Genomic DNA, 121896 nt, shown 5'->3' on the forward strand with positions numbered 1-121896 from the left:
ATTTCCAAGTTGGGATGGTGTGTGACTTGGAGGGGACCGTGCAGGTGGTGTTGTTCCCATGTGCCTGCTGCTCTTGTCCTTCTAGATGGTAGAGGTCGCGGGTTTGGGAGGTGCTGTCGAAGAAGCCTTGGCGAGTTGCTGCAGTGCATCCTGTGGATGGTACACACTGCAGCCACCGTGTAGGGAGTGAAGGGAGTGAATGTTTTGGTTGGTGGATGGGGTGCCAATCAAGCGGGCTGCTTTGTCCTGGATGGTGTCGAGCTTCTTGAGTGTTGTTGGAGCTGACTCATCCAGGCAAGTGGACAGTATTCCATCACACTCCTGACTTGTGCCTTGTAGATGGTGGAAAGGCTTTGGGGAGTCAGGAGGTGAGTCACTCGCCGCAGAATACCCAGCCTCTGACCTGCTCTTGTAGCCACAGTATTTATATGGCTGGTCCAGTTAAGTTTCTGGTCAATGGTGACCCCCAGGATGTTGATGGTGAGGTATTCGGCGATGGTAATGCCATTGAATGTCAAGGGGAGGTGGTTCGACTCTCTCTTGTTGGAGATGGTCATTGCCTGGCACTTGTCTGGCGCAAATGTTATTTGCCACTTATGAGCCCAAGCCTGGGTGTTGTCCAGGTCTTGCTGCATGCGGGCTCGGACTGCTTCATTATTTGAGGGGTTGCGAATGGAACTGAACACTGTGCAATCATCAGCGAACATCCCCATTTCTGACCTTATGATGGAAGGAAGGTCATTGATGAAGCAGCTAAAGATGGTTGGCCCTAGGACACTGCTCTGAGGAACTCCTGCAGCAATGCCCTGGGGCTGAGATGATTGGCCTCCAACAACCACTACCACCTTCCTTTGTGCTAGATATCCCTTAATACCTTTGGTTGCCAAAAAGCTATCCATCTCAGATTTAAATTTAGCAATTGAGCTCGTATCAATTACCGTTTGAGGAAGAGAGTTCCAAACTTCTACCACCCTTTGTGTGTAGAAATGTTTTCTAATCTCACTCCTGAAAGGTCTGGCTCTAATTTTTAGACTGTGCCCCCTACTCCTAGAATCCCCAACCAGCGGAAATAGTTTCTCTCTATCCACCCTATCTGTTCCCCTTAATATCTTATAAACTTTGATCAGATCACCCCTTAACCTTCTAAACTCTGGAGAATACAACCCCAATTTGTGCAATCTCTCCTCATAACTTAACCCTTGAGGTCCGGATATCATTCTAGTAAACCTACACTGCACTCCCTCCAAGGCCAATATGTCCTTCTGAAGGTGCGGTGCCCAGAACTGCTCACAGTACTCCAGGTGCGGTCTAACCAGGGTTTTGTATAGCTGCAGCATAACTTCTGCCCCCTTGTACTCTAGTCCTCTAGATATAAAGGCCAGCATTCCATTAGCCTTATTGATTATTTTCTGCACCTGTTCATGACACTTCAATGATCTATGTACCTGTACCCCTAAGTCCCTTTGGACATTCACTGTTTTTAACTTTTTACCATTTAGAAAGTACCCGTTCTATCCTTTTTTGATCCAAAGTGGATGACCTCACATTTGTCTACGTTGAATTCCATTTGCCACAGTCAAGTCCATGAGCTCCTCGCAATTGTTGGAGGTGAGGGTGGAAAGGGCAGGGGAGAGGGGTTTAAGAAAACGGTTTGTAGTGGAGAAGAGAATGGGGGTTTTCTTTGCATTCCAGGATGATCGTGGAAGAGTGAGCAGTTTTGGCAGAGGAGAGCAGGACCCGATAGTGCTTTATGCAATCCAGCCAGAGCTGGCGACGAATGGCTAAACCAGTTGTCCGCCATAAACGTTCAAGTCTGCGTCCTTGGACTTAATGGAGCGGAGCGGAGATGAGGGCAATACCAGGGGGAATGACCAGCGTGGGATAGAGTAATGGTTTTAATGGAGACAAGGGCATCAAGGGTGGAGGTGAGGGAGCGATTAAGCAGATCGGTAGCTGCAGAAATGTCGTGGTGAATGGAGGGCCAAAGGCTAGACAATTGGGAATTTGAAAGTGTTGTTGTAAGTAACTTGGGGGAGAGGTTTTTCCAGGGGTGAACACAGAAGGAAGTGGGATTGGGAGGGGAAAGGGGGATGTGGGTGGAGAGGGATATGAGGAAGTGATCAGAGATGGCCTCATCCGTGATTGACACAATCGGAGCAGAGAGGCCATGTGAGATGGCAAGGTTGATGGGGTGGCTGTGAATATGGGTAGGGGAGTTTATATGGATGGAGAGATTAATGGAGGATAGGAGGGAAGTGAACTCAGAGGAGAGGGAACATGATGAGTTGAGATGGAGGTTGATATTACTGAGGATGAGAAGTCATGCGGTGCGAAGGCTGAGGGAGGAAAGCAGTGAAGATATCTCGGTGAGAAACTTGCTGTGGTACTTGGGTGGGCGGTGGAGGACGAGAATTTTAAAGGAGGTGAGAGGGGTGGAACAAGGTGAGATGCTCAGAGGAGGAGAAGGTGCCAGAGGAGCAGGGGGACAGACAAAGGTGTGATTTGGTGATAAGGGCCACACCGCCACCACGGCGGTCTGGGAGGGGCAGGTGGTGGAAGATATTGCCAGGTGGGGGAAGGTATCACCACCCGTCAGCCAGGTTACTTTCAAGGCCATGATGTCGATGCAATCACCCACAATAAGTTCATGGATGGCAAGGGCCTTGTTCACAAGTGAACGGACATTCTGGAGGGAGACGCAGAGAGGGTCGATGATAGCTGATCCACTGGCAGAATCCACAGGGTCAGCTTTGGGAGGGGTTAGTGGGATGGGAAGGAGATTGACAGGATTAGCCCCCAGCAGGCGCGCTGGGTGAGAAAGTTGGAGAGAGAGCAGTTGGGGTTGCTGCTTGTAAGGAGACAGTGATGAGTGCCTTGATGGGCCCTTTGGAGGATGCCAAGAGAGTCACAGAGGGAAGCTGTAGGCTTATCTAAGAGGGAGTCAAGCCTGGGACGGCGGCAGGAGAGTGGGAAGATCAGGAATGGGCGGCGCAATGGATGTACTCCAGAGGACATCCGAGGAGGAGGAAAATGACCAGCCATAGCAGCCACGTTGTGCTGTGTTGGGACCTGCAGGTGCACAAGACAGAGGTGCGCAACAAGGACCTGGAGAACAGCAGAGAGGGGACCAACAGAGGGGCCGAGGTCGCAGGAAGCACTACCCACGTGAGAGGGTCTACAGGCAGAGGTTGAGCTTCCTGGACCTCACTGAGGAGCAGTGCCTACGCAGGCTCAGATTGAGTTGGCAGGTTGTCGCAGACATCTGCAGCCTCCTTGAGGAAGAGCTGCTCCCCACGCATTGCCCTTCACAGTAAAAGTAACCACTGTTCTCAATTTCTTCACCTCTAGGTCCTTCCAGGGTACCACCAGTGACATCTCCAGGGTGTCTCATTCATCTGCACTTAAGTGTATAAAGCAGGTAAAAGATTACGTGAACTTCCCCCGTGATGACATCAGCCAGAATGAGTGGGCAGTGGGTTTCGCCTCTCTGGCTGGCTTCCCACGGTGCAGGGTGCAATCGATTGCACACACGTGGCAATACGAAGACCACCACATGAGCCAGGAGTCTTCATAAGCCGAAAGGGATTACACTCCATTAATGTACAGCTGGTGTGCGACCACAGGAAGAGATTTCTACAGGTGTGCACCAGATGCGTTCATTTTGTGCCAGTCCAACATTCCAGACCTCTTCCAAACAGGAGTCAGAATTAACGGCTGGCTCTTTGGGGACAAGGGATACCCCCTGCAAACATGGCTCATGACACCTGTGAGGAACCTCACCAATGAGGTGCAAGAGCGCTACAACCAGAGCCACATGACCACCAGGTGTGTCACTGAACAAGCCAAAAGCATGTTGAAGATGGGCTTCAGGTCTGGATCGGCCCTTCGGTACGCACCAGCAAGGGAGTCCAGAAACATTGTGGTGTGCTGCGTCCTGCTCAACACAGTGCGGCAGAGAGGTTTAGAGACGGAGGAGGACGAAGACGCTCGTCAATCAACCTCTTGGTGACAATATTGAAGGAGAGGAAGAGGAGGAAGATAAAGATGGGGCACCCATTGCCAGATCTGCTGTGCAAATTGCTGCCCATGATGCCAGGGATGCCCTCATCTCTCTCAGGTTCTCATAATAAAAGTGTCAAAATAAAGACACTGAGATATTCAGACCACCTGGAACAAATATCACCCCCACCCCCACCCTTCCACTTTGCACAAAACAGTTCTTCAACCATGCATATACCCAATGCACATCTGCCAAATGGGTACCATCGTGTATTGGAATTCATCATGAGGCAAATGAAAGGCTAACTTCACACTTGGGATGCAATAATGAGCAAGATGTTGAAGTGGTGATAATCAATAAATTTCATTGTGCCAATATTAAAAAAGGAGACTTCACAACATAATATTTCTTCAAACACCCTTGTATATACCCTTGGCAAACTACAATTGCTTAAACTTACACTTCCTACCCCTTCTACGTGGTATATCCCCTGTGGCCTCAGCAGAGGTCGTGGCAGGCTGCTCAGCTCCCTGCCCTGACTGCTGAGATGCTCTCAGTTTTGGAACCCTTGAGGGCCCTTCCAAAGAATGCTCCACCTGCTCCTGTGCAGGGGCAGGCTCGGACAACAGGAGAGGAGGCAGCATTTCGGGTACTGGTTGAAGTGGGTGGGGAATGGGTGAGAAGAGTGAGCGCTTTGAGTGAAGTTCCCACTTCCATGTCCCCTTTCGCTTTCATCCCTCTCCGGGCCAGCGCCACATCACTCCCACCACCCTGCTGGACAGCAGGTTGGTGAACATATGTGCCATGATGTAAGGTCACAAATCCTGTTTAGGATGTCAGACATCTCCTGCATGGCCGTGGTCATGGCCTGCATGGACTTATTTGAGAGCCATGCTTGAAGCACCATGGAGAGGCCACTCTCTCCATGGCTGACATTCTCGCAATTACCTGTGACAACAATCCACTAATGTTGGAGTTGGACTCCTCCATCCTCTCTGCTATTGTCAAGAGTGCTTGGCACGTTTTCCAGTACCTCGCAAAAGTGTAGCTGTACCTCAATCACTCTCATTCTCAACGATGGCCCCTGGGGTTCAGCATCTGTGTCCAACTGAGCAGAGTTTGGAGAGGAGTGCGCCCTCCGACGCAGACCCTCCACAGCTGCCTCTGCTCGTGCTCACTTGTAAGTTGTGAATCACCAGGTGACAACCCAACTAACTGGCTAATAGGACTCACCGAAGTGCAAGTATCTGCACTGGTGCATGGTACCTGGGCACCATGTTCCTGCTGCTCACCTCTTGGGCCACCTCCAGCCACGCCTACATGGTGGCAGAACTAGGTTTCTACCTCCCATCGCTTGGGTAAATGACCTCCTTCCTGATTCTCACTACACCCAAAAGTACTTCCAGTGAATCATCATTAAGCCTTTGCTCTCCTCCAAAATCCATTTTGTATTGGCCCTTTAAATAGTGGACTTCAGATCGTGTCATGCAGGTGCGCAGTATGCCCGCTGTGCAACTTGGAGACACAAAACCCGGAAGTAAAATTAGTTGCCTTCAATTCAGTTGCGATCGCAAATTCCGACGCGCTCACTTCACTTCCGGGTTTCCCTTGCGAAAATCTACCCACCCGCTCTCTTCCCAACTCCAATAAAAATCATGCCCCATATCTTTGGTTTGGTGGTTAACATGTCACCTCACACCAACCAGAATAAATTGGGGATAAGATATTGGTGCCTGTTAGGGCCCACAAGTAAGCATTACCCTCCAGACAGAAGCATTACGGGTGGTTGTAAATTTTGGTTGCAAAAGCATTATGTGTACTTAAACACTTAATTCAGAAAGTAAAGAAGAAAGCAGATCACTTGGAACGTGCTAAATTAATTACAACGATCTAATGAGGAATCAGAAATTGGATTTCTTCACCCTCAAGGTGTGGTCTGTAAGATATAGCCTAGAATGCCTGTACATGCTTATTTTGATATTTTGTGGCAGCATGCTTTTCCAACAGGCCAGCTATCGATTTCCCACAATAACCAGACAAACAGGCTGCGAATAACAAGACGAAAGGGGAGTCCTTGATTAGATCTAGCAAGCTATCAATCTTCCACAATTAGTAGCTAGCAATCTCCCACAATACCTAGACTGAAAGGAATATGAATAACAAGATAAGGCAAGGTACAAAACAGTACAAGAAGTTCCACACGTTGAAGCAGAGAAGGAAGAGTCCTGACGTCAACACTCCTCCCAGAAGAACCAGGTACTATTGTGTCTGTTTTATTAATCGCTGTAACTTGTTGAAGTATTAGGCCATTCTTGAGTGTAAGGATTGTTCTTTGCTAGTGAGTTTAAATGGGTGACCACCAGGCAGAGTAAAAGGACTAGGCAGGTAGAGCAGGAGTCCCCTGGGGCCATCTCCCTCTCAAACATATATTCTGCTTTGGATACTGTTGGGGGAGATGGCTTATCAGGGGAAAGCAGCAAGAGCCAGGTTCGGGGCACCACAGGTGGCTCTGCTACACAGGAGGGGAGGAAGAAGAGTGGCAGGGCTATAGTGATAGGGGATTCAATTGTAAGGGGAACATATAGGCGTTTCTGCGGCCGCAAACGTGACTCCAGGATGGTATGTTGCCTCCCTGGTGCTAGGGTCAAGGATGTCACGGAGCGGCTGCAGGGCATTCTGGAGGGGGAGGGTGAACAGCCAGTAGTCGTGGTCCATATTGGTACCAACGACATAGGTAAAAAAAGGGATGAGGTCCTGCAAGGTGAATTTAAGGAGTTAGGAGATAAATTAAAAAGCAGGACTTCAAAGGTAGTGATCTCAGGATTACTACCGGTGCAACGTGCTAGTGAGTATAGGAACAGGAGAATCGACCAGATGAATGTGTGGCTGCAGGGATGGTGTAGGAGGGAGGGATTTAGATTCCTGGGACATTGGGACCGGTTCTGGGGAAGGTGGGACCTGTACAAGCGTGACGGGTTACACCCGAGCAGGACCAGGACAAATGTCCTCGCGGGGGTGTTTGCTAGTGCTGTTGGGGAAGGTTTAAACTAGAGTGGCAGGGGGATGGCAACCTGAGCGGGGAGTCAGAAGAGAATAAAGTTGAGAGCAGCAAGAGAGGGGAAGACCCAGGGGAAATCTACAATGCAAATAGTACAAACAGTTGTTCAAGAACAAGTGAAAGGGAAAAGCGTAGAGCAGCGGAAAGAAAGTGTACTTTAGGCACGACAGATAAAATAAAAACTAGAAGGCGCAAGGCGATTAACCCAGCATCAAAGCTGTGGCAGGGGGTTGGGAACCTGAGCAGGGCGACAGAGGAAAGCATATCAGGAAGGGACAGAAGGTATGGAGAAAAAGGTAAAGTGTTAAAAAAGGAAAAAGCAGGAACTAAGTGTCACAAAACATATTTGAAAGTTCTTTATCTGAATGCACGTAGCATTCGTAACAAAATGGAAGAGTTAACGGCACAAATAACTAAGTATGGGTATGATCTTGTGGCCATTACAGAAACATGGCTGCAGGGTGACAACGACTGGGAATTAAATATGCCAGGGTATTTAACAATCAGGAAGGACAGGTAGGAAGGAAGGGGAGGTGGGGTGGCTATGTTAATAAAGGAAGGAATCACTGTAATACAGAGAAATGATATTGGGACAAAGGATCAGGATAATGAAACAGTTTGGGTAGAGATAAGGAATAATAAGGGGAAAAAACACTAGTGGGCGTAGTATATAAGCCTCCTAATAGTTGCAACTCTGCTGGAAGAAGTATTGATCAGGAAATAGTCGGAGCATGTAATAAGGGAACAGCTATAATTATGGGGGATTTTAACTATCATATTAACTGGACAAATCAAATTGGACAGGGCAGCCTTGAGGAAGAGTTTATTGAGTGTATTAGGGATGGATTTCTTGAGCAGTATGTAACTGATCCTACAAGGGGGCAAGCAACCTTGGACCTGGTCCTATGTAATGAGCCAGGATTAATTAATAATGTCCTAGTTAAGGAACCCCTTGGAATGAGTGACCATAACATGGTTACATTCCATATCCAATTAGAGGGTGAGAAGGTTGGTTCTCAAACAAGCGTACTGAGCTTGAATAAAGGAGACTATGATGGTATGAGAGCGGAATTGATTAAAGTGGACTGGGAAAATAGATTAAAGGGTAAGACGGTACATGAGCAGTGGTGTTCATTTAAGGAGTTATTTTACAACTTTCAAAAAAAATATATTCCACGGAGGAAAAAAGGGTGTAAAAGAAATGACAGCCATCCGTGGCTAAGTAAAGAAATTAAGGATAGTATCCGACTAAAAACAAGGACATATAAGGTAGCCAAACTTAGTGGGAGGATAGAAGATTGGGAAGTCTTCAAAAGACAGCAAAAAGTAAGTAAAGGATTGATTAAGAAAGGGAAAATAGATTATGAAAATAAATTAGCAAAAAATATAAAAACAGATAGCAAGAGTTTCTATAGTTATATAAAAAGAAAAAGGGTGGCTAAGGCAAACGTAGGTCCCTTAGAGGATGAGACCGGGAAATTAATGGTGGGAAACATGGAGATGGCAAAAATGCTGAACAAATATTTTGTTTCAGTCTTTACGGTAGAGGACACTAAGAATATCCCAACACTGGACAAACAGGGGGCTCTAGGGGTGGGAGGAGCTTAATACGATTAAAATCACGAAGGAATTGGTACTCAGTAAATTAATGGGACTCAAGGCGGATAAATCCCCTGGACCTGATGGCTTACATCCCAGGGTCTTGAGGGAAGTGGCAGTGGGGATTGTGGATGCTTTGGTAATAATTTTCCAAAATTCTCTGAACTCGGCAAAGGTCCTGGCAGATTGGAAAACTGCCAATGTAACACCCTTATTTAAAAAGGGTAGTAGGCAGAAGGCTGGAAATTATAGACCAGTTAGCCTAACATTTGTGGTGGGTAAAATTTTGGAGTCTATTATTAAGGAGACAGTAGCGGAACATTTGGATAAACATAATTTAATAGGACAAAGTCAGCATGGCTTTATGAAGGGGAAGTCATGTCTGACAAATTTGCTTGAGTTCTTTGAGGACATAACGTACAGGGTGGATAAAGGGGAACCAGTGGACGTAGTGTATTTAGACTTCCAGAAGGCATTCGACAAGGTGCCACATAAAAGATTATTGCTCAAGATAAAGAATCACTGGATTGGGGGTAATATTCTGGCATGGGTGGAGGATTGGTTATCTAACAGGAAGCAGAGAGTTGGGATAAATGGTTCATTCTCGGACTGGCAACCAGTAGCCAGTGGTGTTCCGCAGGGGTCGGTGCTGGGTCCCCAATTCTTTACAATCTATATTAACGATTTGGAGGAGGGGACTGAGTGTAACATATCATCTGCAAACTTTGATACAAAGATGGGAGGGAAAGTAGAGAGTGAGGAGGACATAAAAAACCTACAAGGGGATATAGACAGGCTGGGTGAGTGGGCGGAGATTTGGCAGATGCAATACAATATTGAAAAATGTGAGGTTATGCACTTTGGCAGGAAAAATCAGAGAGCAAGATATTATCTTAATGGCGAGAAACTGGAAAGTACTGCAGTACAAAGGGATCTGGGGGTCCTAGTGCAAGAAAATCAAAAAGTTAGTATGCAGGTGCAGCAGGTGATCAAGAAGGCCAACGGAATGTTGGCTTTTATTGCTAGGGGGATAGAATATAAAAACAGGGAGGTATTGCTGCAGTTATATAAGGTATTGGTGAGACCGCACCTGGAATACTGCATACAGTTTTGGTCTCCATACTTAAGAAAAGACATACTTGCTCTCGAGGCAGTACAAAGAAGGTTCACTCGGTTAATCCTGGGGATGAGGGGGTGGACATATGAGGAGAGGTTGAGTAGATTGGGACTCTACTCATTGGAGTTCAGAAGAATGAGAGGCGATCTTATTGAAACATATAAGATTGTGAAGGGGCTTGATCGGGTGGATGCGGTAAGGATGTTCCCAAGGATGGGTGAAACTAGAACGAGGGGGCATAATCTTAGAATAAGGGGCTGCTCTTTCAAAACTGAGATGAGGAGAAACTTCTTCACTCAGAGGGTAGTAGGTCTGTGGAATTTGCTGCCCCAGGAAGCTGTGGAAGCTACATCATTAAATAAATTTAAAACAGAAATAGACAGTTTCCTAGAAGTAAAGGGAATTAGGGGTTACGGGGAGCGGGCAGGAAGTTGGACATGAATTTTGATTTGAGGTTAGGATCAGATCAGTCATGATCTTATTGAATGGCGGAGCAGGCTCGAGGGGCCGATTGGCCTACTCCTGCTCCTATTTCTTATGTTCTTATGTTCTTATGAGTCAGCTTGTTAAGTCTGTGGCTGCTAAGTGTTCTTTTAAATCTATTAATAAAATATACTAGTTACATACCATAGTGGTTCGGTCTCCTTCAGAATCTCTTACACATGTGGGCTTGCCATTGAATGTGAGTGCTTGCAGCCTCAGAGCTACCTGTTAGAAGTAAAAAGTAATTTCAGAAATGTTCTCCTGTCTTCTGGGTACATGCATGGCAGTGCTTGAAGAACCACTCCACAGGCCCTTGCTTCCAGAAACATCTTTTTCGTCCTACCACCGACCTTTAAACATTGGATGCCAGTGGCCCCGGAATCCAGTGATCAATCAGGGCAATTTGCGGACAACATGGCAGAAGCCATATTTCCCTCATTTTAATGTTGTTTGCATGTTGCCGCTCACATATGGGCAAGTGCAAGTTACACTACCAGTCCTATGATTCGGAAAGTGGGGGCACTTTCTAGCACCATTCAACCCAGATCCACAAAAAAGGTACGAGTGTGGCCAGATAATCCAGACTTTCATCTCTGATCTCTTACATCTTATGATTTCTGTGAATATTGCTCAGAGCATTCCATTAATATTAAATCCCAGAACTTCAAAAAAACTAATTTTGCCAAAGTGGCTTGATGAAAGATGACCTGTATCTTGCCAGCGTGGTGCACATTATTTCCTGAATTTAGCTCTGACGTTTCCACATTAAAGGCAGTAACATAGCCTCTCAATAGGTCCTTGCTATGAAAACAAATTATCGCAAACCTACTTTCATGTATTGGGGGAACCATCAGTTCACACAAACACTGGCAGCAAAGCTTCTTACAAGACTGTTGCCTGTTGAATTCTCTCTCAGACTGTAACATCAGATGGAACTTTGAACTTTGTACTCGGAAATTTAAATCCTTGGCCACCCATCACTTACTGAATCAGAGTGGCAGTAGGGCCCAGGAGAATGGGACGCATACTGCCCTTGGTCCTTTTTGGACCATCACCCATCATGTTTCAGCCTGTCAATCTTTTCCCTGAATCTTCTGTAGACCCATTTTTGCCATCAGCCACCCCCCACCCTCCAGCACTTTCCCTGTCAATTGCCAGCTCTTGTCTTTACTTTCCTATTTTAAAGCACCTAATAGTGAGTTTACAACTTAAACATTCTTTAGTAAATATATATTTTCATGAACAAAAATGACCTCATAAAACACTCAAAAGTTCATTCTTTATGCAGTTTCCAAGCTGTCATATAAAATTATACCCTCCAGTCCCAAAAATTGGTCAAGGGAAAGATTTTTTAACTGAAGTTGCAACCAAAATGAAGAGGAGAGAGGTTATCTGTGATTGACATGGACAGGAGCCAATCAGGAAGATTACAATCATTGAAATTTGTCTTAGGCTATGTTTAACTCACTTAACTTGGCTCCAGACCTCATTACAGCCTTGGTCCAAACATGGACAAAAGAGCTGAATTCCAGAGGTGAGGTGAGAGTGACTGCCCTTGACATCAAGGCAGCTTTTCACTGAGTGTGGCACCAAGGAGCCCTAGTAAAATTGAAGTCAATGGGAATCAGGGGGAAAGCTCTCCACTGGCTGGAGTCATACCTAGCACAAAGGAAGATGGTAGTGGTTGTTGGAGGCCAATCATCTCAGCCCCAGGACATTGCTGCAGGAGTTCCTCAGGGCAGTGTCCTAGGCCCAACCATCTTCAGCTGCTTCATCAATGACCTTCCCTCCATCATAAGGTCAGAAATGGGGATGTTCGCTGATGACTGCACAGTGTTCAGTTCCATTCGCAACCCCTCAAATAACGAAGTAGTCCGTTCCCGCATGCAGCAAGACCTGGACAACATCCAGGCTTGGGCTGATAAGGGGCAAGTAACATTCGCGCCAGACAAGTGCCAGGCAATGACCATCTCCAACAAGAGAGAGTCTAACCACCTCCCCTTGACATTCAATGGCATTACCAATGCCGAATCCCCCACCATCAGCATTCTGGGGGTCACCATTGTCCAGAAACAATACTGTGGCTACAAGAGCAGGTCAGAGGCTGGGTATTCTGCAGCGAGTGACTCACCTCCTGACTCCCCAAAGCCTTTCCACCATCTACAAGGCACAAGTCAGGAGTGTGATGGAATACTCTCCACTTGCCTGGATGAGTGCAGCTCCAACAACACTCAAGAAGCTCGACACCATCCAAGATAAAGCAGCCCGCTTGATTGGCACCCCATCCACCACCCTTAACATTCACTCCCTTCACCACCGGCGCACTGTGGCTGCAGTGTGTACCATCCATAGGATGCACTGCAGCAACTCGCCAAGGCTTCTTCAACTGCACCTCCCAAACCAGCGACCTCTACCACCTAGAAGAACAAGGGCAGCAGGCACATGGGAACACCACCACCTGCACGTTCCCTTCCAAGTCACACACCATCCCGACTTGGAAATATATCACCGTTCCTTCATCGTCGCTGGGTCAAAATCCTGGAACTCCCTGCCTAACAGCACTGTGGGAGAACCGTCACCACACGGACTGCAGCGGTTCAAGAAGGCGGCTCACCACCACCTTCTCAAGGGCAATTAGGGATGGGCAATAAATGCTGGCCTTGCCAGCAATGCCCACATCCCATGAACGAATAAAAAAAAACTTGAAAAAATAAACTGAAATGCTCTTCAACCTTTCCAATGAGAAAAATACATTCTCAATAAATAATATTGTTTTCTGACAATAAAAAAAACTACAGTTGTTAATCACAAGTATTGCCTAAACAAGCAACTCCTAATATAAAAGGAACAGTTGTTAATATTTTAAATATGAAATTTGTCTGAAATTAAGCTTTCAGAATTTAATCTCGAGTTTGTTTCTAAGTATTTTGGAAAAGTAAAGAAATTATCACACCTCAGTGTATTTTTATATTTGATTTTATATTATTATTTATAGTTATTTAAAGTGTATCTTGAGGGTATCCTCCATCATTTAGTATGGCACTACAACCATGCTAAGTGTGACAGACTAAAAATATGATGTGGAGATGCCGGTGATGGACTGGGGTTGACAATTGTAAACAATTTTACAACACCAAGTTATAGTCCAGCAATTTTATTTTAAATTCACAAGCTTTCGGAGACTTCCTCCTTCCTCATTTACATTTACCTGAGGAAGGAGGAAGTCTCCGAAAGCTTGTGAATTTAAAATAAAATTGCTGGACTATAACTTGGTGTTGTAAAATTGTTTACAAAAGACTAAAAATAGATCTAGGAGCCCAGAACTGGGCATCCATGTGGCGCTCTGGGCCATCAGCAGCAGCAGAATTTTATAACACCAAAATCTGTAACCTCATGGCCCATAAATCGATCATTCCTTGGTCACCATCAAGCCAGGAGACCAACCCTGGTTTAATGCAGAGCGTAGAAGGCCTTTTCAGGAAATAAGTGATCCCACAACCAACATATCAGAGCAAAGCACTGTAGCCCTAGAACATCCAATATGCTCCGATTCGGGAACAATCCAAATTCTCTCGTAAAATTTTTAATATATTTTAAAGTTTCGCATAGATGCGCACTACCCATCAGTCTGATGCTTCCTGTAACACTTCATTCCATCATGATCTTTCCATCATGCAATGACCATCACATTTGTATTTTCTTCAATTTCCCCATTCACTTGAATACAGTACTAATTTAGGCCTTCTAGCTTAATCTCCAAGAGGGTGGCACTGTGCCAATATTGTATTACTTATACTTACCTCTCATTGACTGGAGAAGATTACATGACATGTTCTACCTTGCCCCAATTCCCAGAACCATCTGCCAATTTGAATGACACTACCCACAATTTTGTCCTCTTCCCATTTTTGGGTTTCAGCCTACCTGCCCTCTCTATTAATTTTTTGGACTGCCAGATCCCCTCCATCTGCCTGCTTTGTTTATAGCCACCTGATTTTAGACTATGTGTTCCCTGCCTGATTTCCATTCCTTGTTGATAGTGGTCAAGCCTATCACACTGGGCCACCTGCCTTCACTCCTCTTTGGCCAGCACACAGCTGTTGCTCAATGCGTCCTCTCTTTGTGATGATTTTCCAGCATTGGGTTGAGAAAACTTACAAATGCCCAGTGCTGAGAAACAGGCTTTTAGTTTTTTTAGGTCTACAACTCTCACGAATAACAAGGAGGACCAGGAAGGATGGGATGTACAAGGTAAGTGACTGAATACAGTATTAACTGATTGAGTAAGTAAACAAAGTCTATATTAATGCTGGGAAACAGGCTTTTAGTTTTCTTAAAGCTGGAGGTTTGGGGGAGGGAGAAGGGGAGAGCATTGTAGGGGTGACAATGAGAGAGCAAAAGGTGTGGCCCAAGGTGTGGAGAACCAGCTGGAAGAGGTGAGAGCAGGCTGTTAGGGTGATGGTGGGATGGGGTGGGGGGGGCGTTGGAAGGGGTAGTGACTAGTACTTCCCTCACAAGCTATATCCATGTGGGTACTGTAGCCTAGTGATTATGGTAGTGGGCTAACAACCGAGAGGTCATAAGTTCACAATCACACCATGGTAAATTGTGAAAATGCCTGTGAAAGCTGCCAGATTGTTGTAAAAACCTAACTGGTTCACTAATGTCCTTCAGAGAAAGGAATCTGCCATAGCTATCTGGTCTGGTGCACTGCAGTTCCAACTATGTGGTTGACTCTTAATACTCTCAGAACAACTTGGGATGGGTAATAAATGCTGGCTTGCCAATGTAACCCACATCCCAAGAGCAAATTTGTCTTTCACCTTATGTGAGTACTCTTCTGCGTTTTATAAAGTGCTTATATTGTATTTGCTGATTGCCGGTTTCCCAGCTCAATACTAGGAAACTTGCTGGAAATTTGGGAAGCTGGGAAAAGAAAAAGAAGAGGGGTCTAGGGACTGTGGGTGGGAGAGAGGGGTAGGGGTGGACAATGGGAGGGGATAAGACAAAGTCTTCTTAGGTCATTAGGCCAGTTTCCAATCTAACCTTCTTACCTCTGATATTTGTTTTTATTTTTAAGTCTTGCTACCGCTCTGTTTTAAAAAAAAATTCTGCCCCCGGTGTTTTCTTTTTTTAATTTCGCTTTCTGTGTTTTGTGTGTTTTCGTCCCACCTCTGGTGTTTGATGTGCTTTAGTCCTACTTTTTACCTTTTTTTAAGTCCTGCTTCTGGCCTTTGTGGTTCTTTTATTCCCACTCCAGCTCTGGTGATTTTTAAAATTCGTGGCGGTTGTGTTTTTTTTAAGTCCTTACACCTTGAAATTCCCATAATCTCAAAGCTCAAGAATTCCTTTCTTAGTGCTTATAAATATACATTTTTAAACTTTCCTCCAGACCTTTACCCATACTGTTGTCTTCATTGTAACTGCTCTAACTCCCTATTTCCCACTTACCAAGCTGAGAATCTTTTATGTGCAAACTTCTGTTCAATATGTTGTAGCACATTTTGCTGCTTTGCTAAGTGCTGCACCTCTTTATCGATGGCACTTTGCACTGCTTACTATTGTGCTATATAGTTTGACACCCCAGGCTTCAATCTGGCTACAAGTTAAAGAAAAATTACAGCCTAGTGTAAAGATAACAATGTTAGTATGGCAGATTGCATTGCAAAATTATTCCATACATAACTGAGAATTTTTTTTAAGAAACTCAATTCCATAATTAGCTGTGGAACTAGGACAAATGCAATAAATTTGAATCAACTGATTTTATTAACAATTATGTGTTGATTTCATTTTAAAATATCTTTAGATAACTCAGATTATATAATAGAGAAACATTATGAATGGTTTACACATATTTTACAATGGTACATGGGGAACAGGTTTGCATTGGAAAGCTTTTCCTTGATTCTTATGATAAAAACAGCTTAAAATGAGCAGAGAAGCAAGACTATCAATATGAGGTAAATATCTAAATGTATTATAAAAACACTTTAAAATGGTAGAAGGAGACCAGAATTGTTCCTACAGATGCAGGCACATAACAATGAGGTCATTTGAATACTAGACCCACCAGGAATGATTTGTCACTATTTAGATACTGTAGCACAATTTCAATTATCAATGGTGTGAGATAACAAGACATTAGTATTTCAAAATGAGAACATGTTACAATTAGACACGTGATATAGTAAACAAGATGACCAGATAACTTCAAATTGAGCAGTAATCGCCTGCCAAGTGGAGACACTTTACCAAATGACTTACAGTTATCATGACATCGCATCTATTTTCACAAACCTTTGTTGCTACATATACTCTATTTACAATAACTGTGGGAAAGACTTTTGATGAATATTTTTCTAGCCCAGGAAAATCATTTGAAACTGCTTTTGATGAAGACAAATTATTTTCACATCCAATGGGAAATATCCACATGTAATCAATTTCATAAATTGTAAAGATTATATTGTAAAAAGGTAAATGGAGTTGATCTAATTGAATGGCGGAACAGGCTCACGGGGATGAGTGGCCTACTCCTGTTGCTAGGACATGGGCCTATCATAACAATGCGCATATCTAGCAATAAAACACTTTTGTTGCGAGGGTATTTTTAAAAAACTAAAGTAAATAAAAGCATTGATTGTAACAGTACTGAAATTAGAAATTACTGAAGAGGATCTACCTGCTAAAGGCATGAGTCTTATTTTCTAGCAGGATCTGGATGCAAATATTAAATATATATTATAAACATGAAAATAAAAGTACAACTTTACAAAGTCTAGTTCCTTTCATTGGGAATCTAATCCCAGATACATAGGAACAGGAGAAGGCCAATTAGCCCCTCGAGTCTGTTCTGCCATTCAACGAGATCATAGCTGACCTGTGACCTAACTCCATATACCCGTCGTAGCCCCATATCCCTTAATACCTTTGGTTAACAAAGATTTATCAATCTCAGATTTAAAATTAACAACTGAGCTAGCATCAACTGCCGTTTGCAGAAGAGAGTTCCACACTTCTACCACCCTTTGCATGAAGAAGTGTTTCCTAACTTCGCTCCTGAAAGTCCTGGCTCTAATTTTTAGGCTATATCCCCACTCTTAGACTCCCCAACCAGCAGAAATAGTTTCTCTCTATCTACCCCATCAGTTCCCCTTAATATCTTGAAAACTTCAATCAAATCACCCTTTAGTCTTTTAAATTCCAGGGAATACAACTCTAATTTGTGCAATCTTGCCTCGTAATTTAACCCTTGGAGTCCAGATATCATTCCAGTAAATCTACCCTTCACTCCCTCCAAGGCTAATATATCCTTCCTAAGGTGCGGTGCCCAGAACTGAACACAGTACTCCAGGTGTGGTCTAACCAGGGTTTTGTATAGCTGTAGCATAACTTCTACCCCCTTGTATTCTAGTCCTCTAGATATAAAGGCCAGCTTTCCATTAGCCTTTTTGATTATTTTCTGTACCTGTCCATGACATTTTAATGATCCATGTACTAAGTTTCTTTGGACCTCCACTGTTTTGAGCTTTTCACCATTTCGAAAATACCCTGATCCAAACCTCACACTCGCCTACACTGTAATCCTCACATCCTGCCAATTTGAGTACCTGCCCATTATCCCTGTAAGCAGTGTAGATGAAAACATAAAATTGCAAAGGGATATTGATAGATTAGGTGAATGGGCAAAACTGTTGCAAATGGAATTCAATGTAGACAAATGTGAGGTCATCCACTTTGGATCAAAAAAGAATAGAACAGGGTACTTTCTAAATGGTAAAAAGTTTAAAAACAGTGGATGTCCAAAGGGATTTAGGGGTTCAGGTACATAGATCATTGAAGTGTCATGAACAGGTGCAGAAAATAATCAAGAAGGCTAATGGAATGCTGGCCTTTATATCTAGAGGACTGGAGTACAAGGGGGCAGAAGTTATGCTGCAGCGATACAAAACCCTGGTTAGACCGCACCTGGAGTACTTTGAGCAGTTCTGGGCACCGCACCTTCGGAAGGACATATTGGCCTTGGAGGGAGTGCAGCATAGATTTACTAGAATGATACCCGAACTTCAAGGGTTAAGTTACGAGGAGAGATTACACAAATTGGGGTTGTATTCTCTAGAGTTTAGAAGGTTAAGGGGTGATCCGATCAAAGTTTAAGATATTAAGGGGAACGGATAGGGTGGATAGAGAGAAACTATTTCCGCTGGTTGGGGATTCTTGGAGTAGGGGTCACAGTCTAAAAATTAGAGCCAGACCTTTCAGGAGCGAGATGAGAAAACATTTCTACACAGAAAGGGTGGTAGAAGTTTGGAACTCTCTTCCGCAAACAGCAATTGATACTAGCTCAATTGCTAAATTTAAATGCGAGATTGATAGCATTTTGGCAACCAAAGGTATTAAGGGATATGGGCCAAAGGCAGGTATATGGAGTTAGATCACATATCAGCCATGATCTTATCAAATGGCGGAGCAGGCACGAGGGGCTGAATGGCCTACTCCTGTTCCGATGTTCCTATCCCTACTCTCTGTCTCCTGCCGTTCAGCCAATTTCCTAACCAGGTCAACAATTTGCCCTCAATTCCATGAATTTCAATTTTAGCTAACAGTCTCTAATGAGGGACGTCATTGAATGCCTTCTGGAAGTCCATATGAACAACATCCATAGACACTCCGCTGTCCACTACTTTAGTCAGCTCTTCAAAAAACTCTATCAGGTTCGTCAGGCATGACCTACCCTTTACAAATCCATGCTGGCTCTCTCTGATCAGCTGAAAATTTTCAAGGTGTTCAGATGTTAGGCTAACTGGTCTATAATTAGTTTGTGAACTGAAACGTTTTACAATACACACCTACAATAGATCTCAACCAGCATTAGATTCCACATTCACAAGACAAAGCTGGTTCACTATTGCACCTGTTTTTGTCCTGGATTTCACAACGACCCAGAAGTAGACGGTGATTACTTGCACTAAGAGTATGTTGATGTAATTATTATAAATTAATTACATGGTAGATGGTAGTGGTTGTTGGAGGCTAATCATCTCAGCCCCAGGACATTGCTGCAGGAGTTTCTTAGGGCAGTGTCCTAGGCCCAACCATCTTCAGCTGCTTCATCAATGACCTTCCCTCCATCATAAGGTCAGAAATTGGGATGTTCGCTGATGATTGCACAGTGTACAGTTCCATTCACAACCCCTCAGATAATGAAGCAGTCCGAGCCCGCATGCAGCAAGACCTGGACAACATCCAGGTTTGGCTGATAAGTGGCAAGTAACATTCGTGCCAAACAAGTGCCGGGCAATGACCATCTCCAATAAGAGAGAGACTAACAGCGTCCCCTTGACATTCAATGGCATTACTATCGCCGAATCCCCCACCATCAACATCCTGGGGGTCACCATTGACCAGAAACTTAACTGGACCAACCACATAAATAATGTGGCTACAAGAGCAGGTCAGAGGCTGGGTATTCTGCGGTGAGTGACTCACCCCGACTCCCCAAAGCCTTTCCACCATCTACAAGGCACAGGTCAGGAGTGTGATGGAATACTCTCCACTTGCCTGGATGAGTGCAGCTCCAACAACACTCAAGTAGCTCAACACCATCCAGGACAAAGCAGCCAGCTTGACTGGCACCCCATCCAGCACCCTTAACATTCACTCCCTTCACCACTGGCGCAACATGGCTGCAGTGTGTACCATCCACAGGATGCACTGCAGCAAGTCGCCAAGGCTTCTTCGACAGCATCTCCCACACCCGCGACCTCTACCACCTAGATGGACAAGGGCAGCAGGCACATGGGAACAACACCACCTGCACGTTCCCCTCCAAGTCACACACCATCCCCACTTGGAAATATACCACCGTTCCTTCATCGTCGCTGGGTCAAAATCCTGGAACTCCCTACCTAACAGCACTGTGGGAGAACCGTCACCACACGGACTGCAGCAGTTCAAGAAGGCGGCTCACCACCACCTTCTCAAGGGCAATTAGGGATGGGCAATAAATGCTGGCCTTGCCAGCGACGCCCACATCCCATGAACAAATAAAAAAAATAAAATGTTATTTGTTACCAATTTTAGGATAGATAATGACAAGTCAATATTATTGAAATAACTAATTTCTAGTCTATGTTGTTCATTAAACCCTGTCAAAAAGATTTCTTTTTGGACTGGAAATAAAAATCATGACACTGCAATAATTGAAAAAAAAATGGAAGTCTACAAAGATGGGATTTGTAGGAACAGGCACAGGAAGCTGGATTTTGAACTCCAGTCTGGGGTTTGCCATCTATTATACTCTTATTGATTGTTGTCACTCCTCATACTTCTCCATGAATGTTGACTGCTTTAATGTGCTCCCCAGTTACTGCATGGTAGCAGAGTCGCCTTCACCATAAGCATGTGAAGAAACTGAAAACAGGTTTTGAAGTTATAGAACACAGCTAAAGGCTGACAAATCCCCAGGGCCTGATAATCTACATCCCAGAGTACTAAATGAAGTGGCCCTGGAAATAGTGGATGCATTGGTGATCATCTTCCAAAATTCTATGGACTCTGGAACAGTCCCTACAGATTGGAGGGTGGCAAATGTAACCCCACTATTTAAAAAAGGAGGGAGAGAAAAAACAGGGAATTACAGACCAGTTAGCCTAACATCAGTAATGGGGGAATGCTAGAGTCTATTATAAAAGATGTGATAACAGAACACTTGGAAGGCATTAATGGGATTGGACAAAGTCAGCATGGGTTTATGAAAGGGAAATAATGCTTAACAAATCTACTGCAGTTTTTTGAGGCTGTAACTAGTAGAATAGATAGGGGAGAACCAGTGGATGTGGTGTACTTGGATTTTCAGAAGACCTATGAAAAAGTCCCACATAAGAGGTTAGTGTGCAAAATTAAAGCATATGGGATTGTGGGGAATATACTGGCATGGATTGAGAATTGGTTGACAGACAGGAAACAGAGAGTAGGAATAAACAGGTCTTTTTCCGGGTGGCAGGCAGTGACTAGTGGGGTTCGCAGGGATCAGTGCTTGGGCCCCAGCTATTCACAATATGTATCAATGATTTGGATGAGGGAACTAAATGTAACATTTCCAAGTTTGCAGACGACACAAAGCTGGGGTGGAATGTGAGCTGTGAGGAGGATGCAAAGAGGCTCCAATGTGATTTGGACAAGTTGGGTGAGTGGGCAAAAATAAGGCAGATGCAGTATAATGTGGATAAATGTGAGGTTATCCACTTTGGTTGAAAAAACAGAAAGGCAGATTATTATCTGAATGGTGATAGATTGGGAAAAGGGGAGGTACAACGAGACCTGGTTGTCCTTGTACACCAGTTGCTGAAAGCGAGCATTCAGGTACAGCAAGCAGTTAGGAAGGCGAATGGTATGTTGGCCTTCATTGCAAGAGGATTTGAATACAGGAGCAGGGATGTCTTACTGCAGTTATACAGGGCCTTGGTGAGACCACATCTGGAGTATTCTGTGCAATTTTGGTCTCCTTATCGGAGGAAGGATATCCTTGCCATGGAGGGAGTGCAACGAAGGTATACCAGACTGATTCCTGGGATGGCAGGACTGACGTATGAGGAGAGATTAGGTTGATTAGGCCTATATTCACTAGAGTTTAGATGAATGAAAGGTGATCTCATCGAAACATATAAAATTCTAACAGGACTAGACAGACTAGATGCAGGGAGGATGTTCCCGATGACTGGGGAGTCCAGAACCAGGGGTCACAGACTCAGGATACAGGGTATGCCATTTAGAACAGAGATGAGGAGAAATTTCTTCACTCAGAGGGTGGTGAACCTGTGGAATTCTCTACCACAGAAGGCAGTGGAGGCCAAGTCATTAGATGTATTCAAGCAGGAGATAGATATATTTCTTAATGCTAAAGGGATCAAGGGATATAGGGAAAAAGTGGGAACAGGGCACTGAGTTAGACGATCAGCTGTGATCATTATGAATGGCGGAGCGGGCCCGAAGGGCCAAACGGCCCACTGTTGCTCCTATTTTCTATGTTTCTATGTTGCTACATTGAACCCACAAATAGGTCACCGGTCTGCATCACACATCACAGTAAAATCTCAAATGTGAGAATCTCAGGGTAAATTTTTAAAATAAGTAAGACTGATTGCCATTCCAACTTTGTTCTCAATTTTATTTCCAACCCTGACAATGTTGTAGGTGCAGCAACCAAGAATGCTCAGTTAAAGTCTGTTAATTCATTCACAACAATAAACAGTCTCTTCATCTCAAAAAAGCAATTGCTGCCATTGTTGAAGAAAATTTACCTTCACATAAGACAACAGAAAGGCATGCCCCAGAAAGTTATTGAGGAAAATATAAAGTTTTTAAAAGCAACTTATTTGTTATAAATAACTTCTTTAGGAGACAAGCATGCCTATTATTGCAACTCTCAGAAACCATCAGCTCATCTTAATTTTCTACCAACAGTGCAGAAAAGGCAAGATCTGATTGATGAGTGCTAACAGCTTCCAGTCCAACTGAGCTGATTGGATGATACTAGGAACATCCAATCCTAGTGAAAATAGTTGATTTTTCTAATGAAACAATGACAATCCACATCTAGGCAGGTTTGCTGATTTAAACTAAAACTGGTGATGGTTAGCATATATTCATGTGAAGTTTTTTTGACATGTTTATAGATTTTCATTCCATCGCAATTTGAATCCAAGTCCTAGAGGTGAAAGATCACTATCTAACCCACTGCACCACCCAGTACCCCTTGACATGTTTATAAGAGATATAATAAATGCTGATTCTGCAGGACAGGAGTTCAAGCTCTACTCTAGAGACCTGAGTCTATAATCTAAGATGACATTTTAGTGCAGTAGTAAGGTGATACTGTACTGTCAGGGATGCTGTCTTTCAGATGCAATGTTAAACTGAGGCCTATCAGGTGGTTGTAAAAGATCCACTATTTGAACATTTGTCCCTCAACCAACACCACTAGATTACCTAGAGGTGTTGGCTATTTAGATTATTTAGTCACTTATCTCATAAGAAATAGCAGGAGTAGGCCATACTGCCCCTCAAGCCTGTTCCGCCATTCAACAAGATCATGGCTGATCTTCTACCTCCGCTCCACTTTCCTGCCGGATCCCCATATCCCTTGATTTCCTTAGTGTCTAAATATCCATCCATCTCAGTCTTGAATATACTCAACAACTGAGCATCCACAGCCCTCTGGGGTAGAGAATTCCAAAGATTCACAACCCTCTGAGCAAACAAATTTTTCCTCATCTCGGTCCTAAATCCTAACCCATTACCTTGAGACAATTGTAAGGAATCTTACAACACCAGGTTATAGTGGCTCACCTGACGAAGGAGAAAGCCTCCGAAAGCTTGTGATTTTCAAATAAAACTGTTGGACTATAACCTGGTGTTGTAAGATTCCTTACATTTGTCCACCCCAGTCCATCACCAGCATCTCCACATCCTGAGACAATGACCTCTCATTCTAGACTCTCCAGCCAGGGGAAACAGCTTCTCAGCATCTACCCTGTCAAGCCCTCTAAGAATTTTACACATTTCAATGCGATCACCTCTCATTCTTCTAAACTCCAGAGAATATAGGTCCATTCAACTTAATCTCTCCTCATAGGACAACCCTCTCATCCCAGGAATCAATCTAGTGAACCTTCATTGCACTGACTCTAAGGCAAGTATATGGTTCCTCAGAGTAAGGAGACCAAAACTCATTGCTGTTTGTGGGAACTTGCTGTGTGCAAATTGACTGTTATATTTCCCTTGAATAGTAACTACACTTCAAAATACTTCAGCACCTGTGAAGCCCATGGGGGCTTCTTGAGGATCTAAAAAGGCACTATTTTGATTCAAGTTCTTTATCAGAACTCAACTCGATTCTGCATCTCGCCCTTCTCATCCGGTCTGGGTTGGCAGTCCAAACGACAGCAAGAAAAGTCAGGTGCCCAAACATAGGCAAATATGAAAGGCTAAAAGCATTCTCCGCTATTATACGCTCAGCGCTGTGCTTTGCAAGGCAAGGCTAGGTCACGTTGCCATTCATGTCATGTAGACTCTCTGGGAACCGCCTCTCTCCGGCGCAGACAGGAGACAGCACATTAATTCCATATTGTGTATCTCCCCCTCCGCACTCTAAAGACTCCTCACCATTTCACTCCACCCGCCCTCTCGCAGCGAATTCGCGCTTCTCTCTCTCTCCGCCCGAATCCATTCTCCGGTGACCCGAGGGGGAAGCTGCCGTCCATTGGCGCGTCCGAGACGGTTTCCTTTGGGGGTAAGCGCCACGTTTTAAGTCGACCTTTCCTTTTATTTTTGGTTTTTTTTTTTGGCGCGGTAACCTGGACCTGGCTCGCGGCCGTTCAATAATCGGTGTTGAGCGGACATCGGGATTTAATTTAGCGAACACCATCCCGTGTCTTTTTATAAGGTAGCATCTGACTGTGAATGTTTTATCGCCGCTTCAATGGAGAAGTTGAAAGGGCCACATGGCTGATAATGTGCCCTAGTGGAAAGATGATGCAAGAATGACTCAATGTAAACATACTTCAAACACACTTCTCCCCCACGGCAAAGCGTGCAGCTATTGTTGGGCCGCAGTTTTTTTTTTGTGTGTGTGCATCTTATCCACCCGTTTTAACCGAGTTACAATTGCATTTTTAAAAAAAAAATAAAAATAACCAATTAGACGGTAGTTTCTTTTTTTGGCAGTTGTACCCTTGCGGGCTGTTGGACTCACATACCAGACGGAGTGGGACATACATACCATGGGCCAGATGCCATGGGCTGTTTCTGTTTGGACGTATGAAGAAAAAAAAAAGTAACTTGCAGTGAATACATTCGGAATATTGGCTTGTACTAAATCATCGTGTGCTGAAAATCAAGGTCTCATCATAGAAGTCTAATTGTTGGATGTAGAACCTTTTAATGTGATAACGCTGTAAAATGATATAAAATAGTTTGTATAATAGTTTTATGTAGCCGTATTTATTTTAAAACTCACAACGAACTGATTGTTGTCATAATCGAGTTCTACAACAGATGCTGCCTGACCTGCTGAGTATTTCCAGCATTTTCTGTTTTCACTTTGTTAGTATTGGGCATAATTTAAACCCTTCCGTTGGATTCTAAGTACCAGTTATCAAAGAGTAAATACAGGCCTGCAAAATAGAAGTATTATAATGTGATAGTCACTGGTATGCATTCATTTTATATTATATTTTAAATTTGGAACTAGATTCACTGTTGCATACAGATTTCACCTTTTTCCCAGCAGGGTTTGTGTGGGTATAATATATCATGAAATGTCTTGCTTATATCAATTTGTAACTGCAGTTTTCTGCTAACAGTGATGCAATAACCACCCTAAAACAGCAAGTTGTAAGTCACTGGCAGCAGTTAGGTGTGGCTAGGTTTGTATGTTGCCGTAAACTGATAACCATAGAGCAAATTTTCCTGTATGGCAAACTACTTGCCAACATACACATGCTCTCAGGAGAGCCCTGTCCAGACTTCTGAAGGACAGTGCCAGCTGCCCAAAGAAAGCCATGCTATAATTGCAGAAAACTTAGCATATGGCAGAAATAACATCAGAAAGTGAACAAATACAGAAAAATTCAGAATTATGATTACTGCAGGGATGCTCCTGCCGGGGAAGCTCCCTAATCTGAAAAACTATCCCATGTTGCATCACAAAAAAAATGTAATCAAGGAGGATTTTTTTCTTTAATTGCTTTTTTGTGTTCATTAAGGTGAGGGAGGATGGTGCTAGGCAATAAGAACATAAGACTTGGGACAGGAGAAGGCCATACGGCCCCTGGTGCCTGCTCCACCATTCAGTAAGATCATGGCTAATCTTTGACCTCAACTCCACTTTCCCGCCTGATCCCCATATCCCTTGATTCCCAAAAATCGGTTGATCTCAGTCTTGAATATACTCAATGAGCATCCATAGTCCTCTGGGGTAGAGAATTCCAAAGATTCACAACCCTCTGAAGATATTTCGCCTCATCTCAGTCCTAAATGGCCGACCCCTTATCCTGAGATTATGCCCCCTAGTTCTAGACTCTCCAGCCAGGGGAAACAGCCTCTCAGCTACCCTATCAAGCCCTCTCAGAATCTTACATGTTTTCATGAGATCACCTCTCATTCTTATAAACTCCAGAGAGTATAGGCCCATTCTACTCAATTTCTCCTCATAGGACAACTCTCTCATCCCAGGAATCCGTCTAGTGAACCTTCGTTGCACTGCTGCTAAGGCAAGTATATCCTTCCTTGGGTAAGGAGACCAGAACTATACACGGTACTCCAGGTGTGGTCTCACCAAAACCCTGTACAATTGCAGCAAGACTTCCTTACTCTTGTACTCTAACCCCCTTGCAATAAAAGCCAACATACCATTTGCCTTCCTAATTGCTTGCTGTACCTGCATGTTTCTGTGTTTCATGTACAAGGACACGCAAACCTCTCTGAACATCAATATTTAATAGTTTCATAGAGTCATAGAAATTTACAGCACAGAAGGCGGCCATTCCGCCCATCATGTCCGTGCCGGCCAAAAAAGAGCTATCCAGCTTAATCCCACTTACTAGCACTTGGTCTGTAGCCCTGTAGGTTATGGCGCTTCAAGTGCACACCCAAGTACTTTTTAAATGAGATGAGTGTTTCTGCCTCTACCACCCTTTCATGCAGAGAGTTCCAGACCCCCACCACTGTCTGGGTGAAAATGTTCTCCTCAGCTCCCCTCTAATCCTTCTACCAATTACTTTAAATCTATGCCCCCTGGTCACCAGCCCCTCTGCTAAGGGAAATAGGCCCTCTCTACCCACTCTACCTAGTCCTGTCATAATTTTATATATCAATTCAATCTCCCCTCAGCCTCCTTTGTTCCAAAGAAAATAACCCCAGCCTATCCAGTCTTTTCTCATAGCTAAAATTCTCCAGCCCTGGCAACATCCTTGTTAATTCCCTTGTACCCTCTCTAGTGCAATCATATCTTTCCTGTAATGTGGTGACCAGAACTGTACACAGTACTCCAGCTGTGGCCTAACCGATGTTTTTTACAGTTTTAGCATAACCTCCCTGCTCTTATGTTCTGTGCCTCGGCTAATAAAGGAAAGTATCCCATATGCCTTCTTAACCACCTTATCTACCTGCCCTGCTACCTTCAGGGATCTGTGGACCCTCACTTCCTCTATACCACTCAGTATCCTCCCATTTATTGTGTACTCCCTTGCCTTGTTTGCCCTCCCCAAATGCATTACCTCACACTTCTCTGGATTGAATTCCATTTGCCACTTTTCTGCTCACCTGAGCAGACCATTGATAGCTTCCTGCAGTCTATAGCTTTCCTCCTCACTATCAACCACACGGACAATTTTTGTATCATCTGCAAACTTCTTGATCAAGCCCCCCACATTCAAGTACAAATCATTAATATATATCACAAAAAACAAGGGACCCAGTACTGAGCCTTGCGGAACCCACTGGAAATAGTCTTCCAGTCGCAAAAACACCCGTCAACCATTACTCTTTGCTTCCTGCCACTGAGCCAGTTTTAGATCCAACTTGCCACTTTCCCTTGGATCCCATGGGCTTTTACTTTGTTGACCAGTCTGCCATGTGGGACCTTTTCAAAAGCCTTGCTAAAATCCGTGTACACCACATCAAATGTGTTACCCTCATCGAACCTCCTTGTTACCTACTCAAAAAATGCAATCAAGTTAGGCAGATACGACCTTCCCTTAAATCCATGCTGACTGTCCTTGATTAATCTGTGCCTTTCTAAATGACGATTTATGCTGTCATTCAGAATTGATTCCAATAATTTGCTCACCACGGAGGTTAGACTGACTGGCCTATAATTACTCAGTCTATCTTTTTCTCCCTTTTTAAACAACGGTACAACGTTAGCAGTCAAAATGATTTCTCACCATTTAAAAAAAATATTCTGTTTTTCTATTCTTCCTATCAAAGTGAATAACCTCACATTTCCCCACATTATACTCCATCTGTTCAAGATGGCGGCTCACCACCTTCTCAAGGGCAATTAAGGATGGGCAATAAATGTTGGCCTTGCCAGTGCTGCCCACATCCCATTAATGAATTTAAAAAGAACCATGTTGACTCTGCCTGGTCATATTATGATTTTCTAAGTGCCCTGTTACCACTTCCTTAATAATGGATTCTAGCATTTTCTTGACTATTGATATCAGGCTAACTGGCTTGTAGTTCCCTGTTTTCTCTCTCCTCTCTCTCTTGAAAGCAGTGTTACATTTGCTACCTTCCAATCCACTGGGACAGTTCTAGAATCTAGGGAATTTTGGAAGATCACAACCAATGCATCCACTATTTCTGCAGCCACCTCTTAGAACATTAGGATATAGGCCATCACGACCAGGGGATTTGTCGGCTTTTAGTCCCATTAATTTTCCCAGTACTTTTTCTGTACTAATATTAATTACTTTAAGTTCCTCACTCTTATTAGACCCTGGCTTCCCCACGATTTCTGGTATGTTTTTTGTGTCTTCCACTGTGAAGACAGATACAAAATATTTGTTTAACGTCTCTGCCATTTTCTTATTCCCCATTATAATTTCTCCTGTCTCACATATTTCTTGATAGTTCACTCTGTCTTTTCTCCCTCTTTATCAATTTTTTGGTCATCCTTTGCTGGTTTCTAAAACTGTCCTAATCCTCAGGCTTAATACTCTTCTTGGCAACATTATAAGCCTCTTCTTTTAACCTAATGCTATCCTTAACTTCTTTAGTTAGCCTCGGATGGATCATTTTTTCCGTGGAGTTTTTATTTCTGAATGGAATGTATATTCATTGAGAATTATGAAATATTTCTTTAAATGTTCGCCATTGCTTATCTACCGTCATATATCTTTTAATCTAATTTCCCGATCAACCTTAGCCAACTCGCCCCTCATACCTATGTAATTGGCTTTGTTTAAGACTCTAGTTTCAGACTTAAGTATGTTACTCTTAAACTCAATGTGAAATTCAGCATATTATGATCACTCTTCCCCAGAGGATCCCTTACCAAGAGATTACTGATTAACCCAGTCTCATTACACAGGACAAGATCTAAAATAGCCTGTACCCTGGTTGGTTCCACGACGTGTTGTTCTAGGAAACTGTCTCGAATGCATTCCATGAACTTGTCCTCCCGACTACCTTTGCCAATTTGATTTGCCCAGTCTAAATGAAGATTAAAATCCCCCAAAATCATTGTATTACCTTTGTTACAAGCTCCTCTTATTTCTTGATTAATACTCTGTCCAACAGTATAACTACTGTTAGGGGGCCTATAAACTGCTCCCACCAGTGTTTCCTGCCCCTTGTTATTTCTTATTTCCACCCATACTGTTTTGTCTGTTTTTTTGAAAAGTCAAGTACCCTGGAATATTTAGTTCCTTGCTCACCTTGCAACCACGTCTCAGTGATGGCTACTAGATCAAATCCATTTATCTCTATTTGTGCCATTAATTCGTCTATCTTGTTACAAATGCTTTGTGCATTCAGATAAAGTGCCTTTAATTTTAACTTCTTACTATTTTTCCCTGATTTGACCTTCTCAGGTATAATCGGATGCAGAGTAAACCTCCCTCTGCTCTATCCAACAACTCTATTATACCAGTGTGGCAATTTTTCCATTTCCCACACCAACTTCCACCAGTGAGAGTGCTGCATTAGTGACAGTTTTGTGCTGTGGGTCCATGCTCCCCAGGAAATAGATGGAGACTGTCAAAACTGATTTCATATATGACCCTCGCATCCAGTTAACAGAGGAAACTTTCATCCTATAAATCCATGCTGGATTTGAGCTTCGGTCACAGAAGTGAATGGTAAAGTTGCACACTAAAGGCTATTTCCTAAGCTCAAAGCTTAGGCATGGATTAAAAAACTGGCTGAAGGGGAGCAAACAGCATATACTTGTTAGAGAAGTTATTTCATGGTGGGAGGATGTACTGAATGGATGCCTCAGGGCTTGGCCATGGGACCACTACAGTTTCTAATTTGCATCAATGACTTAGATTAAAAAAATCAATGCAAATTGGTTAAATTTGGAGGAAATGCCAAACTAGGGTGCAGCTCACAAATTATAAAATATATATGTGGGCAGAACAGCGACAGATGAAATTTAATGCAGACAAGTGTGAAGAACTATACATATGAAGGAAAAATGGGTGACAAACATTATCCATATACAGTGTTGAAATAGCTTAAGATGAAGTTAGAGACCCAGGAGTCTTAGAATGACTTGACGCTCAATACGTCTAACAAATGCAAAGCAGCAATCAACAAATCCAATGTGATGTTGAACTATATAGCTGAAACAGTAGAATATGTCAGTAGTACTCTGGTCAGACTGCACCTAGAATACTACGACAAATTCTGGTTGCCAAGACGTAGAATCATAGGCTACAGCACGGAAGGAGGCCATTCGGCTCATCGAGTCCGTGCTGGCTCTATGCAAGAGCAATCCAACTAGTCCCACTCCCCCGCCCTATCCCTGTAGCCGTGCAAATTTTCTCCTTTCACGTACTTACCCAGTAGTTCCCTTTTTTGAAAGTCACGATTGAATCTGCCTCCCCTGCCCCCAGGCAGTGCATTCCAGATCCTAACCACTCGCTGCGTAAAAAAAGTTTTTCCTCGTCATCTTTGGTTCTTTTGCCAATCACTGTAAATCTATGTCCTCTGGTTCTTGACCCTTCCGCCAATGGGAACAGTTTCTCTCTATCTATTCTGTCTAGACCCTTCATGATTTTAAATACCTCTATCAAATCTCCTCTCAACCTTCTCTGTTCCAAGGAGAACAACCCCAGCTTCTGCAGTCTGTCCATGTAACTAAAGTCCCTCATCCCTGGAATTATTCCAGTAAATCTTTTCTGCACTCTCTCTAAGGCCTTCACATCTTTCCTAAAGTGCGGCGCCCAGAACTGGACACAATTCTCCAGTTGTGGTCGAACCAATATTTTGTAAAGCTTCATCATGACTTCCTTGCTTTTGTGCTCTATGCCTCTATTTATAGAGCCCAGTATCTTGTATGCTTTTTTAACCACTTTCTCAACCTGCCCTGCCACTTTCAACGATTTGTGCACATTTACCCCCAGATCTCTCTGAACCTGTACCCCTTTTAGAATTGTGCCCTTTAGTTTATATTGCCTCTCTTCGTTCTTCCTACCGAAATGTATCACTTCGCATTTTTCTGCATTAAATTTCATCTGCCACGTGTCCGCCCATTCCACCAGTCTGTCTATATCCCCTTGAAGTCTATTACTATCCTCCTCGCTGTTCACTACACTTCCAAATTTTGTGTTATCAGCAAATTTGGAAATTTTGCCCTGTACACCCAAGTCCAAGTCATTAATATATATCAAGAAAAGCAGTGGTCCTAGTATCGACCTCTGGGGAACACCACTGCATACCCCCCTCCAATCCAAAAAACAATCGTTCACCACTACTCTCTGCTTCCTATTACTTAACCAATTTTGTATCCGTGCAGCTACTGCCCCCCTTATTCCATGGACTTCAATCTTGAAGACAAGCCTATTATGCGGCACTTCAAATGCTTTTTGAAAATCCATATACACCACATCAACCACATTGCCCTCATCGACCCTTTCTGTTACCTCATCAGAAAACTCTATCAAGTTAGTTAAACACGATTTGCCATTAACAAATCCGTGCTGACTTTCCCTAATCAATCCACGCTTGTCCAAGTGACTGCTAACTCTGTCCCGGATTATCGTTTCTAAAAGTTTCCCCACCACCGAGGTTAAACTGACTGACCTGTAGTTGCTGGGACCACCTCCGCATTTTAACGATGTTTGGAAAATTAAGGCCAATATCACCGCATAAGGGTACATAGGGGTAACATTTGAGTGCTGGAGCAATGGCAAAGAAGAGTCACAAGATTAATCCCTAGTGTCAAAGGTTTGAGTCATGAGGAAAGATGAGATAGAATTGGGCTTTTCAGCCTGGAAAGGAGGCATTTGAGAGTTATTTGGAGTTAGATAAGATAGTTAACAGAATGGAAAAGGTAAATGTGGAATATTACTTTAAAATAAATTGCAAGAGTAGGACAGGGGAAACACTTGTTTAAAGTAGTAAAAGGCAAATTTTGGACTAATATCAGGAAATTTTCTGTCTTGCAAAGAGTAATCAATACATGGAATAGACTTTCAGATAGAATAGTGGAGGTGAAAACCATGGAATCATTTAAGAAACAGTTGGATTTTGCAATGGGGGGATCTTTAGGATCTTTCTGAATGGATGAATTAGGATAGGCCAAATGGTCTCCCTTAAGTTTTATTTAACTTGTGAAAAGCAAGTATCTAAACCACCGTGCACTGTTTCCTTGGATTGGAATTCAATCTGATTAGGTGTACTAACAGATTCAATTGTAAACAATTTTACAACACCAAGTTATAGTCCAGCAATTTTATTTTAAATTCACAAGCTTTCGGAGGCTTCCCCCTTCGTCAGGTGAACGACATCGTTCACCTGACGAAGGGGGAAGCCTCCGAAAGCTTGTGAATTTAAAATAAAATTGCTGGACTATAACTTGGTGTTGTAAAATTGTTTACAATTGTCAACCCCAGTCCATCACCGGCATCTCCACATCATAACAGATTCAATACAGTTTTAGCAAGCCAGCAAATCCTAAAAAAGGTTGAAGCAATGTGTGCATGTTTCATCAATACAGAGCTTGATTTTCCTATTCAGAACATTGTAACAGGAACTCTGAAAAGCCTCGTGCGTGAGTGGTATGTGAAAGATGTTACAAGGGAAGTGACAGTTTAATACTCCTTATCTTTTGCTGCTGACCTTCAAATGTAGTTTGAACTACTTATGATTTCAGTGAACTAAACAGAAGCAAATGTGGGGTATAGCTAGCAAATGTAGTTGCTGCCATTTGTATTTACATACCAAATGCTTATGGGAGGCCATATGAACGTAAGAAATAGTAGACCATACGGCCCCTCGAGCCTGCTCTGCCACTCAATAAGATCGTGACTGATCTTCCACCTCAGCTCCACTATTCCGCCCTATCCCCATATCCCTTAGCGTTCAAAAATTTATCAATCTCAATCTTGAATATACTCAACGACTGAGCATCCGCAGCTATCTAGGGTAGAGAATTCCAAAGATTCACAACCCTCTGAGTGAAGAAATTTTTCCTTACCTCGGTTTCAAATGGCCGACCCCTTATCCTGAGAATATACCCCCTAGTTCTAGATTCACCAGCCAGGGGCAGCGGCCTCTCAGCATCTACCCTGTCAAGCCCTCTCAAAATCTTATGTTTCACTGAAATCACCTCTCATTCTTCTAAACTCCAGAGAATATAGGCCCATTCTACACAATCTCTCATCATAGGACAACTCTCTCATCCCAGGAATCAATTTATTGGACCTTTGATGCACCGCCTCTAAGGCAAATATATCCTTAGATAAGGAGACCAAAACTGCACGTAGTACTCCAGGAGTAGTCTCACCAGAGCCCTATATAATTGCAGCAAGACCTCCTTTCTCTAATACTCCAACCCCTTTGCAGTTAAGGCTAACATACCATTTGCCTCCCTAATTGCTTGCTGTACCTGCATGTTCACTTTCTCTGTTTCATGTACAAGGACACCCAAATCCCTCTGACCACCAACATTTCTTAGTCTCTCACTTTTTAAAAAATATTCTGCATTTCTGTTCTTATCAAAGTGGATAATTTCACATTTCCTCACATTATACTCCATCTGCCACCTTCTCGCCACTCGCTTAATCTGTCTATAACCCTTTGCATCCTCTTTGCGTCCTCCTCACAGCTTACTTTCCCACCTCGCTTTGTATAGGGGATACTATACTGTAATTAAACATTTTTACCTATGCTAAGGAACTTGGAGAGGTACAGGTTGAGCCAAGCTGGAGAAATTATACGCCAGGTGTTGAATGTTCAACCTGCATGTGGCTCTGACATCCACCCGCAGAGAGGAAAATCAAAATTTGCAACCAGAAAGAAGTACTATTGCACTTTGAGCAGATAACATAAGTCGCTAGGGTAACATACATGCCAAATGCCTGCTTCAGTGTTCCCGGCCAGTGTCATCTTTGTAGAACAAAATCAGTGCTTTTTATACTTCCTGGACTCCTCAGGGACCACTGCAGCTAAGTTCCACTGTCCACGTGTGGCTGTGTCATTTAGTTGGTGCATTTGGCAGCACAGATCAAAATCATGTAACCATTTGCCACTTCCAAGCTGCACAGAAATGGTTTCCTTTCTGCACAATACTCTGGAGATGATTTTCATTTCTGGCATAAATCGGGCAGGTGATGAGTGGGGCAAGTGCTGCGCCCACCCAAAGGAATCAGTACAGGGCCCGAGCCATTTTAATGGTTGGGACTTATTGACATTAATTCAACAAGCCGACAGCGCGAAACTCGCTCCTTTTAATAGGTAGCTTGCTGATACGGGATGGGTATGCGGCGGGACGGACAATTTTGAAGAATCTGAAGCAGCACCTTTTAAAGGGGAGGGGTGGAGGCACGGGAGTGAAAGAAAGCAGCTGTTATGAGCAGGCAGAATTTTTGCAGTACCATTACAGCATGGAGATTAAATATGGAAGCCTTTAAGACTCAAAATCTACACACGACTGCAGTAAAAATGAGTGCCAAACTTGCTTCTAGCTTTCCCTGACTACAGTTAAGAATCCCTTTAATGTACACTCAAAATAGCTGGCTCCCGTATTCTGCCCACGTTTGGTGGGAAGGAGCATGGACTGGCGCTAATCCAGTGCCTGAGATGAAAATGGTTTTGGGGGCCAAAATACACCATTTGACCCCAATTAACATATATTCATGAGGCAGAAACAGGCGGAAAGTCTGACTGCTGGTACCGAGCTCTGCTCGAAAATAGGAATGGGCTGGACCTCTGTGCTATGTCGGTGTTTCAACTATACTTGCTATTTTGGTAATACCTCCGTCCCATTTTAGGTACAAACAGTAGTAAGGACATGAAAACTCCCCCTGTATCTCTAAAGAAAAACAGCTTTCCTTTCGTATACAAATCTAAAGCCACACAGAACTCTATATGCTACGATCTATTTACGAGAAACATGTACAATTTTCCTACATAAAATTATATAGAAATGACAGCACAGAAACAGGTTGTTCAGCCCAATTAGTTAATGTTGGTGTTTATCCTCCACATGAGCAGCAATCCTAATTCACACGAGCTTGCTCTGTTCCCATTTCCCTTTATTTCCCATTCCTTCAACCACGTATCTAACCTATCCTTAAATGTTGACATTTTAGACATGGTCTCCTTTTCAGTCACTAACTCTGGTAATGCATTTCACAGCCTCTTTGTTCTGAATCTCTTGCGTTTAATTTTATAACCATGTCGCTTGTTCTAGACCCCTCAACCATTAGAAACGGTCTGTTTCTATCTAATCAATCTCATCCCTTCATACTTTTAAAGACTTCTATTAAATCATCCCATAATCTCTGTTTTATTGAAAACAGACCCAATTTTTCAAGTCCGTATTTGTATTTCCTCATACTTGGCAGCATTCGTTGGAATCTGCGTTGTACCCTCTCTATTGCCTCAACTTCTTTCCAACAGTGTGGAGCCCAAAACTGCACACACTACTCAGCAACAACATCAACAACTTGTATTTATATCGCACTTTTAGCATAGACAAATATCCCAAGGCGCCTCTCAGAAGTGTAATCGGACAAAAATTGACACCGAAGACAAAGAAGCAGACATTAGGAGGGGTGACTAAAAGTTTGGTCAAAGACCTGGATTTTAAGGAGGGTCTTGAGGAAAGGCAAGTGGAAAGGTGTAGGGAGGAAATTCCAGAGCGTAGAGCTCAGATGGCTGACGGCATGACCGACAATGATGGGGCAGAGGTATGCACAAAAGGCCAGAGTTGGAGGAATGGATGGTTCCGAGGGTTGTAGAGCTGGAGGAGGTTACAGAAATAGGGAGGGGCCAGGCCATGAAGGGATTTAAGCATAAGGATAAGAATTTTAAATTTGAGATTCTAACTGTAGTCTTACTAAGGTTTTATATAGATTCACCATTACATCTTGACTTTTATATTCTATGCATCTTGCCATTAGACCCAGTATTCCATCCGTTTTATTTAATGTCCATATCCACTTGAAGGCTGCTTTATTTTCCCTGCTCCACTTTCTTCCTAGTTTAAATGACTGTTCACTTCTCTCTTTATCCCAGTTTATTAACTCCCTTTTGGCCTGACCAGTCCACGTGACATTTATCCTTCACACAAAGGAAATAGTTCTAATCACATTTACCAACCCTATTCCCATTTCCCTTTAACACATTTTCCTTCATCTCTTTCCCCCCAGCCAATCTGATTTTTCCGCCTCAACCACTAACTTTCATTCTAGATCTCTCACCTACTAGAAATGGTCTGTTCCTATATACCCTGTGTCATCCCATCATAATTTTAAACACTTCTATCATATTGCCCCAAACGGAAAAAGTACCCATTTTTCAAGTCCGTCTTTGTATTTGTATTTCCCAGGCAGCATTCTAGTGAATTTGCTTTGTACTCTCTTTAAAACCTCAAAACCCTTCCTATTGTATGGAGCTGAATACTGCACTTCGCTGTAACTCAGATCTTCATAAGGGCTGATCATTACCTTTAGGCTTTTATATTCTCAACCTTTGTGATAAAATCTAGAATTTTTTTTTTACAGCCGTATCAACTTGAGGTGCTGCCTTCAATGTCCAGTGAAACTGTAGCCCCAAATTCTTCTCTTCTGCGGCATTGAGCCGACTTCTATTCAGAGTGTAATTACTGTTTTTCTTTTCAACCAAAATGTATCACCTCACACTAACATTGAATTTCACCTGCCACTTTTCACCCCATTCCCCAGCTTATCAATATCCTTTAGCAGCTTCCTTTGGTCTTCTAAAGAATTAATTATACCCCTTATTTGGCATCATCTGCAAATTTTGACAACCACTCCCCCTAGGCCTACATCCAAATCGTGATAAAAACGGTGAACAAGAACAACTACAACTTGCATTTATTTATATAGTGTCTTTAACATAGTAAAATGTCCCAAGGCCCTTCACAGGAGCGTTATCAAACAAAATTTGATATCGAGCCACGAGTTATTAGGACAGGTGACCAAACGCTTGGTCAAAGAGGTAGGTTTTAAGGAGCGTCTTAAAAGAGGAGAGAGAAGGCAGAGAGGTCTAAAGAGCGAATTCCACAGCTGAGGGCCTCTGGTGGGGCGATGAAAATCGAGAATGCGCGAGAGGCCAGAATTGGAGAAGCGCACAGATGTCGGAGGGTTGTAGGGCTGGAGGAGGTTAGAGATAGGGAGGGGTGAGGCAATAGTGTAGGTCAGCAAGCACAGAGGTGATGGGTGAACAGGACTTGATGCGAGTTAGGATAAGGGCAGCTGAGTTTTAGATGCGCTCAAGATGGGATGCTGGCCAGGAGAGCATTGGAATGGTCAAATTTAGAGGTAACAAAGGCATGGATGAGGGTTTCAGCAGCAGATGAGCTGAGGCGGGGCGGAGACGGGCGATGTTACGGAGGTGGAAGTAGGCGGTCTTGGTGATGGGGCAGATATGTGGTCAGAAGCTCATCTCCAGATTAAATAGGACACCACGGTTGCGAATGGTCTAGTTCAGCCTCAGACAGTGGCCAAGGAGAGGGCTGGAGTTGGTGGCAGGGACCGAACAGAAGTGGCCCCAGAATTGACCCACTTCCAGCCAATCTGAAAAACTGCCCTTATCTCTTGCTCTCTTTTCTCCCTTCCAACCAATTTTTAATCCAGTTCAGTATCCACCCCCTAATTCCATACTGTGTAATCTTCTCTAATAATCTCGCAGGTGGTACCTTGTCAAAGGCTTTCCTAAAGTCTATATATACTACATCCACTACATTTCACCTTCTGCATCTGCCATGTCTGTTACCCCCTCAATGAATTCTATGAGGTTTGTTAAGCTTGATCGTCCCTTTTGGAATCTTCTAACTATTTTCTCTTTATCTAGATAAATGGTAATTTCATCCTCAATTAAAGACTAAAATTTTCCTTACGACAGATGTTAAGCTAACTGGCCTGTCATTACACAGAATAGCTCTGTCTCCTTTGTTAATAGTGGATACTACATTTTGCACTCTCCAGTCCTTGGCACATATTCACACTCGATAGAGCCCTGAAATATAATTTCTAGGGCCATGGCAGTTTCCTCCCTCATCTTCCTCAGGATCCTAGGATGCATCCTGTCGGACCCAGGACTTTTGTGTTCCTTTAGCCCAAATAACTTACCTAAATTTTAATTTCATCCATCATCATCTCGCTCTCGACCATTACAGGATTCACCTCCTGCCTGATATCCTGCACTTTAGTAAAGACCAATGCAAAATACTTATTAAATATATCCTTTCTTTTTTGATTATTCTCTACAGATTAACAATCCTCTCCTCAGGGTTCCCACCTTGCTTTCAATAATTCAATTTTTATTGATATACTTGTAAAAACTTTTCAAAAAACATCAGAAGGAATAATAATTATTTCCTCATACTCCTTCGCTTTCCTTATCCTGCTCTTAGCCTCTTATTACTTCATTTTCTACTTTAGTTTCTTTGATATTATCATAGTCCTTACAGTCCCTCCTTTTAAACTTTAATTGGTTTTTAACCTCTTTATTTATCCGTGGTTCCATTTTTTTAATGGAATATACTTATTCTGTATCTTTACAATCTCTATTAAAAACATCCCACTGTTGTTCTACAGTCCTGTGTGCCAATTTCTCCTTCCACCTCACGTGCGCTAGCTTGCTCCTCATCTTTCTGATATCTGCCTTAATCCAATGTGGTGTTCTAGACTTAGTACTGACTTTTTCCCTTTCTAATTCTATCTTAATCCATGTCCTATTATGGTGACTACTCCCAAGATGTTTACCCACAATTAGCTCATCTATCTGATCTATTTTATTACTCATATCTTCATAGAATGTACAGCACAGAAACAGGCCATTCGGCCCAACACTCTGTGTGTGTGTGTGTGTGCAAAAAAAAATTGCTACTGTTTGATTAAAGCATTGTGGTGGATATCGGACATAGCATGTAAAGCACTTGGCTCATTTCTCTCTTTTCTTCCTTTGCTTCTATGCTTTATTTTTCCTGCTACCTTTTTGTAAGTTGAGGAATTTGGTTGTGTGGAGGTGGAGTTTTGTCTTGGGGTTTATGTTGTCTTTGGAAGCTCTCATCCATGCCTTCGTCACTTCCAGACTTGACTCTTCCAGTGCTCTGCTGGCTGGCCACCCATTCTCCACTTCCATAAATTTCAGCTCATCCAAAACTCTGTGGCATGTATCCTCTCGTGCACCAGCTCCCACTCCCCATCACACCTGCCTTTGCTGACTTGCATTGGCTCCTGCCTTCAATTTAAAATCCTCGTCCTTGTGTTTAAATTCCTTCACGGCCGTGCCCCATCTATCTCTGTAATCCCATACAGCCCTCCAACCACCCCAAATTTTCCATTCCTCTGACTCTGGCCTTTTGTGCATCCCACTGTTCACTCCACCTATGGTGGCTTTGCCTTCAGCTGCCTGAGCCCTATGCTCTGGAGTTCCCTCCCCCTGGACTCTCTCCTCTTTTGGGGACCTTCCTTAAATCCCACCTCTTTCACCAGGCTTTTGGACAGACCTCCAAATTCTCCCTCTAACGCTTGATGTCCATTTTTTCTGATTGCTTCTCTGTGAAGTGCTTTGGGATGTTTTTCTACATTAAAGGTGCTGTATAAGTTGCTGTATTTTCTCTCCCCAGCCATTTTTTCCTGTGCATAAGCGAGTCTTCCCTTCCTCTCAGCAATAATTTGTTAGGATGAGGGTGTTTTATCTATCTCTAAATCGTAGCTTTCTCATTACATACCGTATTACCTTTTTTTCTCCTGTTCATTCCCTCCCTGATCAGCACAAGGGCAGCACAACCACACTGTGCAGCACACTCAAGATCAGTTTAAGAGTCTTAACAATGACTTTCTGCTAACTGTCAATTGCTTTATTGAATTTATACTTTTATTTATGTTGGCCAGAGTTGGCAGGGGCAAGAGGTAATGCACTGACTTTATTAATAAAAGTTGTGGCAAGCCCTGACAGCGACTACTTACTTTGGACCTAAAAGGTCGATTGCAATAAGTTGATTTTAATGACTGTCAAATAGTCTGAAATATATTTTAAAATTATAGTCATTATTTCATTTACCATATGCTAGTCTTCTGATAGCTTATTATTTATTTTAAATGAAAAGCAAACATTACATAATCAGTCAATTTTTTACAATGGACATTTTTCCAACCTCTGCATGTAAATGAATGCACAGCTATTGTCTAGAATAACATCAAGGGACACTGTCCTTTTAACAGTTGTGCGCTTTCACGTTTTGGGATTTTTGTTCATTTTATTTTTCTTCACGGAACGAATTTTGGGGTTGAGTTGTGTGTAAATGTGTAAATACATTTTATTTTGAAACACATGTTTTTTTTAAAGCCATAGGGAGCAGGCTTTGAAGATGTGTATTGAAGCCAGATGGGCTAGTTTGTGGAATGTCATAGCTCTCATTCTATCTCAAACCGATACAATGAGGGTCAGTTATCTCATCTTAGGCCCATGAGTCAGGATGATCCCCATTCACTTTGAGAACAGGAGAAGATTTTTCTCTTTTAAACCCACATGCCAAGGGAGTAAGAGGGGTAGCTGGTATTAATAGGCCTACTGGTGAATCACTAACGGGCAGAAAGTCAGCATCTCAACCCTCCTCTGGTTAAGGACACAGAGAAAAGGATATATGGGCAGGCAGTCGGCCTTTTTAAACAAGAGATTGTGAGCTACAGTCCTTGGCACAGAGCTGGAGTTAAAATGCAAGAGGGCAGTTTTTGCAGTTATCCCTTTCTTGCAAGAGAATTTTTATCAAAAACAAGTAAGTCAGTCCACAGAAGGGACAGGGTCCGTCATTTTTTTCCCCCCACCTGTTTTTTGAGGAGAGATTGAGTTAAGTAAGTACAATGTGCTTTGATTATTACTCTGATCAATTGATGTCTGTGAAATAAAGTAGCTTAAATAAATATCTGGCCTTATCCCACCGAGTGTTTCAGTCTGCCTTCAAAAGGTTGGAGAAGCACAAGTGGGGGCACATGTGAAAGACATGAGGGGAAATTTTAACGGAGATCCAGGAAGGGAGTGGAGGGGAAGATTTACAGATGCGAAACCTGGAAGGTAAGTGGGCGGTTGCGACCTTAATGAGGCCAATCAATGGCACTTCCGGGATTCGCGCCTGGCAGCCAGCCTGATTTCACTGCCGTCGGGTAGCTGTCAAAGAGCTGCACATTGGAGAGGGGGACAGGAGGGAGGGAGGTGGTGGGAGAGAGAGAGATCATTGGGCTTGGAAAAAAATTGGAGGGGGTCTGGGAACATAGGAACATGAGTAGGCCATTTAGCCCCTCGAACCTGTTCCGCCATTCAATGAGATCATGGCTGATCTGTGACCTAACTCCATATACCCGCCTTAGCCCCATGCCCCTTAATACCTTTTGGTTAACAAAAACCCATCCATTTCAGATTTAAAATTAACAATTGAGCTAGCATTGATTGCTGTTTGCAGAAGAGAGTTCCAAACTTCTGCCATCCTTTGTGTGTAGAAGTGGTCCTAACTTCACTTCTGAAAGTCCTGGCTCTAATTTTTAGGCTTTGTCCCCTGTCTTAGACTCCCCAAACAGTAGAAATAGTTTCTCTCTCTCTACCCTATCAGTTCCCCTTAATATTTTGAAAACTTAAATCAAATCACCCCTTAATCTTCTAAATTCCAGGGAATACAACCCTAGTTTGTATAATCTTGCCTTGTAATTTAACCCTTGGAGTCTAGGTATCATACTAGTAAATCTACGCTGAACTCCCTCCAAGTTCTTTCGAAGATGTGTCGGAGGGGGGTGTCGGAGGGAGGGGGTCGGCCGATTGCGGGATTCCTGTCAGCCAGGTGAGCTTGTTGGGCCTGGATGAAGCACTCCTGCTCCTTCAGGCCCACAAGCAGTGCAATAAAGGCACTTGCCTCGTGGATCCGGCCCTTCCCGTCTGCTTTCACCTGGTGAATGGGAAGTGATGGGAAAACCTAACAGGTAAGGTTAAATTTGTTTTAATTGTACAATACTCAAAATATTAAGTACTTCAAGTTTCTCAATGAGGTACAGTACCCTTTTAAGTATTGGCTCACCAGCTTTAAGTTTGGGCGGGACGTCCCGGTGTCTGCTCTCCACAAGCAAACAAATCTGCCTGGGTTAAACGTGTTGGAGCTAGAATGCGGTCCTGCTCCAAAAACTTAGCATTTTCATGCCCACCTGCCGCCAACCCACCCGTTCTTGCGGGGTTAAAAGTTACCCCGTGATCTCCGTTTTAGATCACATAGGGGTCCTATTGTTACACCCCGGATTACGCTTATTATTGGACTGTATGAGCACACTCCTGAATGTACGATGCTCAGACTGCTTACGGGAGTGATCAGCATTGCTCTACCTTAAGAGTAAGACAGACCCAAAACTTGTAACAGGTGGTCTTGGGAGCAAGTAGTTTTCCCTCAGTTAATGCTGTCTGTAATGCCTAGTTCTCATGGTGGACCTACCACATTCATTCTCTTATCACTGAAGTAATTCATTCTGTTCATACAAAGCAGGAAAAACATTCTTCAATGTTCCCTATTTAGTTCCTTGAAATGTTACAAATGTTTCAAGAATAATCTTTGCAAAGCTTTTGAAAAATGTTTACAAGTATTTTTGCCAAATCTGTGCAGTTATCTGTGTCAGCTTCTAGTTTTGGAATTGTTTATTATTTTTCTGTTAAGTCCTTTGATTTAAAAACTTTTTCAATTGATGTCTTTCCTGCTGGACTCAGCTGGTCTGTGGCTGCAGCACAATTCAATATTTATATTTTCATCATGGGTCTTTTCTGGTGGCAGATACTTATTGGGGAGGGAATACAAGAACTGCCGATGTTGCAGCTTCCTGCAGTGCAAGACATGCTCCAAATCATCAAAAAGGGCTAATTGTGAAAACTTTAATTTCTAAAGAATGATCTTGAGAGAAAGATGGCATTATTTGATCCCTTGCACACGAATGATGACCTGAAGTCTAGTTTGTCTATAAAATGTAAGAGCTAGCACTATAGCAAATTGACCATGGGAAAACTGAAAGTATCTCTGGACTGCTGTTCATTAAGTGCCTTGGTTGAGTCATGTTCTGCTCTGACTCTAGACCAGGGAAAAACCACAAGGGTCCTTTTCTGATTCACGTAAGATCCTTCAGCTCTTGCATTAAGACATTCATGATAGCTGATGTTATAGGAGTGCCAACTGCTGCCTCACTGGCGGTCAGAGATTGGCAGCAGTTTCCATCAAAGGAACTTCGTCCTCATTCTCTTGGCTGATGCATTACCAGCACAGCACCGAAGACAACCATTTTTATTGTGAAGGTTAACTTCAAGATGGTAATGTTACTGCCCATTGTTTAGGTGGTTGATCAGAGATTGACTTGGATAGACTTCAAAGCTGTATTCTTTCACATGGAGATGAGACTTTTTCACAAAACAAACTTAAAAATCAGTGTGGAGGAAATAAGCTATCAATAAAAAGTTCTACCGTTCAGACTCATCAGTTTCTAGAGTGTTGACAAGTGTCACTTGATAGTCAGGATAGTATAACTTGACTGCTACTTTCATCTCTACCCTTGCGTAGATGGTCACAAAGACAACAGCCGTCAAATTTTGAGTGTCCTTGAGAGGCTGAGTTCTTTCATCAATCAAATCCCAGGATATACCTTTCATAGACAGCTCTGGACATTATCTTGTTACTGCGAGATAGCTTCATGGTCAATTAAAGCAGAAGCAAGACATGAATCTGGAAGATACAGACCATCTAGCATCAGTAATGGGAAAACATTCACACAATTTAAGGGGAACTATCCGTGTTTATCTGAAGACCATGGAGGTCATAATGGTTAGTCATTGTAGCTTGGAAGCATTAGGTCATGCCTCATGAATCAACTGGAATTCTTTGAGGAGGGAAATAAATCTCTGCACAAGTTTGATCCAGTAATTTGATTTACTTTTTTTTTCCACCAGTCATCTGGTAAAGTTCCACATTTGCATTTTTAAAGAATATTAAGCTACGTGGAATTAATTACAAATTAACTTGCTGGATTGAAAAATGGCTTGGAAATAGGAGGGTGACGAGAAATGTAAAAAGTTGTGTCTGAGGTTAATGACTAGTGCTCTGCAAGGGTCTGTTCTGTATCTTCTGTTACTTACTGTATTCATAAACCAAACACCGGAGTATGTACTTCTAGTACCAGATTTGCTTTGGCATCTAACTACAGTCTGGAGAGATTAATGGCATTAATGTGGGTCTGGATTAAATGGATTGGCTAAGGAATTTTAATGCAGGTAAATATAAGCCTTTGCTCATTGGTATGGGGAAATGAAACATTTGGACTGATAAAAGCAAAAGATTGATTTCAATGGAAAGTAAAATTGGGAGAGGTATAAAACGAGCGGCCAATCAGATCCCGTCAAGTTTGCCGTTGGGCAGGTTAAGTTAAAATTACACCCTTGGTTGTAATTATCAGGTAGTGAAAATATCCAGGCAAATTGGAGTTTATCGTCGTCAAAGCAAGTACTGGAATGTACCTCTAGAGTTTACATATCAAACAGGTTATTTTAACCCAGAATTACTCATTGGTAGGAGCATGTTTCAGGGTATTATATGCCGATCTCAGCATCCTACCGTCAGAAATAGATTAATGAATCAGAGAGGGCGCAGAGTAGTGAAACGAGGATATTCCAAGACCTAAAACTAGGATATGATTAGAGTTGGCACCAGAAAACTTGGTAAAGCATAATAATAGATGTTGCCACCCAGTGTATGAAGTTTAAAATTAATAGTAAATGTTTCTGGAAAACCGGCTTGACTACATGAACGATGGTAAAATCTCTTGAGTGATGACAACAAGGGAAGTTTTGCATATATCTGTTCATACCTAATAAATGACTAATGCATCTCCTGCGAGAGATGGTAAACGGGACAGTGGGCGGGGTGGGGAAACAGGCAGGCAGACTGATAACTCAGTAGAATAGCTTTGGGAAACAGGAGGTTTTAGGGAATATTTATTAGGGAGGCATCGTCTCCAGCTAATGGTATGGGAGGATAAGAAACTTCTTGCAACAGTAAAAAAATTTTTTATTGATGTCATCTGGTTACATACCTTAGAGTCAAGTATGAGGGAGATTTGATGATATTCAGTAGGATATCCACATCCATTGTCTATCCAATTAAATGGATAGACAAAAGAATCATGATGAATTTTAATATGGATATATAAATGTAAGGTACTGCATATTGGAACATGTGTACAAAGAATGGATATCCATTTGTAAAGGCAGTGTGGCTATTCAGCATTCACTGAAATTCTCCAGTCAATGTCTGATAGACTAATCAGGTATAATAAAGTATTCTAAGGATGTTTGACTATGAATTAGAAACAATTTATTTCAACCTTGTTTAGATCATTTGTGAGGTCATGCTTGAAATAGTTTGCAATTTTGGACACCTAAGTTCAAAAAGAACATTGAGGAGGGTTTAGAGAAGAACAACAAGGATGATTTTAGGACTTCATGCTCTAAATGACAAAGAAGGAAACTTGCATTTATATAGCATCTTTCATGACCTCAGGACGTACCAAAGCACTTTACAGCGAATGGCGTACTTTTGAAGTGTAGTCACTGCCGTAATGTAGGGAAACGTGGCAGCCAATTTGCACACAGCAAGATTCTACAAACAGCAGTGAGATATATGACCAGGTAACCTGTTCTAGTGATAGTGGTTGAGGGATAATGCTATGGGATCTTTTAAGTTTACCTGAGAGGGCAGACATTTTAACATTTTATCCGAAAGATGACCTCTCTGACAGTGCAGCACTCCCTCAGTACTGCACTGAAGTGTCTGCCTGGATTATATACTCAAGTCATAGAGTTATACAGCACGGAGAGAGGCCCTTCGGCCCATCGTGTCCGCGCCGGCCATCAGCCCTGTCTACTCTAATCCCATATTCCAGCATTTGGTCCGTAGCCTTGTATGCTATGGCATTTCAAGTGCTCATCCAAATGCTTCTTGAATGTTGTGAGGGTTCCTGCCTCCACAACCCTCTCAGGCAGTGAGTTCCAGACTCCAACCACCCTCTGGGTGAAAAAGTTCTTTCTCAAATCCCCTCTAAACCTCCCGCCTTTTACCTTGAATCTATGTCCCCTTGTTATAGAACCCTCAACGAAGGGAAAGAGCTCCTTAGTATCCATCCTATCTGTGCCCCTCATAATTTTGTACACCTCAATCATGTCCCCCCTCAGCCTCCTCTGCTCCAAGGAAAACAAACCCAATCTTCCCAGTCTCTCTTCATAGCTGAAGCGCTCCAGCCCTGGTAACATCCTGGTGAACCTCCTCTGCACCCTCTCCAAAGCGATCACATCCTTCCTGTAGTGTGGCGACCAGAACTGCACACAGTACTCCAGCTGTGGCCTAACCAGTGTTTTATACAGCTCCATCATAACCTCCTTGCTCTTATATTCTATGCCTCGGCTAATAAAGGCAAGTATCCCATACGCCTTCTTTACCACCTTATCTACCTGTTCCGCCGCCTTCAGGGATCTGTGAACTTGCACACCAAGATCCCTCTGACCCTCTGTCTTGCCTAGGGTCCTCCCATTCATTGTGTATTCCCTTGCCTTGTTAGTCCCTCCAAAGTGCATCACCTCGCACTTTTCCGGGTTAAATTCCATTTGCCACTGTTCCGCCCATCTGACCAACCCATCTATATCGTCCTGCAGACTGAGGCTATCCTCCTCGCTATTTACCACCCTACCAATCTTTGTATCATCAGCGAACTTACTGATCATACCTTTTACATTCATATCCAAGTCATTAATGTAGACCACAAACAGCAAGGGACCCAGCACCGATCCCTGTGGTACCCCACTGGCCACAGGCTTCCAGTCACAAAAACAACCTTCGACCATCACCCTCTGCCTTCTGCCACTAAGCCAGTTTTGTATCCAAAGTGCCAAGGCACCCTGGATTCCATGGGCTCGTACCTTCTTGACCAGTCTCCTGTGGGGGACTTTATCGAAGGCCTTACTGAAATCCATGTATACCACATCCACTGCGTTACCCTCATCCACACGCCTAGTCACCCCCTCAAAAAATTCAATCAAATTAGTCAGACATGATCTTCCCTTGACAAAGCCATGTTGACTATCCCTGATTAATCCTTGCTTCTCCAAGTGGAGACTAATTTTGTCCTTCAGAATTTTTTCCAATACTTTTCCTACCACTGATGTTAGGCTCACTGGCCTGTAGTTCCCCGGTTTTTCCCTACTCCCCTTCTTGAATAATGGTATTACATTAGCGGTTCTCCAGTCCTCTGGCACATCCCCTGTGGCCAGAGAGGTTCTGAATATATGTGTCAGAGCCCCCGCAATCTCCTCCTTTGCCTCACACAGTAGCCTGGGATACATTTCGTCCGGGCCTGGGGATTTATCCATTTTTAGGCCTGCTAAAACCGCCAATACCTCCTCCCGCTCAATGTTAATATGTTCGAGTATATCACAGTCCCGGGAGTGGGGCTTCTTCACTGAGAGTGGTTAGAATGTGGAACTCGCTACCACAAGGAGTAGTTGAGGTAACTAGCATAGATGCATTTAAGGGGAAGCTAGATAAACACATGAGGGAGAAAGGAATGGAAGGATATGCAGATAGGGTTAGCTGAAGTAGGGTGGGAGGAGGCTCATGTGGAGCATAAATACTAGCATGGACCTCTTGGGCCAAGTGACCTGTTAGTGCTGTACATTCTATGTAACCCACAACCTTCTGACTTGGAGGCGAGAGACCTACCACTGAGCCAAAGCTGACATCTGAATGAAGAAAGATTCAGAAATGAACTTATTTTCACTGGAAAAATAAGAGTGTAGGGTCTCTAAAAATCCACAATATAATTCTTTCAATTGATTCATTAAAGACCATGACATTCTACAATATCAGTTTAAGATTATTCACCACAATCGTAATTTCCCTACTTTATACAGAAAGGATAGTCCAAGACTACGAGATGATGAGGTAATTTTCTGAGGTAATTTGTGCAAACACTTGTATTTCAGGCGCGTGCTTCTGGTAGGTGAGACTCCCCACTGGGTGAAATAAGAAAATTATCTCTAAAGGAAGAATGAATGCTAAAATATCGTTTGTATTTTTAAAATAATGTATGCTCCAAACAAACAAAAACTCTCCTGTGTAAGTGGTGAAAGTAGTAATTTATAGAACTAAAGCAAAGGATCAAAATTGAATTACGATCAGCAATTTAGTTTGTTATTTCTAGATTTAAATTCAAAGTATGATCCATGGAAAGAGCTTTATTTTCAAGTATATTATGTCAGTTACAACAGAAACAATCAGTAGCTAAGAGATTAGCTATTTTGTCATTTGTAACTTGTACTGTAAACTGCAGATTGGAGTTTATATCTATGAATTTGTTAGTAATTGGCCAGGTTTTTGTAGCAGATTTACAGGTAGTCTTTCTAAGAATAAGATCAAATTGCTACATTCAGCAACAGCTTGCATTTATATATTGCCTTTAATGTAGAAAAACGTCCCATGGTGCTTCACAGAAACATTATCAGACATAAGTTGACACAGCCAAAAATGGGTGACCAAAAACTGGTCAGAGGTGGTTTTTGAGGGGAGTCTTAAAGGAGCAGAGGGTCATGGGAGAGGCAGAGGGGTTTAGGGAGGTAATTCCAGACTTAGGGTCTAGGCAGCTGTAGATACGGTCGCCAGTGGTACGGCGAGGGGAGTGGGGGAATGCACAAAATGCCAAAGTCGGAGGAATGAAGCGTTCATGGAGGGTTGTAGGGCTGAAAAAGGTACAGAGATAATGAGGGGCGAGGCCACAAAGAAATTTAAAACCCATGGATGAGAATTTTAAAAAGTACTAGAAGTATCATAGGTACAGCACAGGAGGAGGCCACTTGGCCCATCATACCTGCGCTGGCTCTTTGAAAGAACTATCCAAATAGTCCCATTCCCCTGCTCTTTCCCCATAGCTCTGTAATTTTTTTCCCTTCAAGTATTTATCCAATTCCCTTTTGAAAGTTACTTTTGAATCTGCTTCTACCGCCCTTTCAGGAAATGCATTCCAGATCATTATAACTCGCTGCGTTTAAAAAAAAATGTTTCCTCACGTCGTCTCTGGCTCTTCTGCGGATCACCTTAAATCTGTGTCCTTTGGTTACCGACCCTTCTGCCACTGGAAACAGTTTCGCCTTATTTACTTTATCAAAACCATTCATGATTTTGAACACCTCTATCAAATCTCCCCTTCTACTTCTCTGTTCTAAGGAGAACAACCCCAGTTTCTCCAGTCTCTTCACATAATTGAAGTCCCTCATCCCTGGCACCATTCTAGTAAATCTCTTCTGCACCTTCTAAGGCCTTGACATCCTTCTTAAATCCTTACCAGAATTGAACACAATACTCCAGCTGAGGCCCAACCTCTGTTATATGAAAGGTTTAGCATAACTTCCTTGCTTTTGTATTCTATGCCTGTATCAATAAAGCCCAGGATCCCATATGCTTTTTTAACAACCTTCTCACCTTTAAAGATTTGTATATGTGCACCCCTAGGTCTCTCTGTTCCTGCAACCGCTTTAACATTGTGCCATTTAGTTTATATTGCCTCTCCTGATTCTTCCTACCAAAATGCATCACTTCACACTTCTTTGCGTGATAGATTAGGTGAATGGGCAAAACTGTGGCAAATGGAATTCAATGTAGACAAATGTGAGGTCATCCACTTTGGATCAAAAAAGGATGGAACAGGGTACTTTCTAAATGGTAAAAAGTTAAAAACAGTGGATGTCCAAAGGGACTTAGGGGTTCAGGTACATAGACCATTGAAGTGTCATGAACCGGTGCAGAAAATGATCAATAAGGCTAATGGAATGCTGGCCTTTATATCTAGAGGACTGGAGTACAAGGGGGCAGAAGTTATGCTGCAGCTGTACAAAACCCTGGTTAGACCGCACCTGGAGTACTGTGAGTAGTTCTGGGCACCGTACCTTCGGAAGGACATATTAGCCTTGGAGGGAGTGCAGCGTAGGTTTACTAGAATGATACCCGGACTTCAAGGGTTAAGTTACGAGGAGAGATTACACAAATTGGGGTTGTATTCTCCAGAGTTTCGAAGGTTAAGGGGAGATCTGATCGAAGTTTATAAGATATTAAGGGGAACAGATAGGGTGGATAGAGAGAAACTATTTCTGCTGGTTGGGGATTCTAGGAGTAGGGGCCACAGTCTAAAAATTAGAGCCAGACCTTTCAGGAGCGAGATGAGAAAACATTTCTACACAGAAAGGGTGGTAGAAGTTTGGAACTCTCTTCCGCAAACAGCAATTGATACTAGCTCAATTGCTAAATTTAACTGTGAGATAGATAGCTTTTTGGCAACCAAAGGTATTAAGGGATATGGGCCAAAGGCAGGTATATGGAGTTAGATCACAGATCAGCCATGATCTTATCAAATGGTGGAGCAGGCACGAGTGGCTGAATGACCTATTCCTGTTGCTATGTTCCTATGTTAAATTTCATCTGCCTCGTGTAAGCCCATTTCACCGGTCTGCCTTTGTCCTCCTGAAGTCTGTTACTGTCCTCCACATTGTTTACTACATTTCCGAGTTTCATATCATCTGCAGACTTAGAAATTATACCCTCTACACCCAAGTCCAGGTCATTAATATATATCAAAAAGAGCAGTGATCCTAATACCGATTCCTGGGGAACACCACTGTATATTTCCCACCCAGTCTGAAAAACAACCATTTGTCACTGCTTTCTGTCCCCTAGCCAATTTTGTATACACGCTGCCACTGTCACTTTAATCCCATGGGTTTAATTTTGTGAACATGTCTATTATGTGGTAGTTTATTAAATGCCTCTTGAAAGTCCATATATGCAACATCAACTGCACTACCCTCATGTACTCCATACTTTCAGACATGGTGCTCAAAGCCTTTGGCAGGCCTTCCAATATCTCAAGCATTTTTCTTTTCATGGTTGGATCCCGGAGGTCTACATCTCTCTCCCGCTTAGCAGAGCTATGAGAGAACATCGCTGTCTCGTGTGTCATCTCTTGGACTGTCCCTGCCGCCAGTACATGTTTCAGCTCACTTGTGCTGTGTGTTTCGCCAGTTGCAGGCCTCTCAAACTCGCTGTCTATTTCACCTGGAATGGAAACCTTTGCACTGTTGCTTGGGAGGGGTGCAGCACCTAATGGTGCTTGCTCAGGAGGGATGTTCTCTGAGGTGTCCTCTTCAGGAGCTCCTTGATGAGATTTTGATGCTGTGAAGAGCCTAGAGGAAACAGGAAAGGGAGAAGAATTAGGCTGGCAATGAGAGGCTGGACATTAGTACATGCTTGTGGTACAAGAGAAGCTGCCAGTGTTGTCATCTCCAATGCTGATTTCTCTGGATGTCCCACTTATTTCCACAATCTCCTGCTCCACTTGGGTTAGGGGCTCAATATCTGTTGTTCCTTCACTCTCGTGTTGTATGCTTTCTTCTCCTGCAGAAGAGGAAGTTGAGGGTTATGAGTGGCTGCTGAGAAAGCAAGTGCACGTGAATGGGTCTTCTGCATATGGTGCATAAGCTGAGAGAGGAAAGAAGCAGCTAGGAGAGTGAAGATGTCTTGAGTTTGAAGTGAGGAAGGAATGCTGAGAGGAGGTCCGGGTTCTGCAATCGACAGCAGATGAGAAAAGCATTCTGTAAGTGGAAGCTGTGAAGACAGCAAGGAGGAAGTGAGAGTGTTAAGTACAGTGTGCCCTTGTGACGCAGGGGTCGTCATTGCTCTTAATCGTAAAAGATGGAGGGGAGATACTGACCAAGTGCAGTGCAAGAGATGGGGAAAGGAGGAGCTGTCCTCACCTTTGCTGATCTAGTAATGTAATTGAATCTCTTCCTGCACTGGACCAGGTCTGTAGGGTGGATGTTTCTGCTACTCCCTTCCTCTGTCAACTCTAAACAGGCTTTCATTGACCTGTTGGGCATCGTCTTCCCACTTTGTGAGAAAAGCACTTCCCTCTTGGTCTCACCACTGCCAGCAACACCTCCGGGGATGCGACAGAAAACCTGGGGGGAGCCTTTCCTCTCCCTCTAGCCATGTCCAGTGTGCAACACAATAAGAAATCAAAAAGAGTGTTGAAGTTCAGTGAATGCAACCTCCCTTTTTAAGAGGTGCATTTACCCTTTAAATAATCTTCTCTCTGTCTACTCCGTCTAGGCCCTTCATGGTTTTGAATACCTTGGGACTGCCGTTGGAAATTGCGTGGAAGAGGCGGACGAGGAGCCAGCTGCCAACAGGATCGGGTAGCCAGTCCGCCAGTCATATTATAATGAGACCTGGCTGTTAAAATCAGCGAAGCCTCACTCCAATTTCGACTTTCGGGTGTACCGCCTGCCTTGGACCCTCACGCAGCAATCCCACTCTCAGTTAAGATTCCCCTCCCTGCAGTATAGGTAATTTCTATTAAAAAGAACCCCTGTTCCCTCTGAAATAGAAGCATAGAATGGTTACAGCACAGAAGGAGGCCATTCGGCCCCTTGAGTCTGTGCCGGCTCTCTGCAAGAGCAATCCAGTTAGTCCTGCTCCCCTGCCCTATCCCTGTAGCCCTGCAGATTTTTTTCTTTCAAGAACTTATCCAATTCCCTTTTGAAAGCCATGATTGAATCTGCCTCCACCACCCCCTCGGGCAGTGCATTCCAGATCATAACCACTTGCTGCCTAAAAGAGTTTTTCCTCGTGTCGCCTTTGGTTCTTTTGCCAATCACCTTAAATCTGTGTCCTCTGTTTCTCGACCCTTCCGCCAATAGAAACAGTTTCTCTCTGTCTACTCCGTCTAGGCCCTTCATAATTTTGAACACCTCCATCAAATCTCTGCTTTAAGGAGAACAACCCCAGTTTCTCCAGTCTATCTACGTAACTGAAGTCCCTTATCCCTGGAACCATTCAAGTAAATCTTTTCTGCACCCTCTCTAAGGCCTTCACATCGTTCCTAAAGTGCGGTGTCCAGAATTGGACACAATACTTAAGTTGTGGCCGAACCAGTGTTACAAAAGTTCATCCTGACCACCTTGCTTTTGTACTCTTTGCCTCTATTTATAAAGCCCAGGATCTCGTATGCTTTTTTAACTACTTTCTCAACCTGCCCTGCCACCTTCAACGACCTGTGCACATATACCCCCAGGTCACTCTCTTCCTGCACCCCTTTAGAATTGTACCCTTTAGTTTATATTGCCTCACCTCGTTCTTCCTACCAAAATGTATCACTTTGCATTTCTCTGCGTTAAATTTCATCTGCCACGTGTCTGCCCATTCCTGTCTATGACCTCTTGAAGTCTAGATGGATGCTGATGTTTGACACAGCATTGCAAGTTAATTTAATTGTCCAATCTAAATATTGGCAATAAATAACGTAATAGCTTTTCTGACCATGTCATGGGAGAATTTGAATCATGCGTTTTTCCATGCTTCTATCCCAGTCCTGCTATTTGTAGTGATCGTTCAACGTGCTCTTGTTTTGTAATCTTGTGGCAGTGTTTCCTGTCTTTCCCAGACTCTGTTCTGATTGGCTTAAATTTGATACACCCCTTCCCTGCCCACGTTTTAAATCTGGTTGAGTCTACATCACAAGTGAACAAATAAATCAAGCAGCTGTATTCTAGAATCCTCTAGGCACGCAATGCGAAAGCTGATTAGGCAAGATCGGATTAAACTCCTGGCTATTTTAAATCTCTTAAACTTCAAAGATTGTTGTAATGTCGTTAGTAAACCTATTTGAAATGCATGGTTATTTATAGATTTTCCACATTAGATTCCAGCAAGTTTCATAAACCGTTGTTATTTGAGATATACCCCTTGCCACCAAATTTTGTAAAGCCACTAATGCGTATAATTGAGTCTAATGAATCTTTTTATTCGTTCATGGGATGTGGGCATCGCTGGCAAGGGCCGCATTTATTGCCTATCCCTAATTGCTTTTGAGAAGGTGGTGGTGAGTCGCCTTCTTGAACCGCTGCAGTCCGTGTGGTGAAGGTTCTCCCACAGTGCTGTTAGGTAGGGAGTTCCAGAATTTTGACCCAGCGACGATAAAGGAACAGTGATATATTTCCAAGTCGGGATGGTGTGACTTGGAGGGGAACGTGCAGGTGGTATTGTTCCCATGTGCCTGCTGCCCTTGTCCTTCTAGGTGGTAGAGGTCACGGGTTTGGGAGGTGCTGTGAAGCTTTGGCGAGTTGCTGCAGTGCATCCTGTAGATGGTACACACTGCAGCCATGGTGTGCCGGTGGCGAAGGGAGTGAATGTTTAGGATGGTGGATGGGGTGTCAATCAAGCGGGCTGCTTTGTCCTGGATGGTGTTGAGCTTCTTGAGTGTTGTTGGAGCTGCACTCATCCAGGAAAGTGGAGAGTATTCCATCACACTCCTGACCTGTGCCTTGTAGATGGTGGAAAGGCTTTGGGGAGTCAGGAGGTGAGTCACTCGCTGCAGAATACCCAGCCTCTGACCTGCTCTATAGCCACAGTATTTATGTGCTGGTCCAGTTAAGTTTCTGGTCAATGGTGACCCCCAGGATGTTGATGGTGGAGGATTCGGCAATGGTAATGCCGTTGAATGTCAAGGGGAGGTGGTTAGACTCTCTCTTGTTGGAGATGGTCATTGCCTGGCACTTGTCTGGCGTGAATGTTACTTGCCACTTATGAGCCCAAGCCTGGATGTTGTCCAGGTCTTGCTGCATGCGGGAATGGTCTGCTTCATTATCTGAGGGGTTGCGAATGGAACTGTATGCTGTGCAATCATCAGCGAACATCCCCATTTCTGACCTTATGATGAAGGGTAGGTCATTGATGAAGCAGCTGAAGATGGTTGGGCCTAGAACACTGCCTTGAGGAACTCCTGCAGCAATGTCCTGGGGCTGAGATGATTGGCCTCCAACAACCACTACCATCTTCCTTTGTGCTAGGTATAACTCCAGCCACTGGAGAGATTTCCCTCTGATTCCCATTGACTTCAGTTTTACTAGGGCTGCTTGGTGCTACACTCAGTCAAATGCTGCCTTGATGTCAAGGGCAGTCACTCTCATCTCACCTCTGGAATTCAGCTCTTCTGTCCATGTTTGGACAAAGGCTGTAACGAGGTCTGGAGCCAAGTGGTCCTGGCGGAACAAAAACTGAACATCGGTGAGGAGGTTATTGGTGAGTAAGTGCCGCTTGAGAGCACTGTCGACGACACCTTCCATCACATTGCTTATGATTGAGAGTACACTGATGGGGCGGTAATTGGCCGGATTGGATTTGTCCTGCTTTTTTTTGTGGACAGGACATACCTGGGCAATTTTCCACGTTGTCAGGTAGATGCCAGTGTTGTAGCTGTACTGGAACAGTTTGGCTAGAGGCGCGGCTGGTTCTGGTGCACAAATCTTCAGCACTACAGCTGGGATGTTGTCGGGGCCCATAGCCTTTGCTGTATCCAGTGCACTCAGCCGTTTGTTGATATCACGTGGAGTAAATCGAATTGGCTGAAGACTGGCTTCTGTGATGGTGGGGATATCGGGAGGAGGCCGAGACGGATCATCCACTCGGCACTTCTGGCTGAAGATGGTTTCAAACGCTTCAGCCTTGTCTTTTGCATTCGTGCTTGATTCTGCCATCATTGAGGATGGGTATGTTTACAGAGCCTCCTCCTCCCGTTAGTTGTTTAATTGTCCACCACCATTCACGACTGGATGTGGCAGGACTGCAGAGCTTTGATCTGATCCGTTGGTTGTGGAATCGCTTAGCTCTGTCTATAGCATGTTGCTTCTGCTGTTTAGCATGCATGTAGTCCTGAGTTGTAGCTTCACCAGGTTGGTACCTCATTTTTAGGTACGCCTGGTGCTGCTCCTGGCATGCTCTTCTACACTCCTCATTGAACCAGGGTTGATCCCCTGGCTTGTTGGTAATGGTAGAGTGAGGAATATGCCGGGCCATGAGGTTACAGATTGTGCTGGAATACAATTCTGCTGCTACTGCTGATGGCCCACAGCGCCTCATGGATGCCCAGTTTGGACTAGTAGTTTGCACTTAAGGGAGCTTTCTATTCTTGAAACACATACAAAGACAGAAATGATACAGTACTTCATTTGAACTCTGGTACGTGAGGATTAGTGCACTCAGTCTTCTGAATTATACTGCCACTTTTTGCATTGATGTATAACCAAAGCAACATCATATTGATAAGAGAATGAGAGTATGACTGCACCTATAGTTATAGAATTTTGGCTTAACAAGATTGTGTTCTCTCACTTTGCACTGTATGCTGGGTATTTCCTCGGGAGTTCTTCCAGTTGGCTACCGTAACTTCGGCGTAAACCCCATTTACATGGTGCATCCGGGGTTTCCGTCAAAGTTATGCTGGCTGATCAGGAGATCCCCTGAGGAAACGCCCAGTAATAAAGTTGCATAGTTGTGAAATGTTTGCATCTTTTGATATCTTAATCAGGCAGTGACGAACAGTCAACTAATTGAGTGTTTGCTTTTGACTGATTTAAATTTACTCCACCTGAATTGTCAGAAGTCTAGATTTGCACTTACTAATTGCAGATGAAGTGCTGCATGGATCAGTGCTTGGGCCTCAGCTGTTTACAATCTATATCAGTGATTTTAGATGAGGGGACCAAGCGTAATGTATCCAAGTTTGCTGACGATACAAATCTTGGTAGGAAATTAAGCTGTGAGGAGGATGCAAAGGGTTTTGGATGGGTTAAGTGAGTGGGTGAGAAGGTGGCAGATGGAGTATAATGTGAAATTATTCACTTTCATAGGAAGAATTGAAAAGCAGAATTTTTTTAAAACGTGAGAGACTAAGAAATGTTGGTGTTCAGAGGGATTTGGGTGTCCTTTTACATGAATCACTGAAAGTTAACATGCAGGTACATCAAGCAATTAGGAATGCAAATGGTATGTTAGCCTTTATTGCAAGGGGGTTGGAGTGTAAGAATAAGGAGGTCTTGCTGCAATTATAGAGGTCTCTGGTGAGACCACACCTGGAGTACTGTGTACAGTTTTCGTCTCCTACTTAAGGAAGGATGTACTTGCCTTAAGGGAGTGCAACGAAAGTTCACTAGATTGATACCTGGGATGAGTAGAGATTGAGTAGAATGGGCCTATATTGTCTGGAGTTCAGAAGAATGAGAGGTGATCTCTTTAAAACATATAAAATTCTTCGAGGGCTTGACAGCGTAGATGCTGAGAGGTTATTTCCCCTGGCTAGAGAGTCTAGAACTAGGGGGCATAGCCTCAAGATAAGAGGTCGGCCAATTAGGACCAAGATGAGAAAAGCTTTCTTCGCTCAGAGGGTTGTGAATCTTTGGAATTCTGTACCCCAGAGGGCTGTGGATGCTCAGTCGTTAAATATATTCAAGACTGAGATCGATAGATTTTTTGACACTTAAGGAATCAGGGGATCGGACAGGAAAGTGGAGTTGAGGTAGAAGATCAGCCATGATCTTACTGAATGGCGAAGCAGGCTCCAGGGCCGTATGGCCTGTTCCTGCTCCTATTTGTTCTGTTGTTATGGCAACTCAGTACTGGAAAAAGTTTTAAAACCTTGGCAGGGTAGTCAAGGAAACCACAACAAGCCATACTTTCCAAGAATGCACACTCAGACTTAGCTCAGGGGAAGCCTTTGAGTCAGAAGGTCATGGGTTCAACCCATCACTCCAGAGACCTGAGCACATAATCCAGGCTGACACTTCACTACAGTACAGAGGGAGGTGTGTTCTATCAGATGAGACATCAACTGTGGCCCTGTCTTCCATCTCAGGTGGACATAAAAGATCCCATGGCACTTTTCAAAGAAGAATAGGGGAGTTCTCCAAATGTCCTGGCCAATATTGCATCACTGTTTGTAGGACCTTGCTGTGTGCAAGTTGGCTGCCATGTTTCCGACATTACAACAGTGACTACAGTTCCAAAAAATGTACTTAATTGGCTGTGAAGTGCTCTGAGATGTCCTGGGGTTATGAAAGGTACTATATAAATACAAGTTTGTGCTTTCTTTCATTCCTTTTTTCCTAAGCATGTCTGGGATTTAGTGATCTCCCTGTCACATTGTTAGAGCACTTGAATTGCTAGCATCAAAACCCAGGAGGCAACGTGATGTCTTTTACACTCTTCCCACCTTCTCCTCAAATTGTTTGTTTGGTCTAGGCCTTACGTTCAGTAACCCTACCGACATTGAAACCAGTTGCTTGGTGCATGCACCTCTCATCACATCCATTATGCTGATAACTGGGTTTTACCCCATTTCATGGTAACCAAAGGAAATTGTCACTTTTTGCACCCTTATTCAAGGAGAACACAGCCATACAGCAGAGCGAGAACTACGGACCTCAAAACCTACACCCTCTTATTCATTGTGTGGAGGAAGGGCTGCAACTGCCCATGGTGTAGATTAGGAGGGCTGGCTTTGCCGTGACTTTGTACGGCTATTCCATCCTCCTCATTTGATCAGGTTCCCTGTGCATGTCAAACTTCCACACCGCCTGAGGAAGGGGAAAGCCCCCGAAAGCTTGTGGGATTAAAAATAAAATCGTTGGACTATAACTTGGTGTTGTAAAATTGTTTACATGTAAAATGTGCTCAGGGAGCCTGACCAGCAGCATGATTGCTGGGATGGCAAGAAATCTGGTAAGGGATCAGCTCTAAAAGGCTTGCTGTTTGTTATTAAAGGTGAGAGCTGTGTGTAGCAAACATGCCTGAAAGCACGAATGTGGGAAAACTTTCCCCAATTTAATGTGGATGGTCCTGCTGCAGGAGGTGGCCATTTCGGAAAAGGATACTCTCCTTTTAAAGTAAACATCAAAGTTGCTTGGATGGAGCTAGCAGAGAGATTGAATGGAGATTCCTGTTCCTTAGAACCTTGGAATAAATGAGGAGGAAGCTTTGTGGTATTGGGAGGAGTCCCAAGATAAGTATATTCATCTTTGAATACATTTATTTATATTGGATCATAATTTGTGTGGGCCAAATCTAATTTATGAGCTACAGCAGCCTCGGAAGTAGTATGCATTGCATGGCGACGTTTTTTATCTACTCTTATTGCAGTTAAGCTGTGGGGCACACAGCTTTCATAGTGACACATTAATGTTGAAAGATGTGCTGAGAACCAACGTTGCTACCAGAATCTACGAGCATGCTGCATTGGAATTCACTCATGCAAGGCAGGGTGTGGACTGGCCATAAAGATAGCTGTCTGTGTGATCTGGCAGCTTCTGACATCTGGATGTCTTATGAGCTACGAGGAGAAGGCAGCTTAGAACCACTGTGAGCTGTTGTGCATTACGTAGAATTTCATAGAATGTACAACACAGAAACAGGGCATTCGGCCCAACAGGTCCATGCTGGTGCTTATGCTCCACACGCGCCTCCACCTTCCCTACTTCATCTAATCCTATCAGCATATCCTTCTATTCCTTTCTCCCTCGTGTTTATTTAGCTTCCCCTAAAATGCATCTATGCTGTTCGTCTCAACTACTCCTTGTGGTAGCAAGTTCCGCATTCTAACCACTCTCTGGGTAAAGAAGTTTCTCCTGAATTCCCTATTGGATTTATTAGTGACTATCTTATATTTATGGGCCCTAGTTCTGGTCTCCCCCCGCAAGTCTATGCTACCAAACCCTACTTCATCTAACCCCATCAGGATATCCTTCTATTCCTTTCTCCCTCACGTGTTTATTTCAAGTGTGGTCTAACCAAGGTTATATACAAGTTTAACATAACTTTTCTGCTTTTCATTTCTATCCCTCTAGAAATAGTTTGCTTTTTCTTATGGCCTTATTAACCTGCGCCACTACTTTTAGTGATTTGTGTATCTGTACCCCCAGATCCCTCTGCTCCTCTACCCCATTTAGACTGTTATTATCCAAGCAGTATGTGGCCCCCTTATTCTTCCTATCAAAATGTAATACCTCACACCTACCTATATTGAAATTCATTTGCCAATTACACACCCATTTTGCAAGTTTATTAATGTCTCCCTGTATTTTGTCACAGTTCTCCGACATTAGGCTGACTGGCCTGTAATTGCCAGGTTTAGCCCTTTTTTTTTGAACAGGGGTGTGTAACATTTGAAATCCTCCAGTTCTTTAGCACTGTCCCCATATCTAAGGGGGATTGGAAGATTATGGCCGAAGTCTCTGCAATTTCCACCCTTACTTCCCAAAAGAACCTAGAATGCATCCCACCTGGTCCGGATGACTTTTCTACTTTGAGTACTGCTATTATGTTAAGTACTTCCTCCATCTACTTTTATCCTATCCAATATGGCTTCTACCTCCATTACTGCTACAGTGGCAGCATCCTCTTCTCTAGTGAAATCTGATGCAAAATATTCATTTAGTACCTCAGCCATGCCCTCTGCCTCCACAAGAAGATCTTTTTTGTCCCAATTGGTCCCACCCTTCCTTTGACTACCCTTTTGCTATTTATATGTTTATAAATGACTTTTGGGTTCCCTTTTATGTTTGCCACTAGTCTACTCTCATACTCTCTCTCTGCCCCTCTTATTTCCTTTTTTAGATCTCTGCTGTGCTTTATTTAGCCTGGTTCTCTACTGTATCATGAACCTTACATTTGTCATAAGCCTCCTTTTCTCTGTTTCATTTTAATCTCTACATCTTTAGTCATCCAGGTAGCTCTAGCTTTGGATGCCCTTCCTCTCTTTCCCCCCCACCCCACCTCACCCCACCACCACCACCACCATAGGAATGTGTCTACTCTGTACCCGAACCAACTCCTCTGTGATGGGCTCCCATTGTTCAGTTACAGTTTTGCCTACCAATTTTTGATTTCATTCCACCTTGGCAAGATCCCTTTTTAACTTAGTAAAATTAGCCTTCCTCCACATTTGACTGTTCCTTGCCCTTTTTCCATAACTATTCTAAAGCTAATATTATGATCACTGTTCCCCAAATGCTCCCCCACTGAAACATGCTGCACCTGCCCCACTTCATTCCCCAGAACTAGATCTGGCACTGTTTCCTGATTGAGCTGGAAAAATACTGTTCCAGAAAGTTCTCAAACACATTTCAGGAATTCCTCCCCCTTTTTGTCCTTTTACATTGTTACTGTCCCAGTCTATATTGGGATAATTGAAGTCCCCCATCATCACTACTCTATAGTCCTTGCACCTTTCTGTAATTTGCCTGCAAATTTGCTCCTCTATCTCCTTCCCACTATTTAGTGGCCTACAGTATACACCCAGTAGTTAATAGCTCCTCTATTGTTCCTTAATTCTAACCAAATAGTTTCTGTCTTTGACCCCTCAACTACATCATCCCTTTCCAGTGCTATAATAGTTTCTTTGATCAATACTGCCGATCCCCCCCCCCCCACCTTCTTTCTCATCTTTTCAGAATACCTTGTAGCCAGGAATATTAAGTACCCAATCATCCCCTTCTTTGAGCCAGGTCTTGGTTATTGCCTCTATATCAGTCCCATTTGGCGTCGTGAGCCTGCAGCTCACCAACCTTATTTACCACGCTATGTGCATTGATGCACATGCGCTCCAAACTCATAGAATCATAGAAAATAGGAGCAAGAGTAGGCCGTTCGGCCCTTTGGGCCCGCTTCGCCATTCAAAATGGTCATGGCTGATCATGTAACTCCGTACCCTGTTCCCACTTTTTCCCCATATCCATTGATCCCTTTAGCATTAAGAAATATATCTATCTCCTCTTGAATATATTTAATGACTTGGCCTCCACTGCCTTCTGTGGTAGAGAATTCCACAGGTTCACCACCCTCTGAGTGAAGAAATTTCTCCTCATCTCTGTTCTAAATGGCATACCCCTTATCCTGAGACTGTGACCCCTGGTTATGGATTCCCCAGCCATCGGGAACATCCTCCCTGCATCTAGTCTGTCTAGTCCTGTTAGAATTTTATATGTTTTGATGAGAACTTAGACTGCCTCACATTTGTCCCCTGTTACTCTAGTGCTACTTGTCCCTCCCAGTCCTTTGTGCACCTTGTTTCTCCTCTCTATTAGGGGGATGGCATCCAGGTGCCATCCCCCTGACAAATTAGTTTAACCCCTCCTCTACAGCACTAGTTAATCTCCCTGTGAGGACGTTGGCCCCAGCTCTATTGAGGTGCAACCCGTCCATCTTGAACAGATCTCTCCTGCCCCAGAACTAGTCAAAGTGCCCCAGGAATCTGAAGCCCCCCCCTCCTGCACCATTGCTGCAGTCATGCCTTATCCTACTATTCCTATACTCACTAGCGTGTGGCACTGGGAGTAATCCAGCAATTACTATCTTTTGAGGTCCTGTTTTTTAGCTTCCTTCCTCGCACCTGAAACTCTGACTGCAGACACTTTTCCTTCCTATGTCATTGGTTCCCACATGGACCATGATTTCTGGCTGTTGCCCTTTGCCCCCTCAAAATGTTCTGCACCCTCTGTGATGTCTCCCCGGTGCCAGGGTAAAGGACAACAAACCATGCGGGACTCATGTCGGCGGTTGCAGAAATGTCTGTCTATCTCCTTGACCATCGAATCCCCATGACAACTGCATTACTTTTGCCCATGACTGCATTCCCCTGCACTGCCCCTGTGCAGCCGAGTCTCCCATAGTGCTGAGGATTTGCTTCTGACTGCACTCCCCCGAGGTGTCAACACCCTCACTGGTATTCAACACTGAATACCGATTTGTGAGTGCCACACTCCCAGGGGGCTTCTGCACTGCCTGCCTGTTCATCCTAGTCTGGTGGTCACCCACTCCCTCTCCACCTGAACTCTCTGTAGCTGCGGGGTGACCATGTCCTGAAGCATGCTATCCACGAAACTCTTAGCTTTCCGTATGCACTGTAGTGACACCAGCTGCCCCTCAAGCTCAGAAACTCTGAGCTCGAGCAGTTGGTGGCACTTCCTGCACGTGGACCACGACAACTGGATCCTCTCCCTCCCTTTCCCAGTTGCTGCGACATGTCCTTTACCTTTGCACCAGGTGGGCAACACACCCTCCTGGACACTTGGTCGTGACTGCATTGACAGGGGACACGTCCAAATTTGGGAAGCTGGTCCATGGCATTTATGGCCTGCAGTCTGTTGAAGAGGTTGGGGAGGCAGAATTTGGAGGCATGCTGCCACCACCCAGCAAGTATCCCTTTTTTTGGATTCTTTTGCTTGTTACGTTTACTCGCTGGCTGAGTCAGTAGCACAGAGGCATATACCTTGCACAACTGGAACATGGCACACAAAGGCATCTTGCCTTTCTTAGAAGGCATTTCATCCCAAAACGCTTGTAACACATCTTCCTTTTTTTTTCTTCCTATAGCGTCTCCTTAAGATGAGGCGATGGCAGCTGGCACCTGAGCATTTTTCTGCAGGTTGCACCTCATGGTTTTTTTTGTGGTAGGGTGCTACAGATGATACCAGTGGCCTTGGACAAAAGAAAAATAATCAGACAAGGTTCCTGGTACGTATCCAGTGACCCCTGCCTGACATGGGTTGAGAACAGGTTCACGCTCTCTTTCAATGGCCCTTCACCATGCCCTGCCTCCCGGCAGTTAAATAGCCTGCTGATGCTTGATGTCAAGGCTTAGATATGATTAATAGCTACTTGGGCATAGTACCAAAGTTATAACTAGTACCCATGAAACGCTACCCTAGGAAAGAATGTAAGCAAAATTGGCAGTGTATTTATTTATTCCAGTAGCGAGTTAATTCGACAGTGTGGTTGAATAATCCACAGTATATAGAGGTATAGCCTCTTCTCAGAAGTGATGTTTTTGTGATTTTTTTTAAAAGTAAGAATAGTTAATAAGCTGTGTTATTTTCCCTATCTAGCTGGTCCCCAAAATAATCTGTTGTAAAACAGTGGAAACTAGTGGTGGCTTGATAATTTACTAAATCCCTAAAATATTTGACTTTAGTAACTGTAGCAACTCACTAACTCAGTACTGTAGGGTGACTGCTCGGCTAGCTTAATGTCTGCCTGCCATTTCCAAGTCATGCTGGTGGAAATTCTGTGGGAAAACCACAAAAAACGAGAACATCGTACTCCTCTTTCACACACTTCAATGACACACTTCTCCTCTTACAGACAAACCTTAACTCCTGGTTATACTTTACTACAGATTGCAACTTCCAATCGATCATAATCCTGATGACTTTCTATCTGCAGGTCCCCCTGTCCCTCCCACTGGTGAAATGCCATTCCTTGCTGGAAACTCCCCACTAATAGTTATGTGCATCTTACCACCAACAACAACTTGCATTGTACAGCACCTTTAACATAGTAAAATGTCCCAAGGCGCTTCACAGGAGTGTTGTTAAAGGATGCAGAACTGAATTTTTCAAATCTAGCATAATGTAGGTTTTGAAAATATATGATACTACATGTACTTATTGCTGACTGGATCCATATTTTTAACACTTGTTGTTTTTATGCATGTTTAACACCTAACAAGAGAAGGTAACCTTTAAGCATAGATAGCTGAACAAAGAGGACTTTTCTGCAGATGCTGCAATGTAGGCTGCGGTGCAGACAGCTTTTCCTCCACGACAGCATAGATGTGGCTAGTGGACTGCTTTATACTCCTCACCTTGCCGGGTATTTTGGACAGACTCACTTGACTCCTGCAGACTGTCCTGCTCAGGCTGCAATTGTTGATACACAGGTTCTGAGAAGTCCGAATCTGTAGGCATTATGGTTGAAAGAGGAACCAAGCTGACCCTACAGCCAGCAGGTTCCTTCTCCTCCTCCTCCCACCATTGTTTGATCCTTATCATCTTACCACCACCAACAACTTGTATTGTACAGCACCTTTATCATAGTAAAATGTCCCAAGGCGCTTCACAGGAGTGTTGTTAGAGGATGCAGAACTGAATTTTTCAAATCTAGCATCCAGCCCCTGTGATTCACCTGATACCTCCTCAAGCTCACCATCTGCATCCTCCAGCAGTACTGGTGCTAGCAAAATTTGGTGAAAATAATGTAGGGTGCTGTGTGATGTAGCTTGCTTGGGACCACTGCTCTTCCAGGCCTCCAAAAATAGAAGAGAAACATATTATAATAATGGCTCCAAAGGACACCTTCAAACAGTTGTGTTGCAATATATTAGTAGAGTTTTGTGGTTGAATGTATGCTTGTATAAGTTGAGAGCAGGATAGTACTGAGCTTGAGGGGAGACCTCCAGCTTCACTCTCCCATGTCCCTCAAAGAGAATCAAGGGTTTGTAGTTTCTGAATTCTCCTCCAGTTCAGGTCTGTTCTATTTTATTTTATGCTGCCTTTTCCTGCAACTAGGGTAGTACTGTAGTTTGAGATCATTGCAAGTTTAGGGAGTGCATACAGTGACCTACGTCTCTGCATACCTGCAACCACTATGTGCATCAATAAATATCTAGCTGCTTGATGCATGTTCAATGTTCAAAGGATGTGCTGTTTTAAGTCCATTCAGGCTTTCAGTACTAAGTTGCAGCTTGGACTTGTGCTATGCTGTCCTGTAGTCATGGATGATATGTATTCAGTGGGCTGATAACCTAGAGAAAACTGCACACTAAGATTGTATGAATGCTTTGCATGGGCCAGCCGTACATTATTGGCAGGTTATAAGGGAAAATTTTGTGGCTTACATAGTTGGGTTCAGAAAGCTGTTATGCAGCCTTAACTTGACAGCTTACTTCCATTCTAGCGTCTTCTGTATTTGGATCCGGGATATCTCGGAACGTAGAAAGATTAATTCTGTCTCTTCCTTTTGGGCTTTCTGTACCAGCCATTTTTATGGCGCTTTCCCTCCTGTGCCATAGAGAACAGTCTTGTGTTGCCTCACTTCCTGGATCATCAGCTCTAGCGTTGCAACATCAAATCTAGCAGGATGTGAACAGGAAGTTTCTCTTTCTTTGTGGTTGTTTTGCTACACAAAGCCCTTCCATGATATCCCAGGCAAGAATACAGCCATAACCATTAAAGTGTGAACAATTTTACAACACCAAGTTATAGTCCAGCAATTTTATTTGAAATTCACAAGCTTTCGGAGGCTTCCTCCTTCCTCAGGTGAATGTGGAAATGAAATCCTGTGCACCTCTAAATTGGCACCTCCTTCATTGGCCATCCTATTTGTGCATTGCAGCTTGCATGAACAACACATGTTGTTCAAATCAGCAATATCTGGTATTAGCAGCCAGGTTAGTCTACTCTCTAACCACTTGCAGCACACTGTTAACCCCCGATTTGTGCACCAATTGGGGTTTTCCAGGTTTAGATTACCATTTCTTAAAATTATTAAATGTTGGGGCTTTTGTGAGTAAACATGGTGAGGTCTTCAATCCAATTTCTGTATAAAGTCTCAACAAATCCTCTTAACACTTACTATCTGTTTTTGTCTATTTGTATAAAATATCAATTTATTTTGCTTTCATGAAGTCACCACAAGTTTTACCAGTGAATGGTATCCATTCCACGTACTTAGGAACATAGAAAGATAGGAACAGGAGTAGACCATTTACCCCATCAAGCCTGTTCTGACATTCAGTGAGATCATGGCTGATCTGTGACCTAACTCCATATACCTGCCTTAGCCCCATATCCCTTAGTACCTTTGGTTAGCAAAAATCTATCAATCTCAGATTTAAAATTAACAATTTAGCATCAACTGCAGTTTGCAGAAGAGAGTTCCAAACTTCTACACGCAAAGGGTGGTAGAAGTGTTTCCTAACTTCACTCCTGAAAGTCCTGGCTCTAATCTTTAGGCTATGTCCCCTAGACCTAGACTCCCCAGCCAGCGGAAGTAGTTTCTCTCTGTCTACCTTATCAGTTCCCTTTAATACCTTGAAAACTTTGATCAAATCACCTCTTAATCTTCTAAATTCCAGGGAATGCAACCCTAGTTTGTGTAATCTCTTCTCAAAAATTTAACCCTTGGAGTCCAAGTATCATTCTAGTAAATCTACACTGCACTCTCTCCAAGGCCAATAAATCCTTCCTAAGGTGCGGTGCCCAGAACTGAACGCAGTACTCCAGATGTGGTCTAACCAGGACTTTGTGTAGCTGTAGCATAACTTCTACCCCCCTGTATTCTAGTCCTCTAGATATAAAGGCCAGCATTCCATTAGCCTTTTTTATTATTTTCTGTACCTGACCATGACATTTTAATGATCTATGTACATGGACCCCTAAGTCTCTTTGGATCTTCACTGTTTCAAGCTTTTCACCATTTAAAAAGGATAGATCAGAGTACTTTCTAGGTCCAAAGTGGATGACCTCACACTTGCCTACATTGAAATCCATTTGCCAGAGTTTTGCCCATTCACTTAATCTATTAATATCTCTCTAATTTTATGCTTCCATCTACACTGCTTACAATTCTGCCTATCTTTGTGTCATCGGCAAACTTGGATATGTGGCTCTCCATCCCATCGTTAATAAATACAGTGAATAGTTGAGGCCCCAACACAGATTCCTGTGGGACACCACTAGCCACATCCTGCCAATTTGAGTACCTGCCCATTATCCTATCCTCTATTTCCTGCCGCTCAGCCAATTTCCTAACCAGGCCAACAATTTGCCCTCAATTCCATGAATTTCAACTTTAGCTAACAGTCTCTTCTGAGGGACTTTATCGAATGCCATCTGGAATATATAAACAACATCCACAGACATTCCCCTGTCCACTACTTTAGTCAGCTCTTCAAAAAATTCAATCAGGTTCGTCAGGCATAACGTATTCTTTACAAATCCATGCTAGCTCTCTCTGATCAGCTGAAAATTTTCAAGGTGTTCAGTTGCTCTAACCTTAATGATAGACTAGTAATTTCCCGATAAGTTACTGTTGCACAAAGCAGTCTAGTTCTGGGAAAGGGTTCAATACCTGAAATGTCGATGCGTTTTCTCAACAGATGCTGCCTGACCTACTGAGTGTTTCCAACCTTTTCTGTTTTTGTTTGAGTTCCAGCATCTGCAGTATTTTGCTTTTTGTTCAGTCTAGTTCTGTCGTATTTCTTAGTCTTCATTGGGATAAACAGTAATGAATGCTTGCTTAACCGGTAGGGACCGGCTAAGTCTTGTTATATCCGCATGACATTTAATGTGTGTGTGTGTGTGTGTGTGTACATGTGAGAAAAATGCAGATTGTAGTTTTTTTTTCTTGCTGTAATGTACGGCAAATAAATGGAGATCTAAGTATCCATCTTCCACCTAGATTGTTGCCAAAACTAGTGCATCAAAAATATGTTTATCTCTTAATCTACACCGATCCACTCAGAGAGAAGGATTCACCTTAAAAATACATTTCCAAAATTGCATCTCTAATTCCCCATACGAACCTTTTGGCCATCAAATCCTTTATTTTTCCACTTTTGAAAATCTAAGAGTAAATTTTGCACGACCGTGCGCATATTGGTTGCCATTTTCCAATATGTGATGGCACCATATGATTTAGCCTAAAAATCCACCTCCTCCGCCACTGGTGTACCATGGCTGCAGTGTGTACTATCTACAGGATGCACTGCAGCAACTTGCCAAGGTTTCTTCGAGAGCACCTCCCAAACCCAAGACCTCCATCGCCCAGAAGGACAGGGGCAGCAGATATATGGGACCACCATCACCTCCAAGTTCTCCTTCAAGTCATACAACATCCTGTCTTGGACACCTTCCTTAATCATTATTAGGTCAAAATCCTGGAATGCTCTATCTAACAGCATTGTAGGAGCACCTTCACCACGATCTGCAGCGGTTCAAGGAGGCCCACCATCATCTTCTCAGGGCAGCTAAGGATGGGCAGTAAATGCCAGCCTTGCCAGCAATGCCACATCCCAAGAATGAATTTTTAAAAATGCGATAGCAGCATATGAGACTCCAGAGGCAATCCAGGACCCCTCAAAGTTTACTCTGTAATATTACCATTTCTAGCACTGGAATGGTAAACCGTGCAATTGGGAAAGTATTTTAAAATACATTTATGGTGGTGCAATGAGTATGCATTCTGCCCTTTCAACTATGGGAATGGAGTTTGAGTTTATCCCAGATTGATGGGATGAACGTCTTTTTAAAATCTCTGTCAGCTGTAATAATCTCATGTGGAATAAGTTTGGGAAGTTTTGACTCAGTTCCTAATGGTTGTGGGTCCACAACACCAACGTTTTTCTCATTTGGCATGGGTATAGGCGGGGTCAGGCGGTGTTCAAACACCCCCACCCAAAATTTCTATGATTTTTTTTTTATTAGACCACTCCTTCTTTCAGAAGATTGTCACTTGATGGAACACAGAAACAACAAATGTTCTTCTAGAGCTAGTCAGTTCTGCAATTCTACCAGCGAAAACTGATTAGTTGGGCTTGCTCTTCTAAATGTTCACTAGAATATTGCAGTGAATAGTAGCGAAGTTATTGATAGACTAGTGTCTGTTCCTTCGATTCCCAGTGATGGCACCCTGCTCCCCAATATTGTCCCCCTGCTCACCATCAAGCTGCCACATCCCATTAGTTTCGGGTGGGGAACTGGCTGGGGGCATGCAGATGAGACCCAGGAGTTATCACTAATAAATCCAATAGGGAATTCAGGAGAAACTTTTTTACCCAAAGAGTGGTTAGAATGTGGGACTTGCTACCACAAAGAGTAGTTGAGGCGACTGGCATTTAAGGGGAAGCTAGGTGAACATATGAGGGAGAAAGGAATCAAAGGATATACTGATAGGGTTAGATGAAGTAGGGAGGGAGGAAGCTCGTGTGGAGGATGGACCAATTGGGCCAAATGGTCTGTTTCTGTGCTGTACATTCTATATCAAGAGTTAAAATCTCTCTGGCCTCATGCTGCTGAGGTCAGTTCTGTTTGCTGCCTGCCTTGGCGCCTGATTACTGCCCCAAGTTATAATCCGGGCTAGAGTAGTAAGTTACTGAGTGGATGGAATCCACCACTTCCTGACAGTGGGTCGAAAAGTCTCTGAAAAGGAAACGGTCACTGATTTGCATTTCACAGTGACTGGATTCAGAGCAAGTATGTGGGGGGCTTGGGAGGAGGTACCTTCTGCATAGCCAGGGGTGAGATGCACCAAGATGCAAAATAGAGGGAGTGGTGAAAATATCTTTTAAAATAAATGGATGTCTATCCTTAAAAAAAGATAATTGCTTTTTTAAAGAAATATTTTTATTTGTACTGTTTTCAGAGGAATACAGCTATCTAATATGCAACATACAATCCAATGCTTCTATAACAATAGTTGAATTTAAATGGCACTGTATCATATCTAAATGATGTGATTCATACAGTGAATTAACTTTCAGTGCAGGGAATGTTATGTAGGAAAATGTGACTGCCAGTTCTGCACCAGCAATGTTCCACACAGCGAGGAGATACAGTTACCAGTTAATCTGTTTTTTGGCGATACTGATTGAGGGAAGGATGTTTAACAGAACTCCCAGCTCTTTGTATAGTCCACTGGAACAAGCTGGGACTTGATTTAATATCTCATTTGCAGGACTGGTCTCAGTTTAACATCCCATCATAGTACATTCCAGTTGAAATGTCTGAATTCACAAGACTTGAAGAGAAAAAATATACAGGGGAAAAGGAAGGACTGAGGACAGGGCAAAGGGAGAAAATAAGAAAGAAAAAGTAATGGGGAAAGAAAAAGAATGCACACTGAAATTGCAAATTGGGTGGATTTGGTTGCAGTCGCGGTGTACTACTTGACTAGATTAGTAAATCACTGAATAGGCAGAAAGATCTCTGTTTAAACTACTGATCCGTAATCAATTGTGGGGCACGAGCTTACCTTAGCCATGTTCTGAAAACATCTAATCAGCGGCGGCCATGCCTGTATTATTGTTTATCTGGTCTGTTCTCAGGCCGTAGGACTGAAAGTTAAATCTGGATGAGGCTTGCTGAGTCCTCAGCTCCACTAATTAAGAACTGTTCATCCCAGTGTTAAAGGTGCTAAATAAATGCAAATTGTTGTTCGTATACGTGGGTCCCATTGAACTCAGCAGTACAAAGCTTGTAATGACCAGTTTTAGTTATCTTGATGTGGTTGGACAAGTTCATTTCAGATAGTGTCTGAACATATGATTAGACAATTGTTCCGAGACTGGCAAAACAAATCCTGTTCAGTGGAGCATATGCTGAAAGGGTTCCACAATTACTGCAAGCAAACTCCCTGAGATGGAGGAACCCGATAAATAAAGTTTATATAAAACAAAAGCTTCCAAAATGATTTCCAGCAATGGAAGAACTCTGGGTAAGTACCTCTGATAATACTTACCCCCTATAGTTAGTTCCTTTTAATATTTCCTCCTGGGAAAGAGCTATTTTTACAATCATAAGGGGAATGTGTATAAGTAACATCTGTTTCTCATGTTTGTTGCTTTTATCTTTATCCATTCTGAAAGCACGTCACATACGCTGGTGGGTGTAGGATTCTCACAGTTTGCATCAAGGCTATTCAGATAAAACCTGCGTCTGTTATCGTAAGCGGTGTCTGAGAACAGTTTAGCGTAAACTTTCAATATTTTAATCTTTTTTAAATGATAACCTCACTTTCTCCAGCCAATTAATTTTTTATTTACTAGCTGCTAGGAGGTACATGTGAGTAGCTCGGCTTACATTGCGTGTACAGCACAGAAACAGGCCATTCAGCCCAACTGTTCTATGCCAGCGTTTATGCTCCACATGCTCCCACCCCTCTTCTAACCCTATCAGCATACCCTTCTATTCCTTTCTCTTTCATGTGCTTATCTGACTTCCCCTTAAATGCATCTATGCTATTTGCCTCAACTACTCCTTGTGGCAGTGCGTTCCACATTCTTACCACCCTTTGGGTAAAGAAGCCCTGAATTCCCTATTGGATTTATTAGTGACTATCATATATTTCCGACCTCTGGTTTTGGACTCCCCCACAAGTGGAAACATTCTCTCTACCTCTACCCTAGCAAACCCTTTCATTATCTTTAAGACCTCTTATCAGGTCACCCCCTGAGCCTTTTCTTTTCTAGCGAGAAAAGAGCCCCAGCCTGTTCAGCCTTTCCTGATAAGTATATCTTCTCACGATTCACCTTCTGAATCGTGAGAGAATATGCTTGATTTATCTACTGATTTTTTTTTTTGCTCCTTCCCTGTGGTATAATTCCACACCTCTACTTGCCCTCCAATCCCCTGACTCATCCAGTTGATAACGGGCTGAAACTGGAACTAGCTATAGGAAATCATAGAAGTTTCCTTTTTTTTAAACAGAAACTTGCTTTTAACGGGAATTTCGTATGCAATTTTTTTCCTTTAAATTGAGAAGACAAAATGAATGACTATGATGTACAGTGTAGGATGTTACCAAAATTGGAGAGAAGACAAGGTGAATCAAGAAACTTAGAAAGAGAAACTGGTTGTCTAAAAATCTGAAATAAAAACAGAAAATGATGGAAATAATCAGCAGGCTGGTCAGTGTTTTAGATTGAGACCCTTCATCAATTCTGGTAAGGGGTCTCCACCCAAAACAGTACCCTGCCTTTTCTCTTGCAACTGGTGATGACTATGTTGGTTATTTCTAACATTTTCTTTCGTTAAGTTAAGAAGTAATGGTTAAGTAAAGTTAAGTTTGGGGTTTAAAGGCCTATAGATTGGTTTGCACTATTTTAAAAAAATAAAACTCATTTAATATTTTTGGCAAATGTTTATGCCGAACAAGGTGGGGCTTTTTTCATTAGAATACAGATTACAGGATATATAATTCTATGACATGATCAGATAGAAGCTGACTCTTTCCAGCAGCTGAGGGATCTAGAATGAAGATCAATGGATACAAAATTAAACAAGATATTTAGAACAGAAAAGGGAGACTTCTTTAGTGAGTTGTGAAGCTGTGGCATTCCCTTCCAGGGTTAGTGGTTGAGGTAGAAACTATGTCAGCATTTAAGATTAGATTGGATGATGGAAAAGGTGATTGTGAAATGAGAACAGGTTGGTTATATGTGATTATATGAGTATTTGATCATGTGAAGGGTCAAGGCTGACATGGACTGATTGGGTCAAATGACCTGTTTCTGTGTTGCAACTTCTATGTATATTTTAGGTGAGATGAAGTGTGTTCTAGCCTAACATCACACCTTAGTCCCAACCCTAGAAGAGCAACCTCAACTGTAGCGGTGAGAATGTTTTCACTTCCCACAATAGCTATCCTTGCAGGTTCTCTAAATAAGATTACCGTGGATGCTGAATTTTGGGCGATAGTGATGTGGACCCATGTCCATTAGAAACTGGGATCAAATTGTCCAACTTTGTTTCACATAGGATCCTACCAACAAGTAGAGACTTCAATCCCATCAGCTAAGCTTGGATGGAAATCTACATTGCACAGGCCAAAATGAGCTAGCCTAATCAATTTGTATGGTGCATAAACTGACTTGTACAAGTACTGGTCATTCTTTTTGCAATTGTGCACCAATAGAGTATTTGCTGTAATAAGTCCAAGTCATTTTAAAAATGATGTGTAATCATTTAATCACTGACATGTAATCGCTGACATGTAATCACCAGGTATTGTTCTCTGACTATAAATGCGGTAACCTTCCATGGAATCCCATACTTGCTCACCTGACGAAGGAGAAAGTTTCCGAAAGCTTGTGATTTTCAAATAAAACAGTTGGACTATAACCTGGTGTTGTAAGATTCCTTTCATTTTAAGAAGCCTTAGGTTTTATGTTCTTATGAAGCAAAGTTTAAAAGTAACAGGTTACAAGCTTTTTTGACAGATCATGGTTTAGGAGCAATAAACAATAATTGCACATACAATGTACTTTGTTTATGTGCAATATAGTTTACTCAATTCAAATTATCAGTTGATATTCTGCTTATTCCATTGTCACTGACTCCACCCATCTCCCTCGTGTCCAGCTGGGCCAAACTATTTGCAATCTCAGCTGAGTGTTCAATTCCATATCTCCCCTATAGCAAAGACTACCTGCTTCCACCTCCATCATATTGACTGCCTCTACCCCTAACTCAACTCATCTGCTACAGAAATCCTTATACATGACTTTGTCACCTCCAGACTTGATTACTTCAGTGCTGTCCTGACAGCCTCCCACCCTCCACAAACTCCAGCTCATTGATAACTCTCTTGCTTCTATTCTATCTCTTATCATCCCTGCTCACCCATCATCCCCATCTTTGCTAATCTACATTGGGTCCCAGCCCCCCAATGCCTCAAATTTAAAATTCTTGTAATTCTTTAAATCCCTCCATGGCCTTGCCCCTCCCCCTCCCTATCTCTGTAACCTCCGTCCGCACAAGCTCATCTGACTCTGACCTCGTGCACCGCCCTCCCTTTGCCCCATCATTGGCTGCCATGCCTTCAGTTGATTAGGTTCCAATCTCTGGAATGCCTCCATAAATCCCTATGCCTTTTCGCCTTCCTTTTGAACCCTTTCTAAAGCATTCCTCATCGACCAAGCTTCTGATCATCCCTTCTAATGTCTTTCTTTGGCTCATACCTGTTTTCCTCATGTCTCTGTGCAGAATCTTAGAACATTTTTGTATGATAAAAGTGCTATATAAATGCAAGTTGTTGGCATCGTCATCACTGTTGCTGGTGCTACAATACATTGAGACCAAAGCAGTTCTTCCTCTTAGGTTTTCTTGCTTTACCCTGAATTGACATGCCACCAGTCATTTTACATCTGCACATGGTCTCTGGTCAATTACCAATCAATGAGCTATGCCTTGCAATGGTAGGATTCAGATTTGTGCTTTTGATTTTGCCATATGGCAAGTTTCTGATCTCTAACTGACTATCCAGTTGAGACATTTGCCCCTATGGGAAGGGAATAGGTATAGATTATTATTTACTGCTGCATGTTCATTGAGTATCCCCATCCCTTTCCTTGTGGCCTCCTCCTCTCCTCTGCTGTCCCCTTTTTCCCAGCTGGCAGAGTGGAGAGATCATCAGCCTGTAAACCTCTGCCTATGCAGCTTGGCAACTGGTTACTGGTGGCTGATTCATCATTTGATCAGAAAAGTGACTTCATGGATTTGCTGGCCATTTCTCCTCTGTTGTGGTGGAGATCAGGATCTTGCTGTTTGGAGGGGTATCGCACAGGTGTGAGCTCACATCTCAACATTCCATGGCACATCATGTTAAGTATTCAGAACATTTTGGCTATTCCAAACAGCTATTTTGTAGTAATGCTAGCAACGTTTGTGTTTGAGGAAGGACTGTAGGTATGAAGTTGAAAGGTGGAATGTCATTAGATATACAGTTCTTTACATCACTTTGGCTGACGTGGTATTACTGATCATTTGTTTTCTTGCTGGTTAATGGATTGAGGCTGAATCATTCAGTTAAATATACGTTGAAGAGATCTATTAACTATCGGAAGGCTGCATTTTGAATCTAAAATGTCATATCTGTTTTTGAATCAAGAATAAATGTTTTGATTCTGCTGTTTAAAATATGCACATACGCTTGGATGACAGGATCTTCACATCCTTACTGTTGAAGAGTTACCTGGATTGTCAGGAATGGTTTATGAATTATGTTCAAGATAATGTAGTTTGAAAAAAAATTAGAATGGAGATATTTTGGGTAGAAATTATTTAAAATAATATTCGTGGAATAGGGACATGATAAAATGCAATGTTGTGATTTATTATGGCTGATTATTCCTAAAAATACAATACATTATTGCAACACAATGTATGGCTTTATTTTGTTGGCTTAAGTACTACCTTCTATCTTGTTTATAGATAACTTAAGTGTAACTCCGATTTTGTTAAGCAAAATAAACTACCAAAACAAAAAATACTTCGAATAGCAATGGAGGTTTTCTTCTCATCAATGTATTTATTTCTTTTTATTTTAGGTTTGTGTCGTACAGCAAGTCTGGTCTTGAGAGATGGATTGTAAACCACTTATTTATTTTGGACGACAGCTGTTTCGGCGTAAATTTGTGGACTGCAGTAATGAAGAAACCAGACTTGCTAGATGTTTGACTACTGTGGACTTGGTTGCCCTTGGTGTCGGTAGTACCCTTGGAGCGGGCGTCTATGTGCTGGCTGGAGCAGTGGCCAGGGAGAACGCTGGCCCTGCCATTGTTATCTCATTCTTGATTGCTGCTCTGGCATCTGTGCTTGCAGGCCTCTGTTATGCAGAGTTTGGTGCTAGAGTCCCTAAGACTGGTTCTGCCTATCTCTACAGCTATGTTACAGTTGGGGAACTGTGGGCTTTCATCACTGGCTGGAATCTAATCCTTTCTTATGTAATTGGTAAGTGCAATAATGCTGTAGAAATTTACACACTGAGCATTTCACTGATGTTATACTGTGCATTGACGGAATTAGGGATTTGATGTCTGCGCTGTCTTGCCGTCATGATTGAAGAGGAATGGTGAGCTTCTCAGATGACATATTGAGTAAATCAATATGATACTGAGGCATACAGATGAGGAAGATCCCAGGTTCGATGCCAGCTTTGTGCTTAGATCAGCTGTTCAGGTGTGACATTTGGCTTCAGCATACCTGGTCTTGGGAGGGGAAAACTGAGGCAGGCTTCTTGCTTCTTATCACAATTCATTGACTAATGCTGGAAACGACCTCGTGTGTGCACATCAGGCGAGGGCAAGATCCTGCTCAGCTGTAATGCCCTCTTCAATCAAATAGTTTGCCAACACTCAATGTCGTAAACAATGTGGAGGATAGTAACAGACTTCAGGAGGACATTGACAGATTGATGAAATGGGCAGACACATGGCAGATGAAATTTAACGCAGAGAAGTGTGAAGTGACACATTTTGGTAGGAAGAATGAGACGACGCAACATAAACTAAATGGTACAATTTTAAAGGAGTGCAGGAATAGGGAGACCTGGGGGTGCACATACACAAATCTTTGAAGGTGGCAAGACAAGTTGAGAAGGTTGTTAAAAAAGCATAATGGATCCTGGGCTTTATTAATAGAGGCATAGAGTACAAAAGCAAGGAAGTTATGCTAAACCTTTTATAAAACACTGGCCTCAGCTGGAGTATTGTTATGTTCTGAACTACACACACTGATCTGTTATAGCCAGGTCAACTTTGTTTAGGGCAAAGTCTTCTGGAGATAAGTTTTTCCAAACATTAAAGATTCCTGTTCTCGCTAGTGTAATTTTGTCAACTATATAAAATCTGATTTTTTTTGTTGACAATTTCAGTTTTCAAAGATGAAGTTCCTTGGTATCCTTTTCTTAATACATTAATAATTAATAATTTGTTAGTTACATAAACATGTCAACACATCCGCACAACTAAATATAACAGCACACTAGAACAATCTACATTCTGTCTATTGTGCAATGCAGTTAGTGCTACTTGCAAGCTGAGTGGTTTTTCATTCTCAAACATTAAGATGTTGTCAGTGCTAATTCATTCTCAGTGTTGCTGGTACTAGTCTAATTCTACAAAATTTTCTATTCATAAATGTTGCAACTAGCAGAGTAGTTAGAAAGAAATCATCTGAAGAGGTAGTAATATAAGTCAACTTGTTTTCAGTGCAGAATACTTGCATTCTCTGAAATATGGCTTAAACTATCGAATTTTAGCTCCAGATTGAAACACACAAATGGATATGTTGAACAATAATACTACATAATATCTGAACCTGTTAACACCTGTTCCTTTTGTTTAATTAACCTTTTCTATAAGGGGTTGTTAATTCAAAATTCTAGAGAGATATTTGGTAACATTTAAATAGATTTTTTTCTGTGTCTCAATACAGGAACTTCAAGTGTTGCAAGAGCATGGAGTGCCACATTTGATGAGCTCGTCGGTAAACGCATTGAACTGTTCTGCAGTCAACATATGTCAATGAATGCTCCTGGAGTATTGGCAGAATACCCAGATATTTTTGCTGTATTTATAATCTTACTGCTAACAGGCATGTATTCGTTTACTCAACAATTATTTAAAAAATCTGTTATTATATTATAACTACAGATTCAAATTGGAGGGTATGACATGATAGCTATTACTGAGACATGGCTGCAGGATGGTCAGGATTGGGAACTAAACATTCCGGGTTATAAGGTCTACAGGAGAGATAGGGAAAATGGAAGAGGGGGAGGAGTAGCCTTAATGATTAGAGATGAAATCACTTCAATGATAAAGGAGGATATAACAAGGGGTAAGCAGCCAACGGAGACCTTATGGGTTGAATTGAGAAATAGGAAAGGATCTAAGACTATAGTGGGAGTTGTGTATAGGAGCCCTGGCAGCAGCTCTGAAGTGCTACATTGTATAAATGCAGAGATTAGACAAGCGTGTAAGAAAGGCATAGTGGTCTTAATGGTGGACTTTAACCTTCACATAGATTGGGAAAAGCAGACTAGCAACTGTCAGAAAGGTAGTGAATTTCTTAAGAGTGTCCGGGATAGTTTTCTACAGCAGTATGTCCGAGAGGCAACAAGGGGGCAAGCCATACTAGATTTAGTAATGAGCAATGAACCAGATTTAGTTAACGGCTTAACTGTACGCGAACATCTATCCAATAGCGATCATAACATGATCGAGTTCAAGGTAGTGTTTGAAAGGGAAAAAAGTGAATCGGCTGCAAAGATTCTAGATTTGGGTAAGGCCGACTTCAATGGGATGAGACAGAGACTGTCCACAGTAAACTGGGCAAATCTGTTAATGGGTAAAACGACTGATGATCAGTGGGAAATGTTTAAAGAAACATTTAACATGATACAGAATCGGTTTATACCCCTGAGGGGCAAGAACTCTACTTGCCAAAAAAAACAGCCATGGACAACTAAAGAGGTAAGGGACAGTATAAGACATAAGGAAAGGGCATACAAAAAGGCAAAAAATGGTACAGATCCTGGCGAATGGGAAAGATTCAAAGATCAACAAAGGGTCACAAAACAGATAGTGAGAGCTACAAAAAGGGAGTATGAAAAGCAACTTTGAAGGGATATCAAAACCAATACGAAGAACTTTTATAGTTATATTAGGAAAAAGAGGGTGGTCAGGAGCAGGGTTGGCCCCTTAAAAACTGAAAGTGGGGATATTGTCATTGACCATGGGGAAATGGCAGATATATTGAACAATTACTTTGCGTAAGTATTTACAGTCGAAAAAGAGGATAGCATGCCGGAAATCCCAAGAAAACTAATATTGAATCGGGGATAGGGACTCGATAAAATTAACATAAGTAAAGCAACAGTAATAAAGAAAATAATAGCACTAAAGAGTGACAAATCCCCAGGACCAGATGGTTTCCATCCCAGGGTTTTAAAGGAAGTAGGTGAGCACATTGCAGATGCCCTAACTATAATCTTTCAAAGTTCTCTAGATTCCAGAACTGTCCCTCTGGATTGGAAAATTGCACATGGCACTCCACTTTTTAAGAGAAGAGAGAGAGGGAAACCGGGGAATTATAGACCAGTTAGCCTAACATCTGTTGTGGGGAGTCTATAATTAAGGAAAGGGTGACTAAACACCTCGAGAATTTTCAGTTAATCAGAGAGAGCCAGCATGGATTTGTGAAAGGTAGGTCGTGCCTGACAAACCTGATTGAATTTTTTGAAGAGGTGACTAAAGTAGTGGACAGGGGAATGTCAATGGATGTTATTTATATGGACTTGCAGAAGGCATTTGATAAGGTCCCACATAGAGACAGTTAGCCAAGATAGAAGCCCATGGAATCGAGGGAAAAGTACGGACTTGGTTAGGAAGTTGGCTGAGTGAAAGGCGACAGAGAGTAGGGATAATGGGAAGGTACTCACATTGGCAGGATGTGACTAGTGGAGTGCCGCAGGGATCTGTCTTGGGGCCTCAATTATTCACAATATTTATTAACAACTTAGATGAAGGCATAGAAAGTCTCATATCTAAGTTTGCCGATGACACAAAGATTGGTGGCATTGTAAGCAGTGTAGATGAAAACATAAAATTACAAAGGGATATTGATAGATTTGGTGAATGGGCAAAACTGTGGCAAATGGAATTCAATGTAGACAAATGTGAGGTCATCCACTTTGGATCAAAAAAGGATAGAACAGGGTACTTTCTAAATGGTTAAAAAGTTTAAAAACAGTGGATGTCCAAAGGGACTTAGGGGTTCAGGTACATAGATTATTGAAGTATCATGAACGCGGTGCAGAAAATAATCAAGAAGGCTATTGGAATGCTGGCCTTTATATCTAGAGGACTAGAGTACAAGGGGGCAGAAGTTATGCTGCAGCGATACAAAACCCTGGTTAGACCGCACCTGGAGTACTGAGAGCAGTTCTGGGCACCGCACTTTCGGAAGGACATATTGGCCTTGGAGGGAGTGCAGCATAGGTTTACTCGAATGATACCCAGACTTCAAGGGTTAAGTTACAAGGAGAGATTACACAAATTGGGGTTGTATTGTCCAGAGTTTCTAAGGTTAAGGGGTGATCTGATCGAAGTTTATAAGATATTAAGGGGAACAGATAGGGTGGATAGAGAGAAACTATTTCCGCTGGTTGGGGATTCTAGGAGTAGGGGCCACAGTCTAAAAATTAGAGCCAGACCTTTCAGGAGTGAGATTAGAAAACATTTCTACACACAAAGGGTGGTAGAAGTTTGGAACTCTCTTCCGCAAACGGCAATTGATACTAGTTCAATTGCTAAATTTAAATCTGAGATAGATAGCTTTTTGGTAACCACAGGTACTAAGGTATAATGGCCAAAGGCAGGTATATGGAGTTAGATCACAGATCAGCCATGATCTTATCAAATGGCGGAGCAGGCATGAGTGGCTGAATGGCCTACTCCTGTTCCTATGTTCCTGTGGAAGAACCTTCACCACACTGACTGCAGCGGTTCAAGATTGCGGCTCACCACCACCTTCTCTAGGGCAATTAGGGATGGGCAATAAATGCCGGCCTCGCCAGCAACGCCCACATCCCATGAACAAATAAATTGACTGAGCTTCAGTATCCATGGAAGTGTAGTGTGAACTTCTGTAAATACAAGTACAATAAATGTTGCGGCTTGACTAGGGGCTCTGGTTTTACTAAATTCAAGCTTTATTGGCATCTTCTGTTTAGTTTTTATCTGCTCAATATTACTTTTTTTTTTATCCCATTCTAGCATATTATTTTTCACCCCTGCTTGGAATGTCTTTGTAGTGTTACTTGCCAGTTTAAACTCTTCCTTTGTATTGGTCTTGAGGCCAGTAAATTAGCATTTTTATTTGAGAAATCATTGCTACAAATTTAACACTCCAGACACAAACATACCAGGCAAATACATAGCTGATTTTAAAAACTATTTTCCTTATTTTCAGTGTTTTATTGGTGTTATTGAAATAAACACTGACTTCAAAATAATCTGCTCCAGGGTTTGGCGATTTAATCTTAAATTGGAATCCAACAGTTAATCCGTTGCAGCAGTAGTTCCTCATTGTGACCCCGAATATTCTCTGGCTGCGTTATCAGTAGTTATGCCAGGATCGCACCCGCTGGTGCCCTCCAGTGTTGACTCTGCTAGAGTATGTGGGATCAACAGCAGGGCACCTCAATCGCATAGGGCTGTGGGCGCCTGTGCCACCACAGGCTCATCTTGGGTTCCCACCAGCCCCACGCTGCTGGAAACTCCCAGTTGCCTGGCTGGCATCATGGAGGAGAAGAGAATACCCAATTCCACTGGCCCCGGAGAAACTCTTTCTGCATCATCTTTGACCTATTTACAAATGGGCAATACTAAAAAAAAACCAACCTCACTTTCAAGTGCCCAGGATGTTTCCCTGGCTTGGACCCTTCGGTGGGGCCCACTTGCGCCCCTCTGGATGCTGGTATGCCTCATCTCACGTGCACCAAACCTCCAGCCTCGCACTGGGCCCCACTCAGGTTGGGGAAGTGATCAATCCCAGCCTATGGAGTCCCCACCCCAGGCTCTATCGTCTTTGTGACACTGGCCTTGTAGGGGTTTGGTGGCGTTGCAGTGGGAGCCTGTCGCAACGGTCAAGTAAATTCTGCCTCTTAGGTTTGACCATAGTCTGCAGTAATGATAATCTTAGTGGAGTGTACTGTGCAAATGGGTATAAGGTTGAGGTACATAGGGTTAAAAATCCTTTGCTCAGCTACTATAGAGTAACTTACACCTTCCTTGTTTAATTTTCGATTTAAAATAGGGATTACAGTGCCTTTAAAAGAATTAGCTAATATTGTGGTTATTTTAACACTGGTAGTGATTATGAAAAGTGAGCTAGGGCAGAACTCCACTGCCTTGGCATCTTGCATTCATCTCTGTAATCTATTTAGGTTATACCCCAAATTGCTAGAGGTGAAGAACAAACCAGCACCTTGCCCAACTACCTTTTGAGTGTTAAAAAGCTCTTTTCCTGGATATAAAAAAAAACACTATACATTCTTCTTATATTCTCATCCATGATAGCTCCCTGACATATAAATCAAACTTCTCCACATAACTCTCAAATAGATGTCCAGAAACACCTACAAGCTACAAGAAGCATTTGGATGAGCACTTGAAATGCCATAGCATACAAGGCTACGGACCAAATGCTGGAATATGGGATTAGAGTAGACAGGGCTTGATGTCCGGCGCGGACACGATGGGCCGAAGGGCCTCTATCCGTGCTGTATAACTCTATGACTCTCTATGACTCTATTCAGCAACAGAAAAGCCATTTGTCCTGTATACACAGACTGCATGCAGTAACAGTTCCCAGAAGCCCACGCATGTTAGTCAGACAGGAGTCAACTGTCAACCAGCATTGAGCTGCACCCTTTCTCAGTGCTGATTTGTGTATGCTTTGCAAGGAAAAGTAGAGGAGGAAAAAAAGTGAATGGGGTTAAAGGCATGGTTGGAGAAGAATTTTTAGGTGGCTTTTGAAAGCAAGGAGGGAGGGGAAGAAATAGATGGCTAGGTAGGTGGACAGACTGACCAGAGGGGAAAAAAATCTCATTTTCTGACATGTTTTAAACACGCATTGTTTTGTGTGTAGGGCCAACAATATAATTGTCCCTGGGTGAGGTATCTCAAGGGGGTAGATGGAGTTGATAAAATATAACGTGGGTGGGGGGGGGAGATTGTTAGTATCATAAATGCAGCAGATGGCTATTTATATTCATGTTCTTCCACACACCATCGGTATCCATCAATGCCATTTCAAGAGTGCACTGTATCATCCCAATCTAATGATTTCTCCCTTCTGCTATACATAATATCTTATATCAGTTGTTCCTCAGTTCTTTTTCTGCTTGCATCAATCTCCGTTGTGTTTTTTGCTGCTACTACATTAGGGAGGACAGCGTTGAGTATGTTTTCAAATCTTAAGCATAGATTTCAGACCAAGCCAGGTTTTGACTTTTGACTTATGCCGAGTTCTGGTTTGAACGTTTGCTTTCTCACCTTTCACAGCTTTGTAGCTGAAAGTTTTGCAACAAATTCTCAAACAGATTGGGAGGGAAATGACTCAAAAACTTAGGAGATTAAAGAAAAGATGCCTCAAACATCAACCGTTGCCAAACTTCAGTCTTTGAAATGTTTTCTCTTCAGTCACCAGCCTCCTCTTCCTAATACCAGTCACGTTGAAATCTGCCAAGAACATCAGGAAAAATGTGCTGTATTTTCTGTCTCACTGTCGCTGCCATGTTATTTTCCCTCTGCATGTTTAGTTCTCCTCTGAACAGCTGCTAGACTGGAGCCAATATGAGGATAGGCTTTTATTGACAGTGCTTTGTGTACCCAACAATATTCTAGTTTCCAGATTATTACGGATCAAGCTTTGAGATTGCAGAATTTTGTGTACATTTTTTAGATATACATTTGGTAGAGATTGTATGTGTGGAGGGGCTCTGTAGGATGGGAGAAGGGCAGGCATGTTACTGGATGAGATAATGTTCTGTTAATAGGGAAGCTCATAGCAACTTCTATGGACCATGTTCAAGTTATACTATTTGGACCTATATTTTGCATCCATTCTGTGCCAAAACTGATTGCTATCAGATTGTTTGGATTATGTCTCTGGCTAGATAGTACGACTTAAAAACCTTTTGGTTACAAATAATCTTAAATTTATAACATAGATAAAAACAATGGGAGACTTATTTCTGATAAATGTCTTTTTATTTGTTCAGGGTTATTATCTTTCGGCGTGAAGGAGTCGGCAATGGTAAACAAAGTCTTCACTTGCATCAATATCCTCGTGCTGTGTTTTGTCATGGTCTCTGGCTTTGTGAAAGGGTCGCTCAAGAATTGGCAGCTGAGTGAGGACGTCTTGATTAATGGGACAAACAGTACTGCGTCAGAGAAGTGAGTGCAGTACTTCTGACTTTTGAAATGCTGACTCACAATGATAAAATAGGAATGGTGATATGTTCCTGCTTTACTTGGCAGAAGGAGAGAGAAAGTAATCTAGAAACTTCAGAGAGAGAGAGAAACAGGAATTATAAACAGACACATAGAGAAAGAGGGACAAAATATTTACAAAACTGCAGAGGGAGAGAGAAAATATTACACAGGCTGCAAAGATATAGAGAAAGAAACAGATACTCAGAAAAGGGGGAAAAATATTAGAAGAACTGTAGCAAGTGAAAAAGTGAAGGAAAGAGAATATACAAATCACAGATAGAATGCAGAAGTATAAGCGAGGATATTACAACTAGCTGCGCCTCTAGCCAAGCTGTTCCAGTACAGCTACAACACTGGCATCTACCCGACAGTGTGGAAAATTGCCCAGATATGTCCTGTCCACAAAAAGCAGGACAAATGCAATCTGGCCAATTACCGCCCCATCAGCCTACTCTTAATCATCAGCAAAGTGAAGGAAGGTGTTGTCGACAGTGCTATCGAGCGGCACTTACTCACCAATAACCTGCTCAGTTTGGGTTCCGCCAGGATCACTCGGTTCCAGACCTCATCACGGCCTTGGTCCAAACCTGGACAAAAGAGCTGAATTCCAGAGGTGAGGTGAGAGTGACCGCCCTTGACATCAAGGCCGCATTTGACCAAGTGTGGCACCAAGGAGCCCTAGTAAAATTGAAGTCAATGGGAATCCGAGGGAAAACTCTCCAGTGGCTGGAGTCATACCAAGCACAAAGGAAGATGGTAGTAGTTGTTGGAGGCCAATCATCTCAGCCCCAGGACATTGCTGCAGGAGTTCCTCAGGCAGAGTCCTAGGCCCAATCATCTTCAGCTGCTTCATCAATGACCTTCCCTCCATCATAAGGTCAGAAATGGGGATGTTCGCTGATGATTGCACAGTGTTCAGTTCCATTCACAACCCCTCAAATAATGAAGCAGTCCGTGCCTGCATGCAGCAAGACCTGGACAGTAGCCAGGCTTGGGCTGATAAGTGGCAAGTAACATTTGAGCCAGACAAGTGCCAGGCAATGACCATCTCCAACAAGAGAGAGTCTAACCACCCCCCCCGTTGACGTTCAACGGCATAACCATTGCCGAATCCCCCACCATCAACATCCTGGGGGTCACCATTGACTAGAAACTTAACTGGACCAGCCATATAAATACTGTGGCTGCAAGAGCAGGTTAGAGGCTGGGTATTCTGCGGCGAGTGACTCACCTCCTGACTCCCCAAAGCCTTTCTACCATCTACAAGGCACAAGTCAGGAGTGTGATGGAATATTCTCCACTTGCCTGGATGAGTGCAGCTCTAACAACACTCAAGAAGCTCGACACCATCCAGGACAAAGCAGCCCGCTTGATTGGCACCCCATCCACCACCCTAAACATTCACTCCCTTCACCACCGGCGCACAGTGGCTGCAGTGTGTACCGTCCACAGGATGCACTGCAGCAACTCGGCAAGGCTTCTCTGACAGCACCTCTCAAACCTGCGACCTCTATCACCTAGAAGGACAAGGGCAGCAGGCACAGGGGAACAACACCACCTGGACATTCCCCTCCAAGTCACACACCATCCCGACTTGGAAATATATTGCCGTTCCTTCATCATTGCTGGGTCAAATTCCTGGAACTCCCTTCCTAACAGCACTGTGGGAGAACCTTCACCTCACGGACTGCAGCGGTTCAAGAAGATGGCTCACCACCACCTTCTCAAGGGCAATTAGGGATGGGCAATAAATGCTGGCCTCTCCAGCGACGCCCACATCCCATGAACGAATAAAAAAAAATTACAAAAAAACTAGAGAGAGAGACACGAAGTACAGTGATCTGTGAGAGAAGCTACATAAATCATTTGCTGTTATTTAAACAGAACAGCAGAAGGTAAAGTTGTGTTGCATAAAATGACACCCGTTAATAAAATTCATATTTTTTGGCCAACTCATGGGCTGGCTTAAATGCAAAATGTGGGCTACATTTGGGATGACTTTCTAACTACCATTGGTGTACAAACATCCTGAGAATTAGGGAGAGCAGGGAAACATGCTGTTGGGAGATGTAGAGAATGAAGAGGAAAAGAGAGAGCGATCCTTTTTGCAGGGACAGTTGCGGAGACTTATTGGGCCACATTATAAAATGGTGTGTTGTTCAACTTGCCATGAGAAACACCAGGGTAGTCTATTTACTGGCTATGCCTTTGTCAGCAGCAAATCCAGTTATCTGCCAGATAGATCTGTACAGTCCAACAGAAAAAAGAAATTAAACTAAAGTTCTTGCTTTAGCATGTGTACGTATTTGTACATTCAGAATGCTGTTATTGGAATTCTTTGGGTAAAAATGGCTAGTATAATTAGCACAATTGTGCCTCATTAGTTCCTTGACCAACTACTGTTCTGTAGTTGCAGTATAATGGCAATATTAATGGGATATCAGTAAATAAGAGCTTAGAGAGTCATTATTCAAACCCATTTATTGCTCAGGGCTTGTTATGCTTGATTTCAATAAGCAATAAAATTGTGAAGTTGTTCAACATAATTTACATTGAGTTGAAATGAGAAGTATGCCACTATATTAAAACTTATCAAGTACAGCAATGTTGGGTTTCAGAAAGAGCTCAAAATAAGCACAGATGAAGGATGTCATTCAGCCTATCTAGTTCCGTATAACTCTAAGGTGACCCCAACCCCCCCCCCCATTCATAGCGTTTAACTGCGTCTTGACTAACAGCAGTTTTTGCCTCCACGACTTTACACAGAAGTCCATTCTACTTTTACTAGTTTATATGTTTGTCCACATCATAACATCATAGTAGATATAGCACAGGAGGGGGCATTCGGCTCATCGTGCCTGTGCTGGCTCTTTGAATGTTTTCCTTGTGCCCCAATGACCTGAATTGAATGCAGTATTTATGATGTAACTTGAGCGGAGCACAATAGAGCTTCACCATGATGGCCTCAGACTTGCACTCCACTGATTTGGCAGTACAGCTCAGTATTCTGTCTGCTCTGTTCCTCTGTAATGACTGTCTCTCATTTTTCTCTTGAATGTGTTAGACCTTGAATTTCATCTGCTTTAGTTCTGTGCACTAGGTCCTTCAGTAACTCACTGACTTCTTCATCAGAATCTACTGCCAACCCCCCTCCTGTTTGGTATCATTTGTGTTTTTGAATCCAGGTCATTTATGTAGATCAGAAACAGTCAGTGCTGAGGCACTTACCCCTCCAGCAGTTGATTCAATACATACACCTCCCTCCCAAGGCTGACTTCCCTCCCCTAACCAGTAACCACTGCTCCCTCTCTTTTTTAGTCATTCCTTTCTCCACCTGCAATTTTCACACATGATGCCAGCTGCCTTAAACTGGCCCCAAAAATCTGCTCCCCATCGGCATACTCGGTAACTTCAGAGGAAGTCTGCCAGAAGCGCCAGAAATTATGCGGGACCTGGATACGCTGGGTCCTGGACTATAGTCAGATTCCGATTGGCCTTGTGGTGGTAGATCTTCCGCCTGCCCCTTGCAAGAGCAGGGTTGTGGACTCCCTACATTGAGAGTTGTTGTGTCTTTAGCCCTCAGTGGCACCTGGTGTAAAGTCAGTGGAGATACACCTGATTAGACCAGGACTACCTATGCACCGAGGAGAGAAGTGGAATTGAAGAAAAAATGGTTGAATTTTTTTTTAAAAAGAGAATTCTTGGGGGCAAAGCAGGAATTGTTTCGAGGGGTGGGGGAGCGAGCGACAGCCTCCCTTGCCCAGCAGTCTTTTTAGCTAGACTTTCCAGGCCTACCTGTGCTGGTACTTGCTATTGGCAGCCAAAATAGGGAACTTCCCCCAAAAACCGGAAACTCTGTTGGGATCAATGGCCGAGGTTCCCATCATGGATTTTCAAGGCCACTGTATCCTAAGGGTTTCCAATTGGGATGTGACTACCTCAAAGTAGTCAAGAAGGTTGATCAGGCAGGTTCTTCCCTTGTAACAGTTTTGACTGCCACTTAGGTTATTTTCATAGATACGCAACTTTGTTCCTTTGTTACCAGTTATTGATGTAAGATTTGTAGTTACCCAGGTTTATTCCATCACCTGTCTTGAAGATATGATGTGTAACATGTAATATGAAGTGGTCAGCAATCTAATCTGATTATTTGAGTGATTGTATAACTGATTATCACATTTCAGGCATATATGGAAACTACACTCCTTTTGTATGCATTTGTTATATAAATTTGGCACCCTATTGCAATGATAATTTAAAAGGTGAGACACTAAGAAATGTTGGCATCATAGTCAGAGGGATTTGGGTGTTCTTGTACATGAATCACAGAAAGTTAATATGCAGGTACAGCAAGCAATTAGGGAGGCAAATGGTATATTAGTGTTTATTGCAAGGGGGTTGGAGTATGAGTAAGGAGGTCTTGCTGCAGTTATATAGGGCTCTGGTGAGACCACACCTGGAGTACTGTGTACAGTTTTGGTCTCCTTACGTAAGGAAGGATATACTTGCCTTTGAGGTGGTGCAACGAAGATTCGCTAGATTGATTCCTGGGATGAGAGGGTTGTCCTATGAGGAGAGATTGAGTAGAATGGGCCTGTATTCTCGAGTTTAGAAGAACCAGAGGTGATCTCATTGAATCATGTAAAATTCCTAGAGGCTTGACAGGGTAGATGCTGTACGGCTGTTTCCCCTGTTTGGAGGGTCTAGAACTAGGGGGCCATGGTCTCAAGATAAGGAATCGTCCTTTTAGGAACAAGATGAGGAAAAATGTCTTCACTCAGAGGGATGTGAATCTTTGAAATTCTCCGCGCTAGAGAGCTGTGGATGCTCAGTCGTTGAGTATATTCAAGACCGAGATTGATAAAGTTTTGGACACTAGGGGAATCAAGACTTCTGGGGATAGGGCGGGAAAGTGGAGTTGAGATAGATGATCAGCCATGATCTTATTGAATGGCGGAGCAGGCTCGAACGGCCATAAGGCCCTACCCCTGCTCTTATTTCTTATGTTCTTATTTTTTTTGTTAAATTGATGACTAAAGCCAGATATTTTGGATTGAGTGGTGCAACCTTGATGTGTTTTGCTTATATTAAACCTTAAAATGCCATACACAGCAATTGTATTAAGTAGGATTCACAATAAAAATAAATTTATAATTTTTTTTTGTAGTGACACCAAAGAAGCTAGTAGCTGGAGTTATGGCGTCGGGGGATTCATGCCCTATGGTTTTACAGGAGTGCTTTCAGGTGCAGCCACATGCTTCTACGCCTTTGTAGGATTTGACTGTATTGCCACCACAGGTGAGGGAAAGGTTTGTCTGCAGGCTACACATGTTGAAAACCAGTCTGTATGCTGTGTGTATTATTTGAACTAGCTGCAATTCTCTGATTACCATGGGAACAGAGTTGTTCTTATGTATTCTCTGCAGCTGTTTTGGTATAGAAGCATCTAATTATCTATGATACTTAGAAGCATTGTTGTCAGTAAGGCACAATGATGGGTATACTCATCCCCTGGGTGGTAGTTTTTGCCCCTGGGTGAATGTTGCCTGGTGAGGGAGCCAGCTGCAGCTGGGAGGGACTGTCTTTTAAAGTGGACTTGTAGTACAGGTTCCATTTAAGTAGAGGCTCTGCAACTCCATTAAATAACTGAACCAAGGAGCCTGCTGCTACTTTAAAACCGACCAATAAAACATCTAGTACTTACAAAGAATGTACAGCACTGAAACAGGCCACTGGTGTTTATGCTCCACTTAAGCCTCCTCTCACCCTTCATCTAACCTTATCAACATATCCTTCTATTCCCTTCTCTCTCATGTGTTTATCTAGCTTCTCCTTAAATGCATCTATGCTAGTTGCCTCAACTACTTCTTGTGGTAGCGAGTTCCATATTCTTACCACACTCTGGGTGAAGAAGTTTCTCCTGATTTCCCTATTGGATTTGTTAGTGAGTATCTTGTATTTATGGCCCCTATTCCCTTACAAGTGGAAATATCTTCTCCACATCTACCCCATCAAACCCTTTCATAACCGTAAAAACCTCTATCATGTCACCCCTCAGTCTTTTCTAGATAAAAGACCCCCAGCCTATTCAATGTTTCTTGATAGGTCTACCCTCTCAGTTCTGATATCATCCTAGTTAATCTTTTTTGCACCTTCTTCGGTGCCTCCAAATCCTTTTTATAGTGTGGAGACCAGAACTGTTCGCAGTACTCCAAGTGTGATCTAACCAAGGTTCTGTACAAGTTTAACATAACTTCTCTGCTTTTCAATTCTCTTCCTCTAGAAATAAATCAGTGTTTGGTTTGCTTTTTTTTAGTGATTTGTGAATCTGTACCCCTAAATCCCGCTACTCCTCTACCCATTTAGACTCTTATTTTCCAAGGAGTATGTGGCCTCCTTATTCCTACCAAAATGTACCACCTCTCACTTATCTATATTGAAATTTATTTGCCAATTACATGCCCATTCTGCAAGTTTATTAATGTCTTCCTGTATTTTGTCGCAGTCCTCCTCAGTATTAACTATACCCCCCCCCCAAATTTGGTGTCGTCTGCAAATTTTGAAATTGTAATTCCAATTCCCGAGTCTAAATTGTTTACGTATATGGTGAACAAGAGTGGTCCCAGCACCGATTCTTGTGGAACATCGCTTCCCACCTTTTGCCAGATTGAGTAACTACCTTTTTACCCCTACTCTCTGTTTTCTGTTTTTGTAGCCAGCTTGCTATCCATTCTGCTACTTACCCCTGACTCCACGTAGTCGTGAGTCTACTATGCAATATCTTATCGAAGGCCTTTTGCAAATCCATATTACATCTACTACATTACCCTTGTCTACACTCTGTAACTTCTTCAAAGAATTTAATAAAGTTGGTCAAGCATGACCTACCCTTTTGAAATCCACGCTGACTATTCTTTATTATATTTTTGGTTTCTAGCTGTTTCTCTATTACTCTTTGAGTATGGATTCCATTATCTTTCCTACCACCGACGTTAAACTGGTTGGCCTATAGTTCCCTGGACTTGTTCTTTCTTCCTTTTTAAATATAGGAATAACAGTAAGCAATCTCAGTGCTTCCAGGAGGTAATGTACTTCAAGCAAAAGCCCAGAAGGGAGCTATATTTAAAGAGGATTGGCCGCCCACCATGTTTGCAATATCATTTTGAATCTAATATGCTTTGTAACTGCCTAATGGCAGTGCTGCTTGCAAGAACTTTCAAAAAGGTGTGATTAATGACTTATTGGTAAATTCTATATATATTAGCCCATAAAATATTTGCGTTCTACTAGATTACTTTTTTTTTTGGAAGGGAAGAGAAACTTAGTAGAAGCTTTCCTTGTTGGCTGGGCGGAATTCATGGTCGGGTAGATTGCACATGTTTGGTTTTTTAAAAAAAACAGGCTCGTTAAGCCTTTCTCATTCCGTGCTTTCTTATGTTCTTCTGTAGCATATTTGTACCATAACAAAAATATTAGAGTTCCATCTAGTAAATAACCCACTTCCGTAATTTAGCAACCTCCTTAAAGAAATCGATTCACGAAGCATGTCCTTTTCCTTTAAAACTATACCGACTACTCCGTGTGGACTCTACACTCTCTCGATGAACATTGATAGTATCCTGTAAGATGCTTTCGAGTATTTCTTGACTACAGATGTTAGATACGATCCTGCTTTTGATTCTACTGTCCAGTGATGCCTGTTGGAAAGTGCATGTTTGTGGATGTCAAGTCAGTTCAGAATAGGATCAGGGTTGGCTCTGATGTCTCCCGCTCTCCACTATCGATCGCTCTCGTAACCTGGGGTTACACATGATGAATAACTACTTGGATGAAGTCCAAGACGTTGTCAGCCCCTGAGGGAACTGAATTTAACCCAGGATAAGTCAGTAGTATCAGGAAGGGAGGAGAGGAAATTGGAAGGGGGAAAAAAAAGGTAGCATCTCAAAGGTTTTATACTATTTAGATGGACTGCCTTTTTAATTTGTATATGGATGTTAAACTCTATTCAATAAGGAATACCGCACCAAAGATGAGTAATCTAACATATTATGTTCTGAATTCTTTCAGTGTTCCACTCTTTACTGTTTATTTTTCAGGCGAGGAAGTGAAAAATCCCCAGAGAGCCATTCCATTTGGAATTGTTGCTTCCCTTTTGATCTGTTTTGTTGCCTATTTTGGAGTGTCTGCAGCCCTCACGTTGATGATGCCTTATTATTTACTGGACAAGAACAGCCCGTTGCCAGTTGCTTTTAAGTATGTCGGATGGGATGGGGCAAAATATGCTGTGGCAGTTGGATCACTCTGTGCCCTATCCACCAGGTATAATGTGACCCTCTTCTTCCAATCCAATCTTTACTTGCATGGCTGCAAAAGGAGGGGAAAAAAACATTTTTTTAGAAAACGTAGAATTTTTCATACTAGATTTTTAGAATGCACGCAACATTTTTAAGTTGAACATGAAAGAACAAATAAACATTGTATACATGGGTGATTTACAAAAGGGAACAGCAGAATAGTAAATTTATGGATGAGGAATATAAGGAATCACGTATTCTTTCACTACCACTCTACAGTTCTTCATTATAGATTCTATAGCCTTATTTAGATATTAAATCAAAAATTCGGGCAGTTAATTCTGAAATCAGTTAAACTGTTTGTAATGTCATTGGGGCCATTATGTCAAGAGACATTTGTTGTAATCAAAATAATGAATTTTTGTTTCCTCTCTGTGATTTAGAATATACAGTATGATTTATATGGTTAATAAATGCTCCAACATGTTTAATGCTGGAATAGAGGATGGAAAGCTGATTACAGCGCAAAGCACTGTCAAGTTCTTTAATTGGATTGAGCTTCCCTCTCCTTCCACCCCAGTCTCACATTCCAGCAGGAAACGTTAGAAATAATCTTTAAAGTAAATTTTACAAATTTTTCCAGCACGACTGGAGTGCATATCAGGAATTTCAGCAAGGAGGTTGGCGTATTTAATTTGTGGCTGGTATGATTTTCAACATTAGTTTTAACAAATGGAAGATTGTGCAAGCGGTAGATTAAATGCACTGATCTCTGCGTTAGGACTGCTCCTTTTAATTGTTTCCCCAGCAGAGGTGGATGGTTGCTGCATGTCACTGGCTGCCTCTATGAATGGAGATGGCCCAACATCTCCTCATGTTGGGTCTGTAGATAGCCCTGCAGTGACAGGTGCCATAGGTGTTGATGTGATGGCTGTCTGCTCCTATATGCAGTGAGACTTACCTGTGCTGATTTGAATGGGATGGCTGGGTGTTAGGGATGTGCTGTTGCCCTGAGAGACATCTTGATCATCTGTGCAAACTCCAGCAATTGCCTTTCTGCTGAGCACTTCCTCAGTGTGACCAAAAATCTCTGTGAGCAGGCCATTTGTTGCTAGAGAGCAGGGCATTGTCTCTCTGTATCATGCTTACATTAGAGTGCTATTAAAATACCTTGTAAGACAATGCTGTTACATTATACATAGTGTAGGCACCGTGACAATCTTGCACTGCCCTGCAAATTCCTTGCTCGTCTGTTCCTGGATTTGGACGTTAGCTGAGCATTAATTCACTCTCTTCCCCCTTAATCATGCTACTCCAGTAGTATTTTTTGTTGGAGGGTGCCCCTCCCTCCAAAAAGATGCACTCTGTGCTCCAACACCTCCCGCAGAAGTATTTTCAAATCAACATCTTGAATGGTGGCCTCTGTGCCTTCTGCCATTTTTTACATTTGCAGATAGTTCCCCTTTAAGGATGGGCTGCAACACTTAGAGATGGTCGTGGTACATTTCCCTCCTCTGACCCCTGTGCATCTTCTGCGCCAGGCACTGCACGTTGGAACCATTTAAAAAATTTATTTGAATGAGCTGACTTTACACTGTAATTAATGCATTATGGTGCGCAGTCAGTTCAGTGGAGCGCATGTGGTGCATGAAGAGTGATGTCTTCGAGTCACTGCACCCAGCCCACTATATGCCTCCAACTATTGTAGTTCTGCTATTGTGTGCTCCATATATCATAAAATAGCTCCCTTTCAAACCTGCCTTGAAAAGGTTCATAGGGAATGTATTTGCAGTGTTGATACTTTGGGACCAATTTGTCTTTTATGATTCCAGTGTAGATCCTCATCTGCTAGGATCACGTCAGGAAATTGCAGACAGGCTTTGCATGATCTTCCTTCCATAACAGAGCATGTCTGCAATTTCTTGCTATGTGCTCCCAGTGGATGAGGCGCCTCATCAAGACTGCACATTAGGAAAATCAGCCTTTTATTTTTGTACACCATTTTTTGATCTTGCAGCAATAAGCTTGTTACATCGAAATACTAACACGGAAACTGGCCATTTAACCCGACCAGGCTGTGTTGGTGTTCATTCTCCACACAAGCAGTAATCCTAATCCCATGTGCCCACACTATTCCCAATCCCTTATTTCACATTTCCTTCAACCACCTATCTAACCAGTTCTTAAATGTTGACATGGTCTCTGCTTCGGTTACTAACTCTGGTAGTGCATTCCACAGCCTCACAACCCTCAGTGGAAAAAGTTTCACCTGCTCTCCGTCCTAAATCTCTCCGATTTAATCTTACATCTGTGTTCCCTCATTCTACACCCCTCAACCACTGAAAACGGTATCTCTCGATCTACTCTGTCCCATCCCTTCATAATTTTAAACACCTGTATCAAGTCACCTCGTAATCTATTCTAATGAAAACAGCTCCACTTTTTCAAGTCTTTCTTCATAGTTGTATTACAAGTGGCATCGTAGTGAATCTGTGCTGTATCCCCTCTGTTGCAACAACATCTTTTCTATAAGCCCAAAACTGTACTCAGTACTCCAACTGTGGTCTTACTAAAGTTTTGTATGGAATCGCCATTATACCTTGTTTTACAGATCCTCGAAAATCCAATATTCTAACCTTTTAAAAATCAGTGGTTAATTACAATACTTATTACTGTTTAGTTAAACCAAAACATTTTATGATGGTGTGTAGAGTGTAATAATTGACTTGGAGGATTGTATATTTTGAATTTATTACTTAGTTTGCATTACTATTTACTTTTTGACCCATAGTTAGTAGGAGTATTAGTGATGCTGCTATTTCAAAAACGTCTTCACAAATTTTCAAATTTTTGAACAGATGTATTGCAATGAGTGAGGAATTGTATAAATTCTTGAGCAAGAACATAAGAAATAGGAGCAGGAGAAGGCCACATGACCCCGCGAGCCTACTCCATCATTCAGTCAGATCATGGCTGATCTTCGACCTCCATTCCATTTTCCTGCCCGATCCCCGTATCCCTTGATTCCCCTAGAGTCCAGAAATCTGTCTCTCAGCCTTGAATATATTCAACGACTCAGCATCCATAGCCCTCTGGGGTAGAGAATGCCAAAGATTCACAACCCCCTGAGTGAAGAAATTCCTCCTCATCTCAGTCTTAAATGGCCGACCCCTTATCCTGAGACTATGCCCCCTAGTTCTAGACTCTCCAGCCATGGGAAACAACCTCTCAGCCTCTACCCTGTCAAGCCCCCTCATAATCTTATATGTTTCATTACCTCTCATATACCTCTCATTCTTCTAAAATCCAGAGAGTATAGGCCCATTCTACTCAATCTCTCTTCATAGGACAACCCTTTCATCCCAGGAATTAATCTAGTGAACCTTCGCTGCACCACCCCAAGGCAAGTATATCCTTCCTTAGATAAGGAGATCAAAACTGTACGCAGTACTTCAGGTGTGGTCTCACCAAAGCCCTGTACAATTGTAGTAAGACTTCCTTATTCTTGTAGTCCAACCCCCTTGCAATAAAGGCCAACATTCCATTTGCTTTCCTAATTGCTTGCAGTACCTGCATGCTAACTCTTTGTGTTTTTTTGTACGAGGACACCCAAGTCTCTCTGAACATTAAATATTTTCTCACCATTTAAAAAATATTCTGTTTTTCTATTCTTCCTACCAAAGTGAATAACCTCACATTTCCCCACATTATACATCATCTGCCACCTTCTTGCCCACTCACTTACCTGTCTATATCCCTTTGCAGACTCTTTGTATCCTCCTCACTGCTTACTTTCCCACCTAGCTTTGTATCGTCAGCAAACTTGGATATATTACACTCGGTCCCTTCATCCAAGTCATTAATATAGATTGTAAATAGCTGAGGCCCAAGCACTGATCCTTGCAGTACCCCACTAGTTACAGCCTGCCAACCTGAAAACAACCCGTTTATCCCTACCTTCTGTTTTCTGTCCGTTAACCAATTCTCTGTCCATGCTAATATGTTACCGCCAACTCCATGAGCCCTAATCTTGTGTAACAACCTTTTATGTGGCACCTTATTGAATGCCTTTTGAAAATCCAAATATACTACATCCACTGGTTCCCCTTTATCTACCCTGCTAGTTGCCGACAAGGCAGGCATTTATTATCCATCCTTAGTTGCCCTGAGAAGGTGGTGGGGTTGTAGCAGTTTGATACAACTGAGTGGCAGTTGAGACTCAACCACTTTGGGGTAGGAAGTCACATATAGGCCAGACCGGGTAAGGACGGCAGGTTTCTTTTCCTAAAGTACATTAGTGAACCAGGTGGGTTTTTATAACAGTCTGACAGCATCGTGGTCACTTTTACTGATACTAGTTTTAAAATGTTATTTCCCGATTTTGAATGGTGAGATTTTAACTCACATTTTCTGGATTATTAGTCCAGACCTCTGGATTACTGGTCCAGTTGCATGTAACGTGATGCTTTTTGGAAGGAAAAATGACGAGAGGCAGTATAAAAAAAATGGTACAATTTTAAGGGTGGGGGGTGCAGGAACAGAGAGACCTGGGGGTTCACATACACAAATCTTTGAAGGTGGCAGGGCAAGTTGATAAAGCTGTTTTTAAAAAAAAAAGCATATGGGATCCTTGGAAGATCAGCCATGATCTTATTGAATGGCGGTGCAGGCTCTTATGACCTACTCCTGCTCCTGTTTCTTATGTTTTTATGTTGGTGTCATAAATAGAGGATTAGACTACAAAAGCAAAGAAGTTATACTGAACCTTTAGAAATCGTTGGTTAGACCTCACCTAGAGTATTGTGTACAATTCTGGGCACCACACTGTAGAAAGGACGTTAAGGCCATTGACAGAGGAGATTTACCCGAATGTTATCATGAATGTAGGACTTCAGTTATGTGGAGAGATTAGAGAAGCTGGGATTGTTCTCCTTAGATCAGAGAAGGTTAAGGGGAGATTTAATAGAGGTGTTCAAAATTATGAGGTGTTTTGATAAGAGTTCATATGGAGAAACTGTTTCCACTGACAGGAGGGCCGGTAACCAGAGGACGCAGATTTAAAATAATTAGCAAAAAAGCTAGAGGCGAGATGAGAATTTTTCTTTTTACGCAGCGAGTTGTTATGATCTGGAATGCACTGCTTGAAAGGGCAGTGGAAGCAGATTCAATAATAACTTTCAAAAGGGAATTGGATCTCTACAGAAAAAGGAAAAAATTGCAGGGCTCTGGGGAAGGAGCAGGGGAGTGGGACTGATTGATGGCTCTTTCAGAGAGCCGACACAAGCACGATGGGCCGAATGGCCTCCTTCTGTGCAGTACGATTCTATGATGTAGACCACGTTTGCCTGGCATGGCTGTGTTCAGGAAAAAACAATTTGGTAAAGGAGGCAGCAAACTGGTGTTAGGCCCCTTATTTGCATATGCTAATCAGGGCCTTGGACAGCTCTTGATGCCTATGACCAATATGCCAGGCGGCGCACTTCAGCTCAATGTGTGCACGCATGCCACCCGCGATATTGGACGCTTTGGCTCCCGCTTTACACCTGTAAAACGGGCACAGTGCCATCGAATTGCTAGGCCATTGTGATTGAAAGCATTAATACACAAGTTAAAATAGCTGCTTTAAAATTTCAGCTAGATTTTTTGCACCTATAGCAATGTATTAATAATCTGAATGTTTTGCATGCTCCAGTATAGTAGCACTGCTGTCACCTCCATCGATGTAAATGTATAGTATTACTGTTCTGGAAGTCGTGTCAAGGCAATTATCACATGCTTATATCATTATAAGAAAGGAGACGCTATTGACCGAGCTGCTTCTGGCTCTGATATGTTACCACCTCCAATTGTAGTTATCTGCCAGGTCTGTGTAATTTTACTAGAATTAGAGTTTTTTAATCTATCAGTTCACTAAATTGCAGTGTACAGTAGCAATTTAGATTTCCATTAATTTAGTTTACAGCTGTTAATGGCCCACAAATGGTGTAGAATTAGATTCAGAAGGTGTAAGGAACAGAAATGTATTTTACTGTCTCAAATCTTTTGGCATGTAAATTCTAGGTATAGCTTTGCTATTCTAATGAGGGACTGAATTCCTTCACTAATTGCTATGTTCAGTATACATGTGCTCGAGTTCCTCAGGAACAATCCATTTCTTGTATACTTAAAACGCTGCATGGTGGCAACAATCTAAAGCTCTTATGCCTGTAAGTGGCTCTGAGAGTATAATGTTATGTGACATAACATGATGTGACTGGGCTATCTAAAACATAAGAGAGAAATCCATCTTTGGAACCACACAGAAGAAATAGATTTTTTTTTACAGTTTTTTTTTTGATGAGCACAGAGAGAAGTTTTCAGGATCTTTGACATGAAAAGGATACGAGCTAAAAGGCACCTGGAGACAAATATATTATTTGAAAAGATGGAGACGTGAACCAATCAGCAAAACACGGGGAAAATCAACACTTGTCAACTTTGAATAGACTTCTCAGGAGATATTGCATAACGAGACCTGAAAGCACACAACTGCACAATGCTGAAATTTGAAAGAAGCTCTACACCTGTCAGAAAATCAGCCAAAAATTTTCACTGTATATAGATTGAAGATACCAGGATGTTAAAAGTATTAATAAACCCTAGGCTGCGCAGATGAATGTTGGACTTTCCCTTTCCTGCAGTCAGAAATCACTTGTCGCAAACGCCTTTGCACTGTGCCATAATTCTGTCCCCGTTCGATGCCACTCTCTCCCCGGGGGTGAAAAAGAGCCTTCTCTTCACTCGCCTCTCTTTTTCTTCATTGTCTTTCCTCCCTCTACTCCTTTTCTTTTCTCCCCTCTGCCCTCCTCTATTCCCACTTTTCCCCTCTCCCCTTCTTGTCTCCTCTTCTCTCCTTCTCCTCCTCTCTCCACTCTCCTATCTCCTCCCCCAAACAGAGGCAGTAGTTTTACCTTATTCACTTTAGCAAAATTTTTCATAATTTTAAAAACCTGTATTAAATCTCCTCCTTGGTCTTCTCTGCTCCTATGAAAATACTCCCAGTGTCTCAAGTCTCTACTTATAACAATAGTTTTGCATCACTGGCATCTTCCTGATGGTCAATCTTCGTTGTACTCTGGCTTTAATGTCTTTTCTATAATGGGATGCACTAACTGGTCTAACCAATGTTTTGTTTAAATTCAACATTACTTTACTTTTGTACACTACATCCTTATTTACAAGACCCAAAATTCTACTGACCTTTTTTATGGCTTGATCAACTACACTTGTAGTTTCAGGGAATTATGCATTTGAACACCTTGGTCATTTTGTTCATCCATATCCTTCAATATCTTTCCATTAAGTCCATACTTCTACTCTTCAGTCCTGAATTTCCTCGGAGCTGCTCCTGCTCTGCTAGCATAATTTTGCCAGAAGCAACTCCAAGGAAATACCTGGTCCTTGGGTTTTCTCTGAAAATGTATTACTTAACATTTATCCACATTAAATTGTGTCTGCCCATTCTACTAACCCTTTCAAGTTTTCCTGAAGTCTTTTTCAGGGCCGTCCTTCTTCAAATTATCCCACCCAAACGACAAATTGTCAAACCTAATATTTAGAAATCTGGCAAATAAACTCAGTTGTTGCAATTAATTTTCAACGGTTACTCCAACTATTCAACTACACTTCTCACAAATGCTGTGGAAAATCATGAATGAGCTCTTTTCAACAGACTTCGGTGCAGTCAAAGTGTTATACCTGACCATATATATAGATGCAATGGATTTGGTGCGTTGTAGGTGAATTGGATTCGTAAAATTGCCACATACTACCAGTGGCCGAGAAGGTTGTCAAGATGTTAGTCACTTTTTGATGACTGATAAAATATATACTTTACACTGGGACCGAAATTCCTTGACCCTTCCAGCTTATTCTTGCCATATGTCCAGCGAGAGTAGAAGGACCAGAAAATAGGTGAGGACCCAGACATGTCAGGTCCCAGCCTTATGACGGGGCCCCTGTGGCCTTTCAGGCCGAGCCTGTCGGCTTTCATCTCCGTGGTGGTTTTGGAGCAGACTATGGGGATTCAAGTCAAGGACAGTGGTCAGGTCAGTTCCCTCACCCCAGGCCCAAGCAGCAAGGCTGCATATTCCGGCCTCTTTGGCAGGTGAGCACTGACAATATTGAAATTGGGTAACTTTCCTCTGTTCCCACATGCTGAATTGGAGGTCACAAATAGGCTTGATTCAAGATTTATACCACTATGGTTGGCTTGTGGATGGTTGTTTTTTTATGAGAAATTAAGGAATCTGCAGCATTTCCAGTCTCTAAACATCAAATTTTATTTGAAGAAAGGATAGTACTAGGTTAGATATAACAGTTTTAGAATTTGCAAACAATCGTGCATCGCCATGTTTCTTAAAAATGACCCCTTCTCCTCTTTCCCCCCCGCCCCCACACACCCCCACACCATGGTTTCTGACCAGCAAAATATTTTTCAGCATGTTTGACCATCTTTAATCATATTGTAACAAATTTCTTATTGCCTTTAATGAAAAAGGTGGCTGTTTCATGGATGTCTATTTGCAATTAACTGTGCTTGTGGGTTTGATTGTACAATATTAACATAGGATGGACTGTCTTTTTCTATTAGTCTTCTTGGTTCCATATTTCCAATGCCGAGAGTAATTTATGCTATGGCAGAGGATGGACTGCTGTTTAGAGTGTTGGCCAGAATCAACGAAAGGACTAAAACACCACTTATTGCTACTATAGTCTCGGGGGTTGTAGCAGGTAAGGGACAGTGACTTACAAAACAAAATAACAGGGAAGGTACATGTATTCTGCCAAATATGTAGTCCCGTGGCCTCTGATTTAAACCTAGATCTTGGAGCTTTTTTTCCAGTTTTTAATTTCTAGTTGCAAATTTTTATCTTTCTTTCAATCCTTTGAGTACTGAAAAACCCTTGCAGTTTCTCAATGCTGTCACATGATAAAACTATTTCTGTTAACTTTTCAAAATGTTCTTAAGTTACAACTTGTCTTTTTAAAGATATGTTGCCCGGTAATTTTTTTCCTTTCCCTTTGTCGTCTGCCGGGTTTAACTGGAGAAAGGCGACGGTTTTGTTCTCTGGCCTCCACCAACACGGCTTTGGAGCCAGTTATTAGGGTTGCATGAAGTTACCATTGACCACTTGCCCTACAAATCCTCCCTCTACCCACTGTGAAGAAACGCCTGATCCTACTTAGATGCGCTACTGTGGAGCGATGCCAAGCTCAGCAGCATTGCATAGTGGCTGACTGCATGCGTGAGCTTGCACTTCACCACTCGCCCATTTCATTATGCCAGTCACAGAGCACATCCTAATTTGGATTATTTTTTGAATGAGCTAAAATATAAATTGTAAAAGTGTAATATTGTTAGAATTGTTGCAAAGGAAAGAAGAAATTCTGTTACTAGTCTCAAATTCAATTGTGGTTTTATTATGTCAGAGGCCTGGTGCTCACCTTTTGGTATCCATATGTTTACTTTCCCTGTCTAATCAAAATCACTTGAGTTATACAATTGACTTCTCCCTTGCAGCCTATTAGGTTCAATGTTTCCATTGCCAAGAATCATGTTTGCAATGGCACGGGATGGTCTGCTATTCAGATTTCTGTCCAGAGTGAGTGAGAGAAAAGCCCCAATAGTTTCAACTATTGCAGCCGGGGTTCTTTCTGGTAAGCTTTTAACATAAGCTGTAAGTCGTGGGCTGCAGTGTGCTACCTACCTCTTGAGCCAATAACCTTGCACTCTGACTGCATATCTAACCTGCGTGAGTACCAAGCAAATAAACTTTATAAACAAGACTTTTCTAGAATGATGAATGAAGCCAACATACTATTCATGTTCACATTTTCCCAGTTCCATCTTCCCACATGAACTGCTCGCTATCAGGCAGCATCCTTTAGCAGGAAAGGCTGAACAATTTACACTATGGATGACCCCACAATAATGGTTAACGCCTCTCTTTTTAGAAGGTATCTATAGGAACATTTCGAATTGGTGACCTGGTCAGACTGGATTTCCGCACTAGCAGTCTGACCAGTTGAAATTTGCTGCTGAACAGGGGACTGGGATTCTTTTGTACTTGTTAGTTACCAGTCATCTGTTTGGGAGGCAGATGCTGAACTGGATGTGACTCTAGTTCATCTTACAACAGATTTAATTCTAAAATTACAGTGATTACATAGAACACTGTAAATTACATTGAATTAGCAACACAGAAACAGGCCATTCGTCCCAACTGGTCTATGCCGGTGTTTATGCTCCACACGAGCCTCATCCCACCCTACTTCATCTAACCCTATCAGCATTCCCTTCTATTCCTTTATCCCTCATCTGGCATATCTAGCTTCCCCTTAAATGCATCTACGCTATTTGCCTCAACTACTCCATGTGGTAGCAAGTTCCGCATATATGAGGCATTGTTCTTTCATGCATATTAATAATGAGCATTCTCCTTCCTTTGTGTAATAATGTAGTTTGCAAATCGTAATCTTTGTGGCTCAGTTGTATGTGTTGCTGGTAAGGATTCTGCTCAACCAATCGGGATTTGCTTGTGTGTTTAAGGCACAAGTTCTAATACCCACCTGGGTGCAATGCAGTTTTTCAAATGTAGTACTAATTGATGTTTTTGTTTTATAATCAATATATGCACGTCTTTTTGGAAAATTGGGCTACATTCTTCAGATGAGGTGCTAAACCAAGGTTGCATCTACCTCTTCAGATAGATGTTAAATACCCAAGGGCACTGTTCAATGAAGAGCAGAGAACTCTTCTGGTAGCCTGGCCAACATTCCTCCCTCAACCAACTCCATCAAAAAAAACTGGTCATTTCTCTCATTGCTTTTTATGGGATGTTGCTGGTGCAGAACGGCGGCTTTGGTCGTCTACATAATAAGTCACTGCAATCCAAAAGAGTAATTCACTGTGTGAAGCTTTGAAATGTTCCAATGACATAAGGCGCTATATAAATGCAAGCATTTATTTCTTGTTACTAAGTTTAGTGCTGCTGAATTCCTGCTACAGTAATTGCTGTGGTTTAATTAAAAAAAGGAAAGAATTGTTGAGCACAGATTTCCTAATGGTGGCGAGCAGAGGAGTTCTTGCTGCAGATATTGTCAAACTTAATGATTTTCTATTGATAAAGCAAATTTATTACTTGCGAGTTTAAAGTTATACCCTGTAAACTTTATTCATTATGATCGTTCAAACATTTTTTATTTTGATAGTGTACAATGTAACTTGATTACCTGAATCCTTATTTCTCAGCAAGAGCTGCCTAAAACAGTAGGACTTAGCTATGTGACTAAGATAAAGTCAACTTGTACTACTGCTAATAACTACAATTAGTAGTACTGCTGACACTCAGGGTCAAATTAGATGGCAGATGGTTAACTCACCAATGGGAAAACCGTGCCTATGGTGTACTAAAATGCTGCACTAATTCTCTTCCGTATTTATATTTTGTTTAAAATTATTGATCTTTATGTAGAAATTTAGAATTACGTTACTCTTTTACTACAGCTATCATGGCATTCTTATTTGACCTCAAGGACCTTGTGGATCTTATGTCAATTGGAACCCTTCTTGCCTATTCACTGGTGGCTGCTTGTGTTCTGGTGCTCAGGTAATTGTGTATGTTTCTTCAGGGACCAATAATTTGTAGTGTTTCACATTAGCTTTTCCATTCCCCGCCCCCCCCCCCGCTTCTGTGCTGTCCTGAAGACTGTGGCTCATGTTGGGCTACGAATCCACGGCTGGCAGAAATCTTAGGCACTTTGTCCAAGTGACTATTTTTCATGTTTAATATCAGACAGTGAGCTTTGCTGGGGTATTTAACTGTTGTGTTGGGGGGACGGGGACATTGCAACTGAACTTGATTCTACCCTTACCTGATAGCACACTTTCCAGCAAGGGTCACCAGATAGCAATTAGGAGCAGAAACCCTACCTATTTTGTCCCCCTTAACATGGGGGACATTAAGGCCATTGCAGTGTCCTCACTGCTATCCTGGCTGAGATAACCTGACTCAGCACAGACCAGGACCCTTCCTGATTTTAATGACTCTGTGCTACACTAGTAAGTTGCTGATGGGCCACTTCAATTTGAGTTCAGTTAGTTGATTTTAAAAATGAAATATTTTTGTATGTGGTTAGCACATTGTCCACTTATGACTTTTGAAAAGAATAATAATATGACTGATTCTTCTTTGCAGATACCAGCCTGACCAATTTTGTAATGCAACATATCAAATGGCAAACACATCTGATGATGCAGATATGACTGAATCAGCCAGCACTAGTGAATCCCAAGCAGAAGTTTTACCAGAGAATGAAGAAGAATTCTCACTGAATGCCTTGTTATTCCCTGAAAATAGTCTTCCTTCCAAGCAATCGGGATCTATAGTTAATATGTGTGTGTGTTTTATTGGTAAGTTGTTACGGTGTGAATTGCTTTTCATTGACTTAAATTTCTCTCCTTTTTTAATCAAAGCTGGCTTATTTCCTTGATTTAATTAACAGCAGTGATGCTTTTGATGTAAAAGAATGTAGCTGAGGAGCAATCATGGGTCGACTGGCTTACTCTAAAAGCAGGTTGCCCTTACCCAAGGTGCTCTGTCTGTAAACCGAGGCATAGCTATCTGGGTATGTTGGAGAAGATCTATCCTTGCTCCATAAACTACCAAGGAGGCAGTCACAGAGTTATGCCTTGTCCGGACAACATGCTCCCAGAAGATGCATTGTTTCTCAGGGTGAACTCTTCTATCACTTTCCCACCAGAAACACGAGAGAGCATTACACTTTTCCAGGTGCTAGTTTTTCCTAAAGTGCAGGGCATTATAGATTGCACCCAAATGCCCACCCTGCTTCATAACTTGTGTGTCCGATAATGAAGATGTATTATGAACCTATCTTTTGTTGGAAGCTTGCTTCATGGGAACAACTTTCTGCGTGAACTGTAAAATATCTGTGAAACAGCTGAAAGGTTAGGAACATAGGAACAGGGGTAGGGCATTCAGCCCCTCAAACCTGTTCTGCCATTCAGTTAGATCATGGCTGATCTGTATCTTAACTCCATCTACCTGCCTTGATTATCCTGGTATTTTTGAATGCAGCATCAGTCCTTGAACCACGAGAGTAAATTTTTTGTGGCATGCATACTCTGCCCATATGCTTTAGGCAGGCAAATACTGTACTCTGGCAGTCTTCTTGCAACTGCCAATTCCCTGCGCATTTGCTCCTTGACCTTTGCATTTCAGAAAAAGCGTTTACCGTTTCCGCCATCACTTCTTTGGCATGTTGGCCTTTATTACAAGTAGGGTTGGAGTACAAGAGTAAGGAAGCCTTACTACAATACAGGGCTTTGGTGAGATCGCGCCTGAAGTACTGTGTACAGTTTTGGTCTCATTATCTAAGGAAGGATATACTTGCCTTATAGGCAGTGCAACGAAGGTTCACCAGATTAATTCCTGGGATGAGAGGGTTGTCCTGTGGGGAGAGATTGTGTAGAATGGGCCTTTATTTTCTAGAGTTTAGAAGAATGAGAGGTGATCCAATTGAAACATATTAGAATCATAGAAAATTTCCGGCATAGAAGGAGGCCATTTGGCCCATCGTGTCCGCGACGGCTGAGAAACGAGCCACCCAGCCTAATCCCACTTTCCCGCATTTGGCCCGTAGCTCTGAGGGAGCTTGACTGGTTAGATGCTTAGAGGTTGCTCCCCTTGCTGGAGAGCCTAGAGCTAGGGGGCATAGTCTCAGGATAAGGGGTTGGCCATTTAAGACGGAGATGAGGAGGAATTTCTTCACAGAGAGAGTTGTGAATCTTTGGCATTCTCTACCCCAGAGGGCTGTGGATGTTGAGTCACTGAATATGTTCAAGGCTGAGAGATAGATTTTTGAACTCTAGGGGAATCAAGGGATATGGGGATTGGGCAGGAAAGTGGAGTTGAGGTAGAGGATCAGCCATGATCTTATTGAATGGCGGAGCAGGCTTGATGGGCCGTATGGCCTACTCCTGCACCTTGTGTTCGTATGTAAAGAAGGCAACCCTCTTTTGTTGCATTTGCTGCAGAAGTACCTCTAGTGCAGTATCTGATATAGGGTCGTGTGACTGCCTTGTTTTACCTTTTCTTTGTTCGTTTATTGAAAATGGAATAAAGGCTCTCATAGATAAAAATTGTTGCTATGCAAAACCATAAGCGGCCTTTAAAAGTTGCTGCTGAACAGGAAATCCTAACCTTGCAATATTCAAGTTCCCTGTACCAGACCCGATCTAGGCAGGGAGTTCATAAGTCATTTTAACTGAGTTGACCTCACAAAACCATGCAAGTTAACTCTTGGGGGGAAAAAGTCTAATGTTCCCAATTAATTGGTTCCGATACAGAGGAAAGTCAGTCCATTGAATTATGAATCAAGCTCAGGTTTTTCAGGTTCTATTTTAGCATTGAAAATTGGGGGATTAAATTTGAACCCAAAGATCCTAAGTAAATTCAGGGAAAATCATTAAAAGTTAATTTTGATTTGTAACATGACAGGAAATAGTCACAGTTATTTAAATGGCGTTTGCAGCTTGCATTGCCACAGTCCAAAATGTTCAAATAATTTCACCATGTAGAGGGAATAACTACCAATAAAGAATTAGAAAGTGATCTAATGAACAGCGAGTTTTTTTTTATTTTAAAATTTTCATTCACTTTTAGTGCACGCAGTTAATGACGGAGCAAGGGAAAGAATCACATACAGGACAAGCCTGACTCTTGTATAACTCTGAAATCTGAACTTGCTGGGTGGCTCGTTTCTCAGCCGTCGCGGACATGATGGGCCAAATGGCCTCCTTCTATGCCGGAAATTTTCTATGATTCTAATATGTTTCAATTGTTTTCCATTGAAAGAACTTGGCATTGAAAATTGGTTCCTAAAATTCAAGCAAATTGCATTCATGAAGTCATCACACATTTGCATCCATACATCACTTCATTTGTACATGCTGATGTCATGGATGCAAATCTTTGGACCTGATTTTCAGTGAAAGGACAAGGGAGAATTCAAGGTGTTTTAGTAAAAAAAAAGGACAAGAATTGATTCTTTATCAATCTGAAAAAATCCTGGAATTTATACTGTAAATTGGTAAAATGATGACTTTAATAATCCCCAAACAATTTAGCTATAAGAGCAGCATATAGGAATATAGTCCAAACAGGGGGGAGGAACTAGTTAATGGGATTTAGGGGCTGGAGCACATAAGTAATTAAATGTTAGCTCACAGATACAAAAAGCAATCAAAATAGTTAATAAGTTACTGGACTTCATCACAAGAGGTATAAAATATTAAAGTAATGAAGTACAACTGCAGCTATGAAAGAGCAGGCCACACCTCATATGGAGTATTGTTAGGTTTTGGGCTCCTCACCTTAGGGAGGATTATGGGCTTTGAAGGAAGTCGAGCAACAGTTCACCAGGATAATACTTGGGATGAGACTGGGTACGGTTTGGTTTATATTTACTATAAATGATGAGATCAAGGTATTTAAAATAATGGAGAATTGAAGGTAGATGGAGACCAACTCCTTCCACTAATCGGGGAATCCAGAACAAGGGGACACAATCTTTAAAGTCGGAACTAAATGTGATTGCAGGAAAATGCTTTGCAACAAAGGGTTGTGAGAACGTGCAGTGCACTGCCCAGAAGGCAAATGCAAAATCAATCAACGTATAAAAGGGAGATAGATACTTGGGAATTAAAGAAATTAACACATAACATAACACACAAAGGATGGGGAATTGGGATTAAAAAGAAAACTCTTGCCAGGGATATCAAAATAACAACAAGCTCAATGGGCGAAATGACCTCCTTCTGTCTTTATGTTCCAAATAAAGTACAGAACCAACAAAGAAGGTTTAAGTAAATTCCACTCGAGAAACTTCCCAGTTGTAACATTGGTAATATATGTTTTCTGTTGCAGGATTTTTTATCCTAATTTTTTGTCTGCTGGCTGTTCATGCGAAAGATCCTTTGTTGGAGGGGAAAGCATGGTCCATTATCTTACTTATTCTCGTGCTTCTTGTGTGTGTGATTATCACTGTCATAATCTGGAGACAACCAGAAAGCAAAACAAAGCTTTCATTTAAGGTAAATGCCCTGATTTTTTTTTTATTGCTTAAAAGTTGCTTGACTGATGTCAGACTGTTTTGATTTAAGCTTTACACTTAGATTCTTTATATGTGTATTTCATTGTCATGATTTTCAGGTACCCCTCTTGCCCTGTTTACCAATCGTGAGCATCTTTGTGAATATGTACCTAATGATGCAGTTGGATAGAGGCACTTGGATACGCTTTGCCATCTGGATGGTGATAGGTAAGAGAAAATACTTGCATTTATAGGTTGCCTTTCACATCCCAGGCCACCTGATAGCACTTCACAGCCAATTAAATAGTTTGAAGTGTAGTCATTGTTGCTTTGCAGCCAATTTGTGCACAGTAAAGTCCCGTAAACGACAGAGAGATAAATAACTAGTTGATCCATTTTGATGGCATTGGTTGAGGGATTAATGTTGGCTAGGACACCAGCTCTGCTCTTCTTTAAATAGTGCTGTTGGATCTGTCATGTCAACCTAACCTGGCTTATCATATCATCTGAAAGGCTGCACCAGTGACAGCACAACTTTCCATCAATACTGTACTGAAAGTGTCCAGAACTTGAGATTAAATCCTCAAGTCCTGGAGTGAGGCTTGAACCCATGATCTTCTGACTCAGAGTGGAGAGTGCTATCGTTGAGCCAGACTGACACTGCTCATATTTCAATTCAATTCAATTCACTGTCCATTACTTTTGCATGCTTGAGTTGATGAATGGGAGTGAGAAAGCAGGTGACACGGGTTAACATGGAACATGTTGGAACAGAAACCTGGGGCTCCTAAGTGGCCTTGTCCTCAACTTAATTATCTTTAACGTTGTCATCATAGTCCACCAGAAAGAACTGTCTTCCCTTCTGCTGCTGCTCCTCATTTGTGCCCCCTGTTGCTGTGATGTATCTGCAGAAAAGGAGAACATAAGCTAAGAATGGATGAGCATAACCCACTTGGGATTGAGGAGGCAGAGAAGGGGGTGGAAGCTTCTGGCTGTCTGCTGCTTTGCAAAGATGCCATGACGACTCTCAAGGTGTGCACCCATTATACTGCTGCATACACCATACCACAGATCTTGGCATCTCCCACGACTAGAGCAGAGTTCCTCCCCATCAGCCCTGTGGCCTGTTTCTTTCTCTGATGTCCACAGTGCCGCGTCCATTTCCCTGCCTATCACAGACATTGCGCAGTAGTTTCTTGTGTAACAAGACTGTATAATATAATTGGGCAGAGTCAACATGGTTTTATGAAACGGAAGTAGTGTTTGACAAATCTATTAGTTTTTTTGAGGATGTAACTAGTGGGGTGGGTAAAGGGGAACCAGTGGATGTAGTATATTTGGATTTTCAAAAGGCATTCGATAAGGTGCCACATAAAACGTTGTTACACAAGATAAGGGCTCATGGGGTTGAGGGTAATATATTAGCATGGATAGAGGATTGGTTAACAGACAGAAAACAGAGAGTAGCAATAAACGGGTCATTTTCAGGTTGGCAAGCTGTAACTAGTAGGGTGCCGCAAGTCAGTGCTTGGGCTTCAGCTATTTACAATCTATATTAATGACTTGGATGAAGGGACCGAGAGTAATGTATCCAAGTTTGCTGACGATACAAAGCCAGGTGGGAAAGTAAGCTGTGAGGAGAAGACAAGAGTCTGCAAAGAGATATAGACAGGTTAAGTGAGTGGGCAAGAAAGTGGCAGATGGAGTATAATGTTAGGTTATTCACTTTGGTAGGAAGAATAGAAAAACAGAATATTTTTAAAATGGTGAGAAACTATTAAATGTTGATATTCAGAAGGATTTGGGTGTCCTTGTATCAAAACACAGACAGTTAACATGCAGGTACAGCAAGCAGTTAGGAAGGCAAATGGTTTGTTGGCTTTTATAATAAGGGGGCTGGAGCACAAGAGTAAGGAAGTCTTGCTGCAATTGTACAGGGCTTTGGTGAGACCACATCTGGAGTACTATGTACTGTTTTGGACTCCTTACGTAAGGAAGGATATGCTTACCTTAGAGGTGGTGCAACGAAGGTTCACTAGGTCGATTCCTGGGATGAGAGGGTTGTCCTATGAGGAGAGGTTGAGTAAAATGGGCCTATACTCTCTGGAGTTTATAAGAATGAGAGGTGATCTCATTGAAACATAAGATTCTGAGAGGGCTTGTCAGGGTAGATGCTGTAAGGCTGTTTCCCCTGGCTGGAGAGTCTAGAACTAGGGGGCATCGTCTCAGGATAAGGGGTCGGCCATTTAGGACTGAGATGAGGAGGAATTTCTTCACTGGATTGTGAATCTTTGGAATTCTCTTCCCCAGAGGGCTGTGAATGCTCAGTCGTTGAGTATATTCAAGACTGAGATGGATAGATTGTTGGGCTCTAGGGAAATTGAGGGATATGGGGAGCAGGCGGGAATATGGAATTGAGGTCGAAGATCAGCCATGATCTTATTGAATGGCGGAGTGGCCTACTCCTGCTCCAATTTCTTATGTTCTTATGTAGGATTGAGGGAATTAAAGTGAGAGCTAGCATTTGAGAAGTGTCTCCCAGGTGGCATCAGACAGCTGATGTAATAGATTGCTGGTATCGCTCAATGTGTATGAAGGGGTTTTAAAGTTCTGTATGCAAGTAATTGTTGTTAAGGGAAATGACGACAAGTATTGTAAGACCCTGAGTTAGTGCCCCTCTTAACCACAGTGCAGAGTGAAGGGCTACTTAGGCAGCTATTAATTTGAGAGGGTGAACAGTGTATTAGTGACCATGGTGCCTAACGAAGAAAATGGTCAGTGTTACCTTGCCTGCCTTTGTCAGGTTGTTGAACGTTTTCTGGCGCTGATCTGCATTTCTGGGGTTGAGAGAGGTCACACTCTGTCGCTGCCATCGCCCTCCACATGACCCATGAGCTGTTTTATCTCTGGTTTCCTCCCATGGGCACCCAGCAGTTTTTCTTTCCTTTGATGGACTTCACCCAGGAGTGTCAGAAGGTCATTCTCATTGAAATTTTGGGCTCTTTTTTGCTTCCTTGCAGTGCCCTGCTCCCTGCTTTGAGTAACTCTGCCAGGTTTTGCACTTGAAGACAGGCTTTAAAAGTACCACAAAATCTCATAATAGTCATCCATTACAACTACCTGACAGTCAACTCAGTGTGCCAAACACTTTCCTACTTAACTGTTTCTGATGCAATCCAGCCATTCTTGGGTTTTTAAAGGCTGCGCTCCTAATTTCCAAGTCTCCTCCCCCCTCCCCCCCACCTCCCACCCGGTGCAGTACTCCCACAACCTATGACATGGTCAACAGTGAAGAAGATTGGTGGGCAGTTCCAGGGCGTAACACTGGCAATAATGGCCCTGTGGTTTTTCAGAGGCTCTATCTTTAGAGTGTAATTACACCAAGGACTGTGGTTTTAATGTGTGAAAGTTATCAATTTATGTAGAAGAGCATATTTATATGGTACTATATTCATAGAATTTACAGCAAAGAAACAGGCCATTCGGCAACTGATCTATGCCAATGTTTATGCTCCACATGAGCCTCCTCCCACCCTACTTCATCTAACCCTATCAGCATAACCATCTATTCCTTTCTCCTTCATGTACTTATCTAGCTTCCCCTGAAATGCATCTATGCTATTCGCCTCAACTACTCCTTGTGGTAGCAAATTCCACGTTCAGTAGAATTAAAACTGTCAGTCTGTAGAATATATAAATTATTTGCATTAAGACATTCCATTATAATTACTCTATTTGTTGTGTCCTGAATTGACCCTTAAAAGCTAGCTATTAAATTGAAAAAATATGCAACAGAATGTTGCCAGATAAAATTGAATCCAGTTGGCACAAGGCAAAAATATGTACTTTGCATTTCCAAGAGAAGTTCCTAATCCGCTGCATGTTCTTGCGAGCATTGAAGATCTACCAGTTAATCTCTAATTATTTTTCCCCAATAAAGGTTAATAGAAACCAAAATGGTTAGGAAGACTTAAGGATTAATACCTTCAGCGTAATTCAGTGCCTCAGGCTGCGGTCTGAGGCACTATTCCATCCAATAAGGGGAATAGACCAGAATCAATTAATCAATAATGATAAAGGAATAAATTGTAATTTTTGATTTTCTTTTTTTACCTTCTATTTGTAACAACTTGGCTTAAGTAAGTAAAGAAATTCCTTAGATAATGAACTATTATCTAAACATTTTTTAAATTTATCACCTTGGGAGAGTTATTTATGATACGTTGCTTCAGTTTTCAAAGTGAATATGATTTATTTTTAAATAAGAATCTTTTATTCCCCTTTTCTAACAGGGTGCATTATTTACTTTGCTTATGGAATATGGAACAGCTCAGAGTCTAGTTCTTCCAGTTTCCCAGCTGACAGAACTGCAAGGGTTTTTAAGGACACAGGTACATCGAATGGTGAAGCAGTACCTCCAGAGAAGGAAGCTTTCCTGCAGGACACAGAGGAATGTGCTGCAAATAGGAATGGAGAGGATGGTGTTTAAACCAATGGAGGTTCAGTTTCTTCCAAATATTTATCCAGTATGTATCTTGAACGTTTGAAAAAGGAGCACGGCTGAACGAATGCTGCTTGCATCACACAGGGAGTAAGTCTTTTTTCCACAAGTGCTGGTGAGGGTTTTAATTAAGTTGTACTGCTGCGCATTTGTGTGCCTGAAGGCCAACACTGCTGCTATGTTAATTCCTTTTTTTGTTTAGACACTCCAAAACAATGGTAGCATTGATTACACCACGTTCAAGTAATAACTAGTTCAAATAAAGTGTTTAAAATGGGTTTAGAACTGGTCAGGTTTGAGATATTTATTGGGTTTTAGCTGAGAATTGCTGAAATGCTAGAAATACTAAACTTTTAACTTGTGATCACGCACACAGAAAATGTAGTTGGATATATATTTTTCCAAAGATGTTTTCCTGGTAAAGTGAGTACTTGTAAAATAATTTTGTTAGCAAGTACAATAGTATCTATTTTTATTTGGGCTTTAGACTCTGTACATTGCACTACCTTCCTTTAGCTACAATTCTTACAGTGCAGGACACTGAATGCCAGAAAGTGAATACTTTAACTCCCTGCCTATTGGCTTTAATTGCAGACTATTTCCCTTGACTTTGTTTAAGTTACAGAGATGATTTATGAAACTTTGCTACAATCATTACATTTTATTATAAAATCAAGGCAAGTAATAAAAGGAATCTATCTTTAAATGCCGACAGTAATAAATATTTCTGACGCTGGTATTGTTGCTGTTTTAAGTGGCTTTTACTAAGCCCTCTAATTTAATTTCTCGCTCCTATGATTGTTCTGATTCCTAAAGTCCATATTCACATACTGTTTCAGATGGGGAATGTCACACACGATTGCCTTTAAATGTTCTTCTGCAAGAACAAAATTCACATTGTTACTGTAGTGACATCACTGTTCTTGCTACAGTGTGTAATTGTCCCTCTTATTTGTGGTAGTAGATCCTAATGGCTTCAAAAGAGAAACAATGTTTGCCTTTAGCTATATGTGAAGAAGGAATCTGAGCCTTGAATCTGCCACAAGAACCCCCCCCCCTCCCCTGACATTGAACAGTGGATTTGTCAAATAGATTTCAGCAAAAGAAGTTAATACTGTAATAATTAACACCTTTTAAAAATATCTGGATAAGTATCAGGTCCAGCCATGAAAGCCCAGTTATTTATCATCTCCGTAGATGAGAGTCTGGAGTTTTGCTTGATTTCCATTCGGAAGGCAAGGAAAAACTTGGAAGAGTTTTCCACAGGTGTTAAAATGGATTGTTTTTAGACAGTCCATGATAGGACTATTGATTGTACATGGGCTGTGGAAAGAACAGGCTATAAGTTAGGTTGAATGGCCTTTTCTTCCATGCTTTCTTAAGCACTTAGCACCCCAAGACTATGACTATAAATCAGCTTGGATGCAAACCATGAGAAATGGAATTGTATACACTGCTGAAATGGAAGAGCAGAGGCATTCTTTTCTTGTCAAGATAGCTCTATAGTGGTTTGAGCACCTTTCAAAAACATTTTTGGAAGGAGTTGCATTCTCGATATTTAATCAATCCTTGATATCAGCCTAGGTTTTCCAATGAAGGGACTTCCTTTGGTGCTACAATCGGAAAAACTAGGCCACTGTTTAATGAATTAAAAAAAAATCTGAAGAGGAGTAGTTTTCATGTACATTCTTCCCATTAAAGCAATGGAGAGTTTTAAAGATAAGGAGGAGGACAGGTGCCCTTCATTAAAAGGAAACTTTATTCCCAACATGCTGTTGTTGCAGAACCTCAGCCTGTTACTGGACTATGATGCTCAGATGCAGAAATTTTGGCTTTAGAAGGAACCAGCACTGAAAGTACCAAGGAACAGTTTACACTATATGCTGGATTATATCCGTTTGTGTTGTGACAATCCTTGTTGAGACATTAGCAGAGCAAATAGTTTAACTATGCCGATTGCTTTATGGCAAAAGCAGCAAAATTTGCCACTGAGACTCTTGACATAAATGAGTATCCTAAACATAGAAAATAGGAGCATGAGTAGGCCATTCGGCCCTTCGAGCCTGCTCTGCCATTCAATATGGCTGATCCTCTATCTCAATACCATATTCCTGCTCTCTCCCCATACCCCTTGATGCCTTTTGTGTCTAGAAATCTATCTAGCTCCTTCTTAAATATATTCAGTGACTTGGCGTCCACAGCCTTCTGTGGTAGAGAACTCCATAGGTTCACCACCCTCTGAGTGAAGAAATTTCTCCTCATCTCAGTCCTAAATGTCCTACCCCGTATCCTGAGACTGTGACCCCTCATTCTAGACCCCCCAGCCAGGGGAAACATCCTCCCTGCAGGTTCTGTTCTCTGAAGGACATTAGTGAACCAGTTGAGTTTTTAACGACAGTTTTCATGGTCATTTATCTGGGCCAGACTGCAAACGACCAGATCTATTGAATTCAACTTCCCACTTGTGGTGGTAGGATTTGAACGCATGACCTCTGGGTTGCTGGCAGCAAGTACCATAACCACTAGGCTGCAGTTCCTACATGTGTGGTGATGGCGGAGTTTGTGTCTCACAAGGGGCATGATTTTGAGTGTGATTAAAGAGAATTTACAACTACAGATGTACAGTTTCCCACTCCATTGGCCACACCAATTGTGAAAATCAAACTTAAGACGTGTAGCGCTCATTCTAAAGAATGAGTTTGCTAGACCTTTGATAAATAATTTTCCATTATTGTAAAATGACTGAAGAACTGAGCTTTACAAATTCGCTGATTTCCACTGCTGCCAAATAGACACATGAAAACTGGTCTCGAGTGTAGGTAGATGATAACGATTCTATTATATAGCATTTTATTGTAGAAAAATTTCCGAAGGCACTTCATGGAAGAAGGAGGTTATTACGGGAAATTCTGTGTTATCGAAAATCTTTTGGTGTTGATGAAAACTTTCTGTGTCCCCTACCGTAGAGTGGAATGCAGGGTTATGCCTTAGGGCAAATTCACCAATCCTGTTCTCAGCAGGTCCTGCCCTCAAAGGGAGTATGGGTTGGAGATATGGCTACAACTTTAACACAGATTCTCTGACGTGGGCTCCCCTGAGAGCTTGGCCCCGATTGGGAGCACAGGATCAGTGAACTTACCTTTGATTGTTCACAGGAAAATGATGATTTTCTTTTATAACACACCCTCATTATGATTTACCATTCTAAAATGAAAAAGCACATATACAAATGCAGCAAATCATCATAATGCCTTGGATAACTTGTATTTGGCATTTATATGCAGTTCTGTCATTTTCTGAGAGTCAAATTTAATCATGGATTTTTCAGAGAATTACAATCTTTAATAATCAATAATTGTATTGTCAAATCTCCATATAACACACACTTATTACAAATGCTTGTTACAACAGATACTTCCATCATCCTAGTAGAAGTGCCTTTGGATTCAGGAGAGCTTGAACCATAATAAAGTGACTTGGTCCACAACCTGTCATTTCTATTTATTTGGTTTTCTTGTTTTAAGAAACTCAGATCAGTGGGCCACATTGATGAATATTGCAGTAATGGTATTGATCAGCGTCAGCAACTTTTCATGCATTTTCCTGTCAGGGTTACAGGAATCGCCACAGGAAGAGATTTAAATGGGGAATAAATATTGGTTAAGACTCTTCAGTGAGGGAGAAAGGAAAACTGAAAGGGATATAAAAATGTTATTTAACAATACACCCTCATTTTTATTTGAGTAGCTGAAGGTACAGTGCCTTGCTTGGTGCTCAACTCCGCATTCAGATTAGAACAGTTTTTAGAACGCATGTAATCAACTTACTGTGCTGTGCCTTCAGCTTTAAAAGTATTTGAGAAGTGTAAAATAGAACATGGTCAGACCTTTATGGTTGTTTATTAGACCGCTATTAAATATAAGAGGGAAAACAGCAACACTGAAACCTGTCTAGTATAACCCACGGAAAGTCTTGGTATTCACACAAGAAAACCTGAGACTATTGGAGTAGGTAAGGAAGTGACTTGTTTTTCAGTGAGAACATGACTTTTTGTTAAGATAAAATATGAAAGCAAGTGTTTTGGTGACTTTTTAATATCTAATGGGGTAGCACATTTTCGGAAATCTTGGTGCATTGTTCGTAGAGTGCTTTTGGGAAATCACAGACCTGCAGCTGTCATTGTCTATCTATTAATATGAATGAGCAGAAGTCACAGACCGTGGACCTGTGATTTTCCAAGGTGCACTCTTTGGGAGCGCTGGTTTATAATGTTATAAATAAAAAAAACTGTTACAATTCCAGCTCTGATCCTTTAAGGAGAAAACAGAGGCTCTCTGCCCATCTAGAAGACTTTCAGAGGCCAATTTTCCTCTGCTTTGCACTCAGAGAATGCTTATTTCCCAGGCGCAAAGGGGTGGGGACCTGTGTTGCTGGGTTTCTGCCCCCTTTTCATTCCCTGGGTGCTGCTGGATGTTTCTGGGTGAGGGTTGGATGAGGTGCGTTGGTAATCCCATGTTAATGAGGTCGGAGTGAGCTCATGATCCCCTCCCGCCCACCCTGCCCCCCCCCCCCCCTCATTTACCAGGGTGTACACTTTGCAGAGGCACAAACATAGAATCATAGAAAGTTATGGCACAGAAGGAGGCCATTCAGCCCATCGTGTCCGTGCCGGATTCACATCACTTCGGGTTAGGAATCAATTCTTTCACATCCCTGCTCCAAGTCCATGTGATATCAGCCCAAAGCAAAGCTTGAAGACAGCAGCATGGAGTTTTTTTTATTCGTTCGTGGGATGTGGGCATCGCCGGCAAGGCCAGCATCCATTGCCCATCCCCAATTGCCCCCGAGAAGGCGGTGGCGAGCCGCCCAATTGAACCACTGCAGTCCATAGGGGCATCCACTGAGAGTGGGCCTCACACCTTGCATCCAGCCTGCTCAGACCTGCAGTAGCAGTTTGCTTTTCTTCCCCATTTCCAGGAGCAAGCCTGTTCTAAACGGCATTCCTCCACTGGCAGTACATAAGGCCTGTTAAAATGACTGGAACCCATGAATGCAGGCAGATTCAGGTTAGATGCAGCACAATTCGGTTGACTTGGAGCCTGGGTGGGGGCGAACTAATATCATCCCTTATTTTACAAGAGTCTGCTGTCTCAAGCACTGTTCCCACAATGACATGCTATATACATAAATAGCAACCAGTTCTATACACATAGCCAGTACAGGTAATTGCACAGCTGACACATCAGTACCTTTCTAGCAGTCTTAGCTGCTTCAACATAGCAATACAGTAGCTTTACACTGACCATAAAGGTTTGACCTTAAAACACTTCTGTGTTTTATTGTTATGTGTTTTTAAGGTGTAATTTCTTTTTAAATGACTTGTGAATATTTTCTTCACTAAGTATGGTTGTATCAGGCTGTTTACCTGAAATCGCTGTGCATAAATGTTGGAGTATTAGTGATGGATCTTGAAGAAACATTGGTGTATAATAATTCTGGTACAAGGTAGATAATTCACAAATACCGTAACATAATATACTAATACTTCACCATTTCAATGAAAAGGAAATGTGTGTTGAGTTTACAGGATGTCTCAGTATAATAAATGTCAATGGTCGAATTGCTACATATATTTTGACAGTCAGGCAGTAATATTTTCAACTTTGATTTATTTACCATATTTCATCTAAATGCAAACCTGGCATTTGCTAAGAGACAAAAAAAAGTAATTGCCTTTTTTTAAAAAAAAACTGGCCATAATCTAACAAAAAAGGTGAAATAAACATGAACTATTGTATTTTCAAATTAGTGATGTCATGTAAATAGCCTAGTAATGTCAGTGCATAGAGAAATGGGATGGTCTTCTGTATATAGTCATGTGGTTGAGGATCTGTAATTATGTAAAAATAAGAAAATCTAAAGTATACATTTGTGGCTTTGTTTTTCCTTACAGTAAGTTATTGGCTGGAGCGGTTTGCTTTTGTTTATGGGTGTGTTAAAAATGCATTAATTTTTGATTGAATGTTTTTATCATTTAAAAAAAATTTGATTGAACATTGTTTTGTCATTTAAGAAACATGTATTCTATTATTTCTTATCTGTAACAAATGGGTTGTTTTGGTAACTTTACCTGCTGTTGCTGACTTTTGTGTTCTTACATATTGTAAATAATAAAGAGCTTTTTTAATGGCATTTTAGCTTCTTTAACACTTTTTAATTTACAAGTAATATGTACATTATTCAGATATGATACCCGTAAAGCTGGTAAAGATATCCCAGGAATACTCCAGTGGACAAGAACTCCAAAATGTTTTGCTATCAACCCTCTCGTCAAAAGAAAAAAAAAATCCTTATTTATTCCACTACGTACAATTAGGATTTGCTGTCATTGAAGGGATAGGAAAATATTGCTGAAGAATAGTATCCCTTTAATTGATTCATGCGATTGTGCAACCATTTTGGTCAGGAGTATATTTTCTGTATAGGTCTTGGTCTGAATTACACACTTTTTTTTGTAGTTGATAGCAATCTGACACATGCAGGCACTGTGCATTTACCATTCTTAGTGTAACCCTAGATTGATAGATGCACAGCTTTTGTAATACAGTTCAATAAAAGTTTCACAAAAGTATAACTTTTAGTTGAACACAGTTTTGGTTTCAGAAGTTACTGAATCAGATTTCTTGCCTGGTACACACTTTCCTACTTTTTGAGCCTCATTATTGGCCCTACTGATGCTTCCTTGGGACAGGTTTATTCGGTTAATACCAGCTCCTCGTTTCAAGATCTGCATCAAATGTCATGGCTCCTCGCTGACCAATACCCAGGTTACATGCTTGTGTTCTCCTGGCGTTACACACTAAGCAAAAGAGCTTATTACAATCATTGGAATCACTGAATAGCGATAGTTATCCTCTAAATAAAAAATGGCCATGTTTGATTCTTATCTATGCAAACATGCACCTTAAGCCCAGAAAAGGTATCTGTTTTTGGTGGAAAACTTTTTTCTGGAGTATTCCTGGAAAGGCATAACTGCTGAAAAAGCTTCTCTTGTCATAGCAAGAAACAAGGTGCTGGGGCCTAAACTATTTTCTCCAGCAATAGTAATAAACCTCAGCCTGGATTCTCTGAATTGTTGCCCCTTTTAAGGCAGTAAACAGTAAAATGTGTCGTTAAAGGCTAACCACCTCAAACCTGTCAGAAGCCCGCTCTGCTACATTTAAATGGGGTATAAGCCCCATTCTCCATTTCTACCCCAAATCCACCCCAAATAATTACCACCACTATATCAGTGGCAGTAAGAGCTGCTGTAAGGTATCACTGAGGCAGATACCATATTAAGAAGGCCATTTTGTGGGCTGCTACTGAAGGTTGGTGTCTCTCTTGTCTGCATAGTGATCTTTTTAGTACTTGAGGGTTGAGTCAGAACTTTTGCTGCAATTTTTATCCTCTCTGCTCAAAGTACTGCTTAACACCTTAGACATGGATTTCTCAATGAAAATACTTTTATTTTGATATGCTGGAGGATGAAGATATGGAAGAAGGGCAAAGCTTTGGCAGATGGAGTTCAATGTGGGCAAGTGTGAGATCATCCACTTTGGATCTGATAAAAACAAATCAGAACATGTTCTTAATGGTGAGAGACTAAGAGCTGTGGAAGGGCGAAGAGATTTGGGTGTCCATGAACACATCACTAAAAGCCAGGTACAAAAAATAATCAGAAAGGCTAATGGAATGTTGGCCTTTATCTCCAGGGGGTTGGAATTCAAAAGTGAGGAAGTGATGATTGAGTTGTACAGAGACTTGGTCAGACCCCATCGAGAGTACTGTGTTCAGTTTTGGGCACTGAAGCTCAGGAAATATATACTGGTCTTGGAGTGGGTATAGTGTAGATTCACGAGAATAATACCAGGGCTTAAAGTGTTAAATGATGAGGGCAGGTTGCTTAAACTTGGCCCTTGAGTTCCTCAAAATCCCTTGAGAGATGATCTAATTCAAATGTTTAAAATGATAGAGGGCTTTGAAAGAGTAGATGCAGAGAAACTATTTCCTCTGGCGGGGGGATCCAGAACAAGGAGGGCATAATAAATTTAGAGCTAGGCCATTTAGGAGTGAAATCAGGAAGCACTTTTTCCACACAAAGGTTGATGGAAATCTGGGCCTCACTCCCCCAAAAAGAGTAATGCTAGGTTAATTGACATTT

General features: G+C 42.2%; 1 protein-coding gene across 2 annotated transcripts; it reads left to right on the top strand.

Moving 5' to 3' along the window:
• The first annotated feature begins 24298 nt into the window (after positions 1–24298).
• LOC137322853 (high affinity cationic amino acid transporter 1-like) lies at positions 24299–119619 on the top strand. 2 transcript variants are annotated; one of them, XM_067985992.1, is made up of 12 exons: positions 24299–24553; positions 76287–76689; positions 78175–78333; positions 84530–84704; positions 89911–90041; positions 92840–93062; positions 101670–101809; positions 104586–104688; positions 105277–105491; positions 109027–109193; positions 109312–109420; positions 113485–119619. In XM_067985992.1, exons 2-12 carry the CDS (start codon positions 76320–76322, stop codon positions 113679–113681), a joined length of 1989 nt encoding a protein of 662 aa, XP_067842093.1. In that variant the 5' UTR covers positions 24299–24553; positions 76287–76319; the 3' UTR covers positions 113682–119619. The 2 variants fall into 2 exon arrangements, with proteins under 2 accessions (XP_067842093.1, XP_067842094.1); XM_067985993.1 differs by lacking the exon at positions 101670–101809 and adding an exon at positions 102600–102736.
• The last annotated feature ends 2277 nt before the right edge of the window (positions 119620–121896 follow it).

Source organism: Heptranchias perlo, chromosome 6 (genome assembly GCF_035084215.1).
Source record: "Heptranchias perlo isolate sHepPer1 chromosome 6, sHepPer1.hap1, whole genome shotgun sequence".
Classification (NCBI taxonomy): domain Eukaryota; kingdom Metazoa; phylum Chordata; class Chondrichthyes; order Hexanchiformes; family Hexanchidae; genus Heptranchias; species Heptranchias perlo.

What these genes read in the sequence shown, in the direction of transcription:
- LOC137322853 (XM_067985992.1), top strand. Translation starts at nt 76,320, where the DNA reads ATGGATTGTAAACCACTTATTTATTTTGGACGACAGCTGTTTCGGCGT. An exon ending in CTCTGTGCCCTATCCACCAG is followed by an intron (nt 93,063 to 101,669) that starts GTATAATGTGAC and finishes TTTTTCTATTAG; the next exon opens with TCTTCTTGGTTCCATATTTC. An exon ending in AGTCTCGGGGGTTGTAGCAG is followed by an intron (nt 101,810 to 104,585) that starts GTAAGGGACAGT and finishes CTTTTACTACAG; the next exon opens with CTATCATGGCATTCTTATTT.